This window comes from Argiope bruennichi, chromosome 9 (genome assembly GCF_947563725.1).
Source record: "Argiope bruennichi chromosome 9, qqArgBrue1.1, whole genome shotgun sequence".
NCBI lineage: Eukaryota > Metazoa > Arthropoda > Arachnida > Araneae > Araneidae > Argiope > Argiope bruennichi.
The window spans coordinates 95,762,056-95,877,398 of record NC_079159.1 but is presented as its reverse complement, the minus strand read 5'-3'; the positions used below and the strand labels follow the sequence as shown (position 1 = coordinate 95,877,398).

General features: G+C 28.1%; 4 protein-coding genes across 4 annotated transcripts in view; 1 reads left to right on the top strand and 3 right to left on the bottom strand.

The window, feature by feature from the left end:
* Positions 1–4,338: 4,338 nt before the first annotated feature.
* On the bottom strand, positions 4,339–32,976 carry LOC129983617 (glomulin-like). The gene is made up of 2 exons (XM_056093150.1): positions 32,756–32,976; positions 4,339–7,318 (listed from the first exon to the last, which is right to left on the bottom strand). The coding sequence occupies exon 2, from the start codon at positions 7,315–7,317 to the stop codon at positions 5,542–5,544; it is 1,776 nt and encodes a 591-aa protein (XP_055949125.1). The 5' UTR covers position 7,318; positions 32,756–32,976; the 3' UTR covers positions 4,339–5,541.
* Positions 32,977–33,357: 381 nt separating this feature from the next.
* Positions 33,358–47,039, top strand: LOC129983618 (uncharacterized). The gene is made up of 4 exons (XM_056093151.1): positions 33,358–33,442; positions 42,066–42,161; positions 44,927–44,984; positions 45,334–47,039. Exons 1-4 carry the CDS (start codon positions 33,425–33,427, stop codon positions 46,596–46,598), a joined length of 1,437 nt encoding a protein of 478 aa, XP_055949126.1. The 5' UTR covers positions 33,358–33,424; the 3' UTR covers positions 46,599–47,039.
* A 14,643-nt stretch (positions 47,040–61,682) lies between these two features.
* LOC129984659 (uncharacterized) lies at positions 61,683–87,952 on the bottom strand. The gene is made up of 9 exons (XM_056094581.1): positions 87,826–87,952; positions 87,483–87,630; positions 85,615–85,716; positions 81,237–81,377; positions 79,719–79,803; positions 77,000–77,145; positions 73,860–73,984; positions 66,567–66,635; positions 61,683–61,997 (listed from the first exon to the last, which is right to left on the bottom strand). The coding sequence occupies exons 2-9, from the start codon at positions 87,618–87,620 to the stop codon at positions 61,802–61,804; spliced, it is 1,002 nt and encodes a 333-aa protein (XP_055950556.1). The 5' UTR covers positions 87,621–87,630; positions 87,826–87,952; the 3' UTR covers positions 61,683–61,801.
* A 10,344-nt stretch (positions 87,953–98,296) lies between these two features.
* LOC129983941 (inositol oxygenase-like) overlaps positions 98,297–115,343 on the bottom strand; it is a 17,657-nt gene continuing 610 nt past the window's right edge. Inside the window, exons 2-6 of the mRNA XM_056093669.1 lie at positions 104,650–105,150; positions 103,308–103,388; positions 100,394–100,816; positions 99,690–99,838; positions 98,297–98,693 (exon numbers count right to left, since the gene is read on the bottom strand). Of these exons, the coding sequence (XP_055949644.1) occupies positions 98,585–98,693; positions 99,690–99,838; positions 100,394–100,816; positions 103,308–103,388; positions 104,650–104,784 (897 nt within the window). The 5' untranslated portion in view covers positions 104,785–105,150 and the 3' untranslated portion in view covers positions 98,297–98,584. The remainder of the gene's footprint in view (positions 98,694–99,689; positions 99,839–100,393; positions 100,817–103,307; positions 103,389–104,649; positions 105,151–115,343) is intronic.

The window sequence follows — 115,343 nt, the reverse complement described above, 5'->3', positions numbered from 1 at the left end:
TTCTGTGAGTTGAATATTTAAAACAGTGCAAGAAAATATCTTCAATGTCAGTTTCTTGGTTATAGTAGAGACAGTCAGGGTTATTATAAAGTCCAAATTTCTAAAGTCAGTGGGCTTGTCTGACAAGTGCCATTAGAAACAACAACAATAAAATAAAGTCCAAATTTATTCAGTAGAACTGGGGTTTACAATTATCCGGATTAAGACGTGCTGTTATAACATCTTCACTTCTATTTTTAAGCCATGTGTTAAGGATGAATGGAATATCGCCTAGAGCTCCTTGGTTCTTGCTATTTCGCTAAATTTGGAGTATATTTTGAAGCAAGGTTTTTTGATAATAAAATCTAAGATATTAAATTATCAAAGCTCTTATTATTTGCATAGCTCTTATTATCAAAGTATGTATATGATTCTGTGCCCTTTTTTGCGAGATTGCAGTAATAGATTTGTGGGGCCCAAGAGGAAATAAATGTTGTTGTTTCGAATGACACTTGTTATAGACAAGCCCACTGACGAAGTCAGTGATTTTAAGCCTAGGGCGCGTCTCTTGTTTTTCGGTAGCACCATCTAGGGCCAATAATACGTTTTAGCTACATACACGTCATAACCTTTTTACGGGGCAGACTTCCTTCATGCATTTCATTCACTCATCCACAGATCGTAATTTAGACCTGAATCAAGAGAACGATCACCCCTGATCCAGTACCGCCAGTGGTATTACTCTCAACATGGAGGACTTTGTGACCACGACAGATTTATATGTGTGCTAGCCACCACATACACGGAGAGTCTTTGGGGCTCGAACTCGCAACCCAAGGGAAGCGAATCCAATCAGTCTATCCCGTCCCTTAGAGGCAATAAATAAATAATAACAGGAAAAATTCTTATTATTTTTCTTAATCTTAAAAACTGTCTCCTCGCTTCGGGACCCCCTTTGTCGGAGCATTCTCCTAGTCACTTCAGGAATAGTTAGGGTTTGCTCTTGTGTTCGTGTAGTACTTGCGTAAATTATGCTAATAGTCAAGACCTTCAATTAACTGTAACAATCAGGAGTGGTCTCTCCGAAACTTTCTCGCATAATCGGATATAAAGGAGTTATCCCAGAGAACGCCTTGCATGGTAATGGTACAATCGTTACGAAATATTAACTTTCGGCATGAAATTAGCATTTTTACTGAATCTGTAGTGTCCTACTTGTCGTGTGTTTTATTGATCAATCCTTGGCATGTGGTTAATAGTATCCGAAAATCGAAGTTGAGTTTTAGATGCGTTTCTTCCCAATTAATTGAAACAAAAATTTGACACAAAACAGCACTTATAGTCACAAAATCCCATACCAAATTTGAGTTTTTGAATTATCGCGTTTACAGGTTTCTGAAAAAGCAGACCAAAAGATTGTCAACCCTTTGTTGTATTTGGCTCGAAATTTAACAGATGTCTACATTATAGATGATAAATTTGTGTACCGAATTTTATCTAACTAGCAGTCTTCGTTTCGTAACTATCGTGCTAACTTGTATTCGAACAGATGAACTTCCTTTGAACGACATTTACTCAAAATTTAATAGAAATCTGCCAATTTGGTGTAAAGACCGTATACCAAATTTCATATGTCTAGCTCAAAGCTATTTTTGAGTTATCTTTGTCACAGACAGACAGATATTTACCGAAACTTTATTTTTTGAACTAAGGGAAATCTAAAACGTGAAGATTTGAAAATTCGCCAAAATCAAAGGTTTAAATTTTTTGAAAATTACTATACTTTTTCTATACTACGTATATGAGAAAATAAAAATCAGGAATTGTTTCAGATTAGTATTGTTTTTCCATGAGTAATTCTCCCTTATATCGATATGAAGATACACCACGTTTCTCAGAAAAGTAGCGAATCGAAAAATAAACACTAGGGTAACTTTTCTAGATACTCGCAATTTTCGTCAAATAGGTTATGTTGTTGTGTTGTGACTTACGGCACTTTACAAGCCCGCTGACAGTTATCTGACAGCGAAATACCGAATGAGCATCTCTTGTTTTTTTCAATAGCTCCAACTAGGGCCAAGAGTACGACTTAATTACTCACACGTTACACCCCTTTTTACGGGGCGGACTTCATTCGTGTATTTCATTCACAGATCGTAATTTAGACTTGAATCAGAGAACGACCACCTCTGAACCAGTACCCTCAGTGGTATTACTCTCTACATGGGGGACTTTGTGACCACGACAGAGTTATACGTGCGCCAGCCACCACCCACACGGAGAGTTTTCGGCCGGGGGGGGGAGTTCGAACTCCGAACCCAAGAGATGCGAATCCAAAGCCCTCCGAACCAAGCTATCTCGGTCACTGATAATTCATAGTTAAGATTATCATCCAGATGGATACTATAGTTGTTTCAAAATGATCAATCGATGTACAGACGCAAAACACACGCACATTTAATAAATAACGACCATGACAGGAATTAATTAAATTCTTCATTAGTTAATAGATTTAGAGAGAATAATCTTTCGATTCCCAGATGAATAGAGTCGAAAAGAAAAAGCCATTACATTGTGAACAAGAAAAGAATTGTGGGAAAACTTTAACACTGGACTTATATAATTTTCTCTAAAGAGAAATAGGATCTTCAAACGATTCGAAAATTATGAGACCAGAGAAAACACGATAATCTCTGCCTCAAAGTGAGGGAGAAAGCTAGTGAGGACCAATCAATGATCTTTATTGGAAGACACAGCCTCTGAACAGATTATCGACAAAGCAGCAGTGTTTGGTTGTTCACATGATTGAGATTGGCCACAGTTAGATACATCACAACAATGAACTGTTGGCGTTTTTCAGTGGTATGAACAGTAATTATGTTACACGACTGATTAATAAAATTAAGACATTCTCTGAAAATAAGCTCTAATGCGTCATTTGGAGCTAAAATTAAGATAAAACTGTGTTTCATTTTCGGTGAAATAAGGTAAGCGAAATAATTTTCTTAATGCTTTTTTCCTGTTATTTATACTATATATTATACATCGGGCAACAATGTGCAGAACCTCTAGTTCTAGGATCGATAATCGGAACTAGGATCGATGCGGAACCCGATTCTATTAAAGATTTGTTGTGAATGCGGACTTCCTGCTGGCTCGTATCAATTAGCATAACATTGCTATGCGGTCGAAATGGGAGAACGGAATATTGAAGTCTTTTCATCTTATCGCGGTTCAAGATTAACCCTTATACTAACTGTCTATCAAAGAATACAATAATTTAAAATAAAAAGCAAAACAAAATCCCTTTAATTGACTCAAATTTTACATTTGCTTATCATTCTAAAATCTGAGTCAATTTGTGAAGTAGACTGAATAAGGACTCAAAATTATTTACTATGTTAAATGAAACTAGTAAAATATCTATGTATCTTGTTTTATTTTCTCCAAATTCTAAATTCGGCGTAAAATTTAGAATTTTTATAATACTTTTTTTTGTTATATACTGATCTTTCATTTTACAGATTTTTTTTTTTTAATATATGCATCAAGGGTTTTTTCAAATGCATTTGTCATTAAAAAGTTCGAACTTATTTTGACCATCTGACTTCTGTTTATTATTATATATATATATATTAGACAAAACCTCAGGGAAACACAGTAACAATTAGGGCTTGAAAATCACGTTTTAGCTCCTAACTTTTAGCATATTGCTATTATCGAAACACTTCAAATACATAAGTTGTTTGTCTAAATGAGGCACTAGTTTGTCTAATTGGGTTTGTTTTTCTATCTTCAATATTAAGAAAGTTATTGGGAAATAAAAATTTCAGCCTCCTTTGAGCTAGATGACCCATTTACGAACTCCTCCGAGATTTTTACATCAGATATAAACCTTTGAACGGAGAGTGGCTTGGGGTTCTAGGAACCATATGTGAAGAACTGAAATTTTTTTTGAAGTCGAATCATGAGAATCATTGCATTAGGGAGTCTTCCTATAGAAATCTACCTACAATTTGGGCCACTCATATCTTAAGATTTAATTTGCCAGAAATATCATGAAAATGCAACCATTTTCTCTTCATTCATTAACATATTTTTTTGTTACTTTCATAGGAAATTTTATTTGCGTATTCATATATTATTTGGAATTTTCATTCTTTGATTTTAATGAATTTCCACGCCAATCATTTTAATTGTAAGATCGGATTGTTTATTTTTTGTATAAAATACAAAAACAGAAAAAAGCATATATATTTTTTTTCTCTCTATGGGATAAAATAAACTCACAGCAGCCTCCAAGATTATTATTCAAAAGTCAACGAAGTATTACATTAAAACAATACATGGAAAAAGCAATGCATCGAAAAATTTTATTTTCAAAATACAATCAATTTACATACAGATAATGAATTACAAAAATTGACGAACACGGAAGAGACGCTTAACCATATCAAAAGTTAAAGGAACTTTGTCTAACACTCGCATCTTTTCAGAACTGGCACAAGCAGTTAGATCATATTTCCTTTTTAACTGTAACTAAAGAGTTGGCGCTGCAAGTAATTTCAAAACACAATTATTCAATATTATGAGATTGAATAAAAACACATTAGAAGAATTGACGATATGTGACTTCAATCATACGGGAAATTAAATGAACTTTTCCAAATATATCTTTGAGCAACAGTGCTGGAGCATTAGACATGATCTCATTTTAACTCCGCTGTCCATAAAATTCTTTTGTCACTTTTTGAGCTGCAAACGAAAATGATATCAACGTCGAAAATTGGACAAGATTCCTTCAATCATATCAAAAGATAACACCTATCATATACGGCCATTTCATGCCTTAACGGAGCATGGTTGTACAAACCAAACACAATTGGCACGATCCACTGAATATTCAACCTTTTCCGACTTCCCTCCATTTGGAGTAGGATAAGCATGCCCGTGAATATAAAAATCTGGCGGAGAGTAGATACTGGTGTTTATTTAGTTATGAGTCCTGACGTTCTCCACCTCACCCTCTACTTACCTTATGGACAAGATGGGAGATCCTAGTCTTGAAGAAGCCAATTCCACCCTAGCTCTTGTCGGAGATGGCTACGGCAAGACACTGAAGGCTAAGCACTCTGCAGTTCTTCACTACCGGGAATAAGCCCCTACCTGGGCTAGGCGTCCCATCAAACCAACTCATCTTAGATACTTATGTGTATGTGAAAGGGGAGGGGGGTGAGGTATTCTGCAGCAAGATGTGCACCGAGGAAACTGCAGTGACAGACAGTAAACAGATTTGCATAGCTTGATCTTAAATGACCAACCTAAACGGATGAGCTAGAAAATGGATCAAAAGTGACAGAGTAAAGGAGATTCGTCCAACATATTTTCCTGGAAATGACACGGGACGTTAAATTCAGCTGCAAACTGTGACAGTTCCATTATGGCGTTTTTGTATTTTTCTTTTTGTTTTATGCCAAGTACACTTTTCAGAATCTTTTGCTATTTGTTTGCAATACTTTCAAAAATACGATTATTTGATACATACAGAATGAATTCGACAAGTTAGGAAAGTTCACGAACACGAAACAAAATACTTTCAATCATATCAAAAGTCAAAAGAGCCTTTTCAAACAAATCCTTTTGGAACTCGGGAGGGACATTTGGCAACACTTCGTTGTTGACCGTGACTGTAGAGTTGATGCACCCTTTTGCTTTATTGCGAGCGTTCTCCTGATTGTCTTTGGCCACCTGTTTGTAATGCGCCCTTGATAAGTCAAGCCCTGTTGAGAGAGGTTCAAGAAATTTCTTCGATATATCGGGCAACAGATCCCAGACACCTGTTATATTTTTATCTTTAGAATCTCTTATAAGGAGATAACGGAGGAAATTCAGAGATGTCATTATTCTGTCACTGTGTTCCAAAATGTCCGTTTCCACACCTTCTTTAAGTACATACACTTTCTTCAAGAACAACTTCAAGTTTTTACCAAGTAAGTAGTTATCTGTTACGCTGCCATTCAAAAGTTCATTCAGGTAAGTTTTGTACAAATTGATAACAAGCCCTTCAGCACCTGAATGGTTCGTTGTGCACAACACTTGGTTGATTAAGTGATATCTACCCTTCCAGTCGCATTTGCCGATATAGGACAAAAACACTTGGACAGCCATTTTTCGATGAGTATCAATAGGGGAGAATATAGCAACATTCATCAAAAGTCTCGGAAATTCAGTAAAAACTCCAAGTTCTATATAATTATAAACAATCTCATATTCCTCCAGTCTGCTTAATAATGTCTGAGCTAGGTGAAGCCCTTTGAAAAGAACAAGATTTTGGTTCTTTTCCAAAAGTAAAGTGATGTATCTTAAATTCTTCATAAACAAATATCGGTGATTGTATACAAAAGGTTGGAAATCTAGTGCAATGTTTTCAACAAAGATTAAATAAGAAAGATTAGCCATTGCTAGCGATGGGACATTTTCTGAATCGTCAATATCTTCTCTCGTCTCATCATCCTTCTTAGTAAAAGCATTATTGAAAGCATTTTTAAGAGATGACTTTGAGGGGCTGGTTTCATATTTGAACAAATTAAAAACATTAGAGCACGTCTTGAATAAGCAGTGCACATAGCTCTCGCATAGTGTACGGATGGTACTTTTAGGTCGATTACTATCCAACTCGACATGCAAGTCCTGATACAAAAACGGTCTATCGAAGAGAATCAGAATAAATTTCTGCAAAATCTCCCTCTGATGCTCAACTCTATCTACATAATAATCCTCTTTCTTACTTAAGGTTTCGAAAGATACCTCTTCTACAAATGTATTAATAAATTTCAAATAGCTTGCCAAGACATAATTTGCGTCCATCACTGCTGGATCTGCATCAAGCAGCATTCTTTCATCTCCTTGGAGATCATTATCTTCTGGCAAAGATAATGTTTGAATGTGGGCATTCAGTGTGGACAGCACCCACTCTAAAGATTTACCTCTCTTACCAGGAACCTTTAACAAGGTGCGTTTCAGAGGTTCCAGCAAAAGTGAGAAATGGAAGTGATTTTTAAAGGAATCGGCATCTTCCATCAAAGCAACAATGACTTCTTTAGCTGAACCTCTATCGACAAGATCCAGAAGTATTTTACGGCAAATATCGACGTCGTCTTCATTCTCTACTAAATCTTTCGTCTTCAGGGTTAAACAAACCGTGTTTATGATGTTCCACACGTTGGTTTCGATGTAAGTATCATTTTCAGGATTTTTCAAGGTTTCAAGGACAGTATCAAATTTCCGTTCGGTGAGATTTCGCTCCAGTTCTACCTCAAAAGCAGTTTCTGTCTTCATCCTGAAATAGAAAAACAGAATAATCAATGAAATGAAATATTTAGTAAGAATTATTAATTCTCCAAAAGTTTGTCTATAATTTTTTTCTCTTATTTTCGTAAGGAAACTGAAAAATATACATAAATCAAATGAAGCATTAATAGCTTGTAAGCTTTAGAAATCCCAAACACTGAAATGAGTTTTGAGAAAAAAATATTATAAAATTCCAGGAAAGTTTTGTCACAATTCATTCATTTACTTTTTTACTAATAAATGATATGACAATGCTTTCATTCTGAGCACTGCTGCGCATATCAGCAAGTAACATATATATACATATGCATGGAACAAGATTCAATTTTTACTAATAAATTGAAACAACGAATCAGAACTGATGAATGATGTTGTCTTTATTTGTATAAGACCACAAATCTCTCAGCATAGAAAAATTAGCAAACGCAACACAAAAAGTCCCCCCATCTTTTTGCAAAGTTTGTAAAATTGAGACAGAAAGTATTATTTGTAAAGTGACGATGCAGGATAATACCACTATAGTTGAATACATGTAGAATGAAACTTGCGTGCTGCATAATGTAGAAAGTACAGGATGATCCAAAATGTAACTTACAAACTGCAAAGTTGGGAGGGTAAGAAAAGTGTAATTAAGCCAAAATCACAAATATATATGATTGAAAACGCCAAATAGATGAGCTAGTGGGCACTGTTCACCAGTGTTATAGTTGTATTTTAGTACTATTTATTCAAAGTTTTAGCTATGTACAAAATACATGAAATATTTTAAGAATTTTTAACTTTCTGAGTTATACAATTTAATAGTATATACGGTATATACGTTCGCGGTACTTCCAGTAATATGTATAAACCTTTTAGTTAAGAAAAAAAAAATGCATATGGCTGCACAAAACAGATATATATTTATGAAACGATCTAGAAACAACGCGCAAAACTAGTTTCTTTTTTTCTTTTCTTAATGTTAGGTAATATTATTTGTTGCATTTTAAGATGTCCCACCCTCGGTTTGCTAAATGATTTTTTTTTAAATTTCATCAAATGCAAATGAATTGGTATCTTCGAAGTTCGGGTTTTTTTTTTTAATTGAAGTGTATTAAAAAATTTTTTGTTAAAAATCAATGTTTTGCGGGAGTTTTCCTAACTTTAAACATGCTTTTTTCAAATGTTTTTCGTTAAATAGTACATTCAAACAATTTTGACATTATGAATTAAAAACAATGTGACATTTCTACAGAAAAAAAGTTATATATATATATATATATATATATATATATATATATATATATATATATATATATATATATATATATATATATAATTACAAATATTTAAAAAAAAACAACGTGAAAACTACTTAAAATTTACGCTTTAAAGGGAGCCTTAAAGCTGAAATAGCTCAGACCTGAAAGCATTCGATTAGATAATAAATTTCGATTAGATAAAGGCCGTATTGTTTTTCATTTATTGATAAATATTTTTAACTGAAGAATAGCAAGATAACAAATAGACAACAAAGCATCGAAAGCAAAACTAATACTTCAATTCAGAAACTGATTTATATAGTTCAGAAGTATGAATTATTCCTTGAATATCCTTGAACCCCATACTACCTTCAACCGAATCATAAAGTTACCTTAAATTGGTCTGTTAAGTGGTTAAATATAAATGTTCCAAGTGTATCCATGTGACAGTTATAAACTCAGGCATTTCATTCGTAATCTATTGGGTTTTTTGGAAAGTCCTCATCAATTTTCGTACTAACAAAGAAGCATATTCAATAATAATACACGATTTTATTTGATATTCATTTGTCATCTTTTAGGAAGTTCCATTATCCAATTCACATCGAATGTCCTGGGATTATGGTTAAAAAATAATTCAAGGGAATTTTGTAAAAAAAAATGTGAAGCCATATAAGGATAATGTGGAGATTAAGATAAGCCATTTCAGTCTAATTTGATGAATTTCGTTGATCAAAAACACGCATTATCCTGATGAAATCCTTCGTAGTGGTATTTTTAAACGAAATTCATTAATGGAAAGTGTATCTGGATGTACATTTAAACAAAATAATTTCAAAACACAAAGTTAGATAGATGAAATTTGGCTTCCGGTTTTGTCGCCAGAAGTGAATATTTGAATCAAATTTTGGTATTTATCCTTCAAGAATATCCACTATCAACCAACTTATGATACATAAATATGATAATTTAAAAAAATGCATTAAAAATGCTAAATTTTAGAAACAATTTATTCAAAACCAAAATTAATGATCCATACTTAATTTTAGATTGAATTCGTCAAAGGGTAGACTACTTGCTAGCCGATAAAAAATTTGTAAGGAGAACATGGGCACTGAGGCCTATAACCTTCTTTCCTTAATTATGCTTGGTAGCTGCATAACATAAAGATTATAACATAATAATTTATGCATGTCAATAAAATAACACAAAATTTGAAGGAAATAAGCTCTCAAATCTTCTCACTTACTATTTAATAAAGATAATCAAAGTCGTTTCATTTTTGAGTTGTTCCGTTTGCATGAAAGCGAATGTACTAACTGAGAGACGGTATATTCTTTGACAAATATGGTTCAAAATTTGATAAAAATCGACACTTTTTAGAGCTAAAACTGTGCAACAAATTTCACTTAGCTAAATAGTAAGGGTTTTGGTTATCATATTTTACATATTTGCGAACACACAAACGTACACCCTCTTCAGAGATTTGGTTTAAAATCTGATAGGAATTGACTCTTTAAGAGCTAAAATTATGCGCCAAATTTTATCTATCTACCTATTTACATTTTTTAGCCATAGCATTCATTTGTACTCGGATAGCCAGTATATCTGAGAATAGATTTCGTTCAAAATTTGAAAGAAATCTATGCATGTAGTGTAAAGGTTACATACCAAATTTCAGCTGTCAAGCTAAAAGCGTGTTTTTTGTTTTTGTTTTCTTTCTTTTTTTTTTTTTAAGTTATTACTTTCGCAAATAGCTAGAGATAATTCCATCTCCCTCCCCCTCCTCAACTCGGAAGGGTGGGAAACGCGGAGATGCGTTCAAAATGCTGTCGTCTAAAGTTTTTGAGAAATTACAATACTTTCTCTTTTTATATTTTGTGCACAAGAATTAAAATAATAAAAATGAAAAATACATATAGTAAAAAATTTATTTATAAAGCACATTTTAAACCTGTATTCTAGTGTTAACTAGACAAAAGGTCAACAATTTACATGTGATTGTAGAATGCTCGTGACACATAAATAAACCGAATTTTTTTTTTAAGTAATGAGATAAGATATTTTTTAAAGTGATAAGGTATTGCACATCTAATATTATCAATAGGATAGCCTAGACATTTTTTTGAAAGAAGATTTGTTGAATTGTTATTCCGAAATATCATAACGTGATAGCGCTTTATTTGTCTAACTTTATTTTATTTTTTAAATTTGAACTTATACAGCAGCGATAACACACTCACAAAAAAATTGCGTTTAATATAACTTCATTGAGAAGGAGTGCAAATCCAATAACTAAAAAAAAAAGAGTATTGCACAAAACATTCTTTAAAATATTTTTAAAATATATAAAAAATGACTTTTTTTTTAAAAAAACGCAAATGAAACTGGTATCGCTGAAAAACATCATTATTCATATGAGGCGTAATTATGCTTTTATGAAGTAGTATACCATACCGAAATAAACAATTAAAATTTTGATTATTTTTTACTAAAATTCTAAATTAAAATTACAAAAGAAAACCTATTTTTTGAGCACCTGTTACCAAAGAATAGCTATCTATCAAATTTGGTAGCTCAGTCTAAAGGTCTACAAAGAGGTCCTCTAGAGCACTTAAAGTGACTTTTCTCATACTGCATGTCACATGTGCCAGATAGTAAGCTAGCCTATATACATTATCATGTTAAAAAAGTTCAAAATTTTGATTTTATAAAAATTAAATGTTTTTAAAGGAAGAGTTACATTCAATCACTACTAAAAACTTCTACAGAGTTAATCTTAATGATCTGTTCCTATACAAGACTGAAAAAAAAGTTTTCTGAAAATATCGTTATAAAGTTAATATTAAAGATGAAAGAGCATATTAAGGTTCGCAACTCCAACGCGATTGTGGATTTGGGATGTCGAGAGAATATTTTTCATCTAATTTTACATTACTTGATCTGCTAAACTTTTATTTATTTTTTAAATCCGTCCATGGAGATTATGCAATATATAAAAGCAAAAACCAAATGAAAATAATAAAGATAAATATAAAAGGCGAAGAAACTGAAATAATGGAACACAAAATTAAGAGCACTCAAATTTAAATCCATCATTTAAATAAAACTATAAATCAACATAAATTCAAAATAAAAGGATGAAAATACATAGAATGAAAATAGTAAGTTTATAAAAATAAAAGAATTCCTTGAAGATTACGGTTTTATTATTTTTATTTTTCTCTCACCTTTAATCTTGTGAATGCGGTTTATTAAACATGTATAAAAAAATATCCCCCCCCCAAAAAAAAACAACAGATAACGCATTCTTATTCAGCGTTTTTTTTTTTTTTTTTGTTTTTTTTTCGTTCTCAGAAATATTGCGTATTCTGCATCATAAACTCATTTTTTGTGAGAAAAAAATGTTTACACCAGAAGAAAGAATGTAAAAGCAGGTAATGCCAAAAAAATTATGCCAAATAGAGGAAGATTACCGATTTTGTATTGAAAATTTAACCAATCGTTGCCATTGGCAAAAGAAAAATAATTAATAATTATTAAAAATTTTAATCATCACGTACCTTAGCGTAATATATACATAGATTATTTTTCATTTTTAAAATAAATTAGAATGCAAATAGGAATACCAATATGATGAATAAAATCATTTATGGCTAAACGAATACAGTAGCATAAAAATTTTAGAACACAAAATTACTCCCTTAATTTTTTGACAATCTGTTCTTTTGACACTTCAGGATTATTCAATGGAAATTTAAAAAAATATTTTCATGTGACTATCGTCTTTAACGATTGCATTAAAAGAAATAAAAAGCTAAACAATATCGCATTCTTTCTATTTAAAATTTAAATAAATAGAGTCATCATCTGTCAAGGATTGAAATATTTTCGACCCTAAGCAGTATATATTATACAATTCTTCTTTTAATAAATTGGTTGACTTAGTTTCACACATTTTTAATGATTTATTTTAATTCAGTCTCTTCATTTTCTTGACTTTGTGAAAATGCATTAATATTTATTTATCTATTATCACACCAGACTACTCAGCTTCTATATTTCTATATACAATTACAGAAGCAGAAGTTCAATGATTATAAATATTCTATTAACTAAGTGAAAGTAATGGGACTTGCTCAATTATACTTGATAAAATGCTATTATTATCTAATATTTTATAATTAACAGAATCTGTATTTTTTACTTTCTTATTTATTTCACAATTAGGAAAATAATCTTTTTAAATTCACCTTGCAACCCCTTCTCAGCCTAACGACTCTTACTATTTGCCCAGCTGAAATCCTCCACTGATCGTCCTAACACAGAATAAAAAGTTAGATCACAAGCGCATATAGTAAAGTGTAGCATTTAGCAGCTTATATAGATGACGTGCTTAGTGTCGCATGCGAGATCACTATGACGACACATGCAATGAAACCATTATATAAGTATTGCAATAAAATTTTTACTCTTAAATTTCAAAAATTACATATATTTTTTCTTCTATAATCGATTATCTGTAAATTTGTTTTCTGTTAAAAGGCATTACAGCGACGTTCTTCTATAAAACTGTCTAATAAATATCAATTACAATTACAAGCAAATTTTGCACATGAAAATAAATAAGCTGTAAAAAAGAATAGTTTTTAAGAAAATAATTTTGTTAGAGCACTAAAAAGACAGACACAGAATTATTTTTTTTATTCCTCAGTTTTATATTTTACTAGCCGCCTTTGGCGACCAGCCAGTTCGCCAATCTTAATGTTCGTTAAGATTTTAATAATTAAATATTTTATGCAATTCCTACTTTAATAGCTTTTTCATCAAAATATTTTAAAACTTCAAATTTTGAATAGTCAAATTTATTCATAATATTATAAAGGCCTTCAGTCATAACGTAATATGTATCTCTCTAATTTTCTGTTAGTTCTCATAGAATTTATGCTTTAAATTAAAGTGGAAAGGATTAATCTGCAACTAATATAATAATATTTTTTACTGAAACAAAGCATTTTTTTATAATATGATTACTGAAAACAGAGTCACTGAGCGTTTAAACTTTATGGGCAATAAAGAATATCTTTCTTAATTTATGTAATATCTCAAGAATTTGTCAACAAAATTTTCTCAGATTCATCATGAGCAGATCGATTAATTAACAATGTTTAATTTTAAATGCATCAAACACTAAGAAAATAAACAAAATTTTTTAAAATAATCGATCGAAAACAGGTTAAAAAAACTACTTAAAAAACAATGTACTTAAAACTATAAGCATATACAAAATATACATATATATAACTAACATAAATACAATTTAATTACAAAAGCACACAACGAACCTAAAAATAATTTAAATCAAGTCCGTATCCGTTGAAAATAGTTATCAACAATCTGAACAAAATGCGCATGCGTTAATTTTTCTATGCCAGTTGGGGTAACGTTTTGCAGATTAGAATTTTTTAATTTCCTTTAATCTGTTTTATTTTAATTCAAAAGTACTTAAGAATGAATCTGAAAGATCGATTAATTAACAATGTTTAATTTCAAACGCATCAAACATTAAGAAAATAAACAGAATCGTTTGAAATAATCGGCCGAAAAATGTTAAGCCTAACCTCATTAGCGTGGGGAAAAAAAACTGAAGCCTTACTCATTTGGCGGTGGGGAAAATGAAGATTTTTTTTGGCGAGAAAGTTAGTTTTTAATTAATAGTTAAAAATAAAAAAAGGGACCCTAGGTGTACATTCCCGACCTCCAAGGTATACATGTACCAAATTTGGTAGTTGAAGGTCAAACGGTCTGGCTTGAAGACCGCCAAAACACACACACACACACGCACGCACACAAACACATTGAGCTTTATTATAGATTAGCCTTCTTTGGTGCCCTGCTTATTGACTTTTTAATCAGGCCACCAAAGTAGTTTTATGATTTTAGTGATAAAGATCTGGCGTTGTCACGTGCTATTATTAAACGATAAATATGGAAGATTTTCATAAAATTTCATTTTGTTATTTAAAATGAATTTAAATTAATCAATCTTCTACAAAATACTACTAGTACCAATTAAAAAGTGTGAATGAAATAAAAGCATATGATATAAAAGCCGAAGTGAAAATTCTATTCCGCTATTAATGCCTCACCCTTACTCAAAATTAATTCCTCATTTTAACATAGGCAAAAGTTAAATAATAGGCACATGACAGAATATTATAATGGAAGAGCTTGAATTATATCAAAACATTAAATAGTTTATCTCGGGTAACGTATTAAATTTTAAAAAAATTATTAAAAAGTAAAAATAATAATCGTACAGAAATGTAATTGATACTTAAAAAACTATCTTTTGTGTTTTAAGATCATGCAAAAGCCATTTTTGTGTGATATGATATTTAACCACCTATGGAAAGATATGGTCATCAGTTTCCATAGGTATATTGCGATTACCCATCTGGCGATGTTTAAGAATATTTTCAAGTTCGAATTTACTTCTTGATTCCTTTTACTTCTTCTTTCCTCTGATCCAATGAAGTTTTTAGCGATAAAAGATTTCTAATAATACTTTGAAGCTCCATTAATTAGCGAAATGTTGACTCAAGTGCAAATTTATAGAGTTCGGTGTCGCGCCAAGCATGATAAAATATTGCTAACTGCCTCAAAACGCGCCAAATTACCATCTTGGATGGATAGAAGAAATAGTAACAAAGAATTTTTAGGGTTGTATTAAAAAATTGACAGAATAACATTTGGCGAGAAATCGCTTCAAAATAATTCAACTTTGGCCACTGGAAATTAATGAATCTTGAGTCTAGCTGAATTAAATGACACTATAAGAAGATTCAATGATGAAATAGACTGAAACTTTTCGTACAGCAATTTGTTTATATTTAACTTTTGCTATTCAATGATTACTAATAAGCGCGATTTCTGTGTGACAAACGTCAGCGTTTTGTATACAGATAGATAATTATTAAAATCATGGAGACTTGATGTCTATTTTTTCCAGATGGCGCCACTCTTCCGGAATCAAAATTTAATTAACTAAATCGACTGCCTGTTCATTTATTCCCGCAAATAAAATAATATAATAACACAAAAGATTACAGGATTTCAAAACTCGAGCTCATGAACGATGAATGAAAAACTGATAATTTCATTTTTTCGTACATGAAACAAGTTCAGTTAAAATAAAAGAGTAGGTATATATATACATATATATATAATATTAATTTTCAAAACAGCTATGAAATATTTATATTTTGCTTTTAAAAAAATTAAGAATAAAATATTCACATAAAATTTTAATAATTAAATAATTAAAAAATTCTATTTCTAAAAATTTTACTTCATGTTTTATTTGGATATAAGATTTTAAATTCTGTTGGGAAAGAACAAGAGTAAGCTTTGAAAATGCAATAAAACAGAACAAATAATTAGTTTACCATTGCAACTAATGACAACGATAAAAAAGAAATATATATATAAAAAAAGGAAACCTACCACTCATAATACATGTTTATAGCATCTGAAATCGCTCAAAAGAACAACTAAATTGAAACACGAGATGTTAAAGGTGAGTAATAAAGGCAAAACTGGCTCTTGCAAAACATCTCTACGGACAATTCAACTCTGTAGAGTCAGTCCACTGCCTCAGAATTTCGCAACACTGTGACGCGGGAAGAGAATTTGGGAATGGAAATGGGAGGGGGGGGGGAGATCCAGCAAGAGAAGCGACCCAGAGAAAATGAGCTGTTATTAATCAATAGTTCTTTTACTTCGAAGCCCGGACACGTGGTTCATTCACGTGATTTGGGTATGTCACGCAGTTCACGTGAAGCTGGAATTTCTTGATTTTCACTTTTTTTTTTTTTTTTTGCTTTCAAGTATATAGGCTCAAAACACAGCAGTTAATAAATGAATTATTTTTAAGCCATTTAATTCTCCAAATTGCAATACACCATGAAGATGCGAAAAAATCATATAAATATATATATATATATATATATATATATATATATATATATATATATATATATATATATATATATATATGATATTATGCACACTTTTATAAGTTTAATATTATTAAACTAAAATAATATTAAATATAAGTTTAAAATTATTAAACTAAAGTTTGATATTTATCAAACTAATTAATATGCAGTTTGTATATATATAGACCTGCACATTAATTAGTTTAATTATAAATATTCGACAAAAAAAAACAAATTCTTATAAATAGATGATGATGATGTGTCCGCGTTACCACGGAAAGGGGGTGCAACAGCTTCTGAGGGTAAAGAACCCTGAGCACCCGAGGGCAGAAGTATGACTTCTAGCTCATATGAAGACGACACTCACACACTCGCTTGCACAACCCCTTTTACAGGAGGAGCTCTTTCACACATCTCACAGATAGAACACAGGGGAAGAACAACCATGCCCAAACCAGGATACCCAGATCACGGGAAAGACGCGATAGCCCTAGGTCAGGACGCCGGCAATTCTTATAAATTAAAAACAAAAAAAGGCATATAAAATTAAAACAATTAAGAAGGTTTAATAGAAACAGTCTTTTAAAAATATTTTTTTATTATGAAAACAAAACATACATAAGTTTTTATTGTTATTTTACTTACGTTCTGCTTTTAATTTTTAGTTTCTGTTTCATTATTAAAAATACTAGAGCATTCAGAAATTCAATTTTTCTAAAATTTATTCTTATTTTTCTCTTGGTCCAATTTCTTCCAGATAAACAATTATCTATAAATTAATGACAAATTGAACTTAGTTTCATTCCAAAACTATATAAAATCCTAACCCTTTGGTTTAATTGCGATACCATTACAAACGGGCAATAAGAGGCGTTAAAATTAGCATACTGGTAAAAAGCCTTTAACTAAAAAGTGTGGGGTTTTTTGAAAAGTTATTTTTTTTTTCAATTTCAGAGTCAAATATGAAGTTCGTTGTATTTTAAATACATTACATAATCAGTATATGATAAAAAAAGAATTGTAATTTCATCAATAAAAAATTATGTGAATGTTTAGATGATGATTCAGCAGATAAAAAAATATCAAAGTCTTCGCCTTTTCTCACCCACATACTTCCGTCTAAAGTGCAATTAGTCCAATAATGCTCATTTAAGAATAGATGTCAAATAATATGTGCAATAAATAATTTGCAGTGCATTGAAATAATTAATAATAATTGATAAATAATAAATAGATCGTCTTCTCACTAAAGAAAATCAATATTCAATGAACCGGGTGAGTTTCTATAGCGGCCAAAACGATTGAAAACAAAACTCAAACATCTGATGAGAAAGCGAACGAAAAAAAAAAAAAAGTACAAATAACGAAGGGGAATGATATAAGAACAAAATATGAAACGAATGTGAAAAAATATATCTGCGCCTCAAACTGTATTTGTTCTGATTGCACTTCTATTATCGATCGAAATTCAAAAGGTGAAATGGTTGTTTCTTTTACTTCAAATCAATAATTCAGTTGTGTACGCAGATAGGTTTTTATGTGTTATTGGGACCAACCACGACCTGTGTCTTTCTTGCTTGTTGATTTATTTTATTTCTTCTATTTTCCTTTCCACTGTCTCCCCCCTCCCCCAATCTTCGTTGAATACAGAATTTTCAAACGAAATAGAATCGAGAATCGAACTCTCATAGTGGAAATGTAAACAAATGAGATAAAAACGAAAATGCAGCTTTAAAAAATAATTTCAAGGATTCCTGCAGCTCTACAGCCTTATTGGACGAACCACCACAGATGGTATGGTACAATCTGGATTATGGGACACATACATCAGGTCTGCGGAGTATAGTTCTCCTTCTTCGAAACATCAGGCTATAGATTTTCGAAGAATCCTATTCGAACGACAACGAAGCAACTCATTTGCTACTTTCTAAACAACGGTGGGATTTTTTTTTTTTTTTTTTTTTATTGGCTGATCGGTAAATATATCTGAATGTCGAAGACATCAAACTCCACCATGACAGTTGTTACGCATTCTTGCTTTAAATATTTTCCAGAATCGTCAAATAACGCAGCGGACAATGTTCAATTCCATGGCAATATCGGTTAGTTTTCCCCAATCTTTGAAATTGCCAATAATTATCTGAATAATATTGAGAAGTTTATCGAAAATTACAAACTCGTCAATTTAAATGTTTCCAGAAAAAAAAAAAAATCTAAGAATAACAACTGTCTACACATGTAAATCACCAGTCAGCGTTGTCATGTGATGACCAAAGAAAAATGGATCCACTCGTCTTTGTAATTCACACTTTTCCAAATTTACACATTTTTCTTTGTTTTGTCTTGTGGTTGCTAAGGATGTTTTATTTGGCTTAGTTTTTTGGTTTCTCTATTTCTTCCTCGCATACTCTGCAATAAAGGTCTTATATCTCTCCCCTCGAATAAAATTGTGAACCTTAAATAAGGCTACGAATGTCTAGTATGACATTGGCAAAGAAGTTACGAATTATAAATCACTACTGTATTAAATATATCGAGAGAATATGCACTTTACATGCTTTTTTTCAGACCTATTTCAACCAAAATTTAACACAGGTATCATAAGGTGGCCTACCGAATTTCATTAATTTAATTCATTGTGTTTATGAGTACTGTGTTTTCATTAATAGGAAAGCACAGACCAAAAGACGGTCCAACCTTTGACAGATCTGGATTACAATCTAATACAGATCTACATTTTAAAAACTAAATCTATGTACATGGCTCTTTATATTTTGAAATCATCGAGTTAACTTATATTTCAGCATCAGACAGGCATTTCCGTTGAATGGCGTTGGCTCAAAATTGATAAAAATTTACAAATTTGATCTGAAATCCATATACTATATTTTATCCGTCTATCTCAAAACGCTTTTGAGTTATCATGTTCTATGACGTAATACGAATGCTCGCGCATGTCTGTGTGTTTCGAGTTCAGAAAAGTCTAAAAGGTGGGGATTCATCAAAATTCGATTTTTTTTTTTTTGATGATGATTGCAATATGTCACTTTTTGTGTATCTATCCAGGAAATAATAACGGTTCCTTCTTTATCGGATAAAACTCATGCAAAGCAAAATAATATTTAAAATCTATAACTATATCTGACTGTTCTTAAACTTAAGAGCTTCGCATAATCAGATCTAAAATTTGTGAAAAAAACTTTATGTGATGGAATTTTGTAACTATTTTTCCAGAAAATAACACGGCATCTGAAAATGCAAAATAGCTTTAAAACGCATGTAAACGCAAATATAAAAAAGTCTATGTAACTTCCCATAAAATAGATTTAGAAACAAAATTCTAACGATTTTATAAAGAAACCTATACAAACATTAAAAATATTAAATATTAGAAAAATTAATAATTTGCAAAAATATCGACTTGCTAGTTAGTTACCTACGATTATTAGTACAAAATTAGATTAAAGAAATTGGGCGAATATGTTCATTTAACTGATCCTGTTGCAGCGAAGTTTTTAATTTCTAAAATATATATCATTTTCCTCTTATGTAACATTATTTTGGTTGAAGCAGAGTGCAGGTTTGAAGACATAGACGAGACGTTGCATTTTTAATTCTCTTTAATATTCGTCTCGGGAAAGCAATTTATTTACAAGCAGACGCAGCGCGGCACAAAAGAAAAAGTAAGAAAGATGCTAAAAACAAATGATCACTAGTCTTATATAACATAGGATTTCAGGCCACGCGCCAATTCAATACACATGGTGACCTTTGACACCTATTCAAGGGCATCGAATGGATCACTTTCATTTGAGACGTACTGATGGCGCATTAGTTTTATAAAGGAATTAATTAAACCGAAAGTGGAATTGGATCACGAAATAAGAGAATATTTTAGAATGGAATTACTATGGGCTAAATTAAGATAAAATCTTGGAAATTAATTAAATTGAAATTAGAATTAAAATATCATTATATAATTCGCTTTTCCAAGGAGAAAGCAAATGAAGAACTGACGATAATGATCGAGTTAAATCAAAGTATTGTTATTGAAAGGTAAGAAGTATTACAACTCAAATATTTAATAAATTTGGAATGCACTATATTGATTAATGATTTTTTAATATTTGTTTTTCCCTAAAATTTATGAAATTTACTGACAAAATTGAATTTTAGTTTTAAAAAATTGAAATTACTTGGTAAATTAAGGACGTTTTCATAGTGTTTTCATCCAACCAACATGGGATAAGCTTGTTTCTCATTAGTGTTCTAAACTCTAGGTTACATGATGAACTAGAACACACGTTTAACTAAAACTGCATAATAATTGCAAAAAAAAAAAAAAAAAAAAAAAACCCGAAGGGGGAGGGGGTTTTTACATTTTGATCATTTTTATAAACATTTATAATACAAACATTAAATTAAGATATTAAAATGTATATTATCCCGCTAAATGCTTCATAAAAGAAATATTATCTATTAAAAGAAATCTATAAAAGAAATATTATATGTAAAAAAATAACGAAAATATTAAAATGCAAATGGTTCATATTTTTTTCCCTTTTTTTTTTTTAATTTTTATTTTATTATTTTTGAAAGGTGGAATATGTGACATTTGGGTTTCTTGAATCGAAGGTGCCGTTGGAGATCACTTTAACTATCCTAAATAATAAAATGAATTATATACATACATAACCTCGCTACAACGGCAAGTACGAGAAAAATTGAAAAAATATGTATTCTTCCTTTTTTTTTTTTTTTTTTCCCTAAAAAGAAATGAAAGAGCATGAAAAAAAAAGGGGGGGGTAACATTTTTTCTTTTTCTTTTTTATCAAATAGCAATTGAGACACCTGTTTGAAAGATAACATTCGTTGCGCAAACGTCCTAATTTCCAACAACGCGATAGAAGTATTACTCTTTTTATAAAAGTAGGACGTGACTTAGTGTCGCTCCCTTTTTCATTAATGTACTAACGCTGCAGAGGGCCAATTACTAAACTGATGGTGGTGTTTTGAAAGGAGAAATGACGGCGTAATGAATTTAATCTCTTGTTTTACCACTAAAACTTTTTTTCTTTACTGGTTACATTTAAAAAGAAAAACGCGTTTAATTTTTGTACACATTTTGGATTGTTGCGTGCCAATATACATTTGTCGTAGACACGCATTTTGGTTAAAAGTTATTTATTATGTTGTCGTTAATTTTCCGATTATTTAAAAAGAACTATCACAGTATAAGATCGTTGTTTAGATGATGACTAGAAGATTCGAAACCATGAACTTGTCATTTATCTTTAGATGATTTTAATTATTAATTAATGATAATCAAAACATCATCACTGTCCTTTTTTTTCAATTCTTTCTATTGTTCAAATTTCGTTTCGGTTGAAAAAAGTATATCTGATTATAATTGAAGTCTGGAACCAAAACTATTGAAAACATTTTCAGGTAGATAGTTTTCTATATTTTAAATTATACATGCATCTAATAAAATTGTCCTGGAATTCTTTACTTTTTTTAAGGGAGGGATGCTTACACATTCACAACTAATTTTAATGCTACTTAATTGATGAAACTAATAAAACTAAAGCATTTGAATATTCTTATTGTTCTTTACTTAGTTTTCAAAAGAAATATTAAACCATCAAATGTCTTTATAAGTTGCAAATCGAAATTTTTAAGCCTACGAATTTTTTACGAATTTTACGAAATTTTATACGAATACGAATTTTTATAACATAGTTTAAAATATTTCGGCAAAATTCAAATTTTAAGGAATAGATTTTTTTTTTTCATTTTAATATTTATTTGTGTTCTATAATAATTTTTATGTAATATATTTTTTTATAATAAATTTTAGGGAAAAACAAATATTAAAAAATCATCAGTCAATATAGCGCATTCCAAATTTATTAAATACTAGCCGCCTTTGGCGACCAGCCGGTTCGCCAGTATTATCGCTCGCTACCCTTTCCAATTAAATATTTTAAGTAACTGGTCTCTTAATAGATTCCCAAACAAAACATTTTTAATCTTCAAATTTTGATAGTCATACCAAACTTATACTGTTGTTTAGATCGTTTCGTTCAATTTACTATATATATTTTGCTAATTTGTTGTCATTTCCGGTAAAACTTCAACTTTAATTTTAAGTGGAAATGATGAAATTTCAATTAATATAAAGATATTTTTTAATAAAACCAAGCGTTTTATTTTATTTATCATCTTTATTGTTATTTATTTATTATTATTATTATTGAATATGAGTATTGCTAACAGAATGTCTCGGTATTTAAGTCTTATGTGAACTACAAAATATTTTTCATAATTTATGTAATATCTCAAAGAATAATTCAACAAAAATTTCTCAGATTCAGCATAAAATTCAGTTTTTAGTTTTGCTTTCAAAAGGATTGAAATGAAATCAATAATAATATTTTGTTCCGGCCTATAAATATATTTCAAAAATTATGAAGTCTAAATTTAATGCAGTAAGGTATCAGATTCTGAGAAATATTCTGGACACACCAAATTTTAAAAAAATGAATGAATGTTTCTATTTTCCACTATCAACTAAGACTTGTTTATGAAGTTTTGAATGTTAAAAATTTAGAAAAACTCAACATTTTAATAATCTTAGGCCAATTAATCTTGAGAAACCTGTGCGCTGATTGGCGCATTTTCTTTGAAACGATCGATGGAAAATCTAAAATTATCCTTTTTTTATTGAATAGTGATATTCAAATTTTCATAATTCAGTCAGTTTAAGTGATTGATTTAGTTGATTGGAAATTAACTCTTTTTATTTAAAATATTAGTGTTTCAAGAACATTTTGCTAATCGTGATTTCCACAGCAGAAGCTTTATGTAAAATCAAGAATTTGTTATTTATTAGAGCATTTATTGAATCAAGTTACATAAAACACAATCATTTTCCATTTAGACCATTTTAGCAGATATGTATCTTACTAAAGGTTTATAAATTAGCTGTGTGGCCCTGATTTGAATGGATATCCTGTTCATATTAAACAAAACTTGCCTTAAAATAAAAATGATTTATTGGATTAATAATATAGAGAGTGTAAAAGATTATAAAATAATTTTTCTTGAATTTATTTTTTAGAAAAAATAATATTTCATATTTGTTTCATTTCCTGCAGACGTGTGCCGAAAATTATATTTTTGCAGATTTCATTTCCAAAAAGATTTAATTTCTTTTTAATTGGAGCTTTAATCAATGTGATGGCAACACTTTGAAAAAAGCTAATTTTTTCCCATGAATGCGAAACGTGTTCGTGCAGCTTAAATTTTATTTTTATTTTGTACGAAAAAAATTGTTGAAAAATATAGTTAAAATATTTATTTAAAAATTCATTAAAAATAGAAATTTAATTTTAAGGTTAAAACATTGGTATCATTTAAAAGATAAATTTTTGATCTTTAACTTCATGTAAAAATCTTTTTTGTGCGGTAATATTTTCGGAGGTTATAGCAGAAATACGCCAAAATTTCACTTAATTTTTAAATAAATAAAATTCTAATTATAAATTCGAAAAAATAACCCCGAAGTGCACATTCCCGGCCTCCAAGGTATACACGTGCCAAATTTGGTAGCTGTAGGTTGAATGGTCTGGCCTGTAGAGCACGCGCGCGCACACACACACACACACACACACACACACACACACACACACACACACACACACACACACACACACACACACACACACACACACACACACACACACACACATTGAGCTTTATTATAAGTATAGATTTGAGTTGTAATACTTCTTACCTTTCAATAACAATAACGTCCAAAAGTTATGATCTTTTGAGTTCATTACTTCAGTTGAATCTTCCGCAAATAAATAATATAAAAACACGAATTTACGCATTCTGAATTTTGAAGCTCTGATGTGTTATTATTAATATTCAAAAATTATTAATGCGCACATAAGTAATCTTCAAATCAATCGATAAGTTTCATTAAGTATGGAAGCATCTGCAAAATTGTTGCAAAACTGATGAGCGTATTTTTTAATTAACTGTAACACTATTGCAATGTTGGTCTGAATATTAAGTTACAGTTCCTGCAAATATTTTACTTTCATTTCTAAGCCTGCCCAATAGGCAATTAGCAGTCTATCTACCTAAGGAGGGGAGGGAGAAAAAAAAAACCCAGCTCTTTAATTTTATTTGCATTTTATTTTGATTTCATATTGCAATATTAATATGTGTGAGTGTGAATTAGTGTGTGTGTGTGTGGGATGGATGGACGGGCGGACGGACGCGTGTGTGTGTGTGTGTGTGTGTGAGAGAGAGAGAGAGAGAGAGAAATTCAAACTAAAAGAAAAATAATTGGGGAAGCTTCGAGCTGTTTTTTACATTGTTCGAAGATTTATTCATTGGTCTGTTCCAACCAAAAAAAAGAAAAAAATACTTTTTGTATTTCAATGGATTATGAAAATACTCATTTTAATTAAAAAAAAACATTAAGTTAAAAATGAGTTCAAAGTTTACATTAAGCTAAATTCCTTTACATTTAATTATTTAAGAATAACAACTATTAAAAAATCGATTTAAACATCAGCTATTTTCTAACTCAATCAAAATTCAATCAATAAAAATAATACAAGGTAAGATAATACGAATTAAAATATCTCCACAGTTTTACAATTTTTATATATTCTTTGTTTTGTGAAAAACTTAGTTATTTCAGAATGTTCTGAAACAAACTTTAAATTCTTCTCGCACAATTTTACAATTTGCCTATGTTTTTTTGCTTTGCAAGCAACTTAGTTCTTTCAGAATGTTCTGAAACAAACTTTACATTCTTTTAGAAAAGCTTTAATGCTGTCTTGATATCTTTTTTTTAACTTTCTACTACAAGAATTAAGAAGAAATTTTTCTTAAATCTTTACTCCATTCGCTTACTGCTTTAGGATGTTTCTTAGCAAAAAGGTTTAAATAGTTCAATCACTCCTAACGCTAAAGAATGTTATGGAATTGTGATCTTTAAATTATCGCTCGCACCATTGGAAAAGCGAGTTGGAACTTAATTATCTATCCCAAATAAGATTAAAGACATGCCCTAAGTCTTAACTAGCACTATGCACATTTTTAATTTTGGTAGAGAACTGGAAAAGAAAACACGTTTAATTACGAGAACATGCATTTTCAAACATGATGTCTCCTATACAATTTAAAATAGAGCGCGACAAACAATAACCGATGGGTTTCCACTTTCAGAAGCTGAATGAAGTTGGTGCAATTTCTAATAGAAATTTAATCATTCGAATGAATGTATTGCTGGCAATGTATAAACCCGGTGTTATACAGAATATTTAGGTAATGAAACAATCAATGCCTTTCTACACTCATGTCCAAAATTAAGGTCACAAAAAGGTTTTTCAAAGTAATTCTAAATGGCTACCAGTAAAATTTAAACAAATTATATTTTCTATATTGTGAAGGACCAGCAACACGATATTAACCTTTGTTGTGGGAAAATTTTTTATTTAACATTAGTTTTCGAGGAACTATTGAAAGTAGACCGTTTGGGCATCTGGGATCTTTGTCTGAAATTTTGTGAATATTGAATTAAAACAAAAAAAATTAACATGTTTCCAGTGAAAATGAGTTCTCATAATCGTTTAGACGATTCATTGAGATGGAGAACCGTCGGCAGGCTTGAAGCTGGGCAGTCTCAAGCGGAGGTGGCTCGGTGATTACAAGTGGTACCGAAAGTGGTATCCATGCTATGGAATCAATTCCAAACAAGTGGTACTGTAACCAGGAAGGCCGGCCAAGGCCGTCACAGAACGAAGACACCTGCACAGGATTGCTATTTTGCATTAAGCGCACGACGGCATAAGCTGACAACGGCTCCTCAACTTGCTCTTGACCTTGCTGCTGCGTCTGGAAAAAGAATTTCCAGACAAATAGTATACAGACGTCTAGCAGAGAGTGCCCTTTATGCCCGGTGACAAGTTGAGTGCGTCCCTTTGACTGCATCCAACAGAAAAACCCGGTTCTTGTGGGGCCTAACACAGCAGTCTTGGGCACAGCAAGAATGGCGGTGTGTTCTTTTCAGTGATGAGTCGAGATTTACCACATAGAGTTACATTCGTCGAATCTTCATCTGGAGAGAGCGAGGAACTCGCTATCATCCCTCCTACGTAAAAGAAATCGACAGATTTTATGGCAGAGGAATCCTTGTCTGGGATGGCATAATGTTGGGCAGTCGTACACCACTGCACGTCTTCGATGCGGGTACTGTCAATGCACATCGCTGTAGAGATGAGATCCTCAAAGCCTATGTGAGGTTGTTCCGGGGTGCTTTTGGCCGAGACTTCACATTTATGGACGATAATGTGCGTCCACACAGAGCCCAGATCTTTGATGTTTTTCCTGAGGAAGAGGATATTCGACGTATGGACTGATCCTCGAGGTCTCCGGATCACAATCCTATTGTACATGTTTGGGATGGTCTCGGAAGAGCCATTGCACAGCGTAACCCTCCTCCTAATACCCTCCAAGAGTTAAAAGCCGCGCTTTTGGAAGAATGGGCTTTGTTGCCCCAAGCATTTATTGACACCTTCATAAACAGTATGAAAACTCGTTGTGAAGCCTGTATAGCAGTGCCCAGTGGTCACACTCCGTATTAGACAGGCTTTTCCCGAGATAAATGCTTTAACTCTGATTCATAATGTAACACTTTTTAATATACCCTGTTTCTCAATTCCCAATTAAAATCTTTTCCATGTTGTTATGTGTCTATGTTCTTTCTTCCATTGTAGTGTACCTCTGAGCCAAATTTCGTGGCAACATAGTGAATAGTTTTCCATTTTTCTCAGATTTTATGTTTGTGACCTTAATTTTGGACATGAGTGTACATTCAGAGTAATATTATATTTATCTTCCCTAAATAATATATATCTAAGCATACTAAACTCTATATAAGAAAAGTATTAAAAAAGAAACATGGAAAGGTTTTATTGAAATAATATACATTCTATAGAACAGCAAATGCTATTTCGGTAAAATAGTGGAAGGGTGTTAATAATGAGGCAATAGTAAATTTGATTTTATTAACATCATTTACCAACACATAATAAGCAGTTTGGGTTTGAAAAAAAAAAGCACTATTATTTTGTATTTTAGAAGTTTATTGTGGAGTCATCATTCACTTTGCTCTTAGTAGCGTAACAGCAAAAATGTATAAGTGCTTTGAGCGCCAAACTTAACAGGCGTCATGAAGCCAACATTTTAATGCGTTTATAACACTTTTTAAAGACAAATATGATGGAAAGGTGAATAAACGACACCATTCCCTACGCTCTTCCCATTTTCTATTGGACTGGACACATAACTGGAAAGGAGAATATTAAATTCTGCTCCAGACATCATCTATTATCTTTATGAAATTCCTTCCATTTCCATACAAAACAGTATAAGTTATATAATTAGTGGAACAAACAAGTAATACGACATATCAACCTTTCCACATATGGGGAAATTCATAACTACCATAGGCCATCGAGCTCAGGAGACTTCCCGAATAATGAAGGGGGAAGGGGGGGGAGAGTGGGAAATACATCGTTTATTATTATTATTACATATACTAGAGATTTTATTTTAAAGAACTGGTGAATTAAACCTCACTCTCGGAATTTGAATTTTCTCTTTTCAAGCCAAAATGGATTAGATGATGATGTATTCGAATAGAAAGGATATAGTTATTGCTTAACATATAAATAATTTTGTGTAAAAAAAATTTCACAATTAGTTTTGAAGACTGGAAAAACAATACAAAAATTATAGAACACGGAAAAAAGTACCAAAAACAAACACAACATAAAAAAGGACACTATTCTAAAAAGCAAATCTTGGAGAAAAATTTATTCCGCAAATTTATATAAAAGAAGCGAAATATTCCAAATTTAATGAAAATTTTGGATTTTTGTATAAGTTACTATACATGGATAATAACAAAATTCAAGTAAAGAGTGATTTATTTATACGAACCAATCAAAATAACTTATTAAAAGAGTTTAATGAAGAATATGCATTAATTTAGTTTGTATGTGCATTTGAATTAGAAGAAAAAGATTACAATATTCCAGGAAAATTCTTTAAAAAAAATTATCCTTTTTCTTTTCAATTGCCAATGCATCTAGAGTAAGTTCTAAGAGTATTCTTAAAAGAATGAAGAATTACCTGCGAAACACTTTGAAGGAAAATGGACTTTCAGATGAAACATGTTTTGTTTCTAATACTGAACTTGTTCAAAGTATTGAATTTGATGATGTAATTAAAGATTTTGAAGCATGAAAGACATGTCAAGTTGAACTGTAAGATGATCTCTTTGATTAATTATTAATTTATAATACAATGGAATATTAATTAGCAACTTAAATATTATATATTCTGCTCTAATAACTAAATTCTTTTATTTGTATCTAAAGAAACTATCAAAAATTTATGGTTAATTTTCACGAAATTTATTAGTTTAGTCATTTTTTTCTATTATATATATATTTATATATTAAGAATAAATTAAAAAATATATTTTAGAAATGTTATTCTGATTAAAAAAATAATTTAAAATTTAGCTTTTGCTTAAATGAAAAAAAATGATCAAAAATGAAATTAAATTGATTAGTTTATTAAATTGGGACCTCTCGACATGCACTGCCTATGGCCAGAAAATACCTAAATCTGCTAATGTCAAACGAATAAGTCAAGAAAGTGTCACAACCATGAAATTTCTTTTTAGTACAATATCATTTAAAGAGAAACATTTGAAAATAATAATTTATAAGAATTGGCAGAATTGTTGCTAAAAATAGTTAGTTCAATGTCGTCCAATTTTCCGAATGTACACAAAGCAGTCATAAGTACTTAAAGATTCCCTAGCTATATAGCTAATGCTGAAAACTCATGCATCATGTATTTAAATGTCCTCTGACCATAGCATGCTGAAAGATCATGCTTAAAACTTAAATTAATAAAGCAGTATAAGACTAAAAAGGCACACGAATTCAGCCTTGATTTCAGTTACAAATAACAGAATAAAAAAAAAATGCTTTAAAATAATTAATGGACTAATCCTTCACAACTAGAAAATACACATTTTTATAATCCAAATATAAAAATAAACTATAGTAAATAAGCATTGTACGAAACCAGTAAACATTCTATCTTAATTATATTGTATGTTTTACATTACGTTCTGTATGATGCCTAACAGTTTCAATAGCATATTCTTTATGATTTAGCAGAATTAAACAGGAATCAACATAAAATATAGTAGCACACAAAAATGAGACATTTCCAATAAACTATAATAGTGCATATATTAAAAAAATTATCATTCAGTTAAAATGTAATGACTTACTTTAATTAATAAGAAATGGTTTAATCATAACTAGGAAAAGAAAAGCAGTGAAGGTCGAAAGAAACAATAAACATTACTATTAACTGGGAATTCTAAATTTATTATCATGGTTTGCAAATGAAGAATGAAGTGATAATGGGGAATCTTCTCTGAGATGAACATTGAAAATCATGTACCTTTCATGTTATACACTCCTACTGATCCATATGTCAATGTGAATTTATCGTAATATGATAACTAGAAGTATTTTATACATTGCCTAGATATTCATTTCATATTTTTTAGATAACATATGCTTAGTGCTTATGAAATGCTCCTCAGATGGAAAGTAATTCATAATGATTAGCAATCCAAATCACAGAAATTTGCTCTTAATGCTCAAGTTTGAAATATTTAAGTTTCATAATATTTATGCTTGACTTTACAAGCAAATCCCTCAATTTACTGCAAAAATTCCATAATAAAAATATTATCATACTTAGACAACTTAATTCAACATTTCATGTGAATCACTAAACCATCCCACTAATTTAAAACTTACCTTATCTACTATTAATCATATATAATTATATATACTTAACTCGTATCTTAAGAAGGCATAAGGGTAGAGCAATAATTATTGATATTTTAGTTCTTCCTTCTTATGATCTTCAGCTAAAATTCTAAAATTTATTTTGAAATTTTATATCATTTTCAGAATAATGTTTATCTCTATCATTTCTGAATCAATATATTTTCCAATACTAAAAAAAGCCAAAATTTAATTTAATTTTCAGATACATTAATCTGTTAAAGCCATTTCTTATTTAAAGGATGGTTTACAATTCATTTCATTTGTTAATGATATTCCATTGCTTTTTTTTTTTTTTTAAGCTTAGACAAACAAATTAATACGCATTTCCAAAGTCCAGAACAAATATCAACAAGCATCACCAACCTTTAGTTGGAGTTTGAAGATAAGCTGTCATTTCTTCAACTGAAGAAAAACTTGCAATTTTCTCCTTTGAATTATTTTTATGGTAATGCAAGGAATTCATAAGCAATTTTTTTTCAAACAAATGATTTTTCTATAAAAAAACAAACAAATCCCATCCCTCTTCTTAAAAAAATTACTTCACAGATTTTTTTCTATGCTCAGGATTTATAATAAAATGTAAAAGCAATTAGCTGAATTTTTTCCCCTTAAATATAGTAGTTAACCAGCACTATAACAAATCCCAGTGAGTAAGAACTCGCTATCACTATCACAAATAATAAATATACAAACAAATTTTACATTAATAGTTAACAATCAAAGATATAAGACTGTAAAAAAATAGTTTCGTAAAAGCAAATGTTTATTGCTTTTGCTTTGCTCAAAAGTGCATTTTTCCCCCCTTGTTATTGAGCATTGTATAAATTCAGGTAAAAATCATTGGAAATAATTTTTATCAAAAAGATAATATATTAACCCATTAAATACTTTTTAAATCATTTATATTTTGGAATTCTCTTGTGAATTAATTTCAGAATTATCCTACAACAAAAATTTACATAATTAAAAAAAAAACAAAAAACACTGAAATGCAATATTTGCACTTTAGAAAAAATATTATTACTTAATATATGTAAAACTATTTCATAATATTATTTTAATGATTAATTAATAATAATAGAAGGATGTCTGACTTACAGTTTCAACTTATGGAAAATGACAACAAACATTGTAAACATAAATTTAAAAAAATAATATAAAGCAAAAACAATTCAGACAATCTTAATGGTTTTGTATAATAAAAAGAATAAACATAACAGCCAAAAATAATATTTTATTTATATTGAGCCTAAATTTTACATGACAAAAAAAAAATGTAAACAATAAATTAACTTAATTCTCAATAATCAAATAAGATTCTGACTTTAAAAGACACACAATATGAAAATGAATTTTTATATTTAATACTTTTGCAGTGAAAATAGAATAACTGGAAGAGTAGAAAGGTATTTTTTTAATACAGTCTAAAATAATTTATTCGGAAAAGATATGTTATAATAATTGAAATGAAATATAAGTTAAAATTAAATTTAATTCTGAAAATGTATAAAAAATGTACAGAATAGATTTTTTACCAAATGCTGAAGAATTTTAGGAAAAAAAAGTTACATTGGAAATAATGCAGTAATAATAGTATTTACTATTAGGAAAAAAAATGAAATACATTTTTATATAAAAAAAATTTAGAATGCATGAAAGCCCTAAATTGTTTGATCATTTTTTTTCGTATTTTAAATAGATTATTATATAAAAAAATAAAGAAAGAAAGAAAGAATTACAATAAAATTTAAATAGGGAAATAAAATGTGTAATGATTAAAGGTTTTCTTGTACTTTAAAGTTATCCTTCTTTAAACAAGGAAAAATAGAACAGATGATTTCACAATGAAATATTACACTATAAATAATTTAATAAATTGTTAACAATGAAGAATTTTCTCTTTGTTGCATTAAGTAAAAGTTCTTTTTTTAAAAAATATTAGGCAAAATAAATTTTTTACAGTCTAATAAATGTCCGTACATTTTTAAAAACCAAAAAATAAATAAAAATAATTTGAATCCAAAGATTTCAAATTGAAAACATTTTTCAAATTGATGTCTTTTTAAAGCTTGTTTAATAACCTTTTCTTAAAGCTAAGGCTTTACAAATCGTTTATATAATATTGAATACAAACAAAGAAAGATTTTAAATTTAAAATTTTCCTCTTTTTCATTCAAATATTTTATCATAAAATTAATAAGTAACTTACTTTATGAAATTCTTCCAAACTAATCGTTCGAGAAATATGTCGCAAATTACTTAATTCACTTTTTATGAGAATCACATTGGTTTTTAACTATCCAAAAACATAATATTTTAGAATTCCGTCTTTTATTCTGTAAAATTTTGAAGGGGACAATGCAGCATTTAAAATTTGAAAACAGATTTTATACGTCAAAGGAAATTGGCGAGTAGTGTCTTTTGTTTTTGTTTACATGCGGTTTTCTAAGTAAATACAAACAGGTACAGTTACTTTTCACTGATGCAATAATTAAAAATTTTATGAAACAATGAACGATAATAAATTGTAAAAAGTATCTCAAATTAAAAGGAAAAAAACCCCAAAAAATTTTTAACTGTTATTTTTACATCAAACGTTAATTTATGTTGACTTCAGAGAAATAAGCAGAATTTAAAAGCAATAAAAATAGTCCACTTTGAAATTTGTGCTTAAAATTTACTTTTTTTTTGCACAATAGATATGATTTACTGAAACATGATATATTTAATGTAAAATAAAAGTTTTCATCTTTCTTTATATCATCTTCCTATCACTTGAATTGAATCAACTAAATTCTTTTTTGTATTCAGTTACTGAACGACCGTGTCAAGATGTCGGCCCCTTTCGGCTAGAGCATGCCGTGTTAGGGAATCTGAAATGGACCCAAGCTGTTCTGTAAGTATATTTTCCTTCAATATTTAAGAAATCAAGTCTATACTATTCCTATCATATAATATAAATTCTGTACTATGCATTTTAGAGGAAAATAAGCGATAGTAATTTTATATAAATTAATCCGGGTGTTCAACTTTCATTGTTCCATAATAGGAAATGCTGTTTATTATCTCCAATTTTTCTATTTTGGAATGATCTGAAGTTGAAATCGAGTTTTGTCTAAGCATTATAGTATCTAAATTGTTGCAATAAAACAATTTTATGTGAACCACTGCAGTAAATGATCGTGTTGTTTTAAGCCTAAACCTTTGCGGCATCCGATGATTTATTTGTCTGATTTTAATCTTCAACTTAAAACGTGCTTGTAGTGTTTAAAGTTATAATACTATTGTTGAATTTATTATGCACTTTTAAAGAGAACTTTAAGCACCCGATCTAATTAAACACGGAATCAAGAACATCATCTGATTCTGTCAATACGTGTACAGTTACAATACTAATTTATGCGTGAATAATTGAAATGTATGATTATACAATATTGTGATTTGTTGAACAGCCTGAAAAATTCACATGGTAACAAAATATAGCTCTATTTTTTAAATATCTAATCATTTTTCAATTAATTTTTAAATATGGAATATAAAATCATAACTGCAAGTTACTACTTGTAATGTTCGTTTTTAAGGATCCTCATTGCGGATACTTCAACTGAGTTGAATATATAATTGAAAATTATAAATTTATTAACATCTTTTTGTTTTATACCATATGGTGCAAAGGTATGGACTGCAGATTTCATGTTTAAGTATATAATAAATATTTTTAATTTGTTGTATTTCTCATGTTTTTCATTCCCTGCATGATTTATAGGTTGTATTAAATGTTGTGTACAGGCTTTTATCATTAAAGATTCGAAAACTGTTTAATATAAATAGCTGACAGTTTACTGTTTCATAATTAATTTCTTTAAATGCTAGTATTATATAATCAGTTTTCTCAGTGATTTAGTTGCATGCTTGAATATAGTCATTGTGTGTGAATTGCCTCTTCTAAGCAAAATTATGACAGAAAAAGTTAATTTCTTTGAAATGTTATTATTTTTGCAAATATTTAACAGATTGCTATAATCTTTTTCAAAATTTAGATATTTGAAAAAGTGCTGAAAAAAAAAAAGAGGCATTTTAATCTTTTAATTTGAATCTTTTTGATTTTCTTTTTCACCATTCAAAAGAATGTATTTATGCAGTTGAGGAAACGATTAAATTGATACACTACCTCATTTTATTAGTGCAAGACAAATTTGTGGGATTAATGTATAAAATCATATTAATTATTTTAGGGTTAGTGAGCATGTTGCTGATTGTTAACCAAAAGTACCAAAGATAATTTCCCACATTTTTTTTCTAATATAGTAATTAATGGTTGGGAGGAACGAATTTAGAAAGTTATTTTATCAAATAAGTTACACTTCATTTTTTTTTTTTATCCATTCTATTCGAATCATTTGTCATTCAAAAAATTTGTATATATGAATTAACATGTGTATAAATTCTTAGTTATCTGCATATAGCTTCAATGTCTAAAAATTAGTTCCCTTATAATTATTTTTTAAATTAATTTTAAAGTTATTTTTTAATATATTTCAACAAAAATATTACACTATTTATGATCTATTTGAATTTTTATTTTTGAAATAAGTTCTAGTGCAATATTTAAAAAAAAAGAACTTTATTTAACTATAATAAATGAATGCCATAAAATTCTTAATGATATTCACTAATGAATTTTTTGTCAGGGAAATCTGAATAAAAAATAAAACAAATTGTCTAGATGTATTTTCTGTATTAAATAATCTAAAGTTATTTATCATATTTTTTTAAATTTAGTTTTTCTTTTGTATATACTATGGTTTTTATTTTTTCTTAGTGTGTGTATATATATTTATATGAATTTTCTTGGTTATTACAAGGCTAATTGAAAGGAAACAATTCAAAATTCAGCAATTTATATAATATTCGATCCATAAAATGATCAGAAAGTAAGCAAAGTGTAATCTCTTGCATCTTTCAATAAATAAATAAATAAAATACATTAAGTTGGTTTATGGTTATTAAGTATTCAAACTAATAATTGTAATATAGCTCCAAACTCGTATATCACTCATGATTGTTTTTATTGACAGTAAAACGAATGCTAGTTGCAGGTTTTCTGTATTTTTATCAAATTTCATACATATTTTGATTTTTAATAATTGTAAATATTCAAATTGCATGATTATTAGTAATTATACTAAGATTGACAAATTTTTATACTGTATTGAAACTGATGATTATATATTCAATTGTAATATTTAGTATTTAGGGCAAACTTACTTTCCTTATTGATATCCTTTGAATGTATCATAAAATTTGCAAATGAAGTGTTAGGAAAAATTTGTTTGATTATTTATGAATTTATTCTTTCTGTGTTTATTTTGTATTCTAAATTTCATGTACATTTATGATAAAGCAAAATAAATTAAAAAGTCTTAGATGTGTAAAAAGATGAAGCATGTATAGAGAACATTAGCAAATATAACTGATTAGTTTTATCTTAACTACTACTGTGAATTTGAAAATATACATCTGAGATTTTTTATTTTATATTTCTTAATAAAATGCTTTTTTATATGGATATAAATTATTTAAATTTTTTTCCCCCTTTATTTAAGTAGACATATTCTCGTATTTCTTTCTCCTTTTTTATTGTTTTTAATAATTTTGAACTATTTCAAGATATTTACTACTCAAATAATATAAATTATAAAGAATTGCTATTTTGTGTCATTTTTAATGCAGTATTTTATACTAGGCTATTTTCTGTTTTGATTATATTTTCTACTGTTAAGAATGGTATAAGAGCTTATACTTCATCTTGGGGTATTATTTAAACTTTAACATCTTATCCTTGACATCAATTATTTATACTATATTGTATTTTCTTTTATTATAGAATACTTAATTGCTTTTGTATATCTCAAACAGAATTGCTAATTATTTTGCTGTATTGCGAAAACCTCCTAGAATTAATTATGAGTTAGTGTTGTATGTTGGTATTTTGAAACATCTCTAAAGCTGTTTGTAGAGGGGTGGGGAAAAGGACTGCCATTCATGAATATTTTCAAGAAAATATTTAAGAATGCCAAAATTCTTCTCAATGTATTTCCTTATCCCCTCCCCCCCATGTAGTCATTTTTAATATTACCCCATTAATGCTACTCTTTTAATAATACTATTTTGACTTGATTGAAACTTAGATTGAAATTGATGAGAACAAAACAAAAATATCAAAATTATTTACAAAAACTTATTTGTTGCATTTATTATTAGTGATAAATTTTAATATTTGTTACTATCCATTATTTCTTACAAGATACACTGTGGGGGGGGTTACTAAATAAATATTGTGATACTCAAAAAGATAATGAGGTTTAATTTTAATTGAGTGTTAACACTATTTATCTGTTTTTTTCAATTCACAACTTTATCAGTGCAGACAATATTTTATAGAAACCAAAAGTGTAGAATTAAAGATGGAAGCTTAAAAGAATGGGAGTCAGATATTTTATCATGGATTTTCCACATGGATGATCATTAAGCAAGTAAAATGCTTTGGTTTTAATAGGATTCATAATTATAGAGTATTATTGATTATTAATGGCTGTAATCATCTTCAAAAGTTTGTGAAATAATGCAATGGAATCTGCAATGCTTTGCAAATAAAATACTTTTATTGAGGATTATTAACCATAGAATTATGTAAGTTATAAATGAAGGCCTATTTTTCAGCCTTAAGGAATAAGAAAAGCTTGAGGTTGGATTACCACCTAAATATTACATACAAAGATATAAAAAATTGCTGAACAAACATAGTAGCAAAAATGTTGACAATGCTTTCAGATTAGTTATTTTTTACTGTATAATACTACAATGCAAAAAATGCCATTTATTTAGTAGGTTTTGAGGATATACCTAAAAATCTTTAAAAAAACTGTTAAAAGCTTTCTTTCAGAATAGAATTCTGTTTTAGTTTGGCAGCATTGTCAAAAATGGAAATTTGGCAACACATTTATTGCAGTTTGCTGACATATTCTAAAAATAATTAAATATTATAATAAGATTCTGTGCTGTCATAAATCATTCTGGAAAATCAATACATACTTGACTCTGCTTTAATTATCCAGGTTTTCTTCAATAAAAAGTTTGTTTACTTTCATCATTGTATCTAAATTATAGACTATTATATTTAGGAGAAGCTAAAGTAGATTTTGTTTGCCTATTCTTCCATATTGTATGAATGGGATAGATGAAATGATTTGTATTTCAGTCAGATAGTGGCACAAAATGTTACCTTTGGTCATTAACAATGATAGCAAATGTTTCAAATAAAATTATTTCAAAAAAGGTTTTTATTTATTATATTCTTTATATTAATGTATTTAACATTTCCTATTTTATATCTATAAAATAAAATGACTCAATAACAGTATTTAGAAGTCACTCTGTAGTTTATTTTACAATAATTTATAAATTTCATTTAAGAATATAGATTAAAATGTTTTGGTACTTGCATATTAATCATGTGCTAGCGATTACTCCTAAAGATGTATTAATTATAACTAAGGTTTAACAATTTTTGGCAGTGGCATACATATATTCCAAATATTTTATTCGTTGATTACAGAACATCTATAACATTGGTCTTTAATCAGGGAGTGCTTTTATGAAGTACATTTATTTTTTATGTGGTACAAAATTTTAAGAATTTGGCCATCTTTGAGGGAGTTGAGTGGATGAGGTTAAGAGGGATAGTTGAGGCCCATTCCACGGTAATGTATGTGACAATCGGACTAAAAGATATGCATAAATATCTGATAAATTTATGTACAAATGTAGTGAAAGTCAAAAATTTAATTTTGTTAGACAATTAAAAAAGAGTTTTAATAAATGGTAATGAAAAATATATTTGTATTTAAATTTTGAGAGACCTTTTAAAATTTTTTTTAGATAGTCACGTATGTGACAAAAATTGGAACTGTGATTTGATAACACCAACTTTCTTTAAAAAAATCAGTGAATTATATGCATGAAACGTGCTTAAAAAAAGTTTCCCATAAGAAAAAGGTTTAATGAAGACAAACTAATAAATGCATTAAATATTTCTTTAATTTTTCAATTAAAAAAAAAATGTAACTTTACAGGTCATGTATGTGACAAGTAGTCATGTATGTGACATCGTTCAATTTCACATAACTGCATTTTGAAATATTACAGTATTGCGACCGTTAATTATAGGTGTTGGCAATACTCTAATTATGTCATCCCGCTGAATAACTCCTATATCATTCTCTTGATAAATGAAGTTGCATACGGATACCTGCTTTAGGAAAATAACATTGATTTCGGTGTTATCTAATGCAGACACCTGTGCTACATAAGGCTTCCAGGACTTTTTTCCAAACACTTTTACAAGTAAAAACTTGCCAAGTGAAATATATGCAGAAGTGTGATTTTGTGCAAGTAATGGAGTTCTTTTCAAACACTGTTCTGTATTTTTACAAAAGCATAGCTCTTGCACAGTTGTATCCAAATTTTGCTGACTTGTAAATAAACAAATGTGTTCATCCAAACATTTAATTATGTGGGCTTTTTTAATTCCTGGAACATCCTTAGCTAAATTCCAATCAATTTGAGTTTTATCTATATCCTTTTGCAGCATAGAAATGACAGTGATATTTTGTACTACTTTTGCAGCAACTGTAGCAAAATCAACTGCATTCTGTACTATAGCTCTTCTTGCCTTTACTTCCGCATAGACTCGGGACTTTGCAGTACCTCCTATCCCATCAACAACTCCCTTTCCATGGGAAGTTGCTGAATATTTCCATTCGAAACTAGAAAAATGCTTTTGTGTTTTGAATAAAATAAAGAGGAAGTAACAAATAAATTTGTTTTTAAACTCGCTGGATGGTCCATCGCTCCAAATTATTAATTTTGGTTTATTTGCCTGAAATTTAATAATTTCCAAAAGCTTCAAAATGAAAGCAGACACAGATAGCTTAGATTTATCTTTAGTATCACTTACAATAAGATAACTCTGTGTTTTATGATTCTTTTCAAATAATGCAGCTGTAAACAAAGTTACGTTTTCCCGGCTCCATAGTGCAGACTGTATTTCACTTTGCCACTCACATGAATAACTCATAGCAAAATCTACTTGCAATACAACAGTATTGCTTTGCTTTATATCAGATTGAAAGGCAGCAGCTTGGATTCGTTTAATTTTTACATGCTGCTTAAAACTTTGAAAATTTTCTAAAACATTATCAGTTAATTCAGCTATGCAACCTTCATTGGTTTCTTTATAGAAGCGCTTATTTTCTGACTTAACCCATTGGTGCCATTGTACATTAGAAGCATTATTTAATCCTTTTTTGCCAATAAAATCTAAAAGCAATTTTCCAGCATTACATTTATCACATTTTGTTTCCCAACACTTTGATTCCAAGTCTGAATTGCACAGCACTTCTTTCCAAAAATCATTGTTATAATCAATATTTAATCCTTTTAACAAAAGAATGAAATTCTCATGACTCTTGCATTTACACTGATCACTAGGTGTGTCTTTAAGAAGAAGAACATTTTTAGGTCTTAAACTGCAAAATTTTGAATATCCAATATTAATGCTTGGATTTTCTTCCTTAAACAAAGCATGTGCTTCTTTCATATACATTGTAAGAAAATGTTTACGAACACGTTTTTTAATGCCATTTTCCCAAATTATCATTTCATCATGCATTCCTGGAGCAGTGTAGACTATGTCTGCTCGGCACAAGAAGTCTGCCACAAGTTCTTTGTTTTGATTATTATCACTGATATTGGACTCTCTTTCCTTTTGCAGTTTTAAACCTACCTTTTCCACTAAATTGCTGACTACAGCCATTCGTTTTCGAGGTGAGGTTGGTAAGGCTTTCAAAGTTTTTTTAACTGCTTTGCCAAGTGTCTGGGGAACTGTATAAGGAGAACATTCTGGGGTAGTCGCAATAGAAGAATTCAAACTTGAAATTTTTGTAGAATTACTTATCTTTTTGGCTGCTCTGCATTTCCTCTGCCTTTCTCTAGCTGCTTGCTTTTGTTTCTTTTTCTCCTTTTTTGTCATAGTTGCTGCTTTTAAATCTCTTATTTTTTTCTGCCTTAGCTTTTCTTTCTCTTTAAAATCAGGATCATTTCTTTTTTTCTCATAATATCTCTTTTGTTTAGTAGCATTTTTTATTCTTTGTTCATCATCCATATTTTAAGCTTAAAATAGCAAAATAAGACTAAGATGCTTAAAGATAGCAAAATCTGACTTGCAGCATACTTCAAACACAGTGTGCTGTGAACCTTTGCTTAAAAACAAACATTAGGTTATAGCTGGAGAAGTAAAGGAATGTACTGCCATCTGGTGAGATGAATTTAAAATAACTGCTTTGGATTTTATAATTCAATGTCACATACATAACTGCTTGAAGTCACATACCTGACCATTGAAAATTATAAATTAATTATAATATTTTTTAAATTTTTAAATGCAGTTTCATCAAATAGTATGATTATATTTAGAAAATAAAAATTTAGAACTTTCTATTAATTTAATGATGCAAAAAATAAAAAAAAAGTTTTAATGGTCATGTATGTGACACTCCACAATCTTCATTAGCTTTGATTGTTAAAACAAAGCCAAAATAGACATTAATTTGTAATTTTTTGATATAGTATTACTAAAAACATATTAACAATTGAAAATTAAAATTCTATAGGCACCTTATGAAAGGTGAAATAATTATAGAAACCTTTAAAAAATATAATAATGAAACAGGCCATTTACAAATTCTCAGCCAAGGTTTTAAAAAATGCAATTTTTGATGAGATCTAATATTTTTACACAAAAATCAAGTCAACAACAAGCAAAATCAGATATTTTTCATTAAAATTATGTGTTATAACCATGATAATAGATTAAAAAAAAATTTGCCCCTTGGTTTCAAAATCCATGGAATGGGCCTTGAGATTAAATGCCATGATGATGACTGTATTTCTAAAACCAAGGATCTTATATTAATCTGTTAAGACAATTGAAAAACATGTTCCAAAATGTTATATATCTTTTGATTTTTTAAAAATAAAATATATATATTAATTGTGCCATTTGGTTAAAGTAATTTTTGTAATATTATTCTCATATTAAATTTATAAAAATGAGCTGTGTTGATAATGGGCTCTGATAGTTGAAATCAATATAATTAATAATTAGTATTATAATTATTATTATGAATATATAAATTCTTTGAAATAACTAATCCTTTAAAAAAAACTTTTATGAAATCATCTTGGGTATACATTTTCACATTTTGTAATAATTGTTTACCAGCAAGATAAAATTTTGTAAAAATAATTCAAAGTTTTGATGCATGTACTTTCTTTTTAGATAAAAGATTATCAAAACAGTATTTATTAAATTATTATTTTCTCTTCTTTTTTTTAATTAAGTAAAGTAGAATATTGATTTTTCTTACATTTTATAATTATGTTGTGCTTTTGTTTAGGATTTGGAATTCTTTGATTTCAAAAATGCAACTGAGGAGGAAATCAAAGAAATTCAAGCTATTCTTAAAGGTCCTGGAAGTAATGGCTGCGTAGAGGTAACAAATTCATATTCTTTTTCCTTTTCAATATCTGCTCAATATAAATAATTCTAATTTTGGCCTTGTGTTATGAAACCCTATGTATATTTATTTTTAAGTACAGTTGCATATTAATAGAACAGTGTGTTTTTGTCACAAAACAAACAGTATATACATTAGTATCAATTGATGGAATTAGTTTCTTTGAAATGAATTGATATTCACACCATTAGTTAAATTTGAATTTGTAGTTTTTCATTCTAGATTTAATCCATTGAATCTTTGGCATAATGATATTAGAATGAAAGAATCTATAAAATATTTATCTTCGTAAAGAAAAAACACTACGAAATTGATGCATGAAAAAATCATTTAGGTAATCATCACATTTAATTTGGGATTGAGATTTTGTTCAGTTAATTATAAAGTTTTAATAATTGTACTCTGCTTGATCAATGTTACATTCCACTTTCATTGACCATTCCGAAATATCTGGGAGGTGTTTTATGCTATCAGACAAAAACGTTATAAGTAATATATGAAAATGTATTCTAAAAATTGACTCCTTTCACTTGCAGTTCTTTTTTTTTCTTCATATATTAAGATTTTCATGATCCTTGAAACCCCCGGGGTTTATTTTGTATACTTAGCATTCTGGCGAAGTACTTTGTTGTTGCTGAAAAATAATGAAACTTGCATTCATTATTTTTTGAGGGAGAATAGAAGACACCTTTTCCTGTGCTTTGTCTACAGCATAAAAGGGTTGTGAATATGGAAACAGTAGCGATCATATTTTTTTCTCTGTGTAGTTTGGAAGGGGAGACCAAGTAGCGACCAGGATTGCCATAATTGCAAAGAAATCTATTTCATTATGCTTTCACAATGCATAGATGCAGAACTGAAGAAGATTGCCTGAGTTCTGCATATAAATTAAATATCCCCCCCCCTTAATTTCACTTCATGTTGCTCCATACCTTAAAGATTTTTTATTTTAATGTATATAATTTCTTAAATGGAGCATTCTGCAAATCATAGCAAATAATGAAAATAGACTACATATTAAGTATTGTTATGAAAACTAAAGAAGAAGGTTGATACTATATATGATTTCAGCTTTTTATTAATAATTTGACTGCCAGAAATATTATATGAGGTTTCTGTAAAAAAAGATTTAGAGCAATATTTTATGTAGGGTCCATCAATTAAGTGGAAGCTTTTGACATTCTGTACAATTCCTTTAAACATTATAAAATAATAACCATACGGAATATTGAAACCTATTTTTGTTTTATGTGAATTATTTATTTAAAAATTTTCCAGTTTAAAGAGGAATATCTAAAATTTTCAGCAAGTTGGAAGAATTTTGCAGAATTAAGTATCTAAATAATGCAACTGTTATTAAACAAATAATATTCTTGTCGTTTAATAACATTATCTACTATTTTTACCATTCTATTAAAGAGACTATCCATTTTTGGTGCAGGATAGGAAAAAATATTGTCATGAAAAATGCTGTTCTTGATTGTGAAAAAGTTTGAAGCTTGACTTTTCAAACAAATATTTGGATGTCAATACCGGTGCAAGGTTCTTTGCGGATAAAACTGTTTAAAAGGCTTACTATTCAGAATATTTTTACTTTTTTTTTTTTTTTTTTTTTTTTTGGAAAAATAGCTCTAAGGGATTTGAAACATATATACCAGGAGTATAAATCCTTTATTTTTGTGTGAAAAAAATTTAGAAAGTCCCAAACATATAAAAGATGTAAAATGCTATAGAATTTTGAGATGTAATTAAAATTCTGATGACAATATTCCATGGAGAATTCTTAGTTGAAAATCGATTTGTTCAAAAGTCTTTGGGGAAAAAAGTCTGCTTTAAATAGGGCAAAAGAATGGACAAACAAAAAAGACAGGAAAATGGTTTCTACTTTACAAAAAGCCAAAAGCAATCAAATTAAAGAGGCAGAATAAATTTTCAATTCATAGCAGAACTATGTAGTTTTGGGAATTTGGAGCTGAAACAAAGTAAATTAAAAATATTTAAATAGCATATTTTTTCCAGTTAATTTGTTTAAATGGGTAAATGAATTCTTATTGATTTATCACTATATCTTGTAAATATATTTTTATTAATAAATTTTGTTTCAGTTAAATTGCAATGTGAGTATCCAATAATAGTTTGTGTGTTTGCACTTTTATCTAATGGTAAAAGTGCTTGCATTGTAATTTTTGAACTGTAAGTTATGGCTTATTAATTGCAAGCTGATTCTGCTAGGTGCTTTTTGTGTTTTTTAATGATCTTGAAGTAGTGAGCAGGAATGTAATGGTGAATTGACTGTAAATTATTTGACTGTTAATTGTAAAACTATTTGATTTAATTGTATCATTTGTTTTTATGTTTTAAATGTTTAGGTCTTTGAACTTTTTGACAAAGACTGCCAAAAATTCTTGAATCTTTTTTTATTTTCCAATAAGTTTGGGAACCTTGAAAATTACTAAAAAGAAATTGTGTTTATATAGAAATAGGGGATAATGAGTTTAAGTTGATTTAATTTAGAAAAACTGATGTAAATTTGGAAATGTTTAGTTAAGTTTAGTTTATTTAAAATATAATGTATATAAACAGTGTGTTATTGTAACTTCACTATTTTAAAATGTATATACATTGAATTATTATGATAATTTTTCATTTCTTTACTATGCCTTTTGATAATTGTATATAGTATTTCATTAATGTATAAAAAATAGAATTATTTTAAATGCTGACATATTTTTGATTTTCAGCTGCCATGGGAAATTCCTATAAAAGAAAACTATATTGAAGGTCTTCCTGAAGATGAAGGTAAAATTATTTTCTGAATTTCGAAATAATATTTATTATGAAGCTTGTTTTTTGAGATGATTGTATTATGCTTTTATAAAACATAAAAAATGAAGAGATTGCTCATGCACTAAGATAATATTCTAATATTTTAGTAGCATCTTTATTTCTTTAAGTTTTACTGAAATAACATTTTTTTCATTTAGCTTTAAATCTTTTTGAAATTTGAAAGTGGTTGAATATTGTAAACTCAATTCTGACTTGTTTCATTTTAACTATTCTAAAATTCAGACTAGAATGTTTCTTCACCTTGATGTAATATATTTAAAGTTAAAATATTTTTTAATAACATGTTATACCATTTTTTTAGGTGCTCTGGAAAAAGTCGATCAGTTAGGATCCGTAAAAGATAATAAAGAAATAGGATCTGTGGTTGGTCAAGCCTTACAATTTGTTGGACCACAAGCTCCCTTGTCTCCTCCTGAAGCACAATTACCGCCGCCACCTCCAGCAGTAGAAGCATATGTTACTCTACCAACAACTGCTGGTCCATATCCAAATGCACCATACTTTGTGTCGAGGACTTTACCTTACCTGCGTGCCTATCCTCACATGGGTGTTCCATTTTTTGCTTGCCCAATTCCAGGTGCAGGTGAACCTGGTCCATATGGGCAATTTGTACCAGTGGTTCCTGCTACAGTAGGACAAGAAAAATTTGTTGGACCGATTGAAAATGAAACTAATCAGAAAAACAGAGGGCCTGTTGAAAGGCAGTTTAACAGACGCAATAAAAAGAAACTGTCTAGCACAGACTACTGTGGTTCAGTAGAACCAGAAGGCATGGATGCTTACAGGGAGCCAGATCTTGGTGAAGTGCCAACTCCGACCTCTCCTGTCAGCGGTGAACGTCCAACGTCAGTGCCTCTTGTGCCTTTACCTGTGCCACCTTCGACTTTTGCTGTTGCAGGTGGTACACTTCCCATGCATGGCTACCCACCTGGCCTTCACACTCTTCCTTACACACAAATGTCAGGACCTCAAGCTCCCTCGCCTGCAATGTATTATGTTCCCGTATTCAATCACCCTTACAGCAGCTATATCCCCTCACCACCTTCAGCTCCTATGGTACTTCCTGTTAATCTCCGCCCTGAGACAGAAATTAATGAACTTCCCATAGAAAAGTGCTCCAAGGTTGGTGACACCAACGCTGAAGAAGTGCTTGAAAATCCTGCAAGTTCTCTAATTGTATCCTCTCAAGAGGATGCTTTAAACGTCCAGTCGAACTGTACGACAGCATCAACAGTGGAACAGTATGGTGAAAAAAATGAGGTGCAACCATCGTCTATTGATGCTGCTGCCAAAAATGCGGTGACAGAGAAGGAAGAAGCGACAGACTGCAATTCTTCTTCCGATCCTCTGAGCTCTTCTCCAGACTGTGCCCAAGAAACAGACGACCCATGCCAAACGGCTAATGAGGAAGTCAGGGATCGTTCTCGATGCTGGGCAGATCTGTTTAAGAAACCTGCTCCAGAAGTAAATGGCATAGACCGTCGACATGACTGTACTAGTACTTTAAAGAAGGATATAACAAATGGTAAAACGTACTCTGTGCCTGTTAGCGATAGCATCCATTAAGTGTTTAAAAAATACCTAGCAATTAATTATGGCTGCAGAATATATTTTGCATGAATTTTTTAATGAGACTGTTTTTTGAGGAGGCTGCCTCATGTTTTCAGAGTGATATTCTTGTTGTGATCATGATCGATGGTTGAGCTTTGTGCATAAATATATTTAAATTATTAGGTAGGGTGTTGAATTTTTTTGTGCTATCTTTCACTCATATCTACCACATTTCACTCCACTTCCTTTTGGAAATGAAGTCTGGCTTTGTGGTTGTATAAAAAAAAAAGTATAAACAGGACTGTGCATTACTAACTTTACAATTGTAAGGATTTGCTGTGTTTTAATTTTTATCTTGTTCTTTACAAATGAATTGTATATACACTTTTCTAAATAGTCATTTGAATGAAAGACTCTAGATGATGTGTTGTTTGAAATGTAGATATATGAATTTTTCTAAGGTTTAGAGTTGAAAAAATAAAAATATTAATATTCAGAAATCAAATTTTAGAGAAATTTTTTTCTGGTTGTCACATGCTTCAATCATGCTGCTATTAGCAATAACAAATCATGCAAGTTTTGTATGTAAAAAATCTTTAAGTCATTTGCCACAAATAAATACAGTTTCCTTGCCTGAGAGCAGGCTTTTGCAAAATAGATATGCCATACTATTGTTACAATTGTGAAAGTTACCTAAGAAAATAAATTTTTAATAGCATAGAAAACTGGAAAATCTTTATTATTTTTTGTTCCTTACAGAAACATAGGTATTTTTAGATATAGGTAATATTGAAATTAATTTACAAAGTTTGAATTGAGGTTGTTATGAAATTTTCAGAAATATCAAATGTGTATGCCTTATTTCGGTGATGAAATTGTTGAAGATCGGTGTAATTTTTTTTCTCTATTAGTTTAATTATTGATCCACTTTTTAAAGAAACTCACTTTTAACTATGGTTTTAGATGCAATATTATTTGTATTAAATGCAATTTTTGTTGTGTTAATTAGCTTGTTTAAACTTGATTCAATTTTTAAAAAATTAAGAATTTTCTGCTTGTATCAGCTTGAGTCAAACAAGAACTTAAAAACAGTATTACAGCACTGATAAATTTATTATTCTTTCAGTTTAGTAGTATTTGATTTTAGCACTAGTTAGTTTATTCTGTTTTATTATTATTTATGGGATAAACCCCCCATCCCCTTACCTTATGTTTGTTCCTTCCTCATCTGGTTGTTAAAAATAAGTGCTTTATGTGGAATATTTTAGTAAATAAACCATGTGTTTACTACTGTGAAATTTATATTTAATGAGATTGTAGCATATGTAAATATTTTGATTTAATTGCAGACTATCTTTAAAAAAAGGTTCTAGTACCTTATGGTACAGCTTTTTGTTTTAATTATATTTTACTGGTGCAAAATCGCAATCTTAACTAGTCATTCATTGTTTAACATTTTTTAAAAATTTATAATTTAAATACTGCCCATCGATCACAAGTTAAGCTTTTTTTGGTGTTTCTTTTGGCTATTGTTAAAATTATTGCATTCTGTTTTAGAATTGTTTAATGTTTTAAAAAGTTTAAAGAATAAAACTGTTATTTTATTATACAGAAAAACATCCATCCTGCAGACTTCACGATAAATTTCAGAAAGGGGAAAATAATCGAGCATTAATGGTATGACTTAAGTTACCTAACATTTTATTTTCAATATTAATAATTGATCATTATTGCTGCTTCACTATTAGCAGTTTTTATAGAGCTAGTTTAATTACTAAGGTTTATAAGTTGTTAATCTAATAATGTTTAAAAAGGAGCGAAAAAGTAGAAAATTAGGCAGAATGGTACAAAGGATTTTCTAAATTCTTAATATTTTGTATTTGTTGTCTCTTGGTAAATTTGGGAGCATAAAGGGAACTTCAATAATTGGTATTGTTACACGAAAAAAATTTTCAGTTAAAGAAATGTAGATTAAATTAACTACTTAGATGTTAAGTAGCAAAATAATAATTAGCATCGAATAAATTTTTTTATATATGCAAAGTTAATAGATGGAACTTGGCTAGGTGAACCAGAAGGCTCCTACAGACATGATATCAGTTCTGTCATAGTTGCTAGCACTTGAAAATTCGTCTAGTGTTGCAATGACATTTTGCTCTTTGTATGATTTGCTAAGAAAGCATATTTTGTTTAAGGTTCTAGGATAAAATTTTATCTAAATAAATAATTATATATAACTATATATCTTTTTATTTCTATACATAGATAATTTAAAATTGGTTTGTTTTACATATCTTGCATATTTTTTTTTTTCCATATTTCTATATTGAAGATAATTTGCATGTGTAACAAGAAATAGGAGCTTGAATCTCAACGATACCAAAAGCAATAGGTCTGTTATTGTGTCTTAAGATGGTAGCAAAACCCTTTTGACAAAGAATTGTAGCATTATTTATAATGTGGTAGCCATTTTGCAATATTTTTTGTAAACTTGCCTCCAGAAACTTAGTTCCTTTTTAAATAAAGGCAGGGGAGGGGAGATTCTCTTAGATACTCAGATTTGTATCTTTATAACTAAGTGAAGTCACATTTTCATTGTGGAAAATTTGTAGAAAACGAGTTGTTGGAAAAATATTTTTCGCCTTTTCCTCAATTTTCCCTTCATCCAACTTTCTCTGAAATTCCCGAATCTATAAGCTCTTGGTGAATGAATCCCAAAGGGATGAAAAAATTGTATTTTGAAACCAGGGATATAAGTTCAGAGGTGATCTCTTCTGATAGTAAATGATTCCTAATATATTCCTTTTGTTTTGTGTTTCGCCATTTGTCTATTTCTTGATTAATATTTCAAATTGCTATTTTTTCTAATGGTATTTTCCTATAAGAAAAAGTGGGTTGATGAATATCTAAGAAAGGGAATTTTTGTTGTATAACATTTTGATTAATATAAATTAGAATTTATATTTGTGTTCATACATAATTTAGTGAGTGTGGAATCAGATTTGATTGATATCTTCCGAGTTAAAAATGATCTTGTTGAAGTACTTTGAATGAAAACGATTTTTAGCTTTAAAAAAAAGAATCTGTTTAAAATATTTTACATTTTATTTTCAATGTCTTTTTTTATTTATTTATGCTTTTACATATAATTTCATTTTCAACTAATCTGAAATTAGAAATACAAATTTTATGCTGATCTGTTTGCTTTTAATTAGAAATTTTCTAAATAGAATTATGATACTGTGTGCCAATTGCTTCATTCTTACAAATTGTTCATAATTACGTTTTCCATTTATTTTATTGAAATACTTATTAAACAGAGTTGTGTTTCTTCAATGTGTATCTCCATCAATTATTTTTATTCACACTTAATAAAACTAATATACAAAAATTTTCTTCACGTAATCTCATGTAAACAATTGTAACAAGTTGTCCTTGATCATATGACCAAGAACATTGTTATAGCATTAAGTAAGAACACAGCCATTCATTAAATAAATTACCATTCATTAAATAAAGTTGTCATCCAAAGAAAGTTTTTAATTTTTAAAGAAGCATTTTATCAAAAAAAAAATTAAATGTCATTGAAACAGATAATAGGTTTCTGCATAGTTAAATTTTTTTTAATGAATCCCAAAGGGATGAAAAAATTGTATTTTGAAACCAGGGATATAAGTTCAGAGGTGATCTCTTCTGATAGTAAATGATTCCTAATATATTCCTTTTGTTTTGTGTTTCGCCATTTGTCTATTTCTTGATTAATATTTCAAATTGCTATTTTTTCTAATGGTATTTTCCTATAAGAAAAAGTGGGTTGATGAATATCTAAGAAAGGGAATTTTTGTTGTATAACATTTTGATTAATATAAATTAGAATTTATATTTGTGTTCATACATAATTTAGTGAGTGTGGAATCAGATTTGATTGATATCTTCCGAGTTAAAAATGATCTTGTTGAAGTACTTTGAATGAAAACGATTTTTAGCTTTAAAAAAAAGAATCTGTTTAAAATATTTTACATTTTATTTTCAATGTCTTTTTTTATTTATTTATGCTTTTACATATAATTTCATTTTCAACTAATCTGAAATTAGAAATACAAATTTTATGCTGATCTGTTTGCTTTTAATTAGAAATTTTCTAAATAGAATTATGATACTGTGTGCCAATTGCTTCATTCTTACAAATTGTTCATAATTACGTTTTCCATTTATTTTATTGAAATACTTATTAAACAGAGTTGTGTTTCTTCAATGTGTATCTCCATCAATTATTTTTATTCACACTTAATAAAACTAATATACAAAAATTTTCTTCACGTAATCTCATGTAAACAATTGTAACAAGTTGTCCTTGATCATATGACCAAGAACATTGTTATAGCATTAAGTAAGAACACAGCCATTCATTAAATAAATTACCATTCATTAAATAAAGTTGTCATCCAAAGAAAGTTTTTAATTTTTAAAGAAGCATTTTATCAAAAAAAAAATTAAATGTCATTGAAACAGATAATAGGTTTCTGCATAGTTAAATTTTTTTGAATGAATCCCAAAGGGATGAAAAAATTGTATTTTGAAACCAGGGATATAAGTTCAGAGGTGATCTCTTCTGATAGTAAATGATTCCTAATATATTCCTTTTGTTTTGTGTTTCGCCATTTGTCTATTTCTTGATTAATATTTCAAATTGCTATTTTTTCTAATGGTATTTTCCTATAAGAAAAAGTGGGTTGATGAATATCTAAGAAAGGGAATTTTTGTTGTATAACATTTTGATTAATATAAATTAGAATTTATATTTGTGTTCATACATAATTTAGTGAGTGTGGAATCAGATTTGATTGATATCTTCCGAGTTAAAAATGATCTTGTTGAAGTACTTTGAATGAAAACGATTTTTAGCTTTAAAAAAAAGAATCTGTTTAAAATATTTTACATTTTATTTTCAATGTCTTTTTTTATTTATTTATGCTTTTACATATAATTTCATTTTCAACTAATCTGAAATTAGAAATACAAATTTTATGCTGATCTGTTTGCTTTTAATTAGAAATTTTCTAAATAGAATTATGATACTGTGTGCCAATTGCTTCATTCTTACAAATTGTTCATAATTACGTTTTCCATTTATTTTATTGAAATACTTATTAAACAGAGTTGTGTTTCTTCAATGTGTATCTCCATCAATTATTTTTATTCACACTTAATAAAACTAATATACAAAAATTTTCTTCACGTAATCTCATGTAAACAATTGTAACAAGTTGTCCTTGATCATATGACCAAGAACATTGTTATAGCATTAAGTAAGAACACAGCCATTCATTAAATAAATTACCATTCATTAAATAAAGTTGTCATCCAAAGAAAGTTTTTAATTTTTAAAGAAGCATTTTATCAAAAAAAAAAATTAAATGTCATTGAAACAGATAATAGGTTTCTGCATAGTTAAATTTTTTTTAATGAATCCCAAAGGGATGAAAAAATTGTATTTTGAAACCAGGGATATAAGTTCAGAGGTGATCTCTTCTGATAGTAAATGATTCCTAATATATTCCTTTTGTTTTGTGTTTCGCCATTTGTCTATTTCTTGATTAATATTTCAAATTGCTATTTTTTCTAATGGTATTTTCCTATAAGAAAAAGTGGGTTGATGAATATCTAAGAAAGGGAATTTTTGTTGTATAACATTTTGATTAATATAAATTAGAATTTATATTTGTGTTCATACATAATTTAGTGAGTGTGGAATCAGATTTGATTGATATCTTCCGAGTTAAAAATGATCTTGTTGAAGTACTTTGAATGAAAACGATTTTTAGCTTTAAAAAAAAGAATCTGTTTAAAATATTTTACATTTTATTTTCAATGTCTTTTTTTATTTATTTATGCTTTTACATATAATTTCATTTTCAACTAATCTGAAATTAGAAATACAAATTTTATGCTGATCTGTTTGCTTTTAATTAGAAATTTTCTAAATAGAATTATGATACTGTGTGCCAATTGCTTCATTCTTACAAATTGTTCATAATTACGTTTTCCATTTATTTTATTGAAATACTTATTAAACAGAGTTGTGTTTCTTCAATGTGTATCTCCATCAATTATTTTTATTCACACTTAATAAAACTAATATACAAAAATTTTCTTCACGTAATCTCATGTAAACAATTGTAACAAGTTGTCCTTGATCATATGACCAAGAACATTGTTATAGCATTAAGTAAGAACACAGCCATTCATTAAATAAATTACCATTCATTAAATAAAGTTGTCATCCAAAGAAAGTTTTTAATTTTTAAAGAAGCATTTTATCAAAAAAAAAATTAAATGTCATTGAAACAGATAATAGGTTTCTGCATAGTTAAATTTTTTTTAATGAATCCCAAAGGGATGAAAAAATTGTATTTTGAAACCAGGGATATAAGTTCAGAGGTGATCTCTTCTGATAGTAAATGATTCCTAATATATTCCTTTTGTTTTGTGTTTCGCCATTTGTCTATTTCTTGATTAATATTTCAAATTGCTATTTTTTCTAATGGTATTTTCCTATAAGAAAAAGTGGGTTGATGAATATCTAAGAAAGGGAATTTTTGTTGTATAACATTTTGATTAATATAAATTAGAATTTATATTTGTGTTCATACATAATTTAGTGAGTGTGGAATCAGATTTGATTGATATCTTCCGAGTTAAAAATGATCTTGTTGAAGTACTTTGAATGAAAACGATTTTTAGCTTTAAAAAAAAGAATCTGTTTAAAATATTTTACATTTTATTTTCAATGTCTTTTTTTATTTATTTATGCTTTTACATATAATTTCATTTTCAACTAATCTGAAATTAGAAATACAAATTTTATGCTGATCTGTTTGCTTTTAATTAGAAATTTTCTAAATAGAATTATGATACTGTGTGCCAATTGCTTCATTCTTACAAATTGTTCATAATTACGTTTTCCATTTATTTTATTGAAATACTTATTAAACAGAGTTGTGTTTCTTCAATGTGTATCTCCATCAATTATTTTTATTCACACTTAATAAAACTAATATACAAAAATTTTCTTCACGTAATCTCATGTAAACAATTGTAACAAGTTGTCCTTGATCATATGACCAAGAACATTGTTATAGCATTAAGTAAGAACACAGCCATTCATTAAATAAATTACCATTCATTAAATAAAGTTGTCATCCAAAGAAAGTTTTTAATTTTTAAAGAAGCATTTTATCAAAAAAAAAATTAAATGTCATTGAAACAGATAATAGGTTTCTGCATAGTTAAATTTTTTTGAATGAATCCCAAAGGGATGAAAAAATTGTATTTTGAAACCAGGGATATAAGTTCAGAGGTGATCTCTTCTGATAGTAAATGATTCCTAATATATTCCTTTTGTTTTGTGTTTCGCCATTTGTCTATTTCTTGATTAATATTTCAAATTGCTATTTTTTCTAATGGTATTTTCCTATAAGAAAAAGTGGGTTGATGAATATCTAAGAAAGGGAATTTTTGTTGTATAACATTTTGATTAATATAAATTAGAATTTATATTTGTGTTCATACATAATTTAGTGAGTGTGGAATCAGATTTGATTGATATCTTCCGAGTTAAAAATGATCTTGTTGAAGTACTTTGAATGAAAACGATTTTTAGCTTTAAAAAAAAGAATCTGTTTAAAATATTTTACATTTTATTTTCAATGTCTTTTTTTATTTATTTATGCTTTTACATATAATTTCATTTTCAACTAATCTGAAATTAGAAATACAAATTTTATGCTGATCTGTTTGCTTTTAATTAGAAATTTTCTAAATAGAATTATGATACTGTGTGCCAATTGCTTCATTCTTACAAATTGTTCATAATTACGTTTTCCATTTATTTTATTGAAATACTTATTAAACAGAGTTGTGTTTCTTCAATGTGTATCTCCATCAATTATTTTTATTCACACTTAATAAAACTAATATACAAAAATTTTCTTCACGTAATCTCATGTAAACAATTGTAACAAGTTGTCCTTGATCATATGACCAAGAACATTGTTATAGCATTAAGTAAGAACACAGCCATTCATTAAATAAATTACCATTCATTAAATAAAGTTGTCATCCAAAGAAAGTTTTTAATTTTTAAAGAAGCATTTTATCAAAAAAAAAAATTAAATGTCATTGAAACAGATAATAGGTTTCTGCATAGTTAAATTTTTTTTAATGAATCCCAAAGGGATGAAAAAATTGTATTTTGAAACCAGGGATATAAGTTCAGAGGTGATCTCTTCTGATAGTAAATGATTCCTAATATATTCCTTTTGTTTTGTGTTTCGCCATTTGTCTATTTCTTGATTAATATTTCAAATTGCTATTTTTTCTAATGGTATTTTCCTATAAGAAAAAGTGGGTTGATGAATATCTAAGAAAGGGAATTTTTGTTGTATAACATTTTGATTAATATAAATTAGAATTTATATTTGTGTTCATACATAATTTAGTGAGTGTGGAATCAGATTTGATTGATATCTTCCGAGTTAAAAATGATCTTGTTGAAGTACTTTGAATGAAAACGATTTTTAGCTTTAAAAAAAAGAATCTGTTTAAAATATTTTACATTTTATTTTCAATGTCTTTTTTTATTTATTTATGCTTTTACATATAATTTCATTTTCAACTAATCTGAAATTAGAAATACAAATTTTATGCTGATCTGTTTGCTTTTAATTAGAAATTTTCTAAATAGAATTATGATACTGTGTGCCAATTGCTTCATTCTTACAAATTGTTCATAATTACGTTTTCCATTTATTTTATTGAAATACTTATTAAACAGAGTTGTGTTTCTTCAATGTGTATCTCCATCAATTATTTTTATTCACACTTAATAAAACTAATATACAAAAATTTTCTTCACGTAATCTCATGTAAACAATTGTAACAAGTTGTCCTTGATCATATGACCAAGAACATTGTTATAGCATTAAGTAAGAACACAGCCATTCATTAAATAAATTACCATTCATTAAATAAAGTTGTCATCCAAAGAAAGTTTTTAATTTTTAAAGAAGCATTTTATCAAAAAAAAAATTAAATGTCATTGAAACAGATAATAGGTTTCTGCATAGTTAAATTTTTTTGAATGAATCCCAAAGGGATGAAAAAATTGTATTTTGAAACCAGGGATATAAGTTCAGAGGTGATCTCTTCTGATAGTAAATGATTCCTAATATATTCCTTTTGTTTTGTGTTTCGCCATTTGTCTATTTCTTGATTAATATTTCAAATTGCTATTTTTTCTAATGGTATTTTCCTATAAGAAAAAGTGGGTTGATGAATATCTAAGAAAGGGAATTTTTGTTGTATAACATTTTGATTAATATAAATTAGAATTTATATTTGTGTTCATACATAATTTCATACAAAAAAAAATTAAATGTCATTGAAACAGATAATAGGTTTCTGCATAGTTAAATTTTTTTTAAAAAGCTCTTAATTTTGGATTTAATTTATGTGAGTCTTCAACTCGCAAGTGGAGGGAGGGAGGGGGGGGGGGGGTCAACACCAGAGGTGTACTTATATACCATTTGATGTCCATGATATTTCTACAAATTCAAGATGTGTTTGGTTAAAAATGATGTGACTAGTTTATATTGGTGGCATTCATTTTCACAGGTTAGTAGAACAAAATTGAATATATTAGATTTTCCCCATGAATTGCAGACTAAAATTCAAATGTAACAAAATAATGCAGAATTATCGAGTTTAAGCATGATTTAGGAATCATTTTTTTAAAGATAACAGCAGCATAATAACTGTTAATTCAGTTAATTTTATTTACATCTTTCAAAACCATGAGAAGAGATGTATAATTTTAATGAAAAATTTCCACGTTTCTTACAATATACACTTCTCAGAAAAATGGATTGAAATATTGTCTTGACTGTATTATATAGCTTCCTTGATCTCTAAATTTTTTCCATTTGTAATTTTACCTTAGCTGCATTTGAAACCACACATACATGAAAATTAGTTTCAAATTTGAAGAAACATTGGGAACTTGGAAATCGAGAAACATTCCAAATATGTGTTTGTGAAATAGACCATCACTTGAAGACATTTATTTTTTATTTTTAAACAAATAAAAAAATATTTCTGTGGTAATACAGACTTTTTTTCAAAAACTTAGGAAAGAAGCTATTTTATTTCCTATGGATCAGCCATGTATGTTCTGGTGCTTAATTTTATAATACATTTTACTCCTTTTGGCTTTTAATAAAATTATATTTCAATTTATGGTAATTAGGCATTTCCAAAAATCTTTTTTTTTTTTTTTTTTTTTTTTTTAAAATTGGAACTCACTTTTTGTACTAAATATTCCCTTCATTAAATATTATCATCATCTGATAGACTTGATAGATAGAATCATGAACTTTTTTAACTGAAATATATATTTGTTAATTATATAGTAATTGAATTTTTAAAATTCAGATTGTAGAATGCCTTAGAAAAATCAAAAGTTAAGGTACTGTGGACCCCTCAGTAATCCAATAGATATCACATGAGAAAACTATTACCAAATAAAAAAGTGCTGAAATAATCAAAATTCGTTGAAAAAAAATTGAATAGGAAAATTTATGCTTATTGCATGAAATTATATATGTAATAAATATTGCAAAAGATAATAAAAATCTGAAGACCAACCTTTTCATAATATAGTAATCTGGCATTTCTTTGCAGTGGCTTGATTTCCCTTTCATGCTTACCTTTGTGAAATTGCTGAATAACTAGTAGGGTGAGATTGTATAAGCACCGCTGCACATAGATAATAAAATGTTACATTGAAGAAAAATATTACTGTGCCTATTCAAATGGTATTATTCTGTTATAAATGATCGACCCACATTAATTTTGTAATTCTATAAATTACTTTGACTACAAAAGGTGATAAGTTTTGCTTGCTCTATTTTAACTGACTTCAGAAAGATGAATCAGATTTATTAACTCTTTATGTGGTTTGAAAGAAGCATTGTTTCCACAAAAAAGAAAAATTTACTTTAAGCTAAATGTAAAATATCTTATTTAGGAATTGGTATATTAACTCTCTTGCATGACAAATACTTAAATAATTTGAATAATTAACAGATGTCATTACTTGCATTTAATGCTCCTGGATGGATGACATAATCTAGATACAAATGACTGAATAATCTCAATTAATTAATCTGGATTAAGTAAATAATTTTATGTATGAAACTTTTTTTTTTTTTTTTTGCTAACTAATAATAATTTTAAGAAGAAGCACTGATTCTTGCTAAAGAATCTAAAAATAGAAAATGAGCTTTTAACTTGAGATGAGAATTGTCAAAACAGATTTAATAACAAATGCAACTGGAGGTGAGTATTATATAAATATCTGAATTCAGAATTTAAAAGGATTAGGTGAGAAAAGATACAAAAGACCGTATTTGTAAAGCCAATGCTAACACATGATCGACATTTTTTTTTTTTTTTGTTATTTGTTGATTAAATAATAAAATCAATTTGGAAATGGACATCAAACTGAAGATTTTGTATTTGATATACAAATCTCATTACCCATATAGTTGAAATAACTATTATATTATAGAGATTTAATTCCAAATAATGTAGTAAAGATTCTTTGACATCAATGTTATTCATGTTGCCAGCTTTGTCTTAACTAATCACATTTCAGGATAATGCATAAGGATAAAAAGTTATATATTAGGATATTAGGTTTAGGATAAAGGATAGGATAAAAAGTTTAGTTGAAATTGAGGTAAATTTTCTTGATGTGAACAATATTTAACTTCTTTAGATCATATATATAATAACAATAAGGACAATAACTATAAATTGTAAAAAGAATTATTCTTTTTATTAAGAGTGATTTTAATCTGGTCCTTGCTTGAAACATAGTTCCTTCATAAATTTTATTGATATTAATAAAAATTGAAAACTTCTGAAAGAAATTGGTTGTATACTTAATTAAAAAATTATTTTATAATAACTTTTAGACTATAAGTATTTTTTTTCAGCATTAATAAGTGATGATATAATAATAAATTATTTGAAAGGTTTGTAAAAATTTCTTTTCCCCATTTGAATACTTAAAAATGTATTGTAGGTTTTCCATGTTTTAAAAACATTTCTTTTTGTTTTATGTATATTTTAAGTTTACTATAGTTTTTTTTTATATCTATTAATGATATTGAATTGTAAAATATTTGTTTCAAACAGATATTTTATAGAAACTATTTGAATATTGTTGAAAGTGAGGAACAAAGTGTTAATTCTAAAATTAGGTACATTTTATAATTGATAATGTCAAGTTTTATAATACTATTGTTGAAATAAATGGCAATGGAAATATAATCTGGACTTTATAAAATTAGAATAATATTTTTTCAAGTTATTCTAAGTAACTAAATTATTAGAATAATAAATATGAACTTTTCTGAGAACCAGACAAAACTGCTAAACTCGAGTTTGAGAACATATTTCATAAGAAATTAAATTTCTTGCAGATGCTATTATCTAGTATAGGACAGTTGAAATTTTACTAGTACACTGTTTCTTAAATTTCAATTATTATATGATGCCAAGGTCAATTTATCAAAAATTCCAAGTCAACCCTTTCTATGCTTAATGTAGCGATTTGCAAATGTAGAAGAAAATAAAGTAGCCTGTTAAATTTTTACCAACTGAATATAAAACTACTGTAGTAGTGAAAAGGGATAAATATAATTTTGAGGCATCTAATAGAATTTTCCAACTTATGAATTATCAGTTTTATTCTATATAACAGATAATGAGAATTGCATATTTTTCCACGATTAGAAAAATGCTATTTTTACAATACCTGGAACATTTATTTAAAAAATATATTGTGACATCATAAAATTAAAATAAATAATTTGTAAAAAATAATTTTGGTGGTTTTTTCTCTTTTATCCATTATTAGTCACTGATAACAGGAAACAAATAGAAATTTAAAATTATGCTATGAATAAGATCTTTATTTGATTAATCGTATATGTAATATATCTGCATATACCATGATTTTATAATTTGAATATTCAATGGAACATATAAAATATTGTAAAACATTTGTGCAGTTTTGTTGTGTAAGTAGCTACCTTGGTAATTCTGGTAACCAGTTGTTTGCCAGAATTACTTATTGTTAAAATTTTCAATCGCACATTTTTATCCTACATACTTTTAATAGTTTCTTCAATAAAATATTTAGAACTTGAAATTTCAATAAACAAATTATACTATTTTAGAAGCCTTATGCCATTCTATTCATTGTGTTATGCATTTCAGATATTTTCAACTGATCTCTTTATATCCACTTACATCACAAGATAGAGTAGCAGTGTTTAAAAATGAATGCATTTGAAAATTTTTTAATCAATCCTTGATATTCATTCTAAACCCTCATAAATGGAGAGAAAAAAAAAATATTAAAAGCATGCCTTAGACTGAAATCTACTTCTAATAATAAAGATATAAACCATACAGATATTAAATAGAATTCTTTAATTTTCAATAATGGTAAAAAAAAATCATGCAATTAAATATTTGGTGAAATAATGAAAACATTGTTATAACATATATTTACAAATATCTTTAAAAGCTAATTAAATCTAGACTGAAAAATTTTACAATAAATTGGTATTATTGAAAAAAAAATTAACCACAAAAAAGCATAAAAATAATTTTCATGCCGAAATAATTTCAGAAATCATCATGAAAAAACATCAACATTCAGCTTAATTTTTAATAAAAATTCTAATAATTATTATTTTTTTTTTTTTACAGGAGTGCACAAAGTATATATGTACCAAATTTGGTACTTTAGATTAATCAGTTTGTTTGTAGAGCATCGACTTACACATTCTCCTTTATTTTTAGTAGCAATTAAAATATAATTGATAGTTAAAAATTGAATATTCATTGTAGAAGAGATTCAACCATGCTAAATAAAACCAGAATCGAGAAGAAATTCTAGATAAATAAAAGATACCCATACACAATTTTTTACTGATTGTATGGAACTAATAAGTATTGCTTTTTACCAATGACAACATAAAAATCTCATTTTGATTTTTTTGCATAGTTAGAAATTTTGTCCAGCATATGATTTCATATAGTACCTCCTCAGGCTGGAAGGATAATAACAATCTTACCACTATTCAAAGAATCTATTGTTTTTCATTTCAAACATAATTAAAATAATCCGAATATTATAATGGTTTATAAAAGAATAACTCATTATTTATAAATATTTTAAGCCTTTTTATAGTTAACTTCATATTTGTATTTTTTTGGCATATCCCTTTTTTAAAAATATATTGTCACTATGTGCACTTAAAATATAGCAGTAAAGAAAAATTTTAGCTCGTACATACAAAATTATTCACATCAGATTCAACAGCATATCTGATTAATATGTTGTCTATCTGTCTAATATGCTCAGTGAACCAATGACACACCATATTATTTTTTATTTAAAAATCAGCTCTTTAAAGTTTGTGATTCTGCTTAAATTTTGAATAGAATTTTTCTATTAACTAAGTAAAATATATGAAATGAGTATGTTTGTTGCATTTAAAAAATATTGCACACGGCCCACTGCAGAATTTGAAATATTTTATTTATTGGACTGTTTTTCTCTAGCATTCATACTCACAATTGCATTATATTCACATGCAATTCCAGTAAAAAGTTTATTTCTTTTGTTCACAAAACAAAATTTTCTTCAGAATTATTTTTAAAACTTCTTTCTTCCACTTAATTTCAAAAGAGAAGAACTTTGTTAATTTGTGTTATAGAAGCCATCTAAAAATAAATTTGATGTTGTTCAAACTACCTTGTCATTTGCTACAAAATCTGTAGATATTGGGGGGGGGGGGGGACCCCGAGCGAGTTGACTATATGTGCTAAAGCTTCTGAAATCTTACATAGGATATTTGGGAATGCAAGTGCACATAATATATATTTATTAAATTCTTAATAATGGAATTGGTAAGCAGCAGCTTGATAGGTAAAAAATGTAGGAAACAAATTTATATAAGATATATTTTATTTACAATTTACAAGAAAAAAAGTAAATTAGTAAAAACAGAATAAGGAAATGAATAATAGAACATAAACACATAGAAGGTTTAAATAATTTTTGAAAAAAGGTTAATTCATTTCTTTTTTGATGCAATGTCAGCATTTAAATATTTAATAGCCCATTTCTGCTTTTCAATGTTCTCAGTAAGTAATTGATATTTTTCTACTAGTTGCTCGTACTCAGGGCCCAAAATTTGAATACCTTCCAGCTTCTCATTTAACTCATTTATATTTTTATCGGTCTTCTCTATTTTATCGTCCAATTCGAGCCTGCAAAGATAATCTTATTAATAGATTGTAACAATGATTACTTTCTAAATGAACTAGCTAAAACAATTCTTAATTTTAATAATTCATTCTTGAATAATAAAAAGCAATATTAAAACTTAACAATGATTTAAATTTGAATCAAATTTTGAAAAAAACCAAATCAAATCTTGTAGGAATTTATTGAAATGATAAAAATATCTAATTATAATCTTACCAAAGTCATCCTAAATATATATATATAGGAAAAAACAAATTTTTTTAATAGTTGAAGCTCTCTTTATTTTTCTGCATAATCACCTACATTTAAACATTTGCTATACCTCACCATGAGCTTCAGAATTCCCATATTATATTTTCCTGTCGCCATTTTATTAAACCAAGTGTTCTTTGCATTCTCTAACTCTTTACCATTACCAAAGTGTTTATTGATCGGAATTCTTTCAGTTTATTGAAAAGATGGAAATCGCTAGAAGCAAAAATGGACAATCAAAAATTTTCCATCCAAATAGACTAACAATTTTTAAATTGTAGCAGCCATGCAAAAGTGGGCATTTGTCAAGAAGAACAACAATTCCTCGTCTCCTGTTTTGAATGACTGACTGTAATTTTCTTAGAGTCTCCAAATAACAATTTACGTTGATCATAGTGCCTTTTGGTATGAAATCAAGACTTTTGCTTGAATATTGCAACCACCTGGCTTAATAAACTGGTTACAAAAGAGAATAACCTGAGAATTCTGAAGTTTGTGACCAGATAGAACAAATGCTGAAATATAGTAGATGATTATGTAGAAAAGTGAAGGAAGTATCAGATATGTAACAGAACTGGTTTTTCCAATAAATATTGTGTTTTATATTTTGTAAAATTGAATGACTTTATTTTTTGGATGACCCTTATATTTTTATTGTTAAAAAAGATCTGAGTTACACACTGAAAAAAGCATATTTGCTAATTGATTTATGATTATAATAATAATATGAAATTACTTGGATCTGATTACTTTTTACCCTTGAATTTAATATCTGCAGTTCCATGAATTCAATATGAAAATCAACTTTAATATATAATTTTTTTCATTTTAATATAAATTTGCACATTTTGCTTAATTTTTCATTAAATGTAGTTGATGAGTAAATCATCTACTTATCACATAGAAAAATAAAACATTTTTTAAATGCAATTTCATTAGAAACAACTGCCACATTTGAAACTTTCTTGATGGATGAAGCAGTTACCAAGCTTTGTTTATATGGTATCAAATAAAGTATTACATTCCTAATAAATAAAGTAATTTTAACTTTAGGAGTTGCATATTAATATTTAGTTTCTAGAATTAATGGCATAAGTTGCAAATACAGGAGCATTGTCCTTTTTATAAATGGCTTAAACTCGCAAATAAGTAAGCAAAGGAAAAATTTGATTATAACATAAGGATAAAAAGTTTTACTTATACACAGTAACAGATTTAACTATTTCACAGCCTAGGGAGTACATTACTAGGCTCATCTTTTAATACAAGTAAATAAAATTTATTTATTTCAAAACACTTTATTTCTTTTAACTGAATCAACTTTTTATAAATAGTTTAGGCCAATTTTCTGTTTTAGAAAATTCACAAAAAATGTATTTTTTTTATTAATTCATGTTTGTATGGCATCCACAATTGCATTAAAATGGATGTTTATTTGTAATTATGATAATAACTAGGCAACCATAATCAAAAATTATTTGCCAATGGATTCTAAAACCTTCCCCGCTTTTGCGCATGTATCAGGTTGGGTCTAATTTGTCAAAATAGAGGTGAGAGGAAAGATGAAAGGAGGAGATGTTTACATTTAACAATAAACTAAACTCTGATTACTCATAAACTTATGAGGCATAAACAATGCAGGTAATTTGCAATACTGTCGAAAAAGGATACTTAATTCACATTAAAATATTTCAGAGCAATTTTTATTTACTGTAAGGAATATAAACATTAAATTATGATGAATCAATGGAAGATTTCTGTACTTAAAATTTAGTAATTTATATTTTTACAAAATAATAATGATTTTTTTTAATCTTAAAATACTTCTTTTTTTATATGCTATTAAATTTTTGACAATATTTAGAGATTAACATAGGTGGATAATCAGGATTTAATCTATTTAAAACAGTCTTTTTTCATTTAAGGATTTGCTGTAAATATAGAATGTTTTTAAAATATAAATATTTTTTTTAAATATCTGGTATTTTTAAATGTATAATTTAGCATGTTTTTAAATATTATTAATAATTTTTTTTTACTTAAAAATACTATTATTTTAAATATATTACATAAAATAATCAGCAAAATTTGAACCAGCACTTGAATTAGCCATATAAGCAATCAATATACATTTTTGAATTAAAATAAAATAATGGGTCAGAAATGAAACGCGAAAAAAAAAATGAACATAAAAAGTATCTCATAGGGTGGAAATCAAGGTCAAAGAATGATGAGGAATTCCAGAAAAGTGCTCATCATCAGAAAAGTGCTCATTAATATTGAAAAGTGGTAGTCTCAGAATACTGAAATGAACAGTACATAAATTTGATGAATTTATATTTGATAAAATGTTAACATTATTCAAATATTTTATAATTCATAGAATTTACATCTTTTTACAAATTAATTAATTTGGCAACTAGAAGTACTAACATTTTCTTAAACTGGCTGCTGCCCTTTCTAAGTTCAGTGGTCTTAGGCAGTTATTTAGTCAGAAATCCGCAACTGTTTGAAAATGTAATAATTACTCTTCGTAACTATGGCAGCTCATTCATGAAAGCTGTAACACCCCACCCCCAAAATTTTTATTGCAAATTAAATTTCCCTTTAATTTATCGATTTTTTTTTCCTTTTTCATTTTGATTCTGTTTCCGTATTAATAAAAGATGTATGATATCACCAGGATTTTTCTCAATACTTTGAATGTTGGATGACAGCATGAAGATTTCATAACAATTTTACTGGACATTTTGAACTAACAGGTTTGCTTATCTTGTCGCTCTGAGAGCTCTAGGATCAATAAAAATTGACCGTATAAACAAGTAAGAGAAATGCAGAAGAGAGCAATTTGTTGTGCAGTCTATAAAAAAAACGATTGCATATGCAATTGATTAAGTAATTCTTTTTTCCACCCTTCTTTGTATTTAGAGGCACTGGAGTGGTATTTAATACAACTTAGAACACTGATCTTTTTCTGTCTCTCATTAGATGTTTATGAATTCTGATTTTGATTTTTGCTGTTTTGGTAGAAATTCATTTAGTTTATTGAATCGCATTTTTTTTGGTTGAGGTTATTTATTGTAAAAGATGGATAATTTTCTAAAATTTTATTTTGAAGAAAATTTTTATGTAAGAAAATTTTTATTAATTATTACTTGTAAAAAATGATGAATGTTGCACATCTTATTTGATATTCATTTTTAGAAGGGCAATATCAAGCTGACTGAGTCAAGATAGGAACATGTGGGGAGGGGAGAGGAAGAGAGAGGTTCCGATATTTTTATCTGATGATTATCTCACCACCATTCACATTATTTTCTATTGCCAAAACTGCAAGGAATTTATACCACATACTGGTTATTCAAAATTTAAAATATTAGATTATTTATGGGTAAAGTTTTCCCCCCCCCCTTTTAATTGCTGTCTACTGAAAAATATTTTTTGCAGCACTGCTAATTTTCAAGCAGACTAGCTGCCATTGATTGTGACTATCCTTAATTACACAGGCAACAATTAATTTTCAATTAACCATTATATATCAACCATTTCATGTCATAAACTATGAAGCATTCTTGTTATTAATTCTTCATCATTGTGTGCAAAGAGGGCATTAAGACAGCCTTATTAATGAAATGAAGACACAAGAAAAAATTTCGGAAGACTTACAGAGCTGTATATAGATATCAAATGCAAATCAACAGTTGTAAACATGTTTTACAGAGTTAAATGTGAAATGGACTACCACATAGGTGTTGACTATGTAACAATGAAAATACACAGAACATTTATTATGTACACAAACAACTTGTGATGAGGTTAGAATGATGGAACACAAGGCTTTTAAAATAATATTTATAAATAGAATTTCAACGCTAATAATTAATTTTTAATTACTGTTGTTAATTACAGAAAATTACGGCTATTTGTTGTCAGTGCAATTATTTTGAATATCCTGTATAATAAAAAATATTTTGTGTAGATATTTATGCAACATAAAACTATGAATAATTCTCACATTTTAAAAGAAATGAATGAAAAGTATAAATCGATTCAAAATCATTTTTGATTCTTAAGAAATTATAATTTTAAATTAGTTAAATTGGTGAAATTTTTAAATATATTGTTTTTAGGACACCCAAAAAAATACTTACATACATACATCTATTACTAATATTTCTTTTTTAAAGAGAAGTTTTTTAAAAAAATATGAAATTTAAGATAAATAAAACGATGATAAAAATTGGTATTGATTTTGCAGAACAGAATAAAATTTCCTTGGATTATTCATATTTTTACTTGATGATTAAAAATATTCTTACTTGATGAGATTTAAAGCATCAACAGCACTTTTAGAATAAGTTGAAACCAGTAGTTCCAATTCTAAGCATCTGAAATAAAATAGAAAGAATAAATAGCAATATATAACAAATGTTTTTTATGATAAATTTTATATAGTTTCTTTAAATTATCATTTATTACAGTTATATTTTATCAAAAATGTTAACAAAATACAAACACATTACTAAAATCATATTTTTAATTAATCCTAATGTATTATACAATTTAGTTCGTACAAAAAGGCATCTTAACCTTGAAAAAAATTAAAACAATTATATTTTTTTAAAAGTGAAAGAATTTTGAATTTATAGATTTCCTGTAAAATGTTTTAAAATTTTAGGTGAATTCCAGTTAGAGTAACATACGTTGGTTATTTATTCCAGAAAAATTTATCATGAAGATTTTACTTCCAGAAGACTTAAATCAGCATTTTATCTCTTGATATAATTCACAATAATTGTCTTTCCATTTATGAAAGCAATGTAAAGAGATTTAAAATAATTAACATTTAGTAAGAATAATATAATTAAATTACATTTCACTTATTCTTTCTGCATCACATTGTAATATTTTATGAGGCAATTCTTTTATTACACATGAATTTGTAAACTTAAGTATATATTAAGTATATGCGACAGTACATAATTTTGAAAATGGTAATTTTCTATTACTAAAAATTAGAGTAATTAAATTAATGGCATCTTAATTAAATTTGAAACTTTGTGTGTGCATAAATGAAAGAAAAAAAAAAAGAAAAAAAAAAGCTCATCGACACTTTCCTGTTATGGCAGCTGTATAAAAATTTTATTTATTTTTTATTATCCACCTCTACAGAAGGCAAATTGTTTCATACATTTTCTCAACTATTTAATGAATTTTTGTAATTGAAAGTATATGCCTAAGTGACATATTAAAGGAAATAAATGCTTGTTCCACTTTTCTGGGGCAACCTGTATATTTTGGAAAAAGTCATACCTGTTTAATTCACGGGGAAAATATTGTAATTAATATAAAATGGATAAATTAAAAAAAAATTTAATATAAATGTAGTTACATATTTTGTAGGAACTAATGGAAATAAATTAATGAAACTGATTAAACTATATTATGTATCTGAATTTATTTATCTAAAATAGCATTCCCCACCTGGCTATGAAATATTTCTGAACAGAAATTAGAATAATAGTTACAAAATGAAATATTTTGGAATTATTATTTTGATTAATTAGTATTTTTTGTGGGCAATTTAACAGCAAAAATACCTCAATTTAAAATATAAGGAGAACAGCAAAATATAATAAAGGAGATTGAAATCTTTAAGCTAAAAATTGCAGTTTGACAATTATTCAGATTTCATTCATTTATATTTCATTTTTAAAACTTTTTTCTTAATTATATATTAGCAATAATAATGCCTATTATAAAAACGTATTTTATCTTGTCACAATATGTGAAATACTGTGATGAGAAAACAATGAAAAGCATTGTTTTAAAATATAATTAATTTTTAAAAATTTGTTCAAATTAGAGGAAAAAAAAGAACATTATTGGTATAAATGACTAGTTTTTTTTTTAATTTTAAAATGATATAAAAATAAATAAATAATAAAAATAAAATAAGATAATAAAAAAATAATAATAAAACAAGATAATAAAAAAATAATAATAAAATAAGATAATAAAAAATAATAACAATAAAATAAGATAATAATAAATAATAATAAAATATTATTTAAGAAAAAAGTGAGGATAAATTTTTAATTAGAATTCAAAAAACGTTTTTGCTGACTAATGAGCCAAGTAAGGTTTCTTTCTTTCTTTTTTTTTTTTTGCATCAAGCATGTTGGAATTTACAAATAATATATCAGTATATTTGTATTTTATTGTACAGCATTGCTAACTGATAATCACCCTTTTATGATTATTTTAGTTAGAATTCTGTCTCTTTTATACATAATTTTGTATAATTTTTTTATATATAATTTTGTATAATAATTTTTGTACATAATACATGTTACATAAATTTTGTTTTTGGATGGACATTATAACTTTGGTGGTCATGTGACAAAATCGACAATTCAATTAGCACCAACTTTTTATGCCACAACAAAGATGTTAGATCTATTTCAACAATTTTACATGTTTCAAGCTCACATGTATGAATTATCTAGTATAAAATTGGTCTTCAAAATTGAGCACCAGCAAACATATCAAATCATTATGCAGCAAATGCCTTTGTGGCTTAGCTAATATAATTGCATGTAACAAAAAGGTTTTAGAAAAAATTTTTGTACCAAAAGTTTAATTTGGAATTTTCTAGTTATATAGCTACTAATCAATTTTACTCAAAACTACATTACAACAACAACAACAAAAAAAAAAAAAAAAATGCAAAAGAATAATTTCAAATCTTAAAACTTGATTTGAAGCATACCTTTAGTTATTTCTAATTTTCTATTTTCTTCTCAATAAATACTGAACAAGTATCTGAGAAATATTTAGTAGTATTTCAATTCAAAATTCAGTGAAGCTGGAGAACTTATATTTTACAAATATTTACTATGCAAGAATGGAAATTGGCACTAAAATCAAAATTTTATTATACTTATGACACCAAATTTCTTCTTCAAGATCCAGAATTATTGACATTCATTTTGAAATATTTTAAAATAAAATACTCTCTGTTAACAGGATTATACTTAACTCTCTAATTATTGAAAGCCATGAAAAACTGAATAAATATGCATATAGATGTTTTATATATATTGATGAAGTGGACTTATCTGCTACCACCGCTCACGATGGCTAAGTGGAGAAGCCACAATAGAATCACTAATTGACCAATATAGTCCCCCATTGAGCTTGAATAGGTGCCATGTCTACTCGTTTTATAGGCTATGTAATGTATGTATGTAAAACAAGTATAATGTAAATGGTGGACATTAATGGGATATCCTTTAAAATTCCTTACTGCTCTGCTGAATGAACTCTGCACAAATGAATAGCTTATATTTCACTTTCAAGGACATCTTGCATCCCTTGTTTAAAAAGGCCAGGTTAGTAGTGAGAGTGCTAAAGTAAAAACATCAGACATGGTCTTCCTGAAAATTTCTCAATTGCTCTTTTGTAAAGATGTGTGCTATCTTCCTTCCCTGCATTAAAAAAAAAAAAATTCGTGTTGGGCCTTGAATTTTTATTTTTTTTAGTGTCCGACGTATGAGTTTAGGGGTATGTGATACGGGGGGGGATAGAACCTGGGACCTTGTGGTTAGCAGTCCAGTAACATAACCACGATACCAAAACGATTGTTCAGGTAGAAGAGCTGTTAACTGGCTTATATGCTATTCACCACATGAGCATTTTCTCCTTTATAGTATACCAAAGAATTGAGTATGAATTTAAAAGAATTTAAAATGACATGTTGTAGAACAAAATCTAAAAGAGAGCAACAATTTTTAAAAGAAAATGATAAACCAAATTTAATTTTTCTAAGACATTGTGTTTCTGCTTGTGTGTTATTGTTCTTATTTGCATGCATATGTATAAATCAACAGGTTGCCAACCCATTGGTGACATCAGTTAAAATTTGATATAGATCTGTGCTTTAGTTGCTAAAATTATGTACCAAGTTTAACTACAAAAGCTCATCCCAACCCATTTATTTCAAAACATGAAGACCCACAGTGTAGTTTTAAGCCTAATACTATTTTTATTATACAGTGTTGGTAATGTTGATTGTCAAACACTGCAAAGTGAGAATTTTTACCAATGACCTCATATTTCATTCTAGCCCTGACATTGAGAAAATTGAGCCTAATTTCAATTACACTCTTATGAATGTCTGTACATTTGCAGAGAGGCATAAATTGACTTTTAGTATTCTAAAGTCCTTGGTAAGTTCTTTTACTACTAATAAATATCTTTATAACTTCTAGTTAAAAGCATTCATGAATGCAACCATTTAAATTATTTAGGATGCATTCTAGATTAGGAGACAGTAGATAACCAATATATTGTAGTTCAAGTGGCTAAAATGTAGGAAAGGCATAACATCCTAAAATTTATCTCCAGTTGTGATTGGGTGCAATGTTAATGCCTAAGAACAACATATACCTCTCTAGTAAAACCATGGCTTTCTCATTCACTCTTGTGATTCAGATATCTATTCAAATAAGTTTGAAAAAGTACAATTAAGTAACGCTAGATATTTACCAACCTTCACTGTAGCTGTGTAAATGGCACTGTACTATATGAATCTAATATTTCCACCCCTTTGCTTGAGAAATTACCACTTTCAAAATACTGCACTAAGTTTTCTAGTTATTATGATCAACACAGAACTTTTGCCTATTTTCATCTACGGCACAGTAACCAACGTTAGAAGAGGCATATTCCTTTTTCTTTGATTGAAAAAGGTGGGCTTACTTTCAAGTAATATGAAGTCTCTTTCTGATTTTGATAAAATTCACTTCCATGTAAAGTTTTTGATAGGGGTTACTAAAAGGCTGGACTTGAATTACTCAGATAAACAGCTCTAGAAACCATTCAATACATCCCTCATCCTTTAATATGTATATCAGTGACAGCAGGGGTATTTCTTGTAGTGGTGCACACATGGAAATTTCATTTGGCACAATTTATATTATTATCATAAACACACATTACTGCTCTGAATTGGAATTTCAGATTATTGTTATTTATAAAGATTTGCCCTCAGTTGACACTGCTGATTAAAGATATATAAATTTTAGTATACAATCATGCTTCTACAAAGCACCTTCCTGATTGGAAAAATGTGGGAGACAAGCCAAGCCTGGATATTTTAGGTCTTATTTCCAAGCTATCCTTGTAGAGCTTCATCTATTTTCAAAGAAACTTATCCTACATTGAGCTGTATAGTTGAGCAGAATGATGCCTTGGCCAAGATTGCTTCAGTGGAACTATATATGGAGGCAAAGCACTAACTAAAATCTCCTGAATTAAAAAAAGAAATTAAATACGCTTTGGAAAGCTACAGCTAACAATGCATGGCACTTTGGTAAAGGCCCTGAGGGATTTCTAGAATTCAAGCATAAACTTTCCACCAAACAGCAGATGATTTCTTACAATTTATCAATGTGCTAACTTTTCTTCAGAGCAAGGAACTCTTCCAGGAATGTCAATGGTTTAAAACCCACACATATTCTTGCATGTTTGAATTCTTACCAATGACAACATTTTAAAGTACCCTATTTCATTCATCAAAATTTTGGCATTTTTTATATTCACAGAATTGGTCTAACAAAGTTAGATTAAGAGGGATTAGTGATAACACCATCATCAAATTTCATCTATTTAACTTTTGTAAAATGTTTTGTAGTTATTATGTTCACTTGCAGTCTGGCATACAGAAAAAATTCCTGTGAATGGATCTCATCCAAACCTTTATAGAAATTTGCAGTTTTAATATTAAAACCATATACCAAATTTCATTCACCTAGCTCAAAATGTTTTTGAGTTATTATGTTCATAGACAGGCTGAGTGGGAGACTAAGTCTAAAAATGTGTTTTTCTTACTTAAGCAGATCTGAAAAGTGGAGATTCAGACATTCAAAATCTTGATTTTGAATTATTATTTTTTTCCCCGTTTATAATTCTTTTTCTTAGCATACTTTTTTTTATATTTATAATAAAAAAAGGAGTTAAAAAGTAGTCAACTTTTTCATGATGCATGGTTTGAAATAATCCTTCATTTCTGTTAAAACTTTTTTTCCCCCTTCTCATTAAAACCTCTATTTCAATATGTGACCTATATTAGCCTTTTATATTCTGTTTCACCCTAACTTGGCAGTATTGTAAAAGGTAGAAAACGTGACGCTCCGTGTTGGAAAAAAGTTCCCCATCATTTCCGACTTTAAAATAGTTAAAATGCGCAGAAATTTATCAAATAATATCATTCATTATAGAAATTCTTTTTATCAGTATATATTTAAAATTATTCTCAAATTATAAATGCTTATCTGTTAAGTATTTTGTAAATAAAGCGAACGAATAAAACTAAAAGATTGACATAATGAATTCCACTTTGGCTAGAACCGGTCTTCAAGCTCAAATATTTGGATCGCTTTTCTTTTACGTCTCCGCCAACTCAGCTTCATGCAGTTCGCAACCATTATCATCTTTCATACTTTTTTATTCATGCTTTTTTACCAGCTGATATTTTTGATACTATTAATCACATTAGTAGTTATTAGTTTTGATTGTTGAATATTTATTTGATTCGTCATTTCTATTCACTTCTAAAATGTCAGAAAAAGAGAAAGTGTTATCACCGACTACGCTGAGCACACCTTCAAGACGAGTGAAATGAACAAAAAGTGTAGCATGCAGAAACATAAATGTTTATTCTCGACTTCGAGAAAACCCTCAAGATTCTATCAATCAAATCGTTGATAAAGTTTCGCATCTTACAGGTGTTTCATAATGAGCAGTTTTCCTTTTGAAAAAAAGAAATAAAGGATCCAGTCCTTTAAGTAATCCAGGAAAGAAGCACCCAGGCTCAGTAGGCAAACATTCAGGTCTTGTAAAATATGATGATTTTACATTATCCTGTATTTGACGAAAAATCCATGCATTTTTTCGCAGAAATGAGATCCCAACATTAGATAAAGTTCTAATTCAACATTCTTTTCGAAAAACATTAGCTGAACTATGCTTTACAGAATATTGAAAGATTTAGTGTTTTCTTTTGAGAAACGATATGAAATAACTTTAATGATTTATTAAAATAATGTATCAATAATATTGAAAAAATAAGGAAACAATTAATTCTCCGATAAAGTAATAATATAATAAAGTAAATAAATATTTACTATTTGGCGAAAAATTTGTGAGATAAAGTTTCGCCAGCGATCTGCATCTCTAGTAACTTTGTACTTTAAAGTAACCCAGTTCCCCTGACAACGACTGCAATTCGGCATGCCTAGAATATACACTACTGCCAAGTTAGGGTGAAACAGAGTATAGTTTAATATGATAGAGAATATTAAATATTCGTTGACAAAAATGGTAGAAGGCATTTCCCATGCCTAATGTATCTTGCAAAAAAAGCTTTTTTTTTTTTTTACAGCAACTTTTTATGTGCGATGTAATTTTACATTAATCTTTTTAATTTATAAAATTAATTTTTATAATTCTATATCTTACTGTATAATTTTTAAGTGTGAGTGAATCTTAAATTAAACTTATTATATGATTTAATGTAAATAATATTTAAAAAATGAAACTATACTTACTCTGATTTCATTTTTAGATGTTTACTTTGATCAAGGGCTAATTTTGATTGCCTTAACTGACTGTCAAGCTTTTGATGATATAACTCTAATAATTCATTAAGAATTTCGACAGCTTCGGTTAATTCCTAAAATGAAAATTCATTATTAAAATTAAATGAAAAAAAAAAGCATTTCAATAAATGAAATCCACTCAATACTTTTACTGAATGTGAGATGTTTGAGAACTATGTTATAGTTCTTGTGCCATATTATTTTTGTAGAATATATATTGGATATCTGTAGAACACAAAATAAGAACAGAAAATAATGAATTTGTATCTGATTTTGAATGAAATTTCAGTCCTCTATGTGATTTCTGGTTATTTTAGAGCAGATAATACTTTGCAAATAATATAGATATAGATAATTTTACTGCAAATATACAAAATCCTTTTATGTGCAGATTATCTGATTGAAAAAAAAATGCATTAAATGGTTATGGTTACAACTAATTAAAAAATAAAACTAAGACACTTTTTAAAATTAACATTAAAGATAGTTAAGCAAAATACAATTAAAATTCATTACTGAATAATCTAAATTTTAGTAATAAAGAGATCATAGTTAAACAGATTAATCCTATTAATTAATTGAAAAAAAAAAAGCTGCATTTTTTTTTTTGTGTGTGTGTGTGTGTGAATATCCAGAGTGTATACTAAATGCAAATCAAATGAAATTCTTATTTAAATTATCTTTTAAATTGTTTTGAAGTTAGCACTGGGCTCTTCAGCAAAATATGCTAGAGAAAAATTTAGAAGAGTATCAATAATAAAAAAATTATAAAGAAATCAAGAATAAAAAGTTAATTTGCTTCTTAGTTTCTAAATAAAAATTCAGAACAAATTAATACATTACAGACAATTTTTAATAATTTACTGTCTATAATTAGAATTTATTTGATTTGATTTGAAATCAAAATTAAAAAAATGTAAAAACCTGCTTGTAATTTTTAATAGTTAAATATAACATGTGTTCTTGGCATTCATTAGAGACGCTTAAGTGATTTCAGTAAGATTTAGACTTAATTCATTCAAAAACTTTACTATTATAGAACAGATTCAATATAAAAATATTATTAAAAAAATCTCAATATTTTTTTTAAATTTTAGAATGTTAAATGAAAAGTATACTGTTTATTTTAAAGTTTCATTAGATAATTGTTGTATCCAAAGTACTATACTATGTTGCTTTGTTAAAAATTACTTATTTACTGAAATTATTTTTAAAAATTTTAAATTTTCAAATATTATTTTATTTATTATTGTTAATTTTAGTTCAAGATTTTTTTTTTTTTTTTTTTTTTTTTGTTATTGTATACTTTTTAGATCCAATTTTTTTTTTTTTTTTTTTTTTTGAAATTTTGGATGAATTGAATTTTTATTACAATCATGCCCACCTTATGTCCCACGGTATTACTATTCTCATGTATCTATCAATTTTGATTTTTTTTTTAGTGACACATTTTAATGCCGAAAAAAAATTCTTGGAATATTGTGCATGACATTTCATTTTTGACATTGAAGTCAAAAAATAACTGAACCAATGCTTTAAAACTTCTTATGTTCCATTTTTATACAATTTTTATATTATCACCTTTAATGCAATTTTCTTTTTAGTATTATTATTTAAGCAAATTTTCAAAATTCAAAGCAGATATATCACGTCATTTCTTAAGCCATCTCCATCATTTTTTTTCTTTCATTGTATTTATATTGTCAAATTAAGCTTGTTTTAGTCTTGATTTGATCAGGGAAAATAAAAAGAATTCTCTGTAGAAGAAATCAAATAAATAGGATGGATGTTCTACAATAAAAATCTAGGACATAGCTTAAAAAAATTTGACAAACACAAAATGATTAGCTGAACTTAGTTCTGGTGAAAGAGATATAATTAGATTACAGATCAGACAGTTTTCTCCATGCCCATTCATAATGCAGAATAGGCACTAATGTAATGTTGTTTTGAATATTCATATATTCAAGTAACAACATTCCTTGATAATCTCATCATTTTTTTTTTTCAATGCTTGTTGTTGTTTTTCACGAACATAGTCAAAATGTGTCAATATGTGTAGGCAATAAGCATTTATTTCTGTACACCTATTACAACAGTGAATAAATTTTAGTGGAATTTCACATTAATGCACTACTTCTTTTGAATACTTAGCATTTTTTTCATCACAACAAAAAAGAATGAATCATTTCTTAACTAAGATTACAGCTGAATAAAGGTATATTTGGAATTGAAACTTGTACAAGTAGTGGGGTGGGGTGGGGGTGGGGAATCCATATCTCAATTGTCCTTGAATTGCTTGTAGTTTCACAAAAACATAAGCAGTTTAAATAATCCCTAATTATATGCAAAAAAAGGACTTCTGTAAATTAATTATAAATAGAGTATTTATTTTTCCTATCAATATCTTCAAATTTGTAGAAAACTGCTTTCAAATATTTATAATAAAATTATGTATTTAATTTTATTGTATAAATTTTCACTGCCATATTGTATAAATTTTTTCTGCTGCCATATGAAAAATATTAGTAATCAAAGCCTTCTAAATGCCCCAATGTCTTTTTTTTAGGATGACACTGCTGGATTAATATAATTTTTATATACAAGAATACCTCTTTACATTCTAACAATCAATTCTAAAATCATTTTTAAAAAAAACTTTGTATAATTTATTAGGCATAACATTAGAAATCACTACAAAGAAATTGTATTCTGAATATATACTATCATTGAAAAATAAATTATAACAACTATTTACATTTTAAAAAGTGCTGATAACCATTATTTAAAAGCATTAAAAAATACACAATAATGACAAAAAAGGAAGGAGGTGTTTAGTGCAGAAATAAATTTATAAAAGAGCAATGATTTGCCTGATTTATAATCTGAAGAACCTCATTAAATAATCTTGAGAAAAACAAATGAAAAAGTTTCTGCCAATTTCACCAAAATTCTTTTACCCAGTACATTAACAGTTCCTTGAAATATTGAAATTGCCAACGTAAAAATATTGTCTGAATTAAGTAGGTTGAATGTTAAATGGCAAATTAAAAATTCTTCAAAAAATGCAATCTTGATTTATTGAATACCTGATAGTATGTTGAAAGTAATGCTTGTAGCTCTGGTGTAATTGCATTTAATTTGATGGTTTCAGAATCCAAAATAGCTACTCTTGGTGATAACTGCTTTAATGCTGAATCAAAGTGCTTTTCCCAGTCACGTAATTGGACTTTCACTGAAATTAAAATAAATTGTTTCAAAAAAGAGCATTTGTGCAAATTAAATAAATGACTAAAAAGAATGAAGAAAATAACAATATAATATAAACATGATGTTAAGTAATGAAAAATGATTAAAAAAATATTGAAAATAAACAACAAAATTGTATATATTTTCAATTTTTTTTTTCATTTGATTTCAGTATTTATTATGATTTTACTCAAATCTATTGTTATTTATTTTTAAAAAGGTATGTTCAAAGCATCATCTATTAACGATCAATAATTTATAATTTTTATTTAAGGTTATCTTAATGTTGTTTAATACTAATTCCCACCTGTATAAAAGCTTTGCGAGAGCCATTTATTATATTTTCTTTTTACCAAAATTAATTTTGAATTTAAAAGAAATTTTCAAGTGAATATTACCACCATATATAGTACCCACTTCAGATTATTTGTACAATGTCCATGAAATTCATAATTTATATAATATTACAGAAACAGAAATGCGAAATAATATTAAAAATCATGACTGCATTTAAGAGAGCTTTCAGGACATAAAGATCATAAAAATCTCCTTAAACAAGAAAAATATAAAATTAGTTATAATGCTTTAGTTTGTAAATTAGAAAGGGGCTCTAATAAAAATTAATATAAAATTTGGCTGTTGAATGCAAGTAAATAAAAATTATTAATGCAAAACATATATCATATATTTTTGTGTAAACTGAGAATTTTTGGAACTTTTAAAGCTAAATTGCTGGTTTTGGCTTATATAAAGATCTATTAATTTCGTAAAAAATGTGGGTACATTTTCACAAGTTAGATGCAGGTGATAAATCATTAAATATGATTAAATACACTTCTTTTTATTTTATAGTTTATATTTTTTTGTAAAAAAATTAGTATAAAGAGTTATTATCTTTGTGAAAAGGAGTTCTATTTTCAAAATTATTTATTATTGCTGCCTTATTGCATTAGATAATGGATTTCTGGAGAAATGCCAAGCAGTGAGGCTGCTAGAATTTTCAAACCCATGTAATCACCTGTAATTTGAAGTTCACCATGTAAGAGTTTCTTTTCCTACTTATATTTGAAACAAAAATACAATGGAATAGAAAATAAGCTTAATTCAGATACAAATCATAGCGATTTGATTAGAAAATATTCCAACCTTTTTAACTGCTAACAATACTTTTGTTCTTGTGGCAACATGCTTGAATGTAACAAGATTATGTTTTTATTTTGGCTTATAAAATGGGTTTTTGAATTTGGAGCAAATTTTTCAAGGGAAAAAAAAATTGCACAACGAGTAAACAAAGCTGAAATAGATTTATATGAAAAATGGTGGCATATTAGGAAACATGCAAACATTAGGCAATGTCAAAAGGAACAAATGTTCCTGTGGTTTGATACTTTGTACAAAATATTATCAAATGACATCATAGACAGCAAAATAAGCATTACAACATTGGCCAACATTATAAATAGTCATATATTAGCAAAAAACTTAAATATTTCAAGCACATTTTCAGTAGTGATCCCCTTGGCATCAAATTTTTGATGAAAATTTTGTAAAACATGTTTTTGCAGCATTTCTAGAAGAAAACGAGTGGTGAACAATGGATAGATCTACCTGATCTTATTACTTTGAACCTCAAAGTTATTTTTTTTTATCACATCAATGTACTATTTTTGCACTCATATTCTATTATGAAATCTGGTTATTTTAGTTATTTCTCACAGCCATTATATTTTTCATGATATTTTAAGTTATCTGGTATATCTTTTCTGTTGATGCTGTACAGTATAAGCTTATTGATGCATGTATATATATATATATATATATATATATATATATATATATATATATATATATATATATATATACTATTGTTGCTGATTTCTTTAAAGCAAAAAAAAAAAAAAAAAATGTAGTGTAAGCAGAAATAATATAGTTTTTAAGTTACAATCAACATTATGTCACTCAATTGAATGTTAGAAATTGTGAAGAAATAAAATGAAAAAGCAAAAAAATCTAGCCAATTTTTTGTCATATTTTGATCTATGAAGATTAAGATAACCCCAAAGAGTATAAAATTTAATAACTATGAGCCTACAAATTTCTTGCTGATCTGTTTACTGTTTAAATCTACAATGAATTTTTTATATGCTATGATTATTTTAAAGTAGTTTTTGCATAAGTAAGCTTCATCACAAGTCCATTCAGTATTGCCAAATTGGTAATTTTCATTCTCCATTACATGTTATCTAAATAGGACTTTCTCTTTGCTTTATTTTAATTTTAACAAGATACTATATTTTCTATTTATTTTTTCCTTTCTAAAGCAATGTGCAAATGTGGATTTTAAAATTACTTGAGCGAATATAACATGTAAACTGTCTGATTAAGAAAATTTTTGAATGCAAATAAATTTCAGGTTATTAGAAAGGTTGAACTTTTCAACAGATGGAAGATAATTTTTATATGCATAAATTATTTTGCAACACATTTTTCTAATTATGTCAAAAGTATTATTTGCACTGTAAAATAGATAATATGCAACTGTAAAATAGATATACTTACTTTGTAAAACATACTCCAAAAATTGTCTGCAAAATTCATTGATGTTGTCTTCAACTGATTTTGAGAACAATTTCACTGATGTTGACTGGAAACAAATGTCTAATCAAATATTATATAAATATTTCGAAAACTATTACAGGGAAAAAAGATCAGCAGTAAGAGAGAATAATATCTTGAATTTGTGAATGCCCTCGTATTTTAATGCCATTTTTCCTATTATTACCAAATACATTACCTGCAGTATTTTTCAGATGCAAAAGAAAAATTGATATTTATGCATTTTTTTCACAATATATACACATCATAAAATCATTCTTATATGCTATAATTAACACAAAGAAATATTTCTCATATGTCATTACTTAAAAATAAAAGTTAACTTCAATAGTTTTATGGAATCACTTCTTTGTTTACAAAGCTTTTAATATAATACAACAAAAATGAGAACAGGCTAATTTTCATAATTAGAGCTAGAGGTATGACTATAGTATTGAAGGTAATTTAGTTTGATTTGATAGAATTAACTTTTTTAAGATATAAAGAGATATTTTGCAATGATTCTAATTTCACTCAGGAAACAAACACTTAAGCTGCCACTCTCTCTTCAGATTTCCATATCACATTAATAATGAAACATTAGAACTACAAGAGATATACACCATGTCTACTGACACAGTGGATCTACGGTAGAATTGGGTTTCAAATGAAGGGTGTATTTATGATGGAATCAAATCCTTTGCTGTCACTATAACACTAAATTTAGTTTAAATTGTACATTGGGGAAAATAAATAGAATATTTTGCATTAGGGGGAAAAAATCAGATACATGCAATAGAGACAAAAATCTACTAATTTTTCTTTAAACACTTCTTTTATTTCATTGTATGGTAACTACAATGCATTAAAAAATAACAACCCCTGTGTCATGTTAGGGAATTTAATAATAAATTTTATGCAATGAAAGACAGTTTCATTTTATAAGCATGATTAATACATATTCATGCCAAAAATTTTTGCAAATAAGTCTCTAAGATCTTTATACACTTCAAACAGCTTTCTGTTTCTTCCATAAAGCATCATGGAATACTAGATATAAAAATTAAAAATTGTAAACCTGAATAAAAACAGGAGTATTTTCTATGAAGCTCCTTAACAGACAGTGACATTTTCTTGATCAATCAATATTTTAAGTTACAAAACACAAGAGCAGATATCAAATTTGCAATAGAAAAATTATATTTGCTATAAATATATTATTGAATGCAATAATGTATTTATGGAAATGGATCATGTGAATGGAGGCTGGTATTTTTCAGGTTACAACTGAACACAATGAGTAATGATTGTGATACGTGTTGGGCTCAAAGATTCTTCACCTACAAACTTTGCAGAGACAGTTACATTAAAAAGAATGTACGATGAGAGAGCATATACAGTTTTGTAGCTGTAATATTTATAAAATGATAAACTTTCAAGCATTAATCTTTACATTATTAGACTTTCTGCATTATTCATTACCTTTTGTTTACTTTCAAGCATCTTTGTAAGAAGTGGTTGGCACTCTTCAAAGAACTTTAATTTTTCACAAGATGTATCATTATTCACATATTTCTTTAAAATGTTCAAATAAAACAACTCCATATTATCACGAGTACACTCCTAAAATAATGAATTAAATATACGATCACAAGAAAACACTGATTAATATTTAAACATGATTGTAAATACATAAAAACAATTTTTATAAAAAATAAAAGTTTTCCTTAATTTTTTTAAAATTTAGATAATATAAATAATTTTAAAATAAGTGTAGCATTTGTCTAGCAGTTTGATATTATATATAAAATATAGTTATATATTTATTAGAATTTCAAAATACCCATTCTTGAAGAAGAACATCAAAATACTTCCAATTAACAGAACATAAAATGTTCAAAATAAATTTTTTGTAATATTGTTAAAAATTTCATTATTCTTGTAAATCAGCAATTTTTTAAAAATAAAAATTAAATCAGATGAAAATTGGTTTAAATCATACCTCTAACTGCACTGAGAATTTTAATAAACAGATATTAGAAAATTGCTATTTATTTTATGAAAAATTCTAAAACATATGAAGCCAAAAACAAATAGGAAAAGAAGGAATATCAACAGTAGGAAAAGATTAGAAAAAAAAAAAAATCAGGACATTAAAAATATGCATTTAAGATTACAATGAAATTATAATTATCTGAATTAAGATTATTATAATGAATTGCATGTTTTAAGAAAAAATAAAATTGGTGTATAACATAAAATTTAGAGACTGAAAAAAACAACAGCATTTCCATTCTATATACTGTATCAAAATATCCAAAATTAAATACGTCAGTTATTTTACTATCTTCATTCAGAAAATTTTTATTTGATAATATCTTTCAATCTTTATTTTTTTTTAAAGTAATCTCAGTAACAATGGAGAATAGATAACTGGAGTACTTTACTATACTATGTTTAGTGATAGCTTAAGTAGATATTACTAAGATAGGAGTGATCACAACACTTGCAAAAATGCTTTCTCAGATTTTAAGGTTCTGGAAAGTATTCCCTTAACCCTTTTAAATCCACTCTCACACCTCCATACCTGAAACTCTTGGCAGCCTTACTAGGAGCTCATTTACTTCACTATTTTTGTAAAGAAACATTTAGATAATCAAACATAAGTTAAATAAGAAGCAATCCAAATTGATGGAAAATATTCGTATACAACTGAGTCACTAAAATTCTTCAAAACACTTCTCTAGCATAGTGGTGACATTGCCCAAGTACACAGAACCCAGCATATAATCTTTTATGTGGAAGATTCCCAGCAGAATTACTCACTCAGAAATTTGTTGAAATAGGCCAAGTTGGTTAATGCAAATTCCAGATACCTGGTCAATACAAAAACATTTTGACATGTGACAAAAAATTATTAATGAATATAGAGACTTGTCAAGTAAAGACCCAAGCATTGTGTACATCAACTATCCAAACTTTAATTGATGTATCTTGCTTCATTCATACACAAAACTCTTGAGAATAACAGTTTGGATTTATCGTTTTCTGAACAACTGTAAAGATCGACAACATTTTGCTTCAGAATTAAAAACTGATGAGATAAATAAAACAAGAAACTATTGGATTTCAGTTTACAAAAACAGCATTTTTCTGTAAAAATCATCACACTAAAGAATAATTGTTCCTAACCTAAATCCTCAAAAATTTCTTGTTTCCACCAATTTCTAAAAGATAATACTTTACAACTTGGTGGTAGGCTATAATTCGCATAGGTATCACTTGACAATGACATCCAATATTACTTGAAGGATCTCATTATTTTAAACACTTGTTGATTAGAAACACGCACATTCGTCTACGTCACTTGTGTGTTTGTGTAGTTCTTTCAGAATTATGCTCCGAGTTTTGGATACTCCAAGGACGTCAAGCCATCAAACAAATGATTAAAACTTGCTTATTGTGCAAAATGTCCCATGCTTAAAGTTCTAATGAAATACTATGACAAATTTTGCAGTTTATATTAGTACCTTTAAACCTTCAAATACAGCTTACATCCCTTTATTTACATGTTCCACTATTAGAGCTTTGCATATCAAACTTGTTTCTGACCTTTCTGCAGACAAGTGTCTTTTGGCCTTACATAGATTTGTCAATAGAAGAGGATTTCCACACACCACATACACTGAAAACATCACCACCTTCCATACCGCAAACAAGGAACTCATTTTCCTTTGGAATACATTGACTTCAGTGCATGCTTCAAGAAGTGCAGCAATTCTATGCTCATAAAGGTATAAGGTGGAAGTTTACTGTACCACGAGCAGCCTGGTGGGAACAATTAATAGGTCTAACCAAACAATATCACATTATTAGATGAGGAAGCCTTAAGTAATATAAATAGGAGCCTCACTCAACAGTAGACCTTTGATTGATGAATGTGGTGTGAATGATACAGAGGAAGCTTTGATCCCAACTTATTTCCTACCTGATAGAAAGTTGACCACTGTCCCATCTAGACCTGAGCCTAAAAATAACAAGCTCACAAATATTTACAAGCAATAGCAAGACCTATTGGATATGTTTTGAAAAAGATGGTCCAAAGAATATGTGTTGGAAATACATTCATCAAGTACGAAATGCCAAGCAATTACCATGAATACAAGTGGGAAACTTGGTTCTACTACAAGAAGATTTACGAGCATGACATATGAGGAAAAAAGCTCTTGTGATGAAATTAATTGATGGTTGTGATAGAAAAATTCATACCAACATCCTTCATGTTGAAGGAAAAGAAAATTCAACCAACCGGTCCAATTGAACTGGCCATACCTCTGAAGGTTGAAGGGTATAGGAAGGATGTTGTGTTTTTATTTTTTTTAGCAGAAATACTTTTAGCCTGAGTGACAGCCCCCCCCCCCCAGTATTATTGCTGCTGTTCTATTAATTACTCTTTTGACATGTAGGTATTGTAAGGAAAATATATGTTATACTAACATCTCTCAACAGACTTCCTCAGCAAAAATTTTCAAAATTCCAACTTTAGTAGACATACAACTCGTACTATTTTAGAAAACTTATAATTGTGTTTGGAAAATCTTAATTTACAGTCATTTTAATTAAAATTTAAGTTTAATTTTAATTAAGAAATGATTATATTTCAACTAATTCACTAAATCCTTGCTGAATAGAAGTATGCTCGTTTAAAAAGGATGGGATAGAAAATAAAATTATTCCACATTTAAGCTTTGTGCATGCTGTATGATCTACTTCCTGATTTACATAATATCGCAGAGGATCACTAAATAAAAAAATTTCGGATTCCGTAAAAAATTCAGGATATTGCAATAATAATATATTACAAGAAAGGCAATAATTTTTGAAAAGTGAAGGAATTTAAGAAGTTTCATCACTGTTTACTCTAAACATTATCTGCATCAAAAAAAAAAAAAAAAAAATTGCAATTGCCATAACTCTAAAAAAATATTCAAAATCCAATTTAAACAAAAAGTTATTTGATATGCAAAAATAAGCCGAATCTTTATATTGGGTCCATTGCACCAACAATGGAAGAAAAATCCAAGATGAAATGCTAGTTACAAGAGATTCAAGCTTTATTATATTAATCAAAAATTGTGATAAGATATATTTAAAGACATCTTTAAAAATTAATTAAAATCAGACAAAAAATTTATGGCAACTAAATTGACATTATTAGAAAGATAATTTTTTAAATTTTAAAATGGTGAAAAAGTTACTTTTATGTAACAATATTTTGGCAGTAAAACTTCAAAAGAATTTTAACACATTTTCTCTCTTATTATTAGTAGAGACAATAAAAAGTATTAAAGTATTTAGTTTTCAATTCCAAGGTAAAAATAAATATCTGAATGAAACCATAAACATTTTAGCATGAAAATGCAAAAAAAAAAAAAAAAAAAAAAGGGTGGGTGGGAAGAAACCAAGAAATATCATTAGAAAACAGACTTTCAGTTTTTATAATTATTAAAGTTTAACATTTGCAAAGTAAAAATTTGAAATCAAAAAATATATTTTGACTATTTGCATTTAAAATAAAGAGGAATAGATGATTATCTTATAGTTCCTATTTTTAAAAAAATATTTTATTTAGACATCTTACAAGTAACTTTCATCCAAGAATGACATGGCAAGAAGAAAATGATTTCTTTTTCCATGCAAAATGCTTAATTTTCAACTTTAATTCAAAGCATCAGGTAGAGAACTCAAAATTACCTTTGGATAAAACAGATTCAAAACACTAATTTTTGAATATATTCTAGTAACATAATAATAATATAATATATTCTAATAGTAATATAATAATAAAACTTCTACTTGCATTTTGCTGTGACTGATAAGAATCAACAGCCTTTAGAGCAGATGTGTATATAATGTAATACTTAAAGTATTGTTGAATGGATCCACTTAAATTAGCATGACTCTGAAAAAGAAAAGATAATTAGTTTAAAATAAATATTTAAGAAATAAAAGTACAAAAAATTGCATTTAAAAATACTTTAAATATATATAGTATTAGTAATGTAATTATATGATAAAAACAGCCTTTTGACAAAGTTCAGACTTATCTAGAATATATTCATGACTTGTACACAGTTATTTTAATAAATTCATTAAATGCAGTTGTCAATATTATGTAATTTTTTCAATCTTCATTCATGGTTTTTTTTTTTTTCCATTTAGTGTCAATTTGTATTAGAATGATATTCAGTCCCTTTTAACAATACTAGTTTAAAATTTTATTAATTAGATTTCTTGAAAATGAAAAAAAAAAAAAATATTAAAAAAGAGAAAGTAGAAATATATATATATATATATTTTCTTACACAATCTATTCATATTTAAAAAAAATATTGTAAGAAGGCAAATAATTTATGATCCTTTTATTCTAATAGTAACATAATATACAATTTGCAAAATATGGAACTAATAATATTGTCAAAATCATATGTAAAGATTTTATTACAAATTGATTGGTTTTGATTTTCAAAACTGATAAACTTTGATTATTTGATTATAAAATTTTAATTAGAACCCAATCTCCTGAATTTGTTTTATAGTTCCTTTATTATAGTAAAATTCATAAAGATTAAAATGCATAAATATATAACATTATAGAGATATCTCTATATATCCTTCCTTCTCTTTTTTATTCTGCATTATTCATTTTCTTCAAGATTCGTTGCTTCAACTCAAGAGTCAACTTTAAATTAAGCAAAATTTGAAACAAAGTAGAAACAGAATTAATAATTATTAACTGTAAATAGAAAAGAAAAAACCTTTTATAATTTGGAAATTCTGAAAACACCAGATTTAAGTTGGAGAAATTTCTCAAAAGAAAGATATAAAAAACATTTGTGCAAGATTCAAAATAATTAAAATATAATAAATTTAGCTTCTTGTACAGAGATAAAAGACTAACATAGCACTGTACCATTTGAATTTTTAACATGTACATTAAAACCCTGTATGATGACCTCCATTCAAGTCTCTGCTATTTAGAACCATTCTTTTAAAGATTAGTAAATAGTAATAACAAATTGAAAGTAAATATCCCTGATCATCATTTCTGTTTGGTAGGAATTTATTATAGCTTTATTTGCTAAGATATTTAATATGAACTCAAAATAAAATGGAATAAAACAATATTTATATATCAAATTCATTCTATATTTTCAATTAATATTTTAAAACACAATTTCCATGAGAGTCAATTTAGAAAAAGATGCTAGCTTATTTTCATACTATCAGAAATCTTAAATTTCAGTATAAATCATTAATTTTTATTTAATTTTTAATAAAATCTGTATGAAAGAAATTAGATTTATTAATTAAAAATATTGATTATGAGCATTAAAGAAAAATTAAATTTCTCTCTTTTTATACTGAATCTCTTCAACAATTTCACAATAAAAAAATCACAACTGAAAATCTGAACATAGTAAAACAGCTTACAAATCATAATAACAATACAAATATACACAGATAGCCATCAGAATTAAAATAAACACATAAATATAGCACCTATATAACATTTTTTTAAAAACGCATATACCTTTTAATGTTACAATACTGTCAAATATAATCTTTGGTATATAGTTTTCAACTAATTTGTCTTTCCAGAATTGCAGACTGAATACGATACAGAAAAATATAATTTCAAATTAAAACTGAACAAAAACAGCATACCTCATTTAATTCTTTCCTTACTGATTCTCTTAGAAAATTTGGTTCAAGATTCTTTAATAATTGCTTGAAAAAGTTGTGGTTTTTCGAACCTTCCGGAAAACGGCCCATTTCTTCTTCAACTCGTTTCATAATATTCATGATTAAGAACCTAAAATATATATATAAAAAATTTTCAATATTCAATGATAAGTATTTCATTACATGTCATTTTTTCTCGAATTATTTTTCGAAGAATATATGTAAACGAGCCTTTTGCATAACACATGAAGTCATAACTGAACAAAGATAATAACTGAAAAAATATTATGTACACCAAACACAGAACATTGAAAACTAATTTTACCTATTACCCAACTGGATTTTATACAATGTCTTGACAGTTGAAAATAACAAGTTTTTCAAACTATTTCAAAATACCGCCACGGTTATCTTTGTTTACTAATTATCCGAAACAAGTTGAGATGTAAGCCTGCTTTTTCTCTTCATGATATTAGAAATCACCCGCTGTCGTAATGATACATCTCGGAAAGATTAAAGAATTTTTATAAAAATAAAGAAACAATATAAACTGTAAAATAATTTAATTTTGATTTTCTGTTGCATTAAAAGATTAAATCTCAAATTATAATTATGTTTATATTATTTAAACAAATTAAATGATTTATTTAAGGAGGGAAAGATTTCATTCATTTGCAAAGGACTGTCATTATTGTCCACCCAGTTGTCCATTCTGCGAGAAAAGAAGGTGACGGAGGAATAAGATTGCTCTTTCAGTGAGAGGGATCTAAAGATGACAGTCTTAAATTTTCAGTAAATCTTTATATATCTTCCAGTTGAGTAACTTTCTGCTTGAACCAGGTTTAAAAATACTGTCAAAATTCTAAATATCCCATTGCAGTGTAAAATTTGGAAAAAATACTGTATAATATTAAAACAGTCTAAAATGAAAGATTTTTTAAATATAATGTCCATTACTGAATTCAGTATTGCACAATATAGTTCTCAAAATTGTAAATATAATTTACACGATATTTAACAAATTAATTTCAAATACTATAAAATAGTCCCAAATTAAGCGGAAAATTTATAAATCCCCAGTGTATTTTTTAGCCTAAAATTGCTTTACTTTTATTACCTCGAGATTCGAACCCCGGACTTTTTTTGTTACGCTTTCCCTAATGGCTTCTTTTTATCCATTGGAGCGGCAAGAACCTGGACTGTTTAAAAAAATATATTTAAAAAGTCTTGCATGTAATTAGCGAATAATCGAATCCTTGGAAACGTATCTTAAACATGTCATATTACAATAGAATAACTTCCTTTCTTTCCTATTATAAAATCTCCAGGTCTAACAAAACACAAAATTCACTATCGAGTAACTGAAAGTAATTTTATAAAAATCTGAAAATTTTCTCAATCAAAATGCTCAAATGGAAAACCATTCTCAGTATTAAGATATATTTTTTTGTTTAACATCAAAATATCAGAACTAATTTATCAATAACATCATATCATTTTGTTTCAATCTTCTTACAGTTTCATGCAGCATTAGGCATGAAAAACGACACATGCAAAATCTCATACTAGTTCTCGCAACAGTGGGAATTAATACATAATTGGAGATTAACATTTCTAAAAAATTTCAGTTTAATAAAGAAATTGCTTTATCAAAATTAATGATGACTTAATTTCAAAAATGTCTTTTACAGCCTACTTTTTACTTAAAGAACTCCTAGATTTTGATAAGTTTATTTCTGTGCGAAGTTAAATTGGTTTTCATTAATATCTAATCAGTTAAATATTTCTAATTTAATCATAAGAAAAATTTCGTTTACATTATTTTTGGAAGAGTCTCAAAATTTTCCCTCTAATGTTATAGAAAGAAAGATGATATATAAATTTGTACATTGGCAATATCCATTTGTCAGTTAGGATTGCATCATCCTTTTAATTAATTTAAAAATTTACATTTCCTTTTTTAATCTCATTTGCTTACTTTTTTTTTTTCATACACCAAATATACAATGAAAATATTTTAACAGTCAAAAATTCGAACTCGAGATTTTGAAGATCCTCGTGTTTTAGCCTTCCTTGAACTCGGAAAATGTCTGTCACACTGTTTGTCTACGACCACGATAATTCAAAAATGCTTTGACGGATGAAATTTATTATACGGTCCTTACACTAAATTTGCTGATTCTTATGAAATTTTAAAATATATTTATTCAAAGCAAATCCGTATGTCCGTCAATTTAAACATAAATGAGCACGATAAGTAAAAAACATAAAGAACTAAATAGGTAAAATTTGGTTAACAGATTGATAACTATACAATGTATGTTGCATCAAATTTGGAACTAAATTCGTCAAGAGCTTGACCATTTATCGATCTGTACTTGTTTTAGAATGTAAACGCGATAACTCTAAAACGCAGTGACATAAATGACTGAAGTTTGTTATTCAATTTTGTGTCAATAATTGGAATTCTTTGACAAATTTTGGTTTTAATAGGTTGGAGAAAAGGAATTCAAAATACATATTCTGTGTTTCTTCAATAACCGTATTTAGAGTCGCACTCTAATCGAATTTTTTGTTACTAATGTTTGACAATGATATACAGTTAATAATACACATTTATTTGAGAATATGTCAGAATGCTTTAGGGAAACCGCTCCTGCTTGTTCATCTGAGTTTTCGATAGTTTAGGAAATTAGAAAAAGTAATAAAGATAATGAAAGAAACAGAGGCGGCATTAGCAGGTAGGAAAGAGGGACAATTCCCCACCACTACCTCTCGGCAATGGCATTCCTCGTCGGTAAGAGATTGAGAGTTTCACAAGTAAAAGTTTCCACTACTTCAAGACGGTTGTAAAGAGCTGAATACGATAATTTAAAAATTATCTTAAAGTTCGACCTTACTGTAAAGAATAAAATGATCCAAATAAGGTCATTTTACATTCAGCGGTCAGCGGTTTGATTACATTCGTCAGTATAACCTACAAGGTGACAAATGAATAAGATGTCGCATTTTGCCCATAATTTTTAGTCGGCCAAATAAGAACTCAATTAGATGGATGTCGACGATGTTAAGTCCCAGATTTTCAACAAAAACGGCCAGTATGTAAATTAAAAAAAAAAGATAATATTACTTAATTTTTTCTCTAATTGAATGTAAAACGAATTATTATGAGTTATTTCTAAGATAATTAGAGAAAGTGTGTTTGCCCCCTTGTCGGATTTTCTCGTTCCTCCAATAGCAAACTTCTACTACCGTCTCCGGAAAAGAAAAAAAAAATTAATAAGTTTGAGAAACAGATATTAGGATCTCTCAATGAACAGTTTGGAAAACGTCAGAACCTATCTCACTGTGTAAAAATGCGACAAATTGGAAGTTGTAGTATAAACTTTCCTTCCTTTTAATTAAGAAGTGTCAAAAAAGCAGTCATTCAATATAATTAGCCATCTGGGAGGTGTTGCATTGTAATGTACCCAGGCCTCATGATTTGAGGCCTTCATTTCCATTAAGAACTGAACTTAATATTTTTACATTTTTTAAGAAACGAAAAATCGTATAACAGGGTTTATTTAACGGCGCTTTCAAAAGCTTTCAGGTAAGCACACAGGTGCAGTTTCCTGCATGTTAAACGGCCATAAGATAATATTATTGTGAGAAGATACGATAAAAGCAAGGTCCTAAAACCTCCGACGATCTTACAATGTTATTGATCCTGATGACCCGTTTTGGTGGTACTGTTGGTCCACCACGAGAACACTTTTAGACACCTATCTATGTTTACCGCAGGCGTTATAGAAACAGGTTTCGGTAGGGAAGATTCATTTTGAATAGGTGGAATCGGACGGGAGTTATTCTTTTTCTTGGCGTCAGTTTGAAGAGATTGAAAAAAAAAAAACCCTGTTACTTATTTGTCTTCTCGCTTTATCCGCAATAGCACGCGTCTTTATGTTAGCTTAGTTTACATTTTTTATATTTTATTATTATTTTTATTCCTTGGTAAATATTAATTGCATTTCATTTTTAATAATTTTTTTGTCTCTTAAATTTTAACATCCTTTAAAATGCCTTTTCAATTTAAGAAAGCAGAGACTTTAAAATCACAAGCAAGCATAAGGTTGCACAGTTTTGCTCTGAAGAAGCTGCAGCAAAATCTTTGAAAGTTCCTCTTTCAGACGCTATGAGAAGAGCTGCTCAAGCGACTGGAGTGTCAGAATTTACTATTAGGAAAATTTAAAATGAAGTTTCGACACTGGACGAAATGGAAGTTTTGAGAACACCTTAAAAGGCCTATTCACCGAAATTGTGAAATTGAAGATTTCGACAAATGTGTAATTCGGCACACAATTCAAGTCCAACAAAAGAAAGTGCATTGTTTAAGAAAATTATTTCCTGTATGGAGAGAGAAGTTAAATTTTCATTGGAAAAAGGAATCGTCGAGGGAAGTTTTATATTCCATTAATTTTCGCTGGAAGAAATGGCCGAATAAAAGAAAATTTCTCATCGAAAGACCTGATATTGTGTTTTTGAGGAATGACTACTGGCGAAAAATGAGGCAGTATAGAAAAAGTAAACGCCAGATAGTTTTTATTGATGAAGTGTGGGTCGACAGTAATTTAGCATTCAGAAAATGCTGGCAAAGTGATACAATTTCAGGAGCCGAAATAAATGTTAATTCAAAAAATCGATTGATTGTTGTGCATTCACAATATGAATATGTTTCTCATAAAGTAAACTAATTGCTTAAAAATATTTTTACGTTTTATATATATACAATATTTAGAAAATATGGATTTATATTATTTCTATTTATAACCAAAACTCAACATAAATAATATTTGAAGTGTGATAGATAATAGCAAATAATTAAATCAAAATGTTACGAGATAAATCTGTTTCTAAAGCATCATTATTGATTTTTAATAATAAAAGTACAAAATAATCTGTTTGTTTCATTTACATTCAGGGAATTCCGTCTTATTTTTCTACTTTGTTATGAATTTTTAATGATTTACATTAAGTGACGTTAGACATACAAATATTTATTCAGCTTTTTCCATTTCATTTGCATTGTTTATTTGCTTACATATGACAAGATTATAAAATATTTTCAATATTCCGAGTATGCAAATGATTTTCAGCTAAGTGAATTATTTTTTTGAATTTGTTTTCAAAAATTAAATACAATAATACCAAATATCGCCAATTTGGCGCTAAACGTGCTAAAGTAAGAAACTTGAATTAATTTCTACCTCTGCGAAATGAACTCTTCCTACACTAACCTGTTTCTATAACGCCCGCCGCAAACATAGACGGTTTGTTTGGAAGTGTTCTCGTGGGGCACAAACAGTAACTGACAACTTCCTACGACACTTCTTTCGATTAGGAATAATCATGTTGAATTAATGGAATAGAGTAATGCAAGCAGGGAAAATATTTGAGGTCTATACAATAGAAGAAAAAAAAATTAAAACATGTCTGTAGGCAGGCTGTCTTCACTAGGGTGATCATCTGTTTTCAGATAACTGTAAATGCAATAAATTGTTAAACAAGGTGCATCCGTAAATGCCATAAATTATTAAACTTTTCTAGTTATGATATTATAGAACATAAACATTGCAGAAGCTGTTAATGTAATGAATTGTTAAACTTTTCTAATTAGGATGTACAGATATTGCAGAAATTATACATTCTATTCTTTAAAAAGCGTACAACATGAAACAAGTCTATTTAAATAAATACAGTTTTTTAAATCAAATTTATTTAATGCTTTATTATTTTTTTATTTTTATCTTTAAAAAATATTTTAGAGCCCCAAAAGATATTTTGCATTCAAATCGCTTTATGAAGTTAGCCGTCCTGTCCATCAACACAAATTAGGTAAATGGCCAAATGATACTCTTTCTATTTCTTTCTCATTCGCACCAAAAGTTCACGTTCTTTCCCCTCATGTATTTTTCTTCTCATTCTCTTATTGGCTACTTATGGGTTTCGTTTTCGTTTCTTGGAGTTTCGGTTTCCTTCTGTAGAAACAGATCAAATTTAATGGATATTCATTTTTTAAAATTTGAAATAATTCTTCTAAAAAAGGTATATAAAGAATTTTCTACAATAAATTCAGAACGAAATTTTTTATAAAAAAAATAAAAAAGGCTAATCATTATTATTAAAGGTTAAAAGAAAGAGATAAAGTTTGCTGATCTTCATATAAATATATTTCAATAATTATCTCTGAAAGAAAAATTGCAAGGTATAGGAAAATGTACCAGCTTGAAAGAGCGGTATCTCTGATTCTTTCGTTCGCAGAATCGGCATTGCAACATTCGCTTAGTTTTCTGTAGACAAAGCTGGAAGATATAATATATTGATTATTTAATATGTTTGTAATGCAACAAAATCCATACCAAGCATTGGAATTAAAAATTTTTGGCTACGTATAATTAAAAATGTCTTTATTATCATGTGAGAACATGATGTTGTTTTGGTTTGAGGTTTTTGAAGCCTCAAAATGCGTAGGGAACAAATTGTTGAAGCCTCAAAATGCGCAGGCAACAAATTGGAGATTTATCGTTTTTGAGGCATCAAATTTTCGTTTTTATGGTTATTAGAAAATAATGCAGAAGGCTGTCACATTTGGCGATTTATCGCTAACTAACGTTACAACTTGATTTCTAAATTATTAAAATCTATTCCCTTCATAAATATTTGTTGAAGCATTGTTCGTTATTGAGTTCTTGAGCTACCATCGATCAGAGATACTATCTGTAGTTCTGTTTTATTTACAGCTGATAAAAGCATGATTGTAGTACATTTATTGTTATTTGTGACAGAAAGTCTACAGCTGAATGAAAACAGCTATGTGTTTTGGAACCAAAACTAACATTACTGTAGAACACAAGTTACGATTTGTATATTTAAGCTATACGTACGTTTCCATCATTGAATAAAAGTTTTGTTTTGTCTTTTTAAAAAAATTCTTTATGAATGACTGAATTAAATAGCTAACTACACAAGCAGATTACATGTTAAAGGTGATAGACATCTTAACCATTTATAAAGTAACTCATTTTCTGGCAAGATAGGCAGATCTATGAAGTAGGATAGAGTTACTTTTATAAAAAGTGTAGCATGAAAGACGAGATTGCGAAAAATCATCAAAATAGATCACAATGACGCACAAGGAAATTAACGTTTATTTCTTATTATGCTTTTAGAAGGCACATGGTGGCACGGAGATAATCATTATCTCATTTCAAAATCCCCCTCGGATATGCTTGAAATAAAGACATGACGTCGTTATAATTTTTTTTTAACAGATTGAGGCTAAATCATTCTAGAGTTTATGTTCTATTTCTTTACTTACTTTTCCTCTTCTACCAAAAAAGGATTTATTCTTGAAAGCGACACTGCAACCTGCTGATCATTTTAATTGATCGAACCCGCGTGTATATATATATATATATATATATATATATATATATATATATATATATATATATATATATATATATATATATATATATATATATATATATATATATATATATATATATATATATTGATTTAATAGTGAATTATTATTGATTTTAATAGTGAATTTTAAAAGGTACTCGAAATTACTGTGAGGGATTTAAGAGATCAGAAAAGCAGTTATGTAAAGTCATATTACTGACTCTCCGACCCATCCGAAGGCACATGGATAATAAATACTTAACACTTAACACCTCTCCATGCCCCTGCGACTATAATCTTAACGATTATTTAAACAGTTGGGTGGACATGGAGAGTGAGAGTTGCAGATGGCTAAGCTAATGATGTGGAGGTAATGGTGATTGGGCTGATGATGTGGAGCTGATGTTGGCTGAGTTGTAGTTGGCTGGGTTAAAGATTTTTAGGCTGTAGTGGGTTGCATTGGAGTAGGCGAGCTGAATTCGGTTAGACTGGTGAGGAGCTGACTTGGCTGGGTTAGAGCAGGAATGGTTGGTTTTAGGTTGGGTTGGAGCAGGGATGTCATGGGCTATGCAGGACTGAATGGAGTTGTCTGAGCTTGAGGATGCGCTGCGTTGGTGGTTGGAGTTTCCGGGCCTGGGTGGAGTCTTGTCGTGCAGGTGGTGAGATGGGTTTTCCGATGTTATAGGAGTGGTGGTCAGTATCTGAACAGCTGTGACTCTTCATGCAGGAATTGAACCATTTTTCTGATCTTGGCCCTGCTGAGAGAGTTATCTGCTACCCTGGAGAACCAGACCTGTTGAAGGTTAGCTGATGGTTTCGTTAGGTGATACGATGTAGTTAAAATGCATTCTGTTGCGTAGTGGAGTGGTGACCCCACTTCGCCGCAAGTGCAGTAAGGTTCGTCTGCTAAATTGAACCTTTTTAAGTAGGTGGGAAAAGGGCCATGGCCTGTGAAGAAGAGAATTTCTTCCCTTCTCCAGGGCGTAAGTTGTTGAGTGGCTTTTGGAAGAAGCTGGTAGATGAGTCTTCCAGTTTCGCCATTGTCCCATTCCGTTTGCCACTTTTCCAACATGGTTCGCCTTAGACTGGACTTTATGAATGAAATTGGGTATGGTTCGGGCTGGATAGGGCTGTCTGAATCAGCAGCTTGTTTGGCAAGTCTATCCGCTTTCTCATTACCTGCATATCCGGCGTGGGCTTTAATCCAGGATATCTTTATGTTTGCATTTGTAGAAAGTATTGCAAAGATTTTCCTGGCACATTTGTTATTGGATTTTGGATTTTTTGCTGCTAAGATGCTGGCCCTATTGTCGACGTAGATGGTAGATGTTGTTGATGTGGACTTCAGGAATTCTGCGGCCTTGTATAGGGCCAGGATAATAAATACTGAATGACCGGACCGCCGCAACAGTAACACTGGCGGGGACTGTGGTTGAGTCCTAATAGCCATCACTGGTCACGGTACAACCCTTCCCGAAGGAAGTATGCTCCTTCATCGATGGAAGGAGCCAGAGCCCCTCCCCCCTCCACTTTTTCGTGTACCAACCACCATGCGAGATCAAACCACCATGCTGGAAGCATCTCATCCTCATTTCGAGGTGCCGCCTCAGAGGGAAGCAGTTATGTAAAAATATGTTACAAGGGGTGGTGGTGGTGGGGATGATTTCAGAATAAAAATTAATTCTCTGAATTTATGGTCATTCCTCTTAAGGTCCTCAATTAATTTTAACAGGGCATGTAATATTAGACATCAAGATTTCGTCAAAACAATAAAAAATACCGCCAACCACAGACTGCATATTTCGCAAATATTTTAACTTTTTTAATATTAGATGTAATTAAATTCTGATGCATTTCTGCGAGATAAATTTTATTCTTCGTAAGTTTTAATTTATAAGACTGTTAAATTCATGAATGCCTATGCGTTCACTTAATTTAGCGAATAGTTTTGAGATATGGAGTGGGCTATTCTTGCAGAATGGTGAATTTGAAAATGGAAGGCGCCTGAAAAAAAGGAATAATATTATTTAAAGTTCGAGTGCCGGTTCAAAATGTACCATTTACTATACAGTTCTCGAAAATGCATACTACAAATAAAAGTTTTACTTTAACCGCAAGCTTGTAAGGAAAATGTCTAGAAGGATACAATTGTTAGAGAAGAAAATTTGATATTTGCATTTAAAAAAAATGATAATTTGTAAAATCTCAGATAGCATTTAAAAAAAAAATTGTTATCATGTATTTTTTAGTTTAGAGAACATTTTAAATAATGATGATTTGGCATTTTAAGTGTTCAGTCAAGTATATCAAAGCAACTGTAATTATATATTATGCAAAGTCCGGGCATTAAGAGATATTAATGTCAAAAATTGGATGAATATAAGGCTTGTAAATAAATCAAATAGTTCCTACATGCACAATTTCTATTGTCATTTCCTTTAAGAAGTGTAAATTTTTGCTAGACAATTTTTTTTTCTCAAAGCCATTCTTGTGATTGGTTTGTTTACATGCCTACAAATTAGAATTTGTATAAAATAAGATTTCTAAAACAATTTGTAAACTTTTTAACATCTTTTAGGGAAAATATCGACGCTTATTTAAAAAAAATTAATTTAAAATTGGAGTAGAACAAACACTAAACATAATTGTAATTCATCTTTGAAATAATAAGTATTCTCTGCTGTGATAAGTTGACAGTTGGCCTCTTAATCTGACAGATGAATGCATTTCCTTGAGACAGGAAAAGCTATGATATAGCAAGTTATAGATTTCAAATAAAAAGAGACTGTGTAGATGTCTCCCTACTAAACTTCTTAGTCTATTTTTGTTAGAACAAGAGAATAATTTGCAATTTTCATTGAGCGATCTAAGATGGCTTATGACAATTCGCAGCAACAAACAAAATCAATTTTCATAAAAATTACGACTCTATTCAATTATTTGTTTAAATAAAGAATTTTTAAATTGCTTGCTCTTTGATTAAAAATCTTTTCTTAGTAGATATTAAGTTAATGACTTTGTTTCTCTAGATTTTATTTCATTTAATGTCAAATTTCACCATAATACTAACAGGTAATTGAAACGATCTATTCTTTTCTATATGATTTAAAATCTTTAATTGTGTTTGAAATAAATGCAGTCAAAACTTGGGTTTTTACATTTTAAATGAATCTGCTATGTGCTTTAATTGGAATAAAATAATAAAAAAATGTAAATGTCATCTCAAAAGAATATGTAGTATGCATTTAGAATGATTTAAACCTTAAATAAGAAGTTTTAAATGAATTAGTTTTGCTTCATCGGCTGTAGGCAACTGAATTGCAATAAACAAAAGACAATTTTACTAAAAATCTATAAAAATAAAAACTTTATTTACTATCAAAATGCAACATCAAATACAATACGCATACATCAACAATAGTTAATAGGATACAATGATCAAAAGATAAATAACATATAGTAACAACTAAATGATAATGTATTTAAAAAGATACCAGCCAGATAACATAAAATCATTTTGCTAAGGTGGCAGGGATAATATGTATTACCAGCAATATCCAACAAATGAAAATATAACAAATGAGATGCGATTCATTCCATTCATTCATACAACTCAGCTCATTCCGCCGTTCATTCATTTACCATTCTAGTACACCAGGGACGTATTTGTCAATCAGAGACTGATAGTAGGGCATAAGAGTTTCAATGTCAGGAACTTCGTGGGATTTGGAGTAGAGATCGAACTTGCTGCAATTAAATAATCAAGCAATTAGTTCAAAAGAATGCTTTATTGAGGTTAATGATGATTTGAATTAAATCGACTCATGTTTATATATGTTTATTTAGGCTGACTTATTTTTATTGAGTTTTTGTAATAAATTTTTCACTCTTTTTCTAGTAAGTTAAAAGTTTCGAAATGTTGCACACTTATACATTTCTGATGAAAATACACTTTTTCCAAATTTAATTATCAATCCAATAATTTAATTAAAATTTGATTTCACACCAATGGCGCCACCTGTACAGGAATTTGTAATAAAATAATTCTCACAATACATAATATTTACAATTATATTAATAATTGAAAATTTAAAAAAAAAAATAATATATATATATAAGTATTTCGTATATCAAAAGAAGTACGATTTAAAATTATTTTTAGTTGACTTATTGATTTTAACATATTGTAAATACTGAATAGACAAGCCTTAATGAAAAAAAAACCATTTGACCATTTAATAATGTTAAAAATGAACAATTTAATACCATTTGACTAACGAATCTATTAGAAGAAACACGTAAACTATATTGGAACAGATCTCATCATATTAAACAATGATCAGACGAAGGCAATATTCTCTCTCTCTAAATTTTCACAAAATGCCTGAGGGAGGACATTTGATTTAAATAAATTTATTATATACTAGCACTGTGTAGACGATGGATATTTGAGCAAAAGTTTCAGTTTAAGAATTTCTTTTTAAAAATCTAAGACGAAGTTAATTGATTATTTTATATGTGTATGAAAATTCAGAATCGTCATTAAAATCAGCAATTAATTACAATATATTTATTAACATTATTAGTTCTTTGTATAGTTAGTTAATGGTCTTATAATTAATGATTAATATAACATATGGCAGAAAATGTGCTAAATATCAAAATCCTAATTAAAATGAGCTAATAAGTAATGTAAATTATTGAAATATAAAGATATGACTGTCTGAAAACTACTAAACTTACTTGAATTCTTTGACCCATTTCAACATGTCGTTGTCCTTGTTGTCAGTTAGGTAGCTGTAGTCTCCATTCAGATGCCATGGGTAGAAAGAATGGAATCGGATCATGTATAAAGCTTCTTCAGGTAGTTTAGATTTGTTGTGCTTCAAAACCTGAAAATGAAAAAGAAAGATTGCAATGAAATGCATACTGGTAAATTTTTCAGACAAAAGGCTTTTGTTTGATTTCCATAGCTTAGCACTTCTTAAAGTAACTGAGATTAAAATATTTTTTAGATCAATTAAATCTTTAATATAAGCTAAAAAAGCTCTTTAATATTAGTTAGTAATAAAAGTGAGCATTTTTTTTTCCAAAATTTTATTATATTTATTATTCAACTTTTTTTTTCTTCTGTTTTTCGAATTTCATCTGTGGAAAGCAGATGAGAATTCCCACAATAGAATAGTATTTAAAAATCAATCACAGCAGTTCGACCCCTTCTCCAAAAAACTATTCATTCTTGCGAGACTTCTGGAAATTTTATTGACAGATGAATGAATATATTATACATCTGTTTGATTTATTGTAATTTAGATATCTGGCACTTAAATCTAGATATGTTATTCTATTTAACCTAAAAGATAAATGCTATGTATTTTTTTTAAATGTCCTAATTGTTTTATGGAAAATTTTAGTACATCTCGGAATAGACCAGATATGAAACCTACCCTATACATATACTCGTCATGTCCCCAAGACATCATCACATTCTCAAGACCGCAATGCTCTGAGTAGATGCCGAATTTGGTGTTGAACTTGGGGTTGTGGAGATCAGGATTGTCGTCAAAGCTGGTGTTCCTGTAGACAATGGAATCGGCGAATGCACAGCCAACTGGGAAAGTGTCTCCAACCACAGCCCACTGGGGTTCTCCGTGCAAAGCCATTATCTTGCCCAGGTCGTGAATAAGGCCTGTCAAGTGGAACCAATCCAAATCTGGGTGAGCTTCACGGATTCTTTCAGCGGTTTGGAAGGCGTGGACAATGTTAGGGATGTCCACATCTGGGTCGCTTTCATCTACCAAGCAATTGAGGGTTTCAAGAGCTTTCATCACCGTCATGTTAGCCTTGTCGAATTTAGTCCATTCGTTTATCTATAAAGGAACGTCATTTAGTGAATGGTAAACAAATGAATATTAACTAAAGCTCATGCATGCTTTAGAATTTAAGAAATTTTTTGATCATATACCATTTGATAAAATTATAAATTGCATGTTAACTCAGGTTTCCAGAAATGAGAAAGATACAATTTCCCAGCAGGTATTTCAAAACGGCATTTAGATAAGACATAATTATTAACCCGAGTCATGCCCTTACACCTTTTTCTAAGCAAAACACATGTAATAAATTATATATTAAATTAGTTATAAAGTGGATCACAAAAGAGATGAAAAGCTGAAAGAGGAAAGTATTTTATTAAATTAGTTATAAAGTGGATCACAAAAGAGATGAAAAGCTGAAAGAGGAAAGTATTTTATTAAATTAGTTATAAAGTTGATCACGAAAGAGATGGAAAGCTGAAAGAGGAAAGTATTTTATTAGCACAGAAATACATGCATATAATTTTTACTAAGTAAATTATTTTCACACTAATAAGAGTTCAAATAAAATCTCAGATTTGCTCAGTTGTGACAAAAGATGAGAGTTTTGGGTTAAAAATAAATTATAGAAGCATTGCAGAATGCTTGGAATAAAGTCATTCGAAAAGCATTCTTTGTCTTTAAAAGTTTTCATGCTTTTACACTCGAACAAACAACATGTTATAAAAATACTGGGCTCTTCAGATTTCCATCACCTGTGGATTAAAGTACTTAGATGAAGAGCTGAAACCAAGTATGATGTAAATTAGCTTTATTTCATTTTCTCAACAAAGAAACAGAACAATTCGTTCCATCTAGAGATCACAAAGATTTAGATAGTATTTAAAAAACAAACAAACAAAAATAAAGCTGGGAACATTAATAAATTGTTGAATAAATCCATAAGAAAGAATATTAGAACTAGTACTGCCCTTTTTGCCTTCATTAAATAATAAAAGTGGTGACCTCCCAATAAATCACCAAAAGATTACCGCCCAGAGAAAGTATCTACTGAAAGAAATGGTTTCGGAAGAAAATCAATTCTCTTTCAATTTTGGGCAACCATATATGGTGCACAAGAAATTAAGTTGTAGCATTAAAGCAAATAAATGTTTAGCTACAGGCTACAAAAACCTCTGGCTTTAATTGACATCACAATGACTTCAGCCCTTCAGATATGGAAATACAACATAGAACAATATGTGCAAAAGAGCCCATTTCATTTACCTGTGATGGCAGAAATACTCACACATTATATTCACACATGTCGAACTCTCATGATTGCACACAATACCCTCTTTTACCCTCTTGGTTTCGACTCCACCGTTTTACCGAAATCTGCAAACAGCATGGGCTCGTACTAACAACTGCAACTCATCTAAGGGTGTCACAAAAAAGTAGAAAAACTTTGGTTTAGATTTTTACGGTTTTCAGGTACTTAGCGACGAGCTATTTTTTCTCTTTTTTGATTGGTGGCAATACGTATGCAATAAACAAATTTTCCATCTGTTGTATCCCAACCTTTTAATTTGAAATACTATTATATAATTAAAAACAACGGGGCCGGATTACGATTTCGAGGGATCGTAGGCAACCCCTCCCCCCAAACTTTGAAAACTAAAAAATTAATATTTATATAAGTAGTTATAAATAAAAAAAATTGACAAATTGATATAACCAAATGCTTAGTTGCAAAATTTTCTGAAAAGTTGGTTTTAGTGTATTGCATATAAAAAAAAGTGCAGCTGAAATTTGAAAACAATTTAAAGGTATTAAAAACATTTCTTATCACAATCTAAATGATATTTAATAACGGAATCAACAAATTTTTTAAAACTATAAAACAATATATTTTTTTAGAATTATAAAATAACATAAAATTTGCAAATGGTATTAACTGGAAATTTTTCAAGAATTATGATCCAAAATTAACTGAAAGAACTTAATTAATTAAAAATTAATTAACCTGATTTTAATTATAATAAATTTGATCGGCCAGAATTCATAATTAAATAAAAATACAAAATTAGGACTTTCAAAATACTTCACGAAATTTGAGGGTTGAGAACCTCTTAAAACTATAGTGTTTCTGGGCAATTGCCTACTTTGCCTATTTAGTAATCCGACCTTGAAAATAAAGTAGCAGCCAAATGGGTGCCTTACGTAAATTTTGCTTAATTGCAATATGTAAGTTAAGATGATTAGAATTAAATGAGTTAATAAGTAAATTTGGTTTGTTAATTCCTTTTAAATTATAATTATTTTACAAATCTTGGTTGATAATTCAGCATGGTTTCAAATTAGGAATCATAAAATGGATATTTTTATGTTTCTAATATTAATTAAAGATTAATTTTTAAATTAGAAGGGATACATACAGTGATATTTGTGTATTGCTTATCTATTGCGAGTGCTTTAATCAGAAGATAAGATTTCATTGAAATCTTATCTTCAGTATAAAGTAATTGGTTTAATGCAAACGTTCTTAAGTAAGAATATTTATTACCTTGGATTTCACGAAGTCTACTGTTTGAGAAGTATGCATTTTTAGATAGGTTTCTCGTACTCGCAATTGGATAGGATCATCCTAAAATTAAAATAAAAGAATTGCTAAGTGTTTATAACAATATAAAATATTTCTAGTAAAAGATAAACATACATACAAGTTCGCAAAACATTAAATAAATAATTAGTAAAATTCGATTTAAAATCAGTTTCAAATGACGATATTTATCAAAGATTTTCTCTATAAACGGAAGAATAAGATTAAGTTTTCTTTTAGAAGAAATCAAAAGATTAAGTTTTCTTCTAGAAGGGTTCATAATATTATATTTTCTTTCAGAAGTCATAAGATTAAGTTTTCTTTCAGAAAAGTCATAACTTAACTTTTGAATTGAACAACTATAGAAAAATCAAGTTATAAAAACAAGTTAAATTGCCTAAAAACGTTTTGAAAAACATCATAACATTTAATTTATTTTAAATCTAAATGATGGTTAATACTCACTAATTTTAAGCATGAGTTGCTAAAAAGAATATTTCAAGATTTCTTGATGACAAAGTTTTAAGAATATATCAATAAAAAAGAACACCGAAAATTATGTAAAAATTTCAGGTGAATGCTTCAAATCTAAGACATTTGAAATAAAACTAAGAGTACTGAGAAGACTAAGTCTTAAGGCTAAAACATCAAAGACAAAAGTGAGAGTTGTTGTGAAGATTGATTTTTTTAAGACTAAAATATTAAAGAGAAAACGGAGAGTTACTGTCAAGACTAAATTTTAAAGTAAAACTTTCAAAGAAAAAATTGAGAGAAAGTTTCAAAGAGAAAATTAAGAGTTTCTGTAAGATAAATTTTTTAGATTAAAATATTAAAGAGAAAATTCAGAGTTCTTGTAAAGATTAAGCTTTAAAGTTAAGAGAAAATTTAAAAGTGCTGTGAATACTAAGCTTTAAGACTAAAATATGAAAGAGAAAATTGAGAGTTGCTATGAAGATATAATTTTTTAGACTAAAACATTAAAGAGAAAATCGAGAGTTTCTATAAAGACTAAGTTTGAAAGTTAAAATTTTTAAGAAAAAATTTAGAGTGATTACTGTGAATATATATCTTAAGACTAAATATATGAAAGAGAAATGGAAAGTTATTGTGAAGATTAGGTTTTAAGACTAAAATATTAAAGAGCAAATTTAAACTTACTGTGTAGACTAAGTTTAAACGTAAGATTAATAAAGAGAAAATTTAAAGTTTGTTTGGAGATTAAATAGTAGAAAATACAGAGAAGATTTATTTCAGATCAATACAAGTATATAAGAAAAAGACTTAAAAAATTTTCAGATAGACTTACCTTATCCTCAGAATATTGTCTGAAGTCTTCCATTTTCTTAATTTCTGGCCTATAGAGCTCAGAAGGGTCTAGCATCTTTATGCTCTCAGTTGAATCGAAGTGAATAGAGGGACTTTGGACAAGAGTAGCAGCCATTTCGATGACGAACTAAGTTAACTTTCTAGAGAAGAATAAGCTAACTTGTGGTAGGAGAAAGAAGCTTGTTATGGGCCATGAAACCTGGGGGTCTTTTATACAAAGGGCCGATGGCGCAGTTCAAACCGAGGGATATTTCGTGCGCAAAATTTAGCACGTCATTCGTCCGATAAAACACACCCCCGGCATCCCATTGGTCGACGTCAGTCTGATTGCGAATCGTACTGATTTTCCATTGGTCAGGAGTCATTTTGATTACGTAATGCTTATCTCGAAACTTCACCTGGAGTCGGCAGAAAGTAGGAAGACGACTTCATTCGAGCGAAGTGAGGAAGAGGAAGCAGCATAGCTTTTCGAAGGAAAGTCCTGCTAAGAAAGAAACGAAACTTCTTAAAATCATCTTTTAACCTTTTATGCTATATAAATACAGACTAATACTTTAAAGTAATCTTAAAATTTATTACTTTATTTGCACTATGATTAACTTATAATAATATTAACTTGAATTTATCTATAGAAAATTAAATTAATTATGTTTGGATTTTTTTTTGTTGAAGACAATGTTTTTCTGCTTGTTATACTACTACACGGGTGGTTCGAATATCTAAGTATTTCCGCCACGCTTTTGGAACTTTATTTAACAATGCCTTAGAAAATGAAAAGTAAGAAAAATAGTTTTCAATTAAAGATGGTTTTTGATATCTCTGATATTGAAAAGATGAAATTGCTTTTTTATATGTAAATTCATGATTGAATTTTTAAAAAAAATATTCGTTACGTTTATATTTTAATGATTTATTATCACTATTTTTATAAACTTTTAACAATTTATTATCATTTAATCACACAATTATGAAATTTTTATGAAATAAAAACATATTTGTTTGTAGAAATTATAGAAATCATTATCAATATTGAGAGGTCTCAAAGCCCGTTCAACAAAGCTATTCAAATGCTATAAGGTAATTGGGATTCTCTTTTATATATTAACCATTTACATAACACAGGCTGATATTGTAAGTTCTGAAGGAGTAGGGGATTTTTTTTTTTTTTTTTTTTTCACCTTTGAAGGAGAAATTCAAGTATTTTAGTATTCTGAGTACGAATTCAAATGACGTTAGAGATGAGAGGATTAAAACAGTAACATTTTATATTTTAGTATTTTTTTTTAATTCGCACACAACTCATAAAAATGATTTACTACAATTAAAAATGATATAATAATAAAGTGAGTAAAAATAATAATAGTAAATTAATTTTTAAGAAGATAAATAAAATATACATAAAAAAACATGATATATGATAGAAGTATTATTCAAAATGAAGAGATGAAATAGTCACATCATTATCTGACTTATTACTGGGTATATATATTTCTTTTTGTGTTTCAAAGCTAATGGCGTTTATCACATTAAGAAATACTGAGCTTTTAAAATAAATGTAATAAATTATTGTAATACATTCTATTTTTCTTAAAATAATTTTTTTCTGTATTTCTATAACCTTTTATGTCTTAATATAGTATTCGGTTTTTCTCCAATAAGTTCAATAGATTATTACAGTGTGTTGATAAAAATTGATTATTTACTTATTAAAATTAGTAAATAAATACGAACATATATTACCATTTAACGAAAAGTTATAAGTTCTTTTCTTGGATTTCATGCAAAGGTCTACTAAGGATTACTAAGTCTGTAGCGAATTCTTTTGTTTTTTCACTGCAAAATTAGTTAAACCGTAAACAACTCAGTTCTAAGCCTTGTTCTAGACACGCCGTTTAGTTTAATTTCCTAGAGTTTAATAGTACTCGTTTAACTGCAAGGCGAAAGAAACAAACATACACACATACACACACACACAAAAACAGTGAATGTGACTGGAAAAAAAAAAAAAGATATGTACCATTCCTTTTTCACAACAATGATTCGAAATTACTTGGCGCATGCCATAATTCTGTAATTATTTAAAGCGTACCTTTTTTTTTTTTTCTTGTTCTCTTCGTTCCTAAATTTTTTTTTGTGTACGTATGTGTGTGCAAGTCTAGACAAAGAATGCGCCAAATATGGTGAAATGAGTTCCAAAGAAAAAGAGAGAACACTTTTTCAGACTATTAAATAGAATGAAAAATTATTATAATTAGTTCTTCTAAAGTAGCTAATAAATTTTTAACTATTGGCACAAATATTAAATTTCGTTGAAATGGGAATCGCTGCGATCGTAATTAACATGCATTGCACTTTGTCCGTGCAGACAGGTGGTCAGTATCCGCAATGCAGCAGCAATGCGCTGCATTTATTTCTGTGAGCAAGGTTGATCAAGGCCATTTGTCTGAAGAAATAGGGCCACGATCGCCATGGCAACATTCATATACCACTACTCTACGGGACTAGAGGTTTCATTTTGGATGACGGCCAAATAACAAATAAACGCGAGGAGAGGTTTGGCTACCTTTCAAAGACTACACCTACTTTAGTTTTTAAGTTTTTTTTTTTTTAAATCTATCTCATTTACTTCCTTATCCTAAGACAGTTGGATGTTGAATGGAATAAATAAAAAAATTAAAATGAAATCTACGATCGCAAATGTCAAGTTATCATGTGAGAACATTAGTATTTTTAAATCATTATTTGTTTTAATTAATTTAAGTCATTAACCAGTTTAAGCCGGTTTGAAACAATCACGATACTTCCCTATCGGTCTCTATCCCCCCTCCATCTCTCTATATATAATGGTAATTTTTTAAACTTTAATTTTCAATTTTTCTAGCTGGCAAACAAAGTTTTGGAGCTCGACAGATTTTGAGATGAAAAAAAAAAAAAAACCCATTGTTTTTCTAAATATCGAAGCACGCATAATCTGATAGTCTCATGATTGTTTCAAAGCGCTTTAAACTGGTTAATGACTTAAATTAAGTAAGACAATTCCTAAGAATACAGAGAATGAATAATTTGGAAATCAAGTTGTAACTTTAGTTGACGATAAATTGCCAAATGTGCCAACCTTCTGCATTATTTTCTAATAACCCTAAAAGCGAAAAATTGATGCCTCAAAAGCGATAAATCACCAATTTGTTGCCTACGCATTTTGAGGCTTCAAAAATCTCAAACCAACACAACATCATGTTCTCACTTGATAAAAAAAGCTAGGAATTATTTTGCAAATAGGATGACGAGAAGTGAAAACATAAGCTTTTCATCAAAACATTGATAAATTTTCCACGTAAATTGAAAACAAATCTGAGATCTGGACGTAATGTTTTTCATCCTATTCATAAATCATCATTGCCGTTAATATATTATTGCCGTTGGTGTGCCAAATGCGTTTGGCAGGGCAGTTAAAGGAATGATGCCTAATGATTTTTATATAGATCTATCTGGAATTTATGGAGTTATGATGCCTGTGTAGCTTTTAAAGCAATTGTTTCAGATTAAAGGACTTAATGTTTTTCAAGTTGAGGAATTAGCGTCTGAGAAGTTATTTCAAATACAAAATAATTCGACTACAGGTTTCTAGTCATTGCTATGGTATTAATTAAGGACAACCGTTGTACTATTAAAAATGTTAAGAAAATAAGGACGAAGACCCATGTAAAAAAAGGAAAGAAGCTGAAAATTTATGATTGCAAAAGGAATTATGAAAGTTAATATTATTTGACGTTTTCGAACTGGTACTGATGGATTTGAAACTATCGAATCTTATTTTATTTTAGAGCATATTTATGAACAGCTCAAAATTGCATATGAATTAAACCTCTTTTTAAATGATTTTCGAAGAGATTATCAAAAGGATTTATACTTTCTTGGTATAATACTTTCTTTGTATAATTTCTTATAAGATGTGAAGTTATTTTAAATAAATTTTCGCTATTTAATAATGCATTTTAACGAAGAATACACTCTTGATGCTATGGTGGGTGTTGTTTATGCATTATGAATTTTTTTAATACACTAATATATAATCTAAAAAATGTTGTTTTTAAAGTAGAATCCAATGTTTTAAAATATTTAATATAATATAAATAATTCCATAAAAATCATGACATGTGTTTGAAAACTGCAAGATCATCTTTTGTCGTCAATGCATTATCAATTTAAAAAAAATCTTAATGTATCTAAATTATTTACGTATGATTAAATTGAAATGAAAGAATATAAAAATAGAATAAAGCAAAATTCAATGTAAAGGATTAAAAATTTTGAATTTGTTTTCTTGGATATATTTGGTTTCAGTTCGTAAACATTAAATAATAGTAGCTCGCTTTTGTAATAATAGACAAACATTTAATTTTTTAAACTTAAGAGTTCGATTTTTTAATAACATTTTCAATTATACAACAAATAAAACAATTAAGATCAGCAGTCAAAGTTGAATTATTTTTCATTTGATGGAATTTCTCAGGGTCTAACTTCCTTATTTAAGTGAAAAAAGAAGAAACTCAGATTGAAAAATAATTAATGTCTTGACTATCAAATCTGTCGCCAAGGTCACTTAGAATGTAAATGTCTACAAAAAAGAAACAGAAAGTAACGACTGAAGCAACAACCTTGAATTAAAACCGCAATTACGTTGCAATTACTAATCCCTCTATCCACATATCATGGCCTTTTTAATATATAAAATATACTTAAAATCAATTTAAAAGTCTCTAGTCACAAATATTCTTACAATAATGATCATTTTTTGCAATATCTTTTTACAGTAAATATACAGAGTGTTTGGAACATCAATATTTATTTACTGTTATTGATCTTATATATTTTTCTGTTTCCTACTCTTAAAATTTATTATTCTTTCTTAGACTCAACTTTATTTATTACATTTTTCATTAATGATCGAGTTTTGAGTCGCAGAAAAGAAAAAAATATTTGTAGTAGCAAATTCGCGATAACTCGAACTTGTAAGAATCAGGGAAATTGTGAATCACGAGATGTCAATCCACAGATAATGAATGCTCTCTGGAAGATAAGCTTCTGGAATTAGAACTGAATTCGATAAGTAACGAATAGAAAGATTTTTGATTTCAGGGTTAAAAGTTAAATAGTTTTTTAATTCTTATTACAATGAATGAAGAAAACCCCACCTTATTTATATATTTTATTACAGTATTTATAAGATGGTATTTATCATACGTATTTATGTAAGAAAAACTAAACGTTCAATCGAAAGCGATTACTAATATATTCAGTAGAAATGTACCAATGAACATTTAATATATGCACATTACAAATTTGATGACAGAACGTAGCTGCATTTTGAATCATATTTTAAATATTCGCTTACTTCAATCTCGGTGTAAATAAAATTTGACCGTTTTTAACTTTAAAAAATAGTGAAAGATAAATAAAAATATTCTTTCTTGTTGATCTAATAATTTATTTATATAAATATTAGTTCAAAGTTAATATAGTTTCAGTAATGCCTAATAGCAAATAAGTAAGTTTATAAAAGTTTCGCAAAAAAAAAAAAAAAAAAAAAATGTAAAAATGAAAAACAAAAACGCTGCATGGATCAGGCACATTTTTTAAAGTATAATTAGATTATGCTTACATTTGATAAAAAAGTAAAATTTCTAAATTTTTGAGGAATATGGATATCGAAATTTTTCAGGCCAATTAATGATTATAAAAAATATTCCATTAGTTTACACAATTTTTTAATTTAATTTTTTATATATTTTTTTTATCAATGACATTCAAGTTCACAGATTTAGCATGGAAGAGTTTTACATAATTACAGTTTTCAAACTCATAATTATCTATTTTTATGATTAATTTTTCTGCGTTATCTTTTGACGGTACTTCACTAAGGTTAATTATATTCCTGATAATAAATGATTTAAAATTCAACAAGCTTAAGAATTTAATAAATGCAAAACAATATCTATTTAGCTCCAAGAATGACTGGATAGTGCACTCTCTTTTACAAAATTTTGCATCCGTTAAGATAAAATGTTTTATAATCTAGAAGTTATCTTTTTTAAGACATATTATTTTATTAATTTATATAGTTTAAGTATAGAAGTCTCTCTAAAAGTGTTTTAAATTTCTTTTAAGGAAATCCCTTTTCTATTAAATTTTTTGAAGAGACTCAAAATATATTCCTTATAAGCATTAGTGATATTCTGTAATTTAATTCGTCATATATTATTTAGCTTCTTTAAGTTTAGAGAATAATCTAGATTGCGTGTTTTTATCAACACTTATCAGTGCAATCGATTTTTAGTTTCCACATCACAGAGTTCTTACAATTTTTATACTCACGACATTGCATAACAATAAGAGGTTTATAAAGAGTTGACTTCAGTATTACAACACATGCATGCGATAACAGAGATGCTACTTTCATGTTTGATCTATATATAATTTCAGTATAAATCTTTGTTTTTGTTTCTTATAGATACAGCACATGATGCCTGATCTGCGTTCGATAACTATAGTATAACGTAGCTCTTAAGTACCAGCGAAAGTTAAAATGTACCTAGAAAGTTCGCTGTATGTAAAATCGACAAAGTATGTGCTTCGCCAATACTTTAGTTTTATAAACAATTTCAAGTTGTAATTTCATTAGAATTATAGAAAGTTCTGAAAATAATTATGTTTCGTGATTTCGTTTTAAATCACAAATTGATATTGCTGTTTTTAAAATAATAATAATACACAGGAAGAATTACCGTGACTAGATTTAAAAAATTGTAGTATGGATTTTAAATATAATTATTTGTATTTTATCCCAGTACAAGCCCACAAACAATTAAATCCCTTTCAGTTCAGATCTAGGAATACAGAAAGTAGGATTATAAAAATTCTAGGATTAAATTTATCATGGATTAACAAAGAGGAGGAGAACCAGAGACTTCTATGAAAGTAAATATGTTTCATTATATATTTCTTTTTATCTATAAATGAATGTCTATTTATGAAACTATTAAATGAATATTAATCTCTTTGCAATTATTTTTATCCAATTAGCGTAATCTTTACCCAATTCAATCCCTTTCAATTCAGATCTAGTAATACAGAAAGTAGGATTACAAAAATTCTAGGATTAAATTTATCATGATTAACAAAGAAGAGGAGAACTAGATACTTCTATGAAAGTAAATATGTTTCATTCATATTTCTTTTTATCTATAAATGAATATCTATTTTTTAAACAATTACATGAATATTTATCTCTTACCAATTATCTTTACTCAATTAGCTTAATATTTACCAATTACATGGATATATTACAGCGAGATATATTACAGATTTACGATTACATGGATATATTACAGCGAGATATATTACAGATTTACGATTACATGGATATATTACAGCGAGACCCAAATGAATTTCGGTTACAGTACTAAATTGACTATTTAACATGAAACGTTTAGATTCATATTTTTAAGATAATGCAATGGACAATAATTTTTGATTCTAGTTTTATTATTTGCTCTTTCTTCATATTCTCCCACTCTCACTAACAAAAAAAAAAAACGTCTTTTTTAATTTCTTAATCAGTTTTATTTCATAAAAATATCATGTCTATTTATGAATAAATGCGAATTCCAAAATATGATATTTTTTTTTTGTAAAACTTTCAGGAATATTGGAATGAAAAAAAAACAGCTTAGAAATAACGGAAAACTGCAGACAGCTGTGCGATCGGTTTAAACTAAATATTATCGGTGAAAAAATAAATGTTACTACCGTCATACTCATACGGTTTTGGTTCTGTGTTCAAGGTGAAACTTGGGTGTTTAGTTCCTGCAGATAGTGATTGAAAAATGCAGCACAGATCATTAACTTTTTTTTGGTTTTATTCGATATTTGTTGTTTACTTTAATCTGAAAAGTGTTCACTGAATACTAAATGTGGATATACTAAGAGAAAAGTACCAAAAAAAAAAAAGATTCAATGTTTGCTGCAATTGCGAAATATATTTACGACTGAAGAGTCAATGTTAAGAGGAAAGTCATTGCAGAATAAGCAGACAGAATGGCGACATTACCTATAAAATGTTATAGCTCTATTTCATTCAATAAAAAAGGAACATAATTTTTTTATGTAACTGCAAACATTCTACCGAAGAACAATATTCGTTCATTCCTCTCCTGCTAATATCATTCACGAGCCAAGACAAACTATGACTTTTTATCTTTAAAGTTATTGTCAAATAATATTATAATTTTTATTTATAAAATCCTTAAAAAGTGACCATCTTAAAATTTTAAAAATTACATAAAGCTTTGTTTAATTTTCCGTATTTACCCAGTCTTTCAAAATATTTTTCAAACGAACCACATTCATAAAAAATTGCACGAGTTATTTAGTTAGGATAAAATATTACTACAAACAAATAATAAAACTGCTTTGAGTTGATATCTCCAAAATGTTAATAATAATTCCTGTACTTAGATTTTACAATTAACTAAACTATTCCTTAGCGAGTTATAGAAAATAATTCGTGAGTGATTCATTAGTGGGGAAGCTTGGCTTAAAACTATTTTTACAAAATTGTTCCAATGAATTGCAATAAACTTTTCATGGAAAAATATCAACGGTGAATGCTATATATAGATATATATACAAATGCTGAATCTTCAGAAATACTACTACTACTACAACTACTACTACTACTACTACTAATAATAATAATGAAAAACAGAAATATATTTTGTTTAGCATTTAGTACTTTCTTTCAGTTAAAAAATTCTTTTATAGTTGATTAATGTTTTAATGTTTTTTCTTAGAAATATTCCATTCTTTTCCAGTTAACATGTAGATTTCTATAAATTCGATATAGAATTACATATGTAATTTCGTTACAAGCACAAAACTCAATAAAAATCATAGTATGAAATTGAAAACATATAAATTACAGAAATATTCTGATCAAAATTAAGTTGAAGAATTAACTATAATGGGAAGGAAAATTTTTCAAAATTGTTTCAAATTTGACTCACGTTTTTTTGAAATAATTTTGAATAAAAAAAATACTTAGAAATGAAAATCGATTTATAGTATATGATTTGAAGATGTCTTTTGATATGAGAAGAAATGATAGGTAGTGTTTTTGAAATAATTCCATCCATAATACGTCTTCTCTAATTAAACCTGAGTTTTGAAGTAACAGGACTGTGATCAGATGGTGAAGTAACTTTTTGAAATATATTAGATTTTAAAATTACTAAATTCCACAAAAAAGTCTTACAAAATATTTTTTCATTAATTTTTTCTTTCTAAGTATTGAATAAGTTGATCATCCATTCCCTTTAATTCTATTAAATTTTTTTTCAGTTCTTCAAAGCCGAAATAATAAAAATTGGTGACCAAAATTCCAAAAAAATTGTTTGGAAATTTTCTTAAGACGAATTTAATGTAAAAAGATGAAATCGTGATAAATGTTTCTTTTTAAAGTTTTTAAGTTGTTTGAATTTTAAATAGATTCAAAATAAAACATCACTTAAAAGAATTTTTTAATTTTCATAGAATTTATGAGTAGAGATTATTATTTTTCTTGATTTCTCTTTAATTTTATTTATTGTTATATCTTTCGTATACGTTCCTTGTAATATTTTTTAGAAGAAGGTATTCAGGTGTTATTCATTCGTTTTAATTTATTGCGGTTTTGAAAACGTTGCGGCAATAATTCTCATTTAACTCTGCAATTTTCTAGTATATTTTTATGTTCTTTTTATAGAAGAACAGGCAGTTTTGTTTAAAATTAGAAAATGGATTTCAAATTAAAAAATTCTGAAGCAAATGTTATAGTTCCTATTTTAATATTTCCATCATTAATTGTTAAATCATAAAGCTTGTTTAAAATGCTAAAATATACTGGAACCATATTTTCTCAAATTTGAGAGCATATTTATAGAATTGTTAATTTTAAATTTTAAATCAAACATTTTATAATTTTTACTTCATTTCTCTTATGCCAGAAATATGAATTTACAATGTTTGAAATATGCATTCGTGTTTATGTTATAAGAGTACGATATACAAAATTCCGCTGATTGCTATAAATGTTTCATATTTCGAAGTGTTATTAATTTATTTATTGCAATGATGCTACTATGCCAAATGATATATTAAATTTTCGTTTCGTGCACTTTAAAGTTTTATAGTTACATAACGTTTGTGTAACAAATGTGCAAAGCAAGACATTTAAAATTTTGAAAACAAGAAAAAAATTATTATTTTTATGTGATTCTACAGTCATTTTGTTTATATTTTAATATGCCTTTCTTAAATTTATAAAAAAGAAATATGAATTTATTTTATGAAATTGTGTTGTTTTAGTAGAATGTCATAGAGCATTATATTTGATGAGCCAAAAAATTTGCATTAATTCGTTAAAATGAAACACCAAATATTTTGAATTGGATATTAAAGTATAAATCGAATCAGAATAAAAATTGCGAGACATTTGTTTTTGATGAAATAATTTCTATAGAAATAAACAGTGATATAAAAATAGAAAAAAATTTGAAAAATCAATATTTTACATTAAGAGATTCATAACTCGTAGAATTCATGAAAAGCAATTAAATTTTCTTTATTTTAAATTAC

What these genes read in the sequence shown, in the direction of transcription:
- LOC129983617 (XM_056093150.1), bottom strand. Translation starts at nt 7,317, where the DNA reads ATGAAGACAGAAACTGCTTTTGAGGTAGAACTGGAGCGAAATCTCACC.
- LOC129983618 (XM_056093151.1), top strand. An exon ending in GAAGTAATGGCTGCGTAGAG is followed by an intron (nt 42,162 to 44,926) that starts GTAACAAATTCA and finishes TTTGATTTTCAG; the next exon opens with CTGCCATGGGAAATTCCTAT. An exon ending in AGGTCTTCCTGAAGATGAAG is followed by an intron (nt 44,985 to 45,333) that starts GTAAAATTATTT and finishes CCATTTTTTTAG; the next exon opens with GTGCTCTGGAAAAAGTCGAT.
- LOC129984659 (XM_056094581.1), bottom strand. Translation starts at nt 87,620, where the DNA reads ATGAATATTATGAAACGAGTTGAAGAAGAAATGGGCCGTTTTCCGGAA. An exon ending in TGCTTGAAAGTAAACAAAAG is followed by an intron (nt 79,804 to 81,236) that starts GTAATGAATAAT and finishes ATTTGTTTCCAG; the next exon opens with TCAACATCAGTGAAATTGTT. An exon ending in GATGCTTTAAATCTCATCAA is followed by an intron (nt 61,998 to 66,566) that starts GTAAGAATATTT and finishes TTATCTTTGCAG; the next exon opens with GCTCGAATTGGACGATAAAA.